Consider the following 144179-nt stretch of genomic DNA (forward strand, 5'->3'; position numbering starts at 1 on the left):
AGAATCTACGTGTAGGAATTGAATGATCCAAGAGTTGATTCCTATTTAAAATCAAGCATGTATATGGTTAGATTTAATTAGAAGCATGAAAAATCCCTCAAAATCCTTCGGGAGGTTGTTGGTAGACAGTGTCACTTAATATATATATATATATATATATGTGTGTGTGTGTGTGTGTGTGTGTGTGTGTGTGTGTGTGTGTGTGTGTGATGCGTACGTAGCTGCTCACTCGTTGGGTGCTCAAACGAATGTCACTCATGCTCAGCTTTTTTTTGTGAGCAAAAAACACTTTTACTGGTACTAACTTTTACTAGCGCTATTTCAGCAACAGTAAGTCTTTTTTTGAGTCCTAATTTACCTGCATTTTTCATATTTTGCCCAGCATTCTTAATTTCCCAGCATTGGGGGGTGGATGGCTTTCCTATTGAGGTATTCTGTGCTATTTGGGAGACATGTAAACGTGACCTCAAGCTTCTACTTCAAGAGTTTTATTTCAATGCCACCCTCCCTAAGGCTCTTGGTAGATCTGTTGATCATACCTAAGGATGGCTTGAGAAACTCTCTTGAAAAATTCAAACCTATTTCTTTACGTGGTACTCTATACAAGATTATATCTAAGGCATTGGTCATGCGCCTCCAACGGGTGGTGCAAAAGCTAGTTTTCAATCTTCAATACGCTTTCATTAAGGGTCACAAGCTTCATGAGGGGTTCATTATTGCACATGAAGCTGTCCACACAATCCACTCTTCCTGCAAGAAGGTGTTTTTGCTTAAACTAGACCTTACTAAAGCGTTTGATTTACGTGAGATTTTCTGTTCGCCTGCATGGAGAAAATGCAATTTGGAGAGAAATAGTGCAGCTGGATCAATGAGCTACTTCAGATCTCATCCACGACAATCAGCTTCAATGGCATGCGAAGTATATTTTTTAACCTTTTTAGAGGACTTCGACAAAGTGACCCACTTTCACCCTTGCTTTTTATTATTGTCATGAAAGCCCTCTCTTCCATGATTCAATCGACAATCACGGGAGGCTTGTTTCATGGTTTAGACCTATAAGACTTTTCAAATTTCTCACATATCCTCTTTACCGTGATATCCTCATATTTGACCATGCTAATATGGATAACATTGTCAATTTTTGAGTGTTACTGCAAATTTTCTCGAAACTCTCCAACCTATCCATAAATAACGAAAAGACTAGTTATGTGGGTTTTAATGATGATGGTCAAATTGCCTCTTTCGTATCAATCCTATTTGGATGCCAAATTGGTAGTTTGCCTCTTAAATACCTTGGCCTCCCGCTTCATAATGGGGTTACAACAGATCGTTATTAGAAGGAGGCTGAGGAAAAAGTTTTAGCTAGAATGAACAATTGGGTCTACTACAACCTTGCTATCGCGGGAAGGATCACCTTAGTGAGGCATGACCTCATGAAATTTCTTTTATACTTTATACAAATTTTTTAAATCCCCAATAAGACAAAAAAGAAGATTAATACTGCATTTTAAACTTTCATTTGGTCCGGAAAAAAATCAAAAGAAAAAATGCACTTAGTCTTTTAGGAGATCATCACTTTAAGTAAAGAAGATGGTGGCTTGGGCATTCGGGAAGTGGGGGAGATGAAACAAATCCTTGCTAATGAAATGGTTATGGCTGGTCATCACTCAAGACAAGCCGTGGACAATGGTTCTGAAACAAAAATATAGTTTTTGTGGCTGGCCTTGGGGATGGCTTGGAGGTACCAAATGGGTGGGGGTTCGAGTATATGGAAGGGTTGAGTGAAAGTGTTAACCTTCTTCATTGAAGCATTTCACATCAAAATTGGAGCCGCCTCAAACACGAAGTTTTGGAAAGATGATTGGTTAATGGAGCTTTTCTGAAAGACGTGTATCCGACCTTATATAAGATTGCAAGAGGCAAGGAAAATTTCATTGCCTCTACTTGGAACCAAGCCTTTGGGTGAAAAATCCAGCTTCGTAGCTACCCATCACAACATGTATTCAATCAATGGTTGAGCCTTATGAAAGACCTTTCTCCAATCACCCCCATGGGTACACCTGATGACCCTTATTGGGATCATTCCTTGGATGAAAACTTTACCATCAACTCTTGCTATTGTATGCTGGGCCAACAACTGTGCAACGGCTACCAAACAAGGCTATTTGGGACCCGGCATATCCCATTCCTAGATCCATAACAACTTGGTTAATTCTACATGATAAATTGTTGATGGATGAAGTGCTTAAAAGGCGTGAGTTTAACCTGCCTAGTAGATGTGTTTTGTGCCAATGCATGGTGGAATCATCGCTGCACTTATTTTGGGAGTGTGCCTATGTGAAGGAAAGTTTAGGATTCATTTGGCACATACTAGCTCCCCGTTGGAATAGGGCAGTCTTAATCACCTTGCACATACAGCATTGGGGGCCAAAATGCATCTTCACATGGTGATGCTCAATCCTCATATTCTGGCTCAATCTATGGCTCCAACGGAATGGTCGAATCCATGAGGGCAAATCTCTGCACTCAGCTGTAGTCGCCAAAGCTGCAGGGCGTGAACTCCTTACCAGGTTACACTTTAAATGGCCTGGCTCGCCTACCCCACAACTGTAGCATCTGGGGTTTTCTTTCTCTTATTCATGACACGAGTGACCTCTCGTCCCTCAAACCATGTAATTTGTGATGTAATTCTTCCAAATCTTCAATGAAATGAATTATTTTTCTGTCAAAAAAAAAAAAACTTGCATCCATGAAATTCCAACGATGGGTATTAAGTTAGAGACGGCAGGGGATGAGTGGAACCGATTTGCGTACATGCAACCAACCTATTTATGTGCTCCCCAACTCTCTCTCTCTCATTAATTGACTTTGTGAATAATTTTGGTCTATGGGGTCCACACTTTTGGCAGTTCTCTCTCATTAATTGAGTTTGTGAATAATTTTGCGCCATGGGGTCCACACTTTTGGCAGTGTCTCTGATATGCCCCTTTCCTGAACAGGTCATGATGGCCATGATCGCAGTTGGATCATTACAAAAAGATGAATTTGAATAAAAAAAACAACGACCAATCACATCAAATGATTAATTTGATACAAATCTGGTGGTGATAAATCGTCATTGTGTACAAAGAAAAAACCAGTTACTATCTACGCACACTCTCTCTCTCTCTCCTGTTGGTCATGGCTGCAACCCTGGATGCAACCTCTTCATCAAAACTCTTAGAGTAACTCTCTCTCTCTCTCTCTCTCTCTCTCTCTCTCTCTCTCTCTCTCTCTCTTCATGGTGTCAATTTCTCTATATGATCATGTGCAGGTTCAGTGGGGGCATAGAGATGGCCAATCTGATTCTGTCCTCAGGCATCCTTCAGAAAGGATGGGACGCCATTGTGGAGCTCCAAAACGCTAAAGTGTTTTCCTACTCTATCAAGAAGCTGCTCAAGTCTAAGACTATCATCATAGCCTTCAATTTAACCGGAAAACAAGAAGATGATTTCGACTCAGCTCAAGAACCACTTAACGAGAAGGATAGTCTATTAGGCTTTCTCGCCACCAAAGACAACAAAAACATCTTCCTCCACCGCTCCGCCCTCTCTATTTTCCGCCTTCTTCTCAACGAGGATCTCCAGAAAAGGGTACGTATAAATTTTGCTTTCACTGCCCTTCATTTATTTATTTTTCAGCCTTATCACCAAATCTTTCCTCTTCTAAGCACGGTTGACCATAATATGATAAAAGTTTAAAACTACAAAATAACGGCAGCCAAATTTCCTTGAGTAATTGAAAGCTCTTGTTTTTCTTGCAGTTTTATTGGTAAAAATTATCAGCAAAAAGAGATAAAGTTACTAAATATATAAGATCAGATCAGGTGATATTTAAAATCACCATTGCTGGCAATTTTTAATATCCACCACACATCCTGGCGGTTCAAAGCTAGATGCTAAATTCCTCATTCAGAAGATTTTTGGGGGATTTCACGTCCAGTGCAAACACTTCAAAATCACCATCATTGGTGATTTTAAATATTACCTGATCCAAAACTGGAAAATATAAAAATAATAAAAAAGGTAAGACTTTTTCACGATAAAGTTGATATAAAAATAAATACCGTGATATTTTAGCCATTTAAAAAGGCGACAGAAATATTTACACAATATCGATAACTTGTCATACTGTGGTTGACCGAAATATTACCCAAACGCATCTGTGATCAAAGATTTGGTCGCTGGCTTACGAAAACCAACCTGAAAACATCCATTTGCTTGCGATAGACTGGCGATAAAGTAGAAAAAGTGGTAGGCAGCTACCACTTTCGTTGAACGTCCAGGAGTTGCTTTTGAGATTTCTTTTACATCAATCTCAAGGAAACTAGTATGTTGGAGGAGTGGATATAAATTCATAATTTTTAAGGATCTAACTGTTGGCAAATTTTTTGAATAAAGCACTTATGTAATTTTACTCTAGACTTCTTGTTATATTGAGCAATACAAGTAGACTCCTTCTATTTAAAGGGGCATCCAATCAATAAAGAAGAAAGCTCATTGTGGTGTGGTCATGGAAGTAGGCAATGTTTGCCGAACCACATGAATCTTTGTTTTTGTGTGTGATCGTTTTTTTCCTTTTATTTTATCAGTGTTTGTTTCTTCGATCCATCGACATAGGTCATTTCCTAACAAGTGTAGTAGGGTTGGGCTAATGGGAGTCATGGTTCTATTCTTGTGAGCGCTCTGCACTGACTGATGCCTAGAATAGGCCTTGGAGGTGAGGGTCCTAGCCTTGGAGTTTTTTGATAAAAACATATTTTTTTTTAGTTTTTAATATTTATGAAAATTTTAAACTCTCAATTTTTAAACCTTATAAAAACTTATTTGCATATTGAAAATGAATGATCCCAAAGTCCTTTCATATAAAACCAAGCATGTAGAACACATATATCGTTAGATTTAAGAAAAACATGAAAAACCTTTCAAAAGCCTGGTATGCTAACAGCAGCTACCACCTACTATATATATACACTACAAGAAACCTATGGATTAGCGACGACCTAAATTCATCGTTAATCCAACGCTAATCCGTCGCTAAATAGCTTAGCGACGGCTTAGCGTCAGATTAGAGACGGATAGCTTTCATCACGAATTTTTCGATGCTAATTAGCGACGAAATATATATGCTGCCCATTACGTCACTAAGTAGCGATGGAATGTATATGTCGCTAGTTCCATCGCTAAGTTGCGACGAAATAACGAATGTCAACATCCGTCGCAAGGTCGTCGTTACTATACGGCGATTTTGGTGTTGCGACAGATTTATAGTCGTCGCTAATCTGTTGCTACATTCAACGCTAATAGTAATTAGCGACGGATATATCCATTGCTAATCTGTCGCAAACAAGAAAAAAAATATAAAAAAAATATTTAAAAATTAAATATCGAGAAAAAAAATTTCATGATACAATTTATATTTCCTGTGAATAAAAAATAAAGTACACTTCAAAATACATATAAAAGAAAACTAAAACAATTAATCGATCCACTATAAAATTCACAAGTTCTAATTATTTATAATTCAACATTTATATTTTTGAAACAAAAAGAAGGTAGAACAAATTCCACACATGAATCTAATCAACACCAAGATTTTGTGCGTCCTCTTATTCATTGTCTTGATTTGTACCTTCAGCTCCACTACACAGATTATCGTCAGCAACGTACACGAGAAAAGAAAGGTCAATATTGATAAACAGAATATACTGAAATAAATTATACTCTATATGTGATTTTATCATGCTCATATGTGTTCTAAGGCAGTAAAAAAACTGTATATGTGATTCTATTATACTCATATGTGTTCTAAGGCAGTAAAAAAACTGTATATGTGATTCTATCATGCTCATATCTGTTCTTAAGAAAGTAAAAAAAACTTATATGTGATTCAATCATGCTCATATGTGCCCTAAGGCAGTCAGAAAAATGTATATGTGATTCTACCATGCTCATATGTGTTCTAAGGCAGTAAAAATTTTTTATATATGATTCAATCATGCTTATATGTGTTCTAAAAGCAGTAAAAAAACTTTATATGTGATTCTACCATGCTCATATGTACTCTAAGGCAGTAAAAAAACTGTATATGTGATTCTACCATGCTCATATGTGTTCTAAGGCAGTAAAAAAACTTTATATGTGATTTTATCATGCTCATATGTGTTCTAAGGTAGGCAAAAAATTGTATATGTGATTATATCATGCTCATATGTGTTATAAGGCAGTCAAAAAAATTGTATATGTGATTCTATCATGCTCATATGTGCTCTAAGGCAGTCGAAAAACTTTATATGTGATTCTATCATACTCATATGTGTTTTAAGGCAGACAAAAAATTATATATGTGATTATATCATGCTCATATGTGTTCTAAGGCGGTCAAAAAAACTCTATATATGATTCTACCTTGCTCATATATGCTCTAAGACAGTCAAAAAACTGTATATGTGATTCTATCATGCTCATATGTACTCTAAGGCAAGCAAAAAATTGTATATGTGATTATATCATGCTCATATGTGTTCGAAGACAGTCAAAATTTTTTTATATGTAATTCTATCATGCTCATATGTGCTTTAAGGCAGTCAAAAAACTTTATATGTGATTCTATCATGCTCATATATGTTCTAAGGCAGGCAAAAAACTGTATATGTGATTATATCATGCTCATATGTGTTCTAAGGCAGTCAAAAAAACTGTATATGTGATTCTATCATGGTCATATGTGCTCTAAGGCAGTCAAAAAATTATATATGTAATTCTATCATGCTCATATGTGTTCTAAGGCAGGCAAAAAACTGTATATGTGATTATATCATGCTCATATGTGCTCTAAGGCAGTAAAAAAAACTGTATATGTGATTCTATCATGCTCATATGTGCTCTAAGGCAGTCAAAAAACTATGTATGTGATTCTACTATGTTCATATGTGTTCTAAGGCAGTAAAAAAATTATATATGTGATTCTATCGTGCTCATATGTGTTCAAAGGCAGTAAAAAAACTATATACATGATTCTATCATGCTCATATGTGTTTTAAGGCAGTAAAAATATTATATTGAAATATTATATTGAAATATTATATAAAAGGTCAGTATTGACAAACAAAATATACTGAAATAAATTGTATGCAATGCACCTAAGTTAAGACAATCAAAGTTATATGAAATCTAACTACATGCAATACATCACATGAAACTTTCATATCTGAGAGGCACCTGCAAACAAAGCTCCCTTGTTCTGCAAAAAACTGTTGAACTCATCCCGAAGAACGTTGGCAATTGTTTCATGAAAGTAGTCATGCATTGTGTCCTTAACGATTTGGCGTACATCATCCCAAGAATCAGTCAGATGCTTGGAGATGATGTTGACGGGAGAAGTCTCTGAGCCGTGACTGGAGGAAGCAACGACTGGTGAGGTGTTCATATTACTCCCAAACCCGAACACACGACTCTTTTTGGGTTCACCTGCTGCAGTCACCCATGCTGCAAGATCAAATGATGGATGCTGAGTAGAATCATCGTCATATCGCTCTACCATCTGTTGCTCCTATGACTCCTGCAAAATAATGTTTACAATATGAATTAATAATTAAGAATTATAATGTTTATGATAACTTGTATATTACAATGATTATTAATACAATAAATACATACCATTGTCATTCTCGCCTTCTCCGATACGAACTCTCCCGTGGTCTTACGTTTATGTGTTTGAACAAACACATCCTTATATGGCACAATGCATCCTTTTTCTACTTTCTGCGAAGTGAAATGATAAAAGATTTAGTTAACAGGTTTGCAATAATACTTATAAAATTGATTTGTTTATATATTGATGAGTTCCCATTTTCTTCAGGTGACTCCTAAAAGTCCTAGATCCACCTGTGTGTAGATGGGCTTCGGGCATTTTTGCTCGATTTTGTGCAGTCTTTGTTGAGCGGTTTCAAAATGCATTCCTAGCCCACTTGTCACACATTGCATCCCAAACATCTGACCTTATAGTAAGAGGTCCATGGTCCTTCCACTGCAGTGGATCATCTATCCCGCCTGATGTTTTTCTTGCTACAGTCTTCATATTATGCAGCATGTCTGCAAATCGATTGGCAGCCACCTTCTGCCACACCTTTCTTGCATCATGTTCCTCTATCGAAGTCGCGAAGCGATTCGAAGCCTACAAATATTTTCAGAAAGTTAGTAGACATGACTATAACAAATAATTAAATATAAAACACATTAACTATGACAAACAACTGTATACCGTGAATGAGGTCCATAATCTGTCTATCTCCCCTTTTGGATACTCTGAGCGATCGGTCCTAGTAGATGTTGAAGTAGTGAATTCTTAATATTGCGTACTACTTCTTGTGGCTCGAACCTCCTGCTGCACATAAATTGGTATATAATAAATATCAATATATAATATTTATAAGATATGCAATAAGTAAAAATGAAATACTTACGGTCGATTATCGATATACACTATTCGAATGAGTCTTCTTGTGCTAGACTGAGAAGACTGATCTGCATCCTGTGTTGGCTACTGACTTGTATGATCAACTGGTGTAGGTGGGTCATGTACATGCGAAACATCATCTGTAAAAAAATATGTTAGAAATTCTCAAAATGCGCATTTCAACTAATCAAGCATCTAATTAGTTAAATGATATACCTATCAAAGGAGCCCGTGAAGATGAAGGCTAAGACTGGCTACTACTGGATGAACGACCACTGTAAGCTCCACAAACCATATTCTAACAAATATAAAATGTCATGCAATACATTCAAATTGTTTCAAATCATTCACATCAAGTATTTCAATACATTCAAATAATTCAAATCAAGTATTGCAATACATTCAAATCATTGAAATACCTGCAAATCATTGCAATATATTCAAATCATTCACATCAAGTATTGCAATACATTCAAAAAATTCACATCATGTATTGCAATATATTTAAATAATTCAAATCATTCACATCAAGTTTTGCAATACATTTAAATCATTCACATCAAGTATTGCAATACATTCAAACAGTCCACTGTACTGACACTTGCCGTTATAAATTCAATAAAACTTTCAACACCATTCATATATTCATGCGATAACTCATTGTCAACTATCCTACGGTACATTCATTCACAGTTTACAGTCATTTTATCGTATGATGTTACGAATAGTATCCTAACCAGTTAAAAGAGAATCATCAGAATGTTATGATGAAGAAAATATCAAATTTATTATGCAATATATGATGTCATACAATCACAAGAATTATGATGCATGCATTAATAGCTTATTATTTTCATGTGCAAATTATTCATAATACGATACATTCGTTTGAAGCATGCTTTCATTATACAATTTCACATATAAGTCATAATCAAATTGAAAGTAACTACATGCAAGCATGGATACAATCACGTCAAACATTGCAATACATCGAAAACATTCATATCAAAAAAATGTCAAACATGTACCTGCAGCAAACACACTCCAATATCCCGCTAACTACTACCATGCCTAGCAGAAATTTGTACTCCAAAAATAAAAACACTTATATTCTCATACATTAAAATCATGCTCAACATTATCTCCAAACTCTAACAAAGCAGTCCTAGATATCAACAACTAAGTGAGTGTGTGAACAGTAAAGTGGTGCATCCAATAAATTAAATAACGTGATGTGCTTTCATCACTTACTCACCACGGGTATTTACCCGATTTGTATTGTTTTTGTCACTTACTTACCACGGGTGGCGAGGCACAAGCGAGATTCGTTGAAAAATCTGCAAGAGACACTGTGTTAAAATGAAGTCACTCTCTGCCGAAAGGAAAAAATTTAGAATAAATATCAAAGTCGGACGGGATTCCGGCGAGGCGGAATGCCTCCCAAGCGTCGACCACATCCCTGTTCCGCCCAACAGGTTTTCGAGTTTGGCCAGCCAGTTAGTAGGCTAGCGATGTACGACAACAGCACGAGGTCTCCGGAGGCAGTGATCATCCCCCGGAGCGGTAGGCACGGAGTGATGCTGTGGTTCAGGAACCCAGCGATCGTCGGGCACCCTCCGGCCCGTCGCCCCCCCTGCCGAAAAAAAAATAGATGTAGGGAGGGCGACCCTCTGCCAAAAAAAATGAGGCAGGGGTCACCCCGCTGCCCAAAAAAAAAAGAGGCAGGGGGTGACCCCCTACCCGAATAAAAAAAAATGAGGCAAGGGGGGTGACCCCCTGTCAGAAAAGAAAAAGAGGCAGGGGGGCGACCCCCTGCTCGAATAAAAAAATAAGGCAGGGGGTCGCTCCCCTGCTTGAAAAAAAAAGAGGGGGGCGACCCCCCCTGCCGAAAATAAAAAATGAGGCAGGGGGTCGCTCCCCTGCTTGAAAAAAAAAGAGGCAGGGGGGAGACCCCTGCTCGAATAAAAAAATGAGGCAAGGGGGGCGACCCCCTGTCGAAAAAAAAAGAGGCAAGGGGTTGCCCCCCCTGCCGAAAAAAAAGAGGCAAGGGGGCGACCCCCTGCCCGAATAAAAAAATGAGGTAGGGGGGGGGGGACCCCTTGCCGGGAAAAAAATGACCCACTTACCTAGGAGACGTCGGGCGACGGAACGGGGGGCGATGGGCCGGGGGAGGGACGGGCAGCAAACCGGGGAGCGACGGGTGACAGGCGGTGGGCCAGAGAGTGCGTTGGGTGGGAGAGGAAGGCAGTCGGGGGATTGCGTCGGGCGAGAGAGACGAAACAGAAAAGAGAAAGAAGGGTTCTGATTAGGGATTTACGGAAAACTTAGCGACGGATTTGGTGACGGCCTACTTTCGTCGCCACTCTGTTGCAAATATACATGACCAGTTAGTGACGGAATATTTTTGTCGCTACGTAGCGACGGAAAAACCTTCGTCGCCAAATCCATCGCTAAACGTCGCGGGTATTGTGACATAAACCTGACGTCGCTAAGCCATCGCTAATTAGCAACGGTTTTGGCGACAAAAGTTTTTTCGTCGCTATTTTCGTAAATATTACAGATTTTAGCGATGATTTTGTTTCTCTCGCTAATCCGCCGCAAAGTTGCGATGAAAAAAATTCATCGCAAAATTCTGTCGCTAATAATCATTTTTCTTGTAGTGATATATATATATATATATATAAAGAGAGAGAGATGCTCTTTTTTTTAATGATTGAAATTACACATGAGTCATGCGACCAAACTATGAGAGAAATGATCAAGTCATACTTAGATGTTGTTCATCTTAAAAATGAATGACACCCATCAAACAGAGAATAATGTTCATTGTGAGTCATTCTTTTTTACTTGATCAAACTATACAACTGTCACTGTTGGAATCTATTTATTACTAGAAGACCACCAAAATTTTGATTTGGTCAAATGAGCGGCCCTTAAATCTCAAAGGCAAACCGGAAAAGGAAAAGCTTTTTTTTTATGATAAAAGAACCCTCATCAAGAACCGGGTGACTTATTGGGTCCGCCTCCTTGCAAGGTAAAACTCCATGTTGAGGACCACCCAGCCTTATGTGCCCAGCTGTCTTAAAGAAATAGCTGCTGCCATGTGCCAATGGGTTTCGATCGAAAAAAAATTATGTTATCGTTCATTTTTTTTATAGGGTTATTGTCATGGATGTAAATGTTCTCATCCCGATGTTGACACTTGAGGTTCCCATGAATGGTCTAGCTGGACCTACTTGGCACAACCTTACTTTTTTAGTGTGACTAAGCTAGGTTGATTTTTTTTTTATAGGCAAGCTGGGGGTTAGGCAAACCCCATCAATTATAGAACCATACCATTGAGATTTGAATTGAAAACATCCCAACACAAGATGACATGCACTAACTGCTCCTACCAGACAATTGGAGCCCCCATTGGTTAGGTTACTTGTGAAGGGGACAACCCGATCTGAGTGAAGAAAACTCTACTTCCATTCTCATTAGAGAGTGCAATATAAATAAAATACAAAGTTCCCTCTAATTTAGAGGAGAACAGATCACGGCTTGTACAATAAGAACCACTTTCTAAAAATTGGGAACACTCTATAAGGATAGAATCCTAATATACAAAAGGAAAAGATCGAGTCTTATCTGATCTATAATGTGGTCTTATCTTATCTACAATATGGCAGGCCTCAACGTCATCTCAACACTCCCCCTTAAATTGGAGAGTGAAGGTCCAAAACTCCTAGTTTGTTTACCAAGATCGAGAATTGTTCTTTTCCTAAGGCTTTTGTAAACAGATCAGCAATTTAACCCTTTGACTGAACGAATTTTGATTGGATGACTCCTTCAACTAGTTTTTCTCGAACAAGATGGCAATCGATGTCAATGTGCTTTGTCCTTTCATAGAACACTGAGTTGGCAATGTTGTGGATTTCCTCCTAATTAGCACACATAAGATTAGCAAAGAACGATAAATTAGCTCACAGGTCTTTAAAGAGATATGTTAGCCAGACTATTTCACATGTGGCATTTGCCATTGCATGGTACTCTGCTTCTGTCGGAGTACTGTGACACGATATTTTGCTTTTTTGTTCTCCACGATACTAGACTTTCTCTCAGGAAGATACAATAACCTATCACAGATTTTCGAGACTCAGAACAACCAACCCAATCTGAGTCACAATAACCTCTAATGCGAAGTTCTGACATTGCTGACAAAAATTCTTTGACCAGGACGTTTCTTCAAGTATCGAATCACTCTTAACACTGCCTATAAATGGGGTTTTCTTGGAGTCTGCATGAATCTACTTAGCATGTGGATGACATACATGACGACGGGATGAGTGATGGTTAGATATAACAGACGTCCAACCAATCTTCTATATATTGATGGATCATGTAACTCTTTACCGTCGGTAGAAGTCAATGTCAACCTTTGTTCGATAGAAAACTCAACTGGCTTAGCTCCTAACAGCCATGTTTCATTCAGATCTCAAGAGCATACTTTCTTGGAGTAAGATATATTGCAACCTTAGACCTTGAAACCTCAATACCGAGAAAATATTTCAACAGTCCTAGGTCTTTCATGTGAAAATTCTGACTCAAATATTTCTTCAATTCTGTAATGGTTGTGTCATCATTTCGAGCTATCACAAGATCATCAACATAAACAAACATTGCTATAAAAACATTATCTTTGGAAAAAGTGAACAAGAAGTAATCAACCTTGGATTGAGAAAAAACGTATTGAACAAGAGTGATAGAGAATTTTGAGAACCAGTTTCTAAAAGCTTGTGTGAGTCTGTATAATGACTTATTCCGTTTGCAGACTAGATTCTCCCCCTATTTGGCAATCCCTAGATGCAAGTCCATGCATACGATTTCGTCAAGATCTCTATGGAGGAACGCATTATGAACATCCATTTGATGAAAAGTTCAAGTTTTTATTTCAGCGACAATAAAACAGCTTCTGACAGATACTAACTTGGCCACTGGGGCAAAAGTCTCATGATAATCGAACCCTTCTTGTTGAAAGTAGTCTTTTGCCACTAGTCTGACCTTATATCGCTCAATGAAGCAATCAAACTTATATTTTATCTTGTATATCCATTTACACCTTATATAGCGGTTTTATGCCTTCAAGTAGAGAAGTAACATACTAGGTGTTGTTATCTTTCAGAGCTTGTATTTTCGCACTCATGACATCATGTCAGGATGCCTCTTAAACAATTTGTTGGAAAGATATGGGCTCAATTATAGAAATTATGGCTAATAAAAACTTCTAATGGGAATGTGAGACTTTTTTAAATGATATACAATTAATTAAGGAAAAACGTGTAACTTTTGTTCCTTGACTCGAAGTGAAGATTGAATTGGATTTGGATTGAGTAGTTGTAAATAAAAGTCTTAGCAAAGCAAAGTCTTTTCTCTTTAACAGAACACCGAAGGGTACTCTCATGAATGGATGGTTCTGGGACAGGAATCTGATTTTCAATCTTGGGAGTAGAATTGTCAGGAATAGGAATAGGTGTTTGGAAATTTTCAAGTTCTTGCACAATCGATGATTCATACATAGATACATACATTAGCAACACAACTTCATTGACACCCTCATTGATCGTATTAAAAGGAAAAACAAACTCATGAAAAATAACATTGCGATTGGAAAACAGAGAGTTTGATTCCAAATCAAATACCTTATAATCTTTTTATCCAAACAAATAACCAATGAAAACACATCTTTTAGCTTTTGTATCAAATTTAGATTTGATTTGTCTGTGTTAGTTGCATAACACAGACATTCTAAAACTTTGAGATGATATATGTTGGCTTTCGATTGAACAAAATCTCATAAGGAGTTTTTTCTCCAAGATGAGTAGTGGGTGTTTGGTTTATGAGATAAGCTTCCGTTAAAACACATTCTCTCAAGAACTTAAATGGTAAGGTGGATTGAAACATTAGAGCTCTTGCTACCTCGAGCAAGTGCCTATGTTTTTGTTCAACAATATCATTTTGCTGGAGAGTAGACACACAACTATATTGGTGGTGAATTCCCTTCTCTTTAAAAAAAATTTGAATGTCATGAGAAATTTTTTTGATCTATTATCACTGAACAAATTTAATTAAACATTGAAACTGATTTTAAACAATATAAAAAAAGTTTTGTAGTAGATATTTTGCTTCGCCTTTGTGATGCATCAGATAAATTTCTTACATATCGAGAAAAATTATCTACCACAATAAGGAAATAATGAGCTCGACTTAAAGAACTTTGAGAGTAGGGACTCCAAATATCAACATGGAAAAGGTCAAATATTTTATTGGTAGTAATCTCACTAGATCAAAACACTAATCTGATTTGCTTGGCACGATGGCAAGCATCATAAACACATAAATGTTCAACAGAAATTCTGGAGTCATATTTCAAAAAAGTTTCATACAAACATATGAGGGATGACCTAGACGTTGATGTCAGATACCAGGTTATGGAACTGGTGAGGTTAACAATGTTGCAATGAAACTTGATACTCTTAGAATGTACAATCCATCTCGCTCCTTACCTATTCCAATCTTCGTCTTTGATGCAAGGTCTTGAATAATACACGAGTAAGAAAAAAAAGTAGTAGAACAATTTAAGGATAACTTACTAACTGAAATGAGATTAAATTCAAATGAAGGTATACACAAGGCATTTTGAAGAGAAACGGTGTCTAAAATTTTTACCAAGCCTTGGTGAGATGCTCTAATAGATGAATCATTGGGTAGTTTAACATGAATATCAAAGTTATCAAATTTATCAAAAAAACTTGAAGATAAAGCAATATGATCACTAGCTCCTGAATCAATGATCCATGAAGAATGAGAAGAAGGATGAAAGGATAGACCTACAAAAATTTTTGTTGAGGGATTGCCTTTGATGAATGCTATAAGTTGATTGTACTCAATCCAGGTGAGCGCAACAGTCTCATCTGTACCACCCATTACCTCTTTTCCTTGAGATGACACAACATTGATAGATGTTGTGAAACCAGTTGCTCATGATTTGTGTAGGTGATGTCTTGGCAAATACCCATAAAGCTTGAAGCATTTCTCTTTAACATAATCTGTCATCCCACAATGTGAGTACATGGGTCGACCATGCCGAGCACTTCAATTTTTGTCACTTAGGTTCAGTTGAACAACATTCACCTTATCATCTGAAATCTCACCATATGAGGTACTGGAACAAGATGTTTTATTTGAGGCTGTTGTAGGAACAACATGAGCTTCCCTACTACGTTTATCTTTGTTCACAAGAGCATAAAGTTTAGCAACAGAAGGCAGCAAATTCTTGAGAAGAATTTGTCCTCTAGCGGTGTCATAAGAATCATTAAGGCGTATAAGAAATTAAAATACTTTTTCACACTCTTGCTGCTCCTTTAGTTGCTTAACCACACCACACCACACGTGCAGGTGAGTAGAGGATTGTTGGATGATAGTTCATCCCAAAACCCTTTAAGCTTAGAAAAATATGAAGCAACTGACATCAAATCTTGATGATGATGAATAATAGCACATTGAATTTAATAAATATGAGGGGCAATGCTTTGAGAAAATAGTTCATAAAGGTCTAACCACACCTCATGAGTTGTGGAAGCATAAATAACACTATTGGCCAAGTCCTAAGAAATTGAATTTAGCAACCATGATAATATCATGTTATTGCATCTCACCCATTTAGGATAATATGAAGATCCAGTTTTGGGTTCTGAAATAGAGCCATCGATAAACTTGATTTGGTTTTTAGCACTCAAAGTCATTATAACTATGACTCAACTCCAAGTAGCATAATTGTCTCCATCGAGGGGTTAAGACACAAGAACAATCTCAGGATTGTTGGAATGGTGCGAGTAAAATGAACTAGCAGACTCATCGGATGGGTTTGTAGAGAAAAACTGTGTCAGCCGTGAAAATCCAGGAAAACAAGAAGGCAAAACTACAGAAAGAATGTAAGTCTGGTCACAAAGATGATGCCGAACTGAGATTCTCGACAACCGAACATGGTGAGAAGACCTCTGCAGCAGTCGAACATGAAGTAATCTACCTAATGATGTTGTTCGGGAGATATCTCCAAGCATGATGCAGCCACGATCAACAGGTTGCAGATGAGAAGCAATGACAAATGGCACCACCAAAGGATAAAAGAAACACTAACAACTGTGCCTATCAACATTCAACAATGTTACCACCTACAAAGGGCATATCGAAGCAAATGGGAGAACAACTTATGTTAATAGGCATGTAGCAACACCAAGGCCTCACTACGTGTTCAACACCTATGAAGAACGAGAGTCAGTAGAGCGAAGTATCAGTTTATGTATCTTGCTCTGATACCATGTGAAGGGGACAACCAGATCTGAGAGAAGAAAACTCCAATGAGCTACTATTGTTGTTGGTAGGGAGAAATAAAAGATCAATCTGATAGGCACTATGAGGATAAAATCCTAATGTACAAAAGAAAAAGATCGAATCTTATCGTATCTACAATATGGCAGGCCTCAATGTCATCTCAACATTACTTGACTTGGCCAATAAGGCTAACACCATTCCTACCATAAGCCATGTTCCTGCAAGGGTGTAGACTGTCACTGGGCACACCATTTTCGGTGTGTTCTCGGTGGTGACACAAGTGAAGACTGACACAAACATGGTGGACTTTTTTAATGTTTTAAATAATATCAATATTGTCTAATTTTATCTTAAAAAATATAGTTTTACAACTAAAAATCAAAAAAGTTTTTATTGACTAGAAAATTAAAAAATTCCACTTCCTGGTGTTCTATTTCTCGAAAAACTTTCAAACTGTCAAGTTGCATTTGCATCACGTCTTCTTGTCGACGTATCTTTGTGACGTGTAGAATTCAACAACAGTCACAAATCTATTATCGAGATTTTTTCAGCAAAGAGAAATCTCATAATGAATTTAAAAAAGTATTTTCCTCATATTTGAATGTTAAGAATATTTAAGAGAGTATATAAAAACATAAGGAAACCATTAGAACTATTAAAAAAACACTAGAAAATGGCTTGTCCTTACCTCTGTGACAAATATCGTGATATTTATAAAAATATTGCTTGCCGATATATCACGAGAAATTACCTGAAAGTTTAAAACGACAATTTCTCGCAAGATTTTCAAACCGTGACAAATATCATGATATTTATATTTTTAAAAGATATTTATCGTGAAAACCCCCGAGATTTTTATTTTTAAATGTGTTTTATTTATATTTTCTTATAAAATTTATTTTTTATATATTTTATATTTATTTTTTACTCTCAAGATTTTACCAAAAAATGTGAGATTTATGAAAATCTTCAATATCTCCCAAGTTTTTTGCCTGCTGAGATTTTGCTGTTTTTAACTTTTGTCACTATGGTCCTTACAAACGGGTTACACATATGCATGTGCACACACACACTTTTTTCTCTAATTTGGAAAATTATCTATGATTTTACTAACTTTAATATACAATTAAACTATTATTAAGTTCAAGAAAGAGATTAGAAAAATTCATACCAATCATATTGAAATTTATCAACATGTGTACTTTAGAGCTTAGATTACATCTCTCTCTCTCTCTCTCTCTCTCTCTCTCTCTCTCTCTCTCTCCTGTACATGACGGGGGTATCAAAACAATGTTTTGACCATTTTTAAAAATAAATTTAAACCTAACCTAATATATGTATCATTTTGAAAAAGGTCTAAAACAAAATGTACTTTTGTGCACCATTGCCGCCTCATTCTTCCTTTATAAGTATTATGTTAATAACGTGATAATATCATTACAAAAATGTGATATTTTGAAACTCCATCTTCAGCACTACATTTTGGGAACACCTTATTTTCGTATCACATGGAAATGATGTTTCTATTTCTCAACCAGAGCCTTAATTACTTGCACTTGGTGTATCATGAACATAGATCCGGCCCATAATAGGTTGGGACCTGTCGTATATATGTCAATACTAGCTGTCCATCCAAATTAGTCCACAATTACACCCGGAATATGAACCAATTAATCCTAGCTAGCTGTCCAACTTATTCACACCTGAATGTGGACTAATCCTAGCCATCCAGATGCATCGATCTGATGGCTAAATAAAATAGTGTCAGTGAAAAAGCTCTTTTACTGCCGCATCAAGAGACGCGCCAGTAAAAGAGGTTTTTCTATCAGTGTTGTTATGAACTTAGCCGCGGGTATATGATAACATCAAAGTGCATTTTGGCGATAGTTACATATCTATTCAATAGACTTCACTTATTTCTACTACTGACGCTCAATTTTCTTTTCTGGAACAGCTGATGGACTTGACAAACGACAAGGAACCCCCCAAGCTCATCCTGGTGGGCCAGTCACTATCAGGCTCAGTTGCTGCCTTGGTCACTCTGTGGCTCCTAAAGTACCGGCCATCAGCCTCACTCCCCCTATGCATCACTTATGGATCCCCTTTCATTGGGGACCAGCACCTCCAGAACGCCATCAGCAAGATTGAGCAGTGGAAGGCTCAGTTTTGGCATGTGGTCGACCACCACGACATCGTCTCGCGCCTCTTAATTCAAGCTGCAGACAAACTGTTCGAGCCTTTTGGCACCTATTTTCTCTGTTTCAGATCGAGCTGCACATGCATCGATCATCCGGATTTGGTTCTCGATATAATGAGGGTCCTCAGCACTCCAGATTCGAAAAAATTGAACTATGGTGATACACTGCAAGAACTCAAAAAGCAGATCAAGTTTAGGAGAATCACTAAAGCAACTGGCAACTCGAACCTCAAAGTGGGTTTAACTCTACAACTAGAAGCAGTTAGAATTGGGACCGAACACATGGTAATTGAACTTTCTTCTTGCAAATGAGAGAGAGAGAGAGAGGGGTGGGGACTTCAGGCCCGCGGACCTGACCCCACCTGATACCTGTTAGCCCATATTACCCTGACTCAGCCTGACAAACCATGCATTGTGCTGGGCCAGGGTCTTGTCGGGGCTTATTTTCAAAAACCGGTTGGGCTGCTGTCTGCTTCGGCCAGGGCCCATTGTAAATTTATTTCAGCAGACCCAAGCGTAGACTAATTTACTGATTAGAGTGGGTCAGGCCTTGAACTTACTGGGTTTCTGGTCGCCAACTAGCCAAAAACCAGACCATGTTGGATTGGGCACTGACTTGATGACCAAATGGGTTCCACTCATCTCCAAAGTCATCCACATCTTCATACCCTACTTGGGATTTCATTGATGCAAGTTGTTTTAATCAGATCAATGTCTATAGATGTGATCCATATCAATCATTTAGTGAAGTTCAACATTTAAAACACTGAAATCTGACCTGTGTGCTATTTTTTGGCAATTCAAAAAACAATTGTTAACAAAATACCAAATTTTGTGATTTAAAATTTACCATGTTGAATCAATCTATAGGGTTAAATTTTGTCAAAAACAACTTGCATCACAAGATTTAAGAGGGGTATACGAAGATGAGGGATGACATAGGTGATGATTGGAACTGATCTGCTTGATGACCATGCTACGAATAAAGCTATGGATGTGTTGGATATCCAAGGTAGAAGTGTCAATTGGACCAGAACCTACTTTTAGTGATTCTACTACATAGATGGATCGATCTGGGTCAAGATCTAAATGATTTTAAGCCTGATTGATTAGTTTCCAAAAAGGTTTCACCTGGTCAAACCAGGTATGGATCTTATGGGCCGTTCCAACTTTTCTAGCCTAACAGCAGCCAACCACAAGAGAGCGGCTAGTTTCAAGGCGTTTTTGCCAAATCTGACTTTGAGTATGTGTTTATCATGGTCAATTTGCTAGGAAACAATACTTTGATCATGTTTTTTTCGATTCCAGACAAGATTTGTTAAGCATTAAATATTTATCAAAATCATAAACCTTCCATTTTTAAACCATATAAGAATCTACGTGTTGGAATTGAATGATCCAAGAGTTGATTCCTATATAAAATCAAGCATGTATATGGTCAGATTTAATTAGAAGCATGAAAAATCCCTCAAAATCCTTCCGGAGGTTGTTGGTAGACAGTGTCACTTAATATATATATATATATATATGTGTGTGTGTGTGTGAGAGAGAGAGAGAGAGATGCGTAGCTGCTCACTCGTTGGGTGCTCAAACGAACGTCACTCATGCTCAGCTTTTTTTTTTGCGCAAAAAAGACTTTTACTGGTACTAACTTTTACTAGCGCTATTTTAGCAACAGTAAGTCTTTTTGCCCAAAAAGTGTCATTAAGAGCCCATCATGCCACGCGATGGATGCTCAGCGTGCGTGAGTGACTTTCTTTTGAGCACCTGACGAGTCAGAAGCTACCAATTTTTGTGTGCGTGTATATATATATATATATATATATATATATATATATATATATATATATATAAAAGAAGTGGTAGCTGTCTGATCACTTTTGAGCCTGAGCGTAACGAACCTGCACTGAGTGTCCATCGCAAGCATTCAGCGTGACCTTTAGTGGCACTTTTTTATCAGCTAAAGGCCATTTTTCTGCCCAGACCTTTAGTGGCTCTCGCTAAAGGCCTTTTACACACAGCAAAAAAAGCATGTGTGAAGGGCGTTTAGAGGTGCTTTTGAATTGCTGCTAAAGACAGTTTTTCCGCCAGACCTACTAAAGGTCATTTTCGATGCTGGATGATGCGCTGAGCGTCCATCATGCATGTGCGATGAACGCTCAGTGCGGATTCGTTATGGTCAGCCTCAAAAGTGGTCAGGCATCTACCACTCACTCTCTCTCTCTGTGAAAAGCTGCATCGTTTACTTATTTCACCTAACTGGTGTCACCGAGATCAAGTCCAGATCCGGCTCTGGTCAGTTCCATGGACACCAATAGGATCTAAATGTTGATCTAGGTCCATTTTACTAAAGCAGATGCATAAGTAGAACATTATGCAACTCATGTCCAACTTGCATTCCCAGTTAAACTATGGCAATTAAACACTCACAGATGCACTAATGCCAACAGAAACATGATGAGTTGCGGGACGACATGGAAACAAGGGAGCAAGATGTGTACAATGAAAGAAAGAGTGTCCCTAATCACTCCAAGCAGCTTAATGAAAGTAAGAAGCTGATGGCCAAATTCGAAATGTACAAGAAGAAGTGTGAGGGCAAGGAGATGACCTACTATGACTGTTTCAAGCAAGGAGAGGATAGTGGTGACATTAGTTTCAAGATAAAGCTCACCGAGTACTGGCGGAAGCTGGTGGAGGAAGCCGAGAGCGTCCCGCAGAGTGAAGGGGTTCGGCTGCGAGACAGCTGGCTCCACAGCGGAACGACCTACAGGCGCATGATCGAGCCGCTCGACATCGCCGAATACTATAATAATAATAATAACAGGAACTACGTGAATAAACACAGAGCTGAACACTATAAGTTGCTTGAGAAATGGTACAAGGAGACAGACAACCATAATTTGAAGAACGAGGCGCCCAGCCTGACTAAAGACTCGTGCTTCTGGGCTGGTGTGGAGGAGGCTAAACTGAACCTGAAAGAGTTGATGGGTGGGAGAGCAGAAGGTAGGAGGAGCCTGGATGATGTGAGAAAGGAGTTGATTGAATTTGAATCCTATGTCATGAATCTGGTCTATAACTATGAGTTGTCCCCTGAGGTTTTCCGAAACAACAGCAGCTTCATGGTTTGGTGGGCAGACTATGAAAAGCAGAAGGATCTTCACGGTTCAGCATTCGTTTTATACATGAAACGACGGGACTATCAGAATTACAAGTGAGAGATGATCTAAAATCGCATCCATACATGCACGCACGCATATATGCACACATACATGCACGCTGCCACGCACATGTGCATGGTGTTATATGGACTTTATGCCTGTATTTCCGACCTTGATATACTTTGAGTTATATTTATTTGATATTTTTTATTGTTGCATCGTCAAGAGAGATGCCCCCCTAAAATCTTGCAGAATAAATAGGCAGGCCTCCCGCTGGTAAAACCCTTGATTTTCCCCTGTGCACTGGCACTCAGCTTTCAGTGCAGCAAGAAGCTTTTTGCCTCGAGTTTCGACCAATGGCCGCCCTTGTGGGAAATTCTAAAGTTAGTGGGTATGGCAACTGAGATCGAATCTGTGAGCTCGAAGTTATGCGAAAACTAGTTGTCTTTCAAGTGATAGTTGCCCCACTGCAATGGGTACTCGTTTAGCTATGCTCTAAGGATACGACAGAGCTTTTTACCCTCTCACGAATGCTTGGACCATGCCATGCACTAGGTGAGCCCAATAACCTTGACATAGACCACTTTGAACAACGTCTTGATTAGGGTTCAATCGGGTGTGGATCTTGGATATGGATACAATTGTGAATCTAGATCCTATAACAACTAAGATATGGATTCTAACTAGATCTAGGTTAACCGGATTGGGACCAAATGAATTTGGGACCTGTTTCACGTTTTTCCATATTCTATGCACAAAAATTGGATCTAAATCTGGTTCTAGATCCCATTGTACTAAAATATATATGGTATCAGATCAAGCATGACTCAAACCATATCCAACGCGTAGACAATAAGGATGCAAGCAGATTGGGTTTGGTTGGTCCTGTGATCCGAATGCAACACCTTATTTCCAGATACAGATTCTTCAAATAAGGTCCAAAGAAGAATTCCAATTGGATTTTGATTTACCCGTTTGGATTATTTTGAGAGTAGGAACAGATTCAAATCACCATTTTAAGTCAGATCTGTGTTTAGATTCAGAAATCTGATCTGATCTGTTCAGATATTTACATGTAGAAACCTTAATTTCAGTCTTCTTTTACCGGATCCACTATTATGACACATATGAGATTCATTTTTAATATTCAAAATTTGGATTCAGATTCAAATCAGTCAGGATCTGATTCATTTGCACCCCTACTTGACAACCACTGAACATCTTACTCACAGTTGCTCTAATGTCAACAGAAACATGTTGAGGTGCTTAATAAAATGGAAGCAAGGGTGCAGGAGGTGTACCTCAGAAGGAAGAGTGTTCTTAATCCTTCCAAGAGGCTCAATGAAGGGAAGAAGCAGATGGCCCAATTGGAGTGGTACAAGAAAGGGTGTGAGGGAAAGAATATGGACTACTGTTACTCTTTCAAAATCAGAGGTGAAGAAAGGGATATAGATGTTATTAAGATCAAGAATATCCTGACCAGGTACTGAAAGGAGAAGGTGGAGGAAGCAGAGAATAACCCTCAGACACCAGACGTTCCGCTGTGGGACCGCTGGCTCTTTGGCAGAACGATATACCCGTGCATGGTTCAACCACTTGACATCACAGAATACTACAGGAAGGCCAGGAACAGGGACTACATGACCAATGGGAGAGCTCACCGCTATCAAGTGCTAGAGAAATGGCACAGGGAGACGGACAAGCTGAGGAATAAGGATAAGGCACTGAGCCTCGTGCTTCTGGGCTCATGTGGAGGAGGCTAAACTGAAACTGCAATACTTGAAGGATGGGGGAGCAGAAGGTGGCAGGAGCCTGGGTGAGCTAAGGAGTTGATTGAGTTTGAAGACTGTCATGAAGTTGGTCTACAACCACGAGTTATCCCCTACAGTTTTCCTAGAGCACAGTTGATTCATGGCTTGGTGGAGAGAGTATAAGAATCTGGAGAATGATTATAATTCACCATTCATTACTTACCTGAAAATGGAGGACTATCTCAAGTACAAATGAGAAATGAGTTAAAATTTCGTACATACATGCGTAGATATATGCATGCATGCTTGATGTGCACGGTATGTTATTTATATATGCTTCTATTTCTCACTTTAATATGTTTTACATATGTTGTAAGAACACTTTTTTGTTTTTTTTGTAATAAAAGTTTCCATCAATGGGATTATAATTCCTTTACTTTTATTAGCATGGATTAAGTGGATTTCAGTGAGTTGTATAGCCTCTGTGTGTGTGTGTGTTCTTACAAGAGAGAGAGAGAGAGAGAGAGAGAGAGAGAGTAATAATGTCAAGAAAAAGAAGATGAAGGAAATCAAGTTATTAAGCCCAAACATTTGTGCATACCTTTTCTGCTCGTATTTTTTTTTTGCCAGAAGGGATATGTTTGTTGGCACGAGATGGACCCGACAACTGAAGTTTCACCATGAACTGCTGCACATTATCTTTAGAGATGGGGGAGAACATTGCAAAATGGCAGCAAACGTTAACCACCCATCAAGATGTTAATCACCAGGGGATATCTTCTGGCTGCATTGGAATCTAGAATTCTATTTAACTACCACACTCAATCCTTAATTTGTGACATATGGGGGAACAGTTTTTGGTAAACTACAAAGTTAAGAAAGCCAGTACATGAATATGATGCTAGCTTAAAAGGTGTAAAAACAATCTTGTGCAGACACTTGAAAGTTTCATATAGTTTATATATATATATATATATATATATATATATATATATATATATATATATATATATAGTGCTTTGAATGCCCCTGACGTTGCACAGATGGCTAGACCAGGTTGCTGGATTTTACTTCTAGATATTACTCCTAATCAGATTGCCGCTGCTCTTTAAAAGCATGTGCATCAAAACCTGATGTCTTAGATCAAATCTACTAGCCATATCTTGTGAAATTTGATAGACTTCCGGACCAAACAAAAACCGTTTTTAGTATATTGCCGGATTCTATGGAATTAATAAACTAGGTCAGGCACAATGGATTCTTCACGAGAGAGAGTGTATCCAATGATCATAAAATGGTAGATGATTATTCAAAGCATTTCATAAATAGCACGACACTTTGATACACACTAAAGATGAACTATTATTTTGTGAATGAATGGGTTTTAAAATACAGATCAGAAAACAGGTAACAAAACTTTCTGGTACAACTTTATCAAGTGGGCACTTCCTCTTTTCTGTGAATCATAAAGAATACTCGTTTAACACATTAAAGGTTGAAGAACACCATCCCACAAGCAACCACGGCCTGCACACATCATTGAAAATGCGCTTGTTGCCTTTTCTTCATTGTGTTGTGGCTAGCTCGATACCAAATTCATTCTTTACCCCCCCCGCACCCTCTACAATTTCTCAGAAATACCAAGCAGTGGGCAGAATTTCAAGTTTCTAGCAACCATAAACCACAGTATCCTGCTAAGCTACACGTTCTTTTTCTGCAGGTAATGGAATCAATGCCACAATCTTTGCTGGTCTCACACCTATGGTCCTGGCAAGAATCATGGACATGGCAAACACTCTCTACTGGGAGTTCACCGTTTCCTGGTGAGATCAGAATGGCTGGACAGAGCTTCTGTGACATTGCACTTGGGCACGCTGCTTGGTTCTTACACTACGTTAGAAGACAATAGAGAAAATATCAAAATACTTGTAGCACAAGTTAAAAAAATTTGTCACAAATATACACCATGAATTGGTTTCTCTTTGACAAAACTATGTTACAAATATTAAAAGGTGGACCATGAAGTAATTTTCCTTTCATAAAACAACAATCAAACACCATGCTATTCAAGAACAAGAAATAGCAAAAGAGATGATGAAAAGAAAGTAAATACAAAGCTATAGATCTTATAAGAGGTCATGAGTGACCAACAAACAAGCATCAGATAACTCATTAACAAGTTGGACTTAACCTGTCCCGCAAAGACTGAAGCCATCCTACAAGGAAAACATGTGCAAAAGACCACGTGACAGAGAATCCAAACCTTCTGAAAGAGTCTTGCTCACGCAGACACATCATGTCTGAGAGGTAAGCAGGAGAAAATGGAACATGCTAGTCACAAAGCTTCTCTAGGTAAATTTGGCAGAATTCCTGTTTATTGTGTCAGAGACGAGTATGAATCTAAATATGACAGATCCTACCAAGACGTCTTCCTACTGCAGTTATGAAAAGAAAAGATGGAACCACCATCTTAAATATATTAATATGCCAAAGATCAACAGACATGTTTGAAACGTATCTGGAAGTCCAAAATGGAAGGTTTCTGTAACGTATCCGATCCAATTTTTCCTAGCATGTCTACTGCCAATTTTTCAAGGAAAATTTGTTTGCCTGCATGTTGCTGTCACCATATAGACATTAACTGAGACGGTAGCAGCTAGTGATGATAATATTTGTGAAAGGACATCCCACAACCTGCCTAAGAAAAAGAACAGGGAAAAAAAATATTAGCACTCTATTGTGTTTTTCTGTCTTTTGAAGCGGCAATTATGGGATTTCAACCTGTCTCTTGGTTAAGATGTTATCACCCTATTATTCATTTAGAGAATGTTTTCTAGTAATAAATGAGATTTGGGTTTCCCTTGCAACTTTTTTTCACAAGATATGACAAAAGTGTGAAAGATATGACAAAAGATACATAGACAGTCACTGTTAGTATCAACCATCCACCTTTATCCAGGCCTAGAGATCGCATTAGCAGGCAAATCCCACTATCGGAAGAGATTCAGCCACACCAAGGATAGTTTGGTATTGCATATCACAAACTTCAACAATAAGGTACTGCCATAAATTTCAAGAAGTAGTTCAAGGACATTGTCATCAAGGTCTCCAGATAATTATAGCTAGTTCTTATCTACTCATAGACATAGAGACACCTACACATAATAATCGGGGTGCACATGGGAGAATTTAGGTGGGTAACTAAAAATATATCAAAATAGCAGTCTAGATTAGGGATTTATCTGGGAAGGTCAGTTCTATCTAATTGCCTCATTTCCAGCCTATGAGAAAAAGCTAATCATTGCTAAAGGAAGAGTAATTTTAACATCACATTTGCATGGTCATAGGCCATAGGTGGAGTGTAGTAAACAAGCCACATGAGCAGAGTTTGCATTGTTCAAGGTTGGCTAGTTTAGGCTCAATATGTATTTGAGCTCAAGACTGAGTTTGGCTTGTTATAAACTTGAGTTCAGCAACAGCCTCTCATAAAGCCAAGCTCAAACCAACTCATTTGTAATGAAGTATGCAGAATTATAAGAACAATGTGCAAAAGAACATATAACTCAAAGAGTGGACAAAACAAGGCAAGATACAATCACAAAGGTGCATAAACATAAGTCCACTATAGGACAATACAAAGAGCCAACAAAGGGTTACACAAAAACAAGTAAAAGAATAGGCTTCAAGCATTCAAGAATAAGGGAAAGCACATCCCCTATTTATTATATACACAACAAAGGAGGGAGGCCATTGGGAGCTCCCCACATAGAGTTGTTAAGGAGCTCCCAATGGTCATATTTATGACCATTGGGGCCCCATATGACCGTTGGGAGCTCCCCAACAACTCTATGGTAGGAGTGCCCCAATGGTTAGACAAATTACAAGAAATAAAAAAGGAAAAAATAAATAATATTAAAAATACATTAATAATTGTTTCTAATAAACAGTTATTCTTATAAGTAAAAAGACCAAAATGCCTCTATATGGCCTTAACTATTATAATGCATAAGAATATATAAAACATATGAATATCTATATATATATATATATGAATATATATATATATATATATGAATATATATATATATATGAATATATATATATATATATATACATGCATCTATGTCACAGGGATTCGGCTAGCAGGGTGCCGCACCCGCACCCATGTGACATAGACATACATACATTTTAACACCCCCCCTTCAAACTTACGATGAAATAACCAAAAGTTTGCTAAGGATAAAAATAAATCGAGCAGGAAGAGCTTTGGTGAAGAAATTCGCAAGCTAGTATTCCAATGTGACATATGGCAACATAATAGTTTCTCTTAGATACCCATCATGCAAATAATGACAATCTGTGTCACATAGGTGCGAGTGCGGGTGTGGATGCGGCACTTTAAAAAAACTTAGGAGCGGGGGTGCGGGGAGTATATATATATATATATATGACTTGATTAGGGTTAACTGAATCTACTTTTAGATAGAAATGAACCTCAGTGTGGTTGGCTTCACCTAACACAAAGGAAGTTGTGTCCAAGTGTCGCACCCGCCTGGGTACTGGTGTGACGTGGGTGAGGTGCCTTGTTAGAAGAATCCATGTGACGGAATGGAATTCTAACTAAGGGATTAAGCTTGTAAAACGGAATGGAATTCTACAATAAGACCTTCTAAAGCTTACAACAAAACTTCCCAAAAGAACCACCAAGATTCTCAAACAACAATCCTTCATAAACCAAAACTTCGAAGGATTTTCACAAACACTCTTCTTACAAGAACCGTGGAAGTCTCACAAATAGTATTCACCAACAAGAACTATAACACTCAAAAATGAGTATGCAAAACAAAGAGGAAAGATAAAAACTTAATTCAAATGGGAGAAATCCACAGTCAAGAATTACTAAAAGCATTCATACATTAATTACACAAAGAGTAAGACACACAAACAAGACTTATTTAATGAGAGAACCTCACAAAAAGTGATTATATTACAAATGAGAGTCAAGTGCATTAAGCAAAGACCAATAGGACTCATTAGTAATAAAACACATATTTTTAAAGTTAGAACCAACTCATAAGTCAGTCACAAAACAATTATGAAAAGAGAATGTAACAAGCATTAATCTAGTCAAATAATGGACATGTATAAAGCTTACAATGAGACACATAATTGAAGATAATCATATTTGAGATTTTTAAGAAAAACATCACTACATAAGAGAGAAATCTCAGGCCAAATAACAAGTCACGATTACTCCTTTTAATAAATAAGGCAAGAGTAGTTTTTAAAACAAATATTGCTCAAATATCTATGAAATGACTCATTAAGTAAACTTTGCTGATCATATTATAGAATTTTCATGGCCGGTCCAATTATATGTCAAGGGTTTTTCCCGAAAACACACAAAAAAGCCATATTCAAGACTTTTAGTGGATAGACACAAACATGTAAGGAATCTCTAATAAACATCCAATCACTACCCATAATATATACAATAGCAATTATGGTTTTTGTAGAAAAGTACGCGAATTATCACAATCTTTTATATACTAAAAATTCCAATCTCAACCCAACTTTCTTTAAGAACTTCCCACACATATGTAATTCATGCTTTCAAACAACGTTAAGCATGTAACTTCAAAGTACCAAAGTTATTTTATAAAAATTAAAATTCAAAGAGTCAAAGATTTTATCACAACCACATATGTCTATTAATACAAAGCTTTAAATCACATGCAAGACTTGAAATATAATCACAAAAGCTCCTAAAGCCATACTCACGAGTTCAAGTAAGATTGACATCAAATTATGTTTGGAAGATAAACATGATAAACGACCCATTCAAGCAAGTTTTGAGGAATCATGTATCTAGAAAAACAAGTTCACCAATTTAAAAATTATCATTTAAAAATTTCAAAACATGTGAATAAGTGAAATGTGATATGCAAAAAAGTAAGGGTTCAATGAAAACCCAAATAACACAAGTAATTAATGTGCAAGAGCGAAAAAGGCAAAAGCTCAATGAATAATACAAGCACTAAATGTGCAAAATACATTTTGATTTAAAAAACATAATGATAAAGGAAACACATGCATATAAATGATAAAGAAAGTAGCTTCATAATGCATGATACTTTTAAGAAAAAGAATACATACCGAATAACTTCAAGAAAGAGAAAAGAAACAACGAATACTTCACCATTTTTCTTGAAGTTTCTTGAGTGACATGCTACCCAATGCACTAAAAAATAACTTGATCACCGCCTTGCTCTGATACCATGTTAGAAAATGACCTTTGAATGCAATAGATTCAAAAATGAACCCATAAGCATGCACATAAAGTGCGAATACACATACCCACTAAAGGGTAACCAAATACACATAAAGTGCAAACACATAAACCCACAAAGGGGTGAAGCTAAAAGGCTAAAAAGAAATTATCTTTATTGAAGGTGAGAGGTAAAACTCCACTAAGAAATGAGAGGGTTGCACCCCTTTATATACAAGAGAAAAAGGGAGAGAGAGGGAGCCATTGGGGCTCCCACTAGGTAGACGTTGGGGAGCCCCAATGGTCATATTAATGATTGTTGGGGACCCTAATGTCTACACAAGTGGGGCCCCCGATGATCCCAAGGTGAAAAAGAAAAATACAAAATAAAAAATAAGAAATGAAGAAAAATCCTAAAAATAAAATTACATGGTGAAACGACCAAAATACCCCTATCGGGTATTTTGGATACAACAAAAAATATACATATATATACGCATGTATATATATAATACATGTCTATATTTTAACACCCAGCCCGCTCAATGTTTGTTGCACCATATCCTTGTCACTGACTGCACACCCCACAATGGCTAACTGATCTGTAATAGTCTTCATTTTATTCAAGTATTTCATGATAGTCATAGAATCCTTTTTCAACATTTGAAACTCCTTTAAAAACAGTACTCTGGCCTGAGAAACTTGAGAATATGTCTGAACCAGTCGATATCAAGGTTTTAAAACCCAGTGACTCGGGACTCGACTCGTTCTTTATTGACTCGTGACTCGGCGGGTCAACTCGGTGACTCGGACCGGGTTTTGTTAACTTTTGATTTTAAAAGAAAACAATATATAATTTGTCTCAAACCATGTTTTTCAGTAAACAAGAGATGTTTTTTGGCTCCATGCAGAATCTTGGGTTGAACTAAAATAAGGAGATTGTAGCATGTGGATAAATTGTTCATTAATGAGCAATAAGTTGGAAATGTGGAATGAAAGAGCACAATTTATTCCAGTTACATAGATGCCTTTATGCATTAAAAATGCACATGCCTATAAAGAAAAGAGAAATTTTTGTTGGATGTGATAAGGCAAGGTGAGGACAATTGGTTCTGATTAAAGGGGTATAGCCTATATGAGATACAAAGAAAATATGAAGTCTAAAAGGACAAGAAAGAAGCACCAAGTAGATGTTGGAACTCTATGGATGTTAAGGCCAAAGTTATGTATGACTTTGTTCCAGTTTCTTGTCTATTATGCCTTCATAAAGACGGGGCAAAGAGGAAAGGTGTGAGGAGAAAACCAAATTCTTGTTATATAGTCATGTTAGTAAAGTTTAAAGCAAAATATTAAATGCATTTATGCAAAGAAACTGCAAAAAATATAATTGTATAGAACATAATAAAAGCAGCAATCTACTTGATCATAAAATATTAATTAGCTGTTGTTGAATCTGAAGATTGTCTTGCCTGATGCTTCTAGAAATAGATTCATATCCAATAACATTTACCTTAGCTCATAGTCACATATTGTCTTCTTTACATATTGAAGACATTAAGAAAGTAACAACAATATTCTCAATAATATTACAAATTTTTTTTATTCTGAAATACTCAAAAAATCAAATTTTAAACATTCCAGAACTCGCCCGAGTCAAGCCGAGTCAGACCGAGTCACAGCCGAGTCTTCGCAGACTGAGTTTAGCTTGCTGGGTTGACTCGCTGGAGGGCCGAGCCGAGTCACCGAGTTGACTCGGCGAGTTTTAAAACCTTGGTCGATATAGACCACCAACGTCTGATCTCGGTTCATCCAGGATACATATTTTGGATTTCTGATATATGTAATAGAAGAATCGCCCTTACCATTCTTGTCTTCTTGTGATATGAACTATGGAGGAACTGGGACAGAGTCATTTAGATGTCCGGAAATATCCTGACTTCTTATGAACGGAATAATTTGTCTCTTCCAGGTTAGGAAATTGGAGTTGTTCAGTTTCTCAGACATGAGTTGACTGAGAAATCTTGAAGAAAGACCAGATTGAGGAGAAAATGAATCCATATTCTAGAGATAAAGAATATCGAAATCGAAAAGAAATGAGAAACAAAGGAGAAAGATGATTTTAGAACAAGGTGGCAAGTAAAAATCTGACTCAAAAGAAATTCAGAACAGAAATTATATTCCAAACAAATTCTGCTTCACTCTTTTTTTCTTTTTTTTTTTAATCCAGACGATTTGCAGACCAGAAGCAGTAAAATAGATTTTGTTGTAAAATCTGTTTCGAATAAGACTCAATCAGTATTGAGCACGTCACTTTGAAAATGACATGTTTTCTGAATTAAGAGGAAAGACAAAAGAGATTCAAGAGATTAATCAACAAAGAGAATTACAATTAATTAAAAGGAAGAGGCGATCATGCCCAGATCAAAGTTTGGCTTTGCATCTATTTTAGAAATCAGAAAAAGAAAACTTTGACGTGATCCTTTCAATTTTGAAATCACGCCTAGATCAAAACTGATCTTATGTGGTTATCCAGAATCTTGTTTGTGAAAGATCACATTCATATTAGAAAGACAGTGAAGAGGAAAATAAATAATCGAAGGAAAGAAAAGAAAGCACGTCTAACAAATCCAAGATTGAATTTGAAAACCAAGAAATGAAAGAAAGAGTTGATAAAATCGGTAAGGAGAAAGAATACAGGAAGGGGATTTGAGATTGAATAGAAAGCTACCTTAGAGGAGGACAGGAAATTAGATTTTGATGAACTCAAGGAGATCACGATCTTCAACGTTGGATCTGCTGCTCTGATACTATGTTAGAGATTAAAGGTTCTGAGGTTCAGCCACAAGAATAGAAAGAGAATGGAGGAGACAATGTATGCTGTTGAAAACCCCACAATAGGGATTTGCGTATTAGGCTTTTCTTCAAGTATTACTAATACAAATATTAGGGTACTAAAATACCCTTCACACAATAGACTAAAATACAAGTGAGCCATTAATGAACATGTGACATAATGAACTTGAGCTGGGTCTGGATCTCATCTCAAATCCAAACCCAAATATGAATGACGACTTCTTTTTAAGAGCGGCTTCGGCGAAGAAAGTTTTTGGAATATCTTTAAAAATAAGTAGTGTTCTACTGGTTTCTATAATATCCTATATTTTCTTTTGGCTAATCCATTTTGTTTGGGAGTACTAGGATGTGACTTTTGGTGACAAATCTCATTTTTTTCTAAATAATTTTGAAACTCATTTGATAAGTATTCACCACCTGAATCGGATCTAAGAATAGAAATGTTGCTTTGAAATTGATTTTTGACAATCATATAAAATTTTTTAAAGAAAGAGAACACATTGGATTTGAAGTTAAGGAAGTAGATTCACACATAACTAGTGAAATCATCTATAAAAGTAATATAACATGAATATCCCCCTTTTAATATGATGGAAGAAGGTTCCCAAACATCCGAATGCACTAATTCAAAAGGGACTCTTAGAGACAAAAGTTCTATTAAGAAAATGGATGGATTTCATCTTTCCAAAGATACAATATTTGTAAATTAAATATTTTTTATTACAATTTTTTTTCCCAAAAAGAAGAAGATGCATCTTTAAGTAGCTTGGATGTCAAGTTTTTTATGTCAAGTTTCAATATCCTTATCTTGGACATAATTATAAAAAGAATTTGAAAGAAGATTTAAATAATTCATAAAGTAGAGATCTCCCCTCCTATGGCCTTACCCAATCTGCTTTTTGGGCAGAGATCATGCACGAAGTAACCCTTAGATGAGAAGGTTTCACACTCGTGATCATGAATTTGAAAAATGGAAAAGAGATTTAAATTTAGTTGTAGAATAACCCTAATTTTTGGTAAACAAAAATTTTAAAAAGAATCTAAGGTTTCAATACTTTTAATTTGCAAAGATATTTCATCGGCAGTAGAAACATAAGTAGTTTTTGAGTTAGTAAATAAATCAGAGAGATTATTCACATGAAGTGTCGTATGAAAAGAGGCTCCCAAATGAAGGATCCAAGAAGACATACCTGAAGGAAAAAATAAAGCTATTGCAGCACCCGATGTAGACGGAGATTTGAGTAATTGTTGAAGTCCCTCTGATAATTGAGCAAGTGAAAAAGAGTCGCTTTCTTTACTTGGTTCATCCTTCTTTGGTATGAATTTTTTAAAGGAAGCGACATTGTTCTTTGAAGAGTCATTCAACTTAGAGCAATTAGGTCTTATGTGTCGCGGTTCATGGCAATGATGACAAATGGCCTTTTTATAGTTACTATTATAGCTATTTTGCCTCCCAATGTGTAGAGGCTTGTAGGTTTTCACATGATTGTCAAGTTTAGAAATGGCCAACACTTTATCTCCTCCCTTAATCATACCAAGACGAGTTTCTTCTTGATATATTTCGGCAACGGTGTCTTCCAAAAGAAGAGGTTAGATCGGTGGAGGAGATAAGATCTTGTTCAAATTCGGGCATAAGCCTATGTAAAAATTAGAAAAAGTATTATTTTTTCATTTGTTCCCTTTTAAGCTCAACATCCTAACTAGCAACTCATTTGAGTTCAAGAAGGGATAACTCATCCCATAGAGGACCAAGAGTACTAATGCAGTCACGGATATTCATGCCCCCTTGTTTGATGGTACATATTTTTTCTTGAAGAAAAAATTGCCTTACAAGGTCTTTTGGGGTATACATACCCTTCATAAAGAACCATGCTCATTGGCTTTGCGAAACTTAGCAATGTTGGCACATATTTTGAGCTCAACATTGTTCATGAACCATGCAAGAATTTTTACATGTTTACTTTCCCAATCTTCTACCCTGGATTAAGGATTTTAATATATTTGATTTGGGCATCTCCTTTCAATGATTTTTCTTGATTTGCTTCCAACTTAGTGAGTTTGAGTTGAGGCTCCGGAATAGAGCCCATCATGTATTCCAAAGAAAGGAAAAAATGAAAGACCACAAAAAGAGCTCCTCCACCTTGAGTTCTGCAAGCACCACTAACCCACAAACACTTTCCCAAAGGACCAAGAGAACTATGGCTATGATACCATGTAATGAAGTATGTGGAATTACAAGAACAATGTGCAAAATCACATAGAAGTCCAAGAGTGAACAAAACAAGGCAAGATACAAGCACAAAGAGGAATAAACATAAGTCCTGTGACGCCACGAAATTTTAACCCAAATTTATAAGAAAATTTTTATTTTTTTTATAACAATAGAAATAACTAATACTATGAGGTTAAGCATTCTGGAACATCACAGTGGAGAGCAAGCCAAAATGTTTATTGCATTTTACTATTAATAAATAATAACATCAGAGTCTTAATGACATAAAAATGAACTCAAACTATCCCGGGAACAGTAAATCAAATCTCGATCGAAGCCTCATCCTGCAGCCGCTCATAATATTTTATTCTTCACCTGAAAAATGGTAAATTAATTAGAATTAGACTACAACTGTCTAACTAGGAAATACTGTAATTTTTCTTGCAGGTATATCATGTGTCAAGTATGTGATGTGGGTGTCATGTGTGACTTCCAACATATACAAGAACAAGTAAAGAATCTATATTATGACAGCAACAGTTTATGAACACTAACTAATAGGTAACAGTATTAGCAGAATTTAAACATCTCATAACCACATATTTCATTGCATGCTAAAAGTAAATGTCCACATATCAAAAGTAATTGTTTATGTGTATAATTTTAAATTTGTCACTACCTACCTAGACGTGATACCTAAGATGATCTAATTTAAATGTTTATCTTTAATTATCCCGCGGATACACGCGGGCCAAGGCAACCATTTCAGAAGAGAACATTCGAGGGTTTATTATTCATTGGTGTTTTATTAACCCGAATATTCTAACTGAAACTATAAATCTTAAGGGAGCGGCCAGTGACCGAGAGAACCTCCCAAAGGCCCAAAACCAAAACAGGATGCATTCCTAACTTCTGCAGAAGAACAAAGAGCTACTACCTAGGACACGTTGGTAGTCCGGGTCCCCCAACTCCGAGAACTTGGTGTAACGCCCCAAAAATCCAGGACTTGTAACTTTTAGAATAGTTTAGAAAGCTTTGAAATCATACGACTATCAGAGTTTAAATAGTACTTCAGCGAAAAATGATATTTTTAAAACCACAAGTCAATGGACCTTGAGCGCATTACAGCATAAACTTTCCTTTGTCGAATTCCGCACAACTATTGAAATCAAATGGTTTCGAAATGCATTTTCAATAATTGAGAATTTGTTCATGGGATTTTACAACTCGTTATATTTGTTGAAACCAAAAAGAAGTTTACTAAAACAGTTTTAGTAACTCAAGGTTTAATTAAAAGAGAATTTTTGAAATACGCTTCATACGAAATTTACCAACATGTCCTCAAGAGCGAAACGTCAGGGAAAAAGCTCTATCTTGATCTCATCACGCCATCATGTCATCGCAGACTGTATCACCTATACATCATTTGCCCATAAAATGGATCAGTTTCACTAAAAACTGGTAGGTGCACATACAGGACGATATAGAACATAGTTAAGCAGAATAATTTAATATATCAAGTAGACAGGCAATTATATAGCAATTCAATTTCAACATATTCATGGAGCAACTATCATGAGCACAATGCTAAAATTATTACAAGCATTTTACCGGCACAAGTGGGCTAACTATTACAAGCAAAGAACTGCATAAGAAATTTAACTAGCAAAATACAATGCTACATCAATCACACACACAATTCCATAAGTATTGAACCTGTTGCACACTATAACTTTCATACGTGCATAACTCAACAAATTGTGTGATCGGATTTAAATTATGTTTCGATATTAACTGACCAAGTGGATACGCACAAGGCACGACTCTAGAAACAGCCTAGACTGATCCGGGGGTTTATTATGTTAATATATTTTATGATAACCCGAATAGCTGACTAAGTCCGCACCTAAGGGGACGGTCGGTGACCAAGAGAGAAATCCCCAAAGCAGCATAAACAATGAATGCATCCTGAATATGGAGAGCTACCACCTAGGATAATTATGGTAGTCTCCTTCCCCTAACTCCGATGACTGGAGAAGCTGAGTCTTTTGCTTGTAACTGTCATTAATGGCTTGTCCATCGAAGTTTTTGTACCTTCTCGTCTTCTCTCCTGACAGGAGTCAGCGGTTCGAATGAGTACATCAGGGGTAGTTAACTGAAGACCCATTCTACATACTCCGGTCTTTCGACCCAACTCGAGTATCTTGCCGGTGAAGGCGGAATCATCACCTATTTAGCTTATCACAACATTTTGTTATTTGCACTCATCGAAGTTGCCACAACCTACTCATCCAAACGTCGCAATGTAAGAAGACGTACTTGTCAAAAAGTACGGTCATACTTGTCAAAAGTACGACTACGATGAAAGGGATATGGTTTCACCAAAGAAACCTCAACAGATATTATCTGCATAAGAAGTAACACAACACAATTTGGGAAGATAAGTCTTGAATTCTTTTCAACAATATTTTGCATATTTCATGATACAAGGTCGTCTCGGATCTCTCGTCTGATCAACAAAGTACTTAACATGTCGTGCATGTCTAAAAGTACGCTACACTGAAAAAGGAAGGTGCGTAGGCTTCTCAAAAGAAACACCCAACACACAACTTCATAATGATCCAAAGAATATAGGAGTGCTTATTTGGCATGATTCATCCTTATAAGCCACAATGCCATATTGAGTCATTCACACAAGGCACATCACTATCAATCTTGCATCCAAAATTTATCTTAATATCGACATGATTCGCACGACACGCGACACTAGGTTTAATAAATGAAGAATAGGTCCTTCAACAGAACCTCACTCGATCATAGGCTCCTGCCCCCAATCAGGGTTATTCAAATTGAGCCGCACCTTAAATCGAGGTTATAAAACATTTCGCCCAAGTGTGTGGACTTAGGAGGTCTCAAATGTAACTTCGCAATCCCGCAAGGCTTAAAACTTAACTTTGCAAAAGTTGTGCAATTTGAAGAGCACTGGGTTCGCAGAAGGAAACTCGCTTTTAAAGAATTGCAATGCACAAACACAACTTCTAGTGTTTTGAAAACAAGTAAAATCAGGATAGGTACAAAACTACATTTATGTAAGTACATATTTACCATAAGTGTGAACATATGCAGGTTATAACAAGACAAAAAACAACTCTCGACTTGTGATGCCGCACATCGAGGGAAAAGCACATAAGTAATACACGAGGTACCAAAACCATACCTTGGCCACTTAGATAGGCAAACACATAAGGTCATAAGTAATACATGAGACACGAAGTCATACCTCACTCAAAGGAAACGTGCAGGCAAAAATGTATGCAAGCAAACAAGGGCATATGTATTTCAAGAAGTACGAAACCCCACCTCAAACTCATAAACAACTACGCAAAATAATAATCGAAGAATAAAATTGTACCTCGACCCATGAGCATGCAAACAAGAAAATATGCAATGCAGAAGCAATATAACTCTAAGCATGTCTAGCATGGGCAACTTAATTATTTCAACTTAATTAGGTTCATCTATTGCCCTTTTGTGCGACTTTACCCTACCTTGGAGGTTACACCTGACTCCGAGTGTAAGCAATCAATGTCTCGATTGTGAGGTGTGAGCGAGATCCGTTGCATGAGCTGCGAAAGGCAAAAAGTGAGCATCATGCTTAACATTTTAAAAAGAAGAAAGGGGGTTGAGACCCCCAAATAGGGCAGAGCTACGTCCCTGTCTGCCAAAAAATAGAGGAATAGAAGAAGGGGCAAAGGTGGGACTCGCTTCTTGCTTGTAGGAACTGCAGAGGCACATACATAGCCCCTGTCGGCTGGTCTGAAAAGGAAGGGAAAGGGAATGAGCAGGGATAGTCCCTGGCCGGCAGGTCGAGCCCCTCCTTGCTCACAAAAGGAGGATCAAGGCTCGGTCTGTCAGGCCAAGCTCAGCCCCAAGCTCGCAATAGGAAGGCCGAGGGGTGGGCTCAGTCGGTCAGGCTGAGCCTGGCCCCCAACTCGCCACAGGGAGAAGAGGAGAAAGGGGGGGGGGGGGGGGTGGTGGAAGAGACGGCAGGGAGGACGTCGACCTCCTTGCGGGCTTTCCGATTAAAACCAGGGGAACCAAGGGAGGGCTCGGTATAGCCGGCCCTGTGCCAGCTCCGATGAGTTGTGCAGGGCCGAGGGTGAGAACCCAAGGAGAAGGAGCAGGGGTCGGGAGGTGCAAGGAGATCGATGACGCTGTCGCCGGATAGATCCAAGAGAGAGGGGAGCAAAGCGAGGGAACGAGAGAGGGAGAGAGATCGGTTTACCTGAGGGTCGTCGAGAAGGCAGCGGTAACAGTGATGAACGAGAGAGGATGGTAGTCACTGGTGGCCTGCCAGAGAAGGAACCAGCACGTGATGGGGGGGTTGCCGGAAATCGCAACAAGAGAGAGACGAGGGTTGCGAGGTTGGGATGCCGGCGAAAGGGCTCAGGCTGGCTGTGGCGAGCTCTGACAGGAACCCGCCACCTGGGAGAGGATCGACGATGATGGTGGCAGCGGCGGCGGTGATCAGATCAGAGGGGAGGAGGCGTCGACGGTTCGCAGGGGCGTCGGTGCGAGGAGAAGGAGGCTCGAGAGGGAGGCATGCCCCTTCTGCCCTCCTGCGATGCTTTTAAAGAGCTCGTGGGGGTGGGGGGGGCGAAATTTGGGAAACCCTCAAGGGTTTCCCTTATCAGCCGAGGGGGTGGAGCGGCGCGGGTGAGGTGTGGCGCACAGGGGAGGGTTTTGTTTTAAAACCCTCACCCTGCGTCGGGTTTTAAAACCCCAACGAGGGCGGGCCTGGGTCGGGTCCCGACCCGACCAGGGTCCGATAATTTTTATTTATTTTTTAACGTGGGTTTTACACTTGGGACCAACGAGTCATTGTCGCTCGAGACAAGAAACACATGTTCCCAGAGTTTCGTACCACCTACCTTCTCCAAGATAAACCTGAATCTGAGTAGGTTGATCTTTTCATTTCATTAAATCTCCCAAAGTACAGGGGCGTTTCCCTAAAATTTAGTGCAAGCTCATCAACCCAAGTACCCGCATCATGTACCCAACCCATATTGCCCAATTAGGCAAGATTTCTCAAACACTCACTCAGAGTGCTCTGGTGCCTTTAAACCAATCAAGCACACAAGCCCCGGTATCTTTAAACCAGTCGGGCAACAGAATTATATTCTCATTTTCAGGTGAATTCAAATTATAATTTTTGATGGTCCATGCATGACCCTTAACACACTGGCTTGACACTCATATGTCCACAACAAGTCATCCCATAGTTTCGGTTACCCGATCATCATTCTTCATATATATATATATATATATATATATATATATATATATATATATATATATATATATATATATATATATATATATATATATATATATATATATATATTAATAACAAATTGCCACAAACTACCATTAGGTTTTAGATGATATACAACTTAATAAGTATGGATCATCAAATCATCTTTTGCTTAACAGGTAAGAACATCGCAGGCATGATCATTATTTCTGAACCAATTGCATATTGAATTTATGTGGAAAAATGTAGATCATGCAAGCGTACTAACATGTGACATTCAATATTCAAAACTCAACTTTATACATATAATAACAGATAGAGTTATCAATCTTAAATTTGTTAACATTGAATTAACTTATGTATGTCTTGTACATGCTTGGACATTGACCTGTGCCAAAACCCAAAGTTCCTCAACAGAACTTCTGAAGCGATGGTAGTGTGACCACGGAACCATACTCCAATCATGGCATATCTTGAGCATTCATATATCAAGATTCACAACATTTTAAGAGACTGTACTTAAGCTGCAAGAGAAATAATGCTACTCATCTCTATGCATAATAGACCCATACTGTTGGCATTCACATGCGGACAGATCCAATGCCTATCAAATCTGTAGAGTACGACTATGTTGTTGGCATTCATAAGTGTAAAAACTGCATAACAAAACAGCAGGATACATGTATGATGTGGGTGTTCCTGGGTGACCTACCAATACACACCTATGTCTATAGACAGTAAACCCATCAGAATTTTACCCACCAATTCCACCTTACTTCCTAAACAACTTTCAAGGACGCTGCTATATCCAGATTTCATTACTGGGATACCTATCCATGAATAAATAAAAGTTTCAAGCATACTGGTATATGCAGACCCATTACTGAATATGTAACTATTGTTAAATTAAATTGCAAGTATACTACTGAACAGGCTTTATGGCTAGAATGCATATCTATGAGTAACCACTATTTCCATTTTAGAACTTACCGCAATAGAGACCAATTTGAACATGTATAGCCTGAGTAATTCAATTTGAGAACTACTTAAGGCATGGTATAGTCTGAGTATTTCAATTTCATAATTTGAGGTAACTTAAACCTGGAACAAAGTTTAACATGTAAGTATTAACAAGTACTACTGGAGCATCAACTTTCAGAACCTGCGATTCTTTAACAAGCACAAAGTTTATCGAACCCTGTACCACACTTTACCTTCAGCCGACATGAGAAATAGATTTGGAACTAATATTACTTTATGCAGGGAAAATTAATTAGATTAAGCCATAGTTTGTGAAAGAAGAATTCTCAGTACCGGCAGTTTATTTTCAGTATCAGGAGTTTAGCATACACTTTACAAACTATATAGGCAAGAACCTAATATGCATCTCTATTAGAATTTCAACAAGATTACAACACCACATTTTTTTTCATGGCAGTCGAAACCCGAAATCCTCTGTAATCCGAAACCAAAACCCCTATGAATTTTTTTTGACAGTCGAAATCCCCAAATCAATCGATTTGGGGTTTCCCACAACCCTCATGACCCCTCCTTAATTAAAAACCTGAAACCTCACTGTCGGAAAAAACTGAAATCCCCAGATCGGAGATTTGGGATTTTTGGCACCTTAACCCCACACCCATCCCTTTCTTAATCAGAAATCCGAGACTCATAAATTGTAAACTCCCTTTATTATAAACCGGAAACCTCTTATTACTATTCAAAAATCCCTATATCGTTCGGATTTTTCGAAGCAGCCGAAATCCCCAAATCTGCCGATTTGGGGTTCCCAACAGCCATCAAACTCCACCCGGTAACATGAATCTGAAAACCCCCAAATCTGTGATTTGGGGTTTTCAGAAGTAACATCCCAAAAAGGGATCTGAGAAACGAAACTTGATTTTTTTTTATTTTTTTTTTATTTTTTTTTATTTTTTTATTTTTTTTTTTGGGGGGGGGGGTCCGGCAGTCCACACACACGTCGCTCGACACATGAGAACCCTAAAGAACAAAAACAAGAAATCCTACACGTCATGCTCAACTCACGCAGAGAAAAAGGACAGTAAACCCTACCTTTTTCTGGCGAAAAGGTTGCTGCTACCACGAGGGGAAGTTGGCCGACCTTGATTGCTCCGCCGCCGCGAAATCGTTCAAGAGGGAGGGCAAGAAGGGGAGATAGAGAGACAGCGAGAGTGGGAGGAAGAGAGAAGACGGTGGGTGTAGAGGGAAGGGAATAACGAGTGAGAGAAAGAGATCGGTTAAATAGAGAGGATGGGGAGACGGTTACAACACCGTGAGAAAAGCGGATCATGGTCGACGGTTGCATACGCAGCCGCCTCCCCCCCCCCCCCCCTTCGCACCAGCCTCTTTTAAAAGAAATCGCAAACCCCCTCTTAGGGTTTGCGGTTTCTTCGATATATAAAATTTTCTTTTTAATGCACGGCATTTTTTTTATATATACGGATTTGGGTCTTTCACCCTATGACCGGTGACCCATCATGGTTTGGGTCCAGCCCTAAGCTGTCCGGATCCAAGAATCCGAATCTAACAAAGGGTTACACAAACAAGTAAAAGAATAGGCTCTTTATTGATAATACGCTTTGGAAAGCATTGAATAATAGGGGGAAGTACATCCCCTATTTATATACACAACAGAGGGAGGACATTGGGAGCTCCCCACATAGTTGTTGGGGAGCTCCCAATGACTCTATGGTGGGAGGGCCCCAATGGTTAGACAAAATACAAAAAATAGAAAAGGAAAAAACAAAGAACATTAAAAATACATTAATAACTGTTTCTAATCAACAGTTATTATTACAAGTGAAAAGACCAAAATGCCCCTATATGGCATTGACTATTACAATACACGAGAATATATAAAATATATAAACATATACATGTATACATGAATATATATATATATATATATATATATAAATACATATATTTTAACATCATTTCACTAGAAGATAACTTTAAAGATTGACAAAAGAAATATTTTATGCTGATAAGGTAACAAACACCCATGAAATAAGGAAGACCCCAAGTCCATGGATTTTAGTAACTTCATATTAACAGGTAAATACCTAAACAATCACATGAAAATAAGAAAACATTATGCTTGTTAAAATATATGTAATCAATATATATATATATATATATATATATATATATATCACACTACCCGATAAGGGGTAGTTCTGTAAATTCGCCCAATAGGGGCATTGTAGTCTTTTTCTCTTTTCTTCTTTTTTCCTTTTTCTTTTTCCTTTTTTTCTTATTTCTTTTTTGTTTCTTTTTTTTTTGTACTTTTTGTGCATTAAATGCACAGCCATTGGGGGCCCCAACAAAGAGTTGTTGGGCCCCCAACGGTCACAATTGTGACCGTTGGGAGCCCAACGACTCCTTGTTGGGACTCCCAATGGTCCCTCTCTCTCTCTCTCTTTTCTCTAACTCTCCCTCACTCATCTCTTGCCTATAAATAAGTGGGGTCTCCCCCTTTGTAATGTGTGGCTTCTTCAAGCCTCTTTGTGCCTTTATAATATTTTATGCTTTCTAGCCATTATTGGCTTTTGTGTATGTCCTCTTTTGGACTTGTTCTTTGATTTCTATGTGTGAATGTCCATTGTAGGACATACATTTCTTTTTCACATATTTCAATACATGGTATCAGAGCCTTGGTTGTGCTCTTGATTCATATAGCTAGTTGACTAGTTATACCTCTCTCTTGGTTTGTCCTCCATTCTTGATTATACGATGGAAGGAGAACAAAAGATTGATCTCTCCTTGAAGCTTAATGGTACTAACTACATGATGTGGGCTGCCGCCATGGAGAACAACCTCAAAGGTAAAAAGTTTTGAGGATATGTTATGGGCACCATTAGGAAACCTCAACTTCAACTTACGAAAATGGATGGTGATCAAGAAAAAGCTCTAGAAGGAAATGCTCGCATGAAGGCTATTGAAGATCACCAATCTAAGGTCGAAGATTGGGAAAGTAAGCATGCAAAAATTTTTGCATGGTTCATGAACAACGTGGAGCTAAAAATTTGCGCCAACATTGCTAAATTCCGCCTAGCAAATGAAGCATGGTTCTTTATGAAAGGTATGTATACTCAAAAAGACCTTGCTCGTCAATTCTTTATCCAAGAAAAAATCCGTACCATTAAGCAAGGTGAAATGAGTGTAAGAGATTACTATAGCACTCTTGGACCTTTATGGGATGAGCTATCCCTTCTAGAACCAAAATGGGTATCTAGTGAAGATGTGGAAATGAGAAGAGAACAAATGGAAAAAGAACACTTTTTCCAATTTTTACATGGGCTTAGGCCCGAATATGAACAAGTTAGGTCCTCCCTTCTTCATAGATCTAAACCTCTTCCATTGGAAGATGCCATAGCCGAAATATGCCAAGAAGAAACGCGTCTTGGCATGATTAAAGGAGGAGATGAAGTTCTAGCCGTGTCTAAACCCGACAATCATATGAAAGCTTATAAGCCTCCACACTTTGGGAGGCAAAATAACTATAATGGTAATTATAGAAAAGTCATTTGCCATCATTGTCAAGAACCGGGTCATATAAGACCTGATTGTCCGAAGATAAATGAACCTCCAAAAGGTAAAGTTGCTATTATTGAAGAAATCTCACAAAAGGAGAAGCCAATGAAAGGGAAAGAGTCATTTTCCCTTGCTCAACTATCCGAAGCACTTCAAATTCTACTCAAATCGTCGTCAACTTCGGGAGCCGCCATTGCCTCTTCTTCTCCTCCAGGTATGCCTTCTTGGATTCTTGATTCTGGAGCATCCTTTCATATGACCCCTATTGAAAATGGACTATCCAATGTATGTAGCAACTCCAAAAATTCTTTTGTTTCCACCGCCGATGGTACCTCTTTACAAGTTAAAAGTTTTGGAACTTTAGACTTTTCAAAAGATTTTTTTGTGCCAAACGTAAGGGTAGTACCTCAACTTAATTTGAATCTTTTATCTGTTTCTCAAATATGTGATCATGGATGTGAAATCTCCTTCTCAACCAAGGATTGCTCTATACAGGATCTCCAGTCCGGGAAGCGGATTGGGCAAGGCCATAGGAGGGGAGATCTCTACTACATGAACAATTTGAAACTTCCCACTAACTCATTTTGTAATCATGTCCAAGATAAAAATATTGAAACTTGGCATCAAAGACTTGGACATCCAAGCTTCTCAAAAATGTACTCATTTACTTTTGGAAAGAAATTTTGTAATGAGAAACATTTTGTTTGCAAGAGTTGTATTTTTGGAAAAATGAAATCCACCTCTTTTCCAAATAGAACATTTTTGTCCAAAAGACCCTTTGAATTAGTCCATTCGGATGTTTGGGGTCCTTCTCCGGTCATATCAAAAGGAGGGTACTCATATTATGTTACTTTCATTGATGACTACACTCGATATGTGTGGATCTATTTTCTCAATCTAAAATCCGAAGTTTTTAATTTCTTTAAAAAATTTCATATGATTGTCAAAAATCAATTTTCAAGTAATATCTCCATTCTTCGATCCGATTCCGGTGGAGAATATCTATCAAATGAATTTTAAGAATACTTGGAAACTAATGGCATTTGTCATCAAAGGTCATGTCCTAGGACTCCTCAACAAAACGGTCTAGCCGAAAGAAAGCATAGACACATTTTGGAAACCACTAGGACTCTTCTCATTTCCAAAGAAATTCCAAAGTGTTATTGGGCCGAAACCGCCTTAACTTCCACTTATTTGATAAATAGAATGATATCCTCATCCCTACAAAATATATCTCCATATGAAAAACTTTTTGAAAGAACACCCGATTTTAATAGATTAAGAATTTTTTGGTGTAAATGTTTTGTCCTTACACATAAAAGAGATAAGTTATCTCCAAAAGCTATTGAATGTGTGTTCTTAGGATACGGAGAAAATCAAAAAGGTTTTAGGTGCTTCGACCCCAAAAGCAACAAACTATATATATCCAAAGATGTTACCTTTTTAGAAAATGAGAACGGCTTTGAGAAAAATAAAGATATTGATGAAAGCGAATATGCTTTCTTATTTGATCTTCTCTCTCAAGAAGATGTGACTCCTCATGAAGAGGAAGTTCCTAATGATTTAGAGGATACTCCTCTTAGTAATGTTGAAAATGAAAGTAATAATTTTGAGAATAGGTCAATTCAAACATATGCTAGGCGTGGTCAAGAAGCTCCCATAAGTGCTTTAGAAAAATATTCTCAAAATTCCAACATAGAAGAAACCTCTTTAAGGAGATCTAGCCGAATCTCCAATCCTCCTAATAGGTTTGTTTCCTATGAGTCTCTAACACCTAAATATAGGGCATGCCTAATTGCATTACACTCTTATCATGAACCATCACACTATAATGAAGCCAAAAACATTCCTCAATGGGTTGAAGCCATGAAACTAGAACTTAGTGCCCTTGAAAAGGCTAAAACTTGGGAAATAACTTCATTACTCACTGGAAAGAAGTCTATTGGATGTAGATGGGTCTTCAAAATTAAAACTAAAAGTGATGGGTCATTAGAACGTTATAAAGCTAGGTTGGTAGCCAAAGGATATGCTCAAGAGTACGAAATAGACTATGAAGAAACCTTCGCTCCCGTAGCTAGAATGACTAGTGTTAGAACTCTTATTGCGGCTGCATTCGTTAAAAAATGGCCTATCTATCAATTAGATGTTAAGAACGCATTTCTTAATGGCGAATTAAGTGAAGAGGTTTATATGGATCCTCCACCAGGAGTATCTATTGGTGAAAATAAAATTCTTAAACTTAAAAAGGCACTATATGGGTTAAAACAAGCTTCAAAGGCTTGGCATAACAGATTTAGCAATGTAACGACTAGCTTAAATTTTCGTTCATGTTATACTGACACTACGTTGTTTGTGAAAAGTGCAGGGTCCTCAGTAGTTATTCTACTACTATATGTTGATGATATGATCATCACTGGAAGTGATGAGCAAGGAATCCATGATATTAAGAAAATTTTGACATGTCTGACCTTGGTTTCTTAAGATATTTTCTAGGTATTGAAGTTGCATATTCTCCTCGAGGGTATATTCTCTCTCAAATGAAACTTGTCACTGACATTTGTTCCAAATCTGGAATTTCAGATGATAAGAAGACAGAAACCCCTGAGGTTATCAATGCGAAGCTAAGGCTGGAAGATGGGACACTTCTCTAAAATCCTACTCCCTACCGTCAACTCGTTGGGTCTCTGACATACTTATCCATCACTCGGCCAGACATAGCTCATGCAGTTCACTCCGTCAGTCAGTTTCAACATGCACCTACAACTGTGCACATGAGTGCAGTCTTAAGGATTGTCAGATATATTAAAGACACCATAACTAAGGGAGTTTTTCTTTCCTCTTCATCATCTCTTGATTTAATTGCTTATACTGATACTGATTGGGGAGGAAATCCCAATGATAGAGTCTCAACCACTGGTTTTTGTGTTTTCTTAGGTGACTATGATTTCTTGGGGATGCAAGAAGCAGCACAAAGTGTCATTATCCTCAACAGAAGCGGAGTATCGTGCAATGGCCACTACAACCATGGAGCTTGTGTGGCTTAGAAGTCTCCTCAGTGATATGGGCACCGTCATCTCAATTCCTTCGAACATGTGTTGTGATAACAAGAGTGCTATCTATATTGCAAGCAATCACACCTTTCATGAGCATACTAAACACATAGAGATGGATTGCCACTATGTTCGAGATGAATACCTAAAAGGAACCATAGCACTGCCCTACGTCACATCCGAGTACCAGTTGGTGGACTTCTTCACCAAAGCCCTTGCTGCTCCTCGTTTCATGTTTCTTCTCAACAAGCTTTCGGTTGTAACCCCGTAAAGCTTGAGGGAGGGTGTTAAAATATATGTAATCAATATATTTATATATATATATATAAATATATTTATCACACTACCCGATAAGGGGTAGTTCTGTAAATTCGCCCAATAGGGGCATTGTAGTCTTTTTCTCTTTTCTTCTTTTTTCCTTTTTCTTTTTCCTTTTTTTCTTATTTCTTTTTTGTTTCTTTTTTTTTTGTACTTTTTGTGCATTAAATGCACAGCCATTGGGGGCCCCAACAAAGAGTTGTTGGGCCCCCAACGGTCACAATTGTGACCGTTGGGAGCCCAACGACTCCTTGTTGGGACTCCCAATGGTCCCTCTCTCTCTCTCTCTTTTCTCTAACTCTCCCTCACTCATCTCTTGCCTATAAATAAGTGGGGTCTCCCCCTTTGTAATGTGTGGCTTCTTCAAGCCTCTTTGTGCCTTTATAATATTTTATGCTTTCTAGCCATTATTGGCTTTTGTGTATGTCCTCTTTTGGACTTGTTCTTTGATTTCTATGTGTGAATGTCCATTGTAGGACATACATTTCTTTTTCACATATTTCAATACATGGTATCAGAGCCTTGGTTGTGCTCTTGATTCATATAGCTAGTTGACTAGTTATACCTCTCTCTTGGTTTGTCCTCCATTCTTGATTATACGATGGAAGGAGAACAAAAGATTGATCTCTCCTTGAAGCTTAATGGTACTAACTACATGATGTGGGCTGCCGCCATGGAGAACAACCTCAAAGGTAAAAAGTTTTGAGGATATGTTATGGGCACCATTAGGAAACCTCAACTTCAACTTACGAAAATGGATGGTGATCAAGAAAAAGCTCTAGAAGGAAATGCTCGCATGAAGGCTATTGAAGATCACCAATCTAAGGTCGAAGATTGGGAAAGTAAGCATGCAAAAATTTTTGCATGGTTCATGAACAACGTGGAGCTAAAAATTTGCGCCAACATTGCTAAATTCCGCCTAGCAAATGAAGCATGGTTCTTTATGAAAGGTATGTATACTCAAAAAGACCTTGCTCGTCAATTCTTTATCCAAGAAAAAATCCGTACCATTAAGCAAGGTGAAATGAGTGTAAGAGATTACTATAGCACTCTTGGACCTTTATGGGATGAGCTATCCCTTCTAGAACCAAAATGGGTATCTAGTGAAGATGTGGAAATGAGAAGAGAACAAATGGAAAAAGAACACTTTTTCCAATTTTTACATGGGCTTAGGCCCGAATATGAACAAGTTAGGTCCTCCCTTCTTCATAGATCTAAACCTCTTCCATTGGAAGATGCCATAGCCGAAATATGCCAAGAAGAAACGCGTCTTGGCATGATTAAAGGAGGAGATGAAGTTCTAGCCGTGTCTAAACCCGACAATCATATGAAAGCTTATAAGCCTCCACACTTTGGGAGGCAAAATAACTATAATGGTAATTATAGAAAAGTCATTTGCCATCATTGTCAAGAACCGGGTCATATAAGACCTGATTGTCCGAAGATAAATGAACCTCCAAAAGGTAAAGTTGCTATTATTGAAGAAATCTCACAAAAGGAGAAGCCAATGAAAGGGAAAGAGTCATTTTCCCTTGCTCAACTATCCGAAGCACTTCAAATTCTACTCAAATCGTCGTCAACTTCGGGAGCCGCCATTGCCTCTTCTTCTCCTCCAGGTATGCCTTCTTGGATTCTTGATTCTGGAGCATCCTTTCATATGACCCCTATTGAAAATGGACTATCCAATGTATGTAGCAACTCCAAAAATTCTTTTGTTTCCACCGCCGATGGTACCTCTTTACAAGTTAAAAGTTTTGGAACTTTAGACTTTTCAAAAGATTTTTTTGTGCCAAACGTAAGGGTAGTACCTCAACTTAATTTGAATCTTTTATCTGTTTCTCAAATATGTGATCATGGATGTGAAATCTCCTTCTCAACCAAGGATTGCTCTATACAGGATCTCCAGTCCGGGAAGCGGATTGGGCAAGGCCATAGGAGGGGAGATCTCTACTACATGAACAATTTGAAACTTCCCACTAACTCATTTTGTAATCATGTCCAAGATAAAAATATTGAAACTTGGCATCAAAGACTTGGACATCCAAGCTTCTCAAAAATGTACTCATTTACTTTTGGAAAGAAATTTTGTAATGAGAAACATTTTGTTTGCAAGAGTTGTATTTTTGGAAAAATGAAATCCACCTCTTTTCCAAATAGAACATTTTTGTCCAAAAGACCCTTTGAATTAGTCCATTCGGATGTTTGGGGTCCTTCTCCGGTCATATCAAAAGGAGGGTACTCATATTATGTTACTTTCATTGATGACTACACTCGATATGTGTGGATCTATTTTCTCAATCTAAAATCCGAAGTTTTTAATTTCTTTAAAAAATTTCATATGATTGTCAAAAATCAATTTTCAAGTAATATCTCCATTCTTCGATCCGATTCCGGTGGAGAATATCTATCAAATGAATTTTAAGAATACTTGGAAACTAATGGCATTTGTCATCAAAGGTCATGTCCTAGGACTCCTCAACAAAACGGTCTAGCCGAAAGAAAGCATAGACACATTTTGGAAACCACTAGGACTCTTCTCATTTCCAAAGAAATTCCAAAGTGTTATTGGGCCGAAACCGCCTTAACTTCCACTTATTTGATAAATAGAATGATATCCTCATCCCTACAAAATATATCTCCATATGAAAAACTTTTTGAAAGAACACCCGATTTTAATAGATTAAGAATTTTTTGGTGTAAATGTTTTGTCCTTACACATAAAAGAGATAAGTTATCTCCAAAAGCTATTGAATGTGTGTTCTTAGGATACGGAGAAAATCAAAAAGGTTTTAGGTGCTTCGACCCCAAAAGCAACAAACTATATATATCCAAAGATGTTACCTTTTTAGAAAATGAGAACGGCTTTGAGAAAAATAAAGATATTGATGAAAGCGAATATGCTTTCTTATTTGATCTTCTCTCTCAAGAAGATGTGACTCCTCATGAAGAGGAAGTTCCTAATGATTTAGAGGATACTCCTCTTAGTAATGTTGAAAATGAAAGTAATAATTTTGAGAATAGGTCAATTCAAACATATGCTAGGCGTGGTCAAGAAGCTCCCATAAGTGCTTTAGAAAAATATTCTCAAAATTCCAACATAGAAGAAACCTCTTTAAGGAGATCTAGCCGAATCTCCAATCCTCCTAATAGGTTTGTTTCCTATGAGTCTCTAACACCTAAATATAGGGCATGCCTAATTGCATTACACTCTTATCATGAACCATCACACTATAATGAAGCCAAAAACATTCCTCAATGGGTTGAAGCCATGAAACTAGAACTTAGTGCCCTTGAAAAGGCTAAAACTTGGAAAATAACTTCATTACTCACTGGAAAGAAGTCTATTGGATGTAGATGGGTCTTCAAAATTAAAACTAAAAGTGATGGGTCATTAGAACGTTATAAAGCTAGGTTGGTAGCCAAAGGATATGCTCAAGAGTACGAAATAGACTATGAAGAAACCTTCGCTCCCGTAGCTAGAATGACTAGTGTTAGAACTCTTATTGCGGCTGCATTCGTTAAAAAATGGCCTATCTATCAATTAGATGTTAAGAACGCATTTCTTAATGGCGAATTAAGTGAAGAGGTTTATATGGATCCTCCACCAGGAGTATCTATTGGTGAAAATAAAATTCTTAAACTTAAAAAGGCACTATATGGGTTAAAACAAGCTTCAAAGGCTTGGCATAACAGATTTAGCAATGTAACGACTAGCTTAAATTTTCGTTCATGTTATACTGACACTACGTTGTTTGTGAAAAGTGCAGGGTCCTCAGTAGTTATTCTACTACTATATGTTGATGATATGATCATCACTGGAAGTGATGAGCAAGGAATCCATGATATTAAGAAAATTTTGACATGTCTGACCTTGGTTTCTTAAGATATTTTCTAGGTATTGAAGTTGCATATTCTCCTCGAGGGTATATTCTCTCTCAAATGAAACTTGTCACTGACATTTGTTCCAAATCTGGAATTTCAGATGATAAGAAGACAGAAACCCCTGAGGTTATCAATGCGAAGCTAAGGCTGGAAGATGGGACACTTCTCTAAAATCCTACTCCCTACCGTCAACTCGTTGGGTCTCTGACATACTTATCCATCACTCGGCCAGACATAGCTCATGCAGTTCACTCCGTCAGTCAGTTTCAACATGCACCTACAACTGTGCACATGAGTGCAGTCTTAAGGATTGTCAGATATATTAAAGACACCATAACTAAGGGAGTTTTTCTTTCCTCTTCATCATCTCTTGATTTAATTGCTTATACTGATACTGATTGGGGAGGAAATCCCAATGATAGAGTCTCAACCACTGGTTTTTGTGTTTTCTTAGGTGACTATGATTTCTTGGGGATGCAAGAAGCAGCACAAAGTGTCATTATCCTCAACAGAAGCGGAGTATCGTGCAATGGCCACTACAACCATGGAGCTTGTGTGGCTTAGAAGTCTCCTCAGTGATATGGGCACCGTCATCTCAATTCCTTCGAACATGTGTTGTGATAACAAGAGTGCTATCTATATTGCAAGCAATCACACCTTTCATGAGCATACTAAACACATAGAGATGGATTGCCACTATGTTCGAGATGAATACCTAAAAGGAACCATAGCACTGCCCTACGTCACATCCGAGTACCAGTTGGTGGACTTCTTCACCAAAGCCCTTGCTGCTCCTCGTTTCATGTTTCTTCTCAACAAGCTTTCGGTTGTATCCCCGTAAAGCTTGAGGGAGGGTGTTAAAATATATGTAATCAATATATTTATATATATATATATAAATATATTTATCACACTACCCGATAAGGGGTAGTTCTGTAAATTCGCCCAATAGGGGCATTGTAGTCTTTTTCTCTTTTCTTCTTTTCTTCTTTTCTTCTTTTTTCCTTTTTCCTTTTTTCTTATTTTTTTTTTGTTTCTTTTTTTTTTTTACTTTTTGTGCATTAAATGCACAGCCATTGGGGGGCCCAACAAAGAGTCGTTGGGCCCCCAACGGTCACAATTGTGATCGTTGGGAGCCCAACGACTCCTTGTTGGGACTCCCAATGGTCCCTCTCTCTCTCTTTTCTCTAACTCTCCCTCACTCATCTCTTGCCTATAAATAAGTGGGGTCTCCCCCTTTGTAATGTGTGGCTTCTTCAAGCCTCTTTGTGCCTTTATAAGATTTTATGCTTTCTAGCCATTATTGGCTTTTGTGTATGTCCTCTTTTGGACTTGTTCTTTGATTTCTATGTGTGAATGTCCATTGTAGGACATACATTTCTTTTCCGCATATTTCATTACAATGCTAAGCTGAGAACCATATGTTCAAACTGATCAAGAAGCTGATAGTTCACCTCTCAAACAGAAATTATCAAAGAAATCTGGACATTAGTTTTATGATTTTCTGGTAAGAGATCAAATATTTGCTAAGAAAAAATTACTTCAATTAGTGGAGGGAACTAATGCATCACATAGGCTTGATTATCAGATGACAAATGGCAAACATATAAGGATGTCGGCAAGTAAATCTCAGGAAGCCACTCGTGCCAAGCACCTCGTACAGGAAGAGGGTGACCCTCTGTCGTAAATATGTAATTTCGATCAGCCAAGAACGAATCATCAAAAATAAGATACAGATATTTGCACCTGGAAAGGGAATGTGTCAGTTAATTTGTGTCAATGGAGATGACATTGCAGTGAGCAGGTGTGGTATTCATGTGGATGGAAGTGGATAGGAGGCGACAGTCAGTATTATGGATAGATTCATAATAGCATGACATTGGAAAAAAGATAAAAAATTAAAACTGAAAAAACATAGGTACGGCTTGACAATGTTATGACTTACATTTCAGCAAGAAAAAAACTATGTTGATGATCTTCCAGTTGCATGGAAGTCACATCCTTGATGCTTGCATATCCTCCATTAACTTTCGTATAACTATTAAGTGATTTTATGATTGTTTCACCAACTTCCACATACCATGGATCTGCTCATATAACAAAGAAGAAGCAATCCAAACAACAAATGAATAAGCAACTTAAGACATAATGGAAGAATGTGGAGCTTGAAGGGGGCATTTTTGAATTAGGTAAAATGCAAAGTGTTGCTTAAATGATAAGCATAAATTTTGATGACACCAACAATGAATTATGGAGTTCTAAAGTTGGAGCTTCCAAACAAAATTGGACAAACAGTGCTGAGTCTGGAATCCAATATACAGACCTTTGGTCGCTTGGAAAAGGTAAAATGTGGACTCTGCTATCTCAGGGCGCAAAGGATAATATTTCTCTGTAGGATGCAACATGTCCCGGTCCAGCAGGTATCTATAAAGAACCATAAGTTCTTGTTAGAAAAAAAATTACTTAACTGGATACTAGAGGTGCCAAGTTACAAATAAGAACTTAGTAAGTGGAAAGATAAATCATAACCCAAAATTTCTATCAAAAAAATGGATCTTGAAACTGTCTTAGGTTTTATTTTCTAGATTTAATGTACATTACATTCTTTTTAGTTTGTAACATAGACCAAATCCTGCAGGTACGTACCAACAATGTACCTTACATTTTGTTGTTTCCTCATGTATTTGTTATGAGTTCTATCCATTTTCCATGCAATCAAGTAATAATGCATGTAGATACGACTACACTATCATGGCATTTATATCTGTAAACATGAGACCACACCTGCAGATTAGACATGTAACGACCCTAATCCATATCCTTTAAAAATGCGGAATAAATTTTTTTTTTTTTCAATGCGGAAACCTTCCCAAAGATCCGGGGTCCTCACAGTTCCAATTTTCATTAGATAGCCCAACCACCACAAACGAACTTGCAACCATCATCCAACACAACTCAAAAGTGAAGTAACAACTGCAGAAATTAAAAAGAACTAAAAGAAGCAAAAATAGAGCCAGTATGTCCCCTGCTGAAGCTGACAAGCCCAAGTATGACTCTCATCCATTCTCAGTAGCCAGTCCAGCCTCAATGTTCACCATGTCTTGTGAAAAACCAACAAAGTAGGGTGTCAAAACTGAAATTCTGAGCACAGCTACTTCTAAAGAAACCAGGTGAGACAAAGAACATGGATAAGATTTCATGCAATGATTTGAGTGAGTGCAGATATAAAATTTGCAGCATTCAAATATCCATACCTACCAACAATTACATATGCTCACCAGTCAAGAACAGTAAAGCAGTACCATATATCAAGAACTAAATAACCAAACCTTGCAACATGATTTAAAGAAGTAAATCATATGCTACCACCAAATCATGTCATGATATAGAGAATGATTCATACATGCATGATCTAATACATAACAGGAAAATGCATGATTATGTGCAATGCATGATTTCTTCTGTTATCTTTCATTTAAGTTTCATCTTTCCATATGCATGCCATATTAAATGCACGCAACTTTAAGTTTCTCTTTTTAATTACCGTTGTCCGCGGATACACCAAACGGGTACAATCCCCGAGGTCAAGTAGGTTCCTAGGATAGCTTAGCACACAATTTGTATTTTATTACTGGGTTCCAACTTAGCCCTCGACCGAATCACCTTCGGAACATTAGACCTCCACATCTAATGTCGGGGACACAAGGGACACCCCACGCCCACAAGTGTCACTTCCTTGGTACCATAAACAACAGTTGTGTCAAACACACCACTCCCGGGTAAAGTGGTGAACCCTCCCTAAAACCGTGGTCAGGAGAAAGAACCTCAATATCGGGTTCAGGGGACAAAATTACAGCACACGGAGTTTTTGTATCCTCATAGTCTCCCCAAGACCGGATCTCTAAGATTCTCATACTCCAGATGAGATATCCCAGAATGTATATTACACTGTTCTTATTCATTATATTTTTATTAAAGTTAATTCTTTAAGTTTGCAACACCATATGCAAAAGTAAAGTGAAAACACGCATCCTCCCTTGCGGGGACCCTTACGGAACTCCAGCCCGTATAATCAACTAGAACAGTGTAGTAATGTGTCAAACCATCTTATGTGGTTTAAGTGATGCAGTTAAAAACATATGTGAAAGAAAACCAAACCCACGGCTCTCCAGCCGATGATGGTCCATTTAGGCCATCGATGCATCACACAATAAAACCCAAGTAGTATTTATTCATACACTAAGCCAAAGTGTCAAATGCATGTATATTCATGCAAATATAAACCCAAACATGTACATGTAATTACTCAACCATATGCACTTTTACTGTGTTTGGTAGCTACATCATATACGTGTATTAACCAATGCACATTTCCTTTGAGTGTGAGTGTGCTCATAAATTATACGTACTCATCAAGCATACATGCTTACAAAAATCTCAATAACTAGGTAGTTAAATGACAACACATTCTCACAGTAATGATAGCATCACCAGGACAATGAACCACTGCTTAGCAAGATTAACCACATATACATATTGCTGGGCAGAACTTATAACTTTCATACATGAACACATATGTCAACCTAACATGAATGAACAGTATTAGCATTATGAACAACATCAAACATGATGAACATAGGTAACTTAATGTGTGTTGGACTGTTATTATGCATGTTACAGCTTCAGGGAGGTCAACACATGCATTCAGTTCCCTACAGAGTTTATTTTTTTGTCTGGCACTGAGACCATTTTTTTTTCTATTCAGATCTGAATTTAGATCATGTGTTGAACCTGTTAAATCAGGATTGATTTCCGGGACCAACAGCACGATTTCATAACAGTCAACACGTCCAAATACAAGTATCTATTATCAGGTTCAGATGAATATTTAGCACCCATTTATCTGGCTGATCAATATAACAAGAGAGCATGCAAATACAGACTTGATTAGAAATCAAGTTTGATACGGGTAGTTAACACATAAGTGTCCAGACTTAGAGTCGATCAATAACACACATTGTACATGCCCAAGCATGCACCCGTGCACAACATATACACACATCACATATGCACACAGACACTCGACACCCATCCACTTTGTGTATGATGATAAGCCCCGGATCTCACATAATACCACATTTGCTTTGATTCAAGAGCACATTTTATTGACTCTAATTTGATTTAATCATATCATATCACATAAAATACTAAAACATAGAGAATCAATCATTAAAAGAGTTAGTATCATTAAATTAACAAAAAATTAGAAACCCCACAACTGGGGCCGTCTGATACCTCATAGCGTATATAAATTTTCAAGAAATCGAAATACAATCCCCCCCTCAAATCGAAAATAAACTGACAATCCCCAATTTGGGCTGAATTGGGGTTTTCGTCAATCATCCCCAAATCCCTCCTTCGTGACAACCGAAAACTGAGAACCCCTTTTTCATAAATCGAAACCCTGAAATTTCCTTTTCCATCCAAATGGGAGAAAAATTAGGCTAGTACGAAGAGGAGAAAATCGGACCATGGGAAACGATCCATGGTTCTTCCCCATGGTGCTTGCAAAAATCTGCCATCCAGAGGGTTCCCATGGACCCTCATCTCAAAAGATTACATGGGATCGAACCCATGTTCGATCCCTCACCTAGATTCGATAGGAGCCCCGTACCTTTTTTCGATGGTTTTCCGGCAATCGAAGGCTGGAGACGCGTAGGCAGGGCCGCGGCTGACGCTCCTTGCTGCTGCCGTGACAGGGAGTACTCGTTGTGGCCTGTGGTGGTTGTTGGTTGCCGCAGTTCGCCGGCGACTTCCTTTCCTCCGACGCGCGCACACAGACAGAGAGAGAGAGAGAGAGAGACGGGGGAAGAAAGAGAGCCCGAGAGAAGAGGCTGAGTGAAGAGGGCAAGACCCCCCCTCTCCACTCCCCCTTTATCGGCTAACCCCCTCCCCTCTTGCTGAGAGGCGCGGGGTCGGTTACGCCCTGCGTAACCCCCCCCCCCCCCCTGCCCCCTTTCTTGATTCTGCTGTAACAGACTTATCGAGCAACCCTTATCGGGTTGCCCCTTTTCTTTAAAAAGCTTTTTACAGAGAGTGCGGCTCGGGTCCGGACCCGAAACCCGTAACCCGACCCCAACGATATGGATCCACAAGTTGGATCCAAATGGATCCAACTGTGGATCCTCGGATTAATTTTAAAAAAGTAAAATTTCATTCATTTATTATTATTATTGTTATTATTAGTTTTATTTTAGATGTGGATATAAAGACCACTTTATGGATCTTAGATTCGAAAGGTGGATCTGAGGCCCAAATTTAGAAAAATACCCGTTATTTTCCAATAAACTTAAACAATTAGTTGTCAAAAATTGAGGTTATTACAAGACAATGATAGGTTCAATATGAATAGCCTTGTTTTGCTTATTTCACTAAAAGTCTGGCACTCATATAAACATATTGTCTACAATTTCTTAGAAGACCATCATACGGCATGTTGTTGGCTGTAAACAAGCTCCTTGGAAGCTATTTACAAATACTGCAGGACTTTCTGTAAGATGTAGACTGCATCATATATGTCACCATTATCAATAGTTACAAGACTGGTATCTAACATTTGCAAGTCTATGTCACATGGGTGCGGGTACGGGTGCGACATGGGTGCGGAGCAATTTCAAAAATTCTGGACACGAGAACACGGCTATATATATGTATATATATTTTTAAATATATATATATATAACAATAATAAGACTCGGTCAAAGTTGTGCCCATTAGGGGACACGGCTATATATATATATATATATATATATATATATATATATATATATATATATATATATATATATATATATAACAATAATAAGACTCGGTCAAAGTTGCGCCCATTAGAGGACACAGCTATATATATATACAAAAAGATCAATTTTTTTAGTTTTTATACGTCTTTTGCCCTAAAAAATGGACAAAAATAGACTCAATCAAAGTTGACTGAGTCCAAAATATGAACGGACTTAGCCCCGGTGCGTTGACCGAGTCCGACACTTGGTTGACCATGTCCACCCCATGTCCAAAGCCGCACCCGTGTCGAGGCATGTCGACGTGGGTGCGTCAACCTTATAGCCGAGTCCGTGTGACTTAGTTTGCAAGTTTGGGATGGAATTCTGAGTTTCACGCTTTAGCATAAAGAACACCTTCATTGAACCAGTAAAAAATCATAGAAGCTAATTGAAATAAAATGCCAAAACAAAGATGGAAAAATCAAAATGAAACACATAATAAAGGAACAAAAAACTACAAGAATGATTAACTGAACCAAGCTCAGTCTATCTCATAACATTCCACAAATATGGAAAACTGAACCAGAAAAAAAAATCCTTGTAAACTGAAAGCTACAGAATAAGGTAGCATAATACTGTTAAATTGTAATATCAAATCAATGTAATTATATATATAGGAAGATACATGCACATATATATTTCATATATATATATATATGTATATGTACCTACCTACATATATATAAAGTATATATATTTATTTTTTGTAATAGTCATAGGGGTAGTAACCAATGTCCGCACTTGTGGAGGGGTGACAACCAATTTTCCGATAACGGTTGGGTTACATCAAGGATCTGCTTTAAGCCCTTTCCTATTTGCGATAGTGATGGATGAGCTTACGAGATCAATTCAAGAAAATGTACCGTGGTGTATGTTGTTTGCTGATGATATTGTTTTGATTGATGAGTCTAGAGCTGGGGTTAATGCTAAGTTAGAATTATGGAGACAGACATTGGAAGCTAGAGGTTTTAAGTTGAGTAAGAGTAAGACTGAATATATGGAATGTCGGTTTAGTAAGCAACGAAGTAGGGATGGGAGTGTAGTGAAGCTTGATGAGCAAGAAATACCGGTGAATGATTATTTCAAATATTTGGGATCCATCATTCAAAAGTATGGAGAAATTGATGGAGATGTAAATCATAGGATAAAGGTTGGGTGGATGAAATGGAATAGTGCAACTGGAGTGCTGTGCGATCGTAGAATGCCATTGCGGTTGAAGGGAAAGTTTTATAGGACGACTATTAGACCCGCTTTACTATATGGTACAGAATGTTGGGCTGCCAAGAGACATCATATTCAAAAAATGAGTGAAGCTGAGATGCGGATGCTTAGATGGATGTGTGGAAATACAATAAGAGATAAGATTCGGAACGAGGAGATACGTAAGAAGGTAGGTGTTGCACCCATTGAAAATAAGATGCGAGAGAATCGTTTACTGTGGTTTGGACATATTCGGCGAAGGCCTAATGATGCTCCAGTTAGAAGGTTGGAGAAATGGGAAAATAGATTAGTTAAAAGAGGTCGGGGTAGGCCTAGGAAGACTTGGATGGAGATGATCGGAAAGGATATGAATGCTTTGAACCTCACCGAGGACATGGCATTGGATAGAAATGATTGGAGGAAAAGGATTCATGTGGAAGACCCAAAATGATTTTCTTTTTTGGTTCATATCGCTGACCCCAATTGTTTTGGGATGAAGGCGTAGTTGTTGTTGTTGTTGTTTGTTGTAATAGTCATAGGGGTAGTTTAGTCATTTTGCACATATTCTTTTTTCGAATATGTTATAATTATCTTTCTTTTAATTTATTTTTCTTTTTATTCTTTATTTTTTTTTATTTTGTAAAAGGTAGTGTACACCTTGGAGGGGCCCACCATCTAGTTGTTGGGTCCCTTCCAACGGTCACATTTGTGACTGTTGGAGGGGCTCCAACGACTAGAAGTGGAGCCCCTCCAAGGCTTCCACCTCCTCTATAAAAAGAGGTATTCCCCCTATTGTATGAACATGGCTTTGGGTCAAAGCCCAAGTGATTTATAAAGTTTGTTATTCATTTTTATGCCTTTGTGCATTTGTGATATTTTGTGAGTTGTGCTTTTGTGCATAAGTGCTCTAAGTGTTCTTATTGTGCATGTGTGCACGTGTTTGTTATCAAGAATATTTAGGTCTTAATCATAGTATCTTATTGAAGATACTTTCACATGGTATCAGAGCGAGATTGAAGAAAGAAATATCGTGTGGATTCTCCCTTTTTTTGGTGCCTCAAAAAGCGTACTCTCAAATTTTTGGAGATTGGAGTGGATCCTCTTGTTCATCCAATATTTTAGACGACTCTTCTATCAAGAAAGATCTAAAAATTCTTTGTGGTACGTAATCTTTTTCATCGGCTCTCCTCTCTAATGGGCGAAAAAGACTCATTTCTCTCTCGGCATCAAACTCAATGGGTCCAACTATCACGTTTAGGCCGGAAACATGGAGGCTCATATTAAAGGAAAAGGGCTTTGGGGCTATGTCCAAGGCTTGATTCCCGAACCGGAGTCAAAGATAACCTTAATGGAGAAAGGAGAAATAAAAATCCTTGAAGGCGAAGAAAGAGCCAAGGCTCTTGAAGACTACACCAAAAAGCATGAAAAATGGGAGATGAGGAATTTTAAAATCCTTTCATGGATTTTTTCATTTGTAGAAACAAGAATTAACGCCAATATTATCAAGTTTAAGAAGGTTTCTCAAGCGTGGAAGTACCTTGAGAAGATGTACACCTCTAGGGACTTGTCCCATAAATATCACCTCCAAAAGAGGGTGTTAACTCCTCGCCAAGGGGAGATAATTATAAGGGAGTATTTTGCCGAACTATCATCGATTTGGGACGAGCTTGTTATGCTCGAACCCAAATGGAGTGGAGAAGCCATAGAGTTTCGTCATAAACAATTGGAAGAAGATAGATTTTTTAATTTTTTGAATGGGCTTAGGCCCGAATTCGAACAAATTCAGTCTTCTCTTTTATCTGCCTTCACTTCTCCCTCTCTTGAAGATGTAATTACTAAACTAAGTGGGAAAGAGACTCGTATGATAAGCAAGAACAACCCAAGTGTTCTAGCTACACCTTCCAATAATGAAGAAAACGAAGGTGTTAATGTCATCTCAAGACTGGGGAGTAACTTAAAGACCTACAAGCCTCCTCACTTCAAGAATCAAAACTCAAGTGGTCAAGGAGTGAAGAGAGATTATAGCAAGCTTTTATGCCACTTTGTAAGGAACCAAGGCACATTAAGCCTATTTGCCCAAAGTAGAAAAAGTTACTAGCCATGGCTACTACATCCCAACCTCAAAAGGAAGAGTGTTCATCATCTTCAAATGGAGCTCTCTCATTGCAACAAATCGTGGATGCACTTCAACCTCTTCTAAAAGAGGTTATTTCCGGAGCTGCCATGACCACCTCTTCTCCTCTCAGTAAGACCTCTTGGCTTTTAGATTCGGGTACTTCTTTTCATATGACCCCAAGTTTTAGTTCTTTTTTCAAATATTCAAAAAATCCCTCTCTTTCCTTTGTTTCAACGTAGATAGAACATTTCTTGAAGTAAAAGGAATAAGAAATTTTGAAAAACAAGGGTTTTTTATTCCAAAAATTAGATTTATACCCAAATTAAACTTAAATTTACTTTCCGTCTCTCAACTCTCGGATCATGGGTGTGATATAAAGTTTTCATCTAACAAATGTTAGATACAGGATCGCCGGTCCGGGAGATTGATTGAGAAATGCACTAGGAAGGGTGATCTATACAATGTTGATTCCCTTTAAATTCCAAAGAACCTGTTTTGTAATGTCGTCCAACAAAAGGATATTAATGTGTGGCACAAGAGACTTGGACACCCAAATATTATAAAAATTTCTCATTTACCTTTTGTTAAAAGTCTATGTAAGAGTGATTTCACTTGTAACGACTGTATACTTGGGAAAATGAAAAAATTGCCTTTTTGTCAAAGATTTATGTTTACATTAAGACCTTTTGAAATTGTCCATTTGGGATGTATACGGACGGGCACCCGTTTTATCAAAATGAGGCTTCGCATATTATGTCATTTTTGTTGACGACTACAAGAGATATTGTTGGATTTATTTTCTTAAACACAAATATGAAGTTTTCTCAATTTTTAAAACCTATCATATGATGATTAAAAATCAATTTAATGAGAATATGAAAATTTTTAGAACTGACTCTGGTAGAGAATATCTTTCAAGTGAATTCAAAAATTATCTTGAAAGTCATGGTATTCTTTACCAAAGATCTTGTCTGAAAACCCCTCAACAAAATGGATTAGCCAAAAGGAAGCATAGACATATAATAGAGACAACTCAAACATTACTTGTTTTTCAAAACATCCCAAAAGGTTTTGGGGTTGAAGCGGCTTTAGCATCTGTCTATCTAATAAATCGGCTACCTTCTAAAAACTTGAACAATATCTCGCCTTTTGAAAAATTATATACCAAAGAACCTGACTATAGTTACTTGAGAATTTTTTGTCGTAAATGCTTTGTTCTTACTGACAAAAACGACAAGCTTTCACCAAAAGTCATTGCATGCGCCTTTCTTGGATATTCTGAAACCCAAAAAGGGTTTCGTTGTTATGATATTAAGAATGATAAGCTATATGTTTTTAGAAATGTGAGTTTTCTGGAAAATGTTAATGGTTTTGAAAGGAGTGAACCCTTCGAAGATAACATGGATTACTCCTTTTATTTGAAATGTTAGGACATGATAATAGTGATGACGATTTCATTCATAATGATAAAGAAGATGGTTCTTCCCATCCTCCTATCTCCCAACATAGTAATGAAAGAGCATTGAGAGATCCTATAACATATACCCATAGAAATATAAACAGTTTTAGGAGTGCAATTGAAAAATATAGTGAACCTAGTGGTTCCAACTCAATAAATGATAAAAACCTACGAAGGACTGAGAGAAGTAGAAAGATGCCTTTTAGGTTTATTTCATATGATTTCTTTACTCCTAAACATAGAGTCTGCCTCAACGCCATTCATTCCTATATAGAACCCATAAACTTCGAAGCCAAAAAGAATGATGAATGGCTTAAGGCAATGGAATGTGAGCTTTCAGCTCTCAACAGGGCCAAGACTTAAGAATTTCAAGATCTCCCTAAGGGTAAGAAAGCAATAGGATGTAGATGGGTATTTAAGGTAAAAACTAAGAGCGATGGATCTCTTGATAGATATAAGGCTCGATTAGTAGCAAAGAGATATAGTCAAGAATACAGGATTGACTATGAAGAAACTTTTTCTCCTGTGACCCGAATGGTCATTATCTGATGTCTCATCACCGTCGCCTCAATCAACAAATAGAACATCTATCAAATGGATGTTAAAAACGCCTTCCTAAATGATGATCTTAATGAAGAGGTATATATGAATGTTCCACCAAGAATAGAGACTACCAAAGGGGAAATGCTTCACCTTCGAAAAGCACTTTATGGTTTAAAACAAGTTTCTAAGGCTTGGTACGATAGGTTTAACTCCGTAATGTTAGAAAATGGATTTTCATCCTGTTTCACTGACACTGCCTTATTTGTTAGAAAAACCAATGCGGGGATTGTCATTATGTTTTTATATGTGGATGATATGCTTATAATCGGAAGTGATTTCAAGGGGGTTAAAAGAATAAAAACAATTTTGAAGAATATATTTGAAATGTCTGATTTGGGATTCTTAACATATTTTTTGGGTATTGAAGTAGCATACTCTCATAGAGGGTATTTTTTATCTCAAACTAAGCTTGCCTCTGAGATTATTGACAGGTCAGGTATTACGGATGATAAGGTTTGTGAAACTCCTGCTATAGTAAGAGCCAAAATGAAGATTGATGATGGTATCGCTCTCTGTGATCCCACCTCCTACAGACAGCTTGTGGGATCATTAATGTATCTGAGTATTACTAGACAAGATATCGCTCATGCAGTTCATACTGTAAGTCAGTTTCAACATGCACCAACATCAGTCCACATGAGTGTCATCTTGCGAGTCATAAGATACATAAAGGCCACACTAAATAAGGGAGTATTTTTGTCCTCTTCTTCTGAATTGACTCTGACTAAGGAGGTGACTCAAATAACTGTCACTCCACCACTAGTTTTTGCATGTTTTTAGGAGACTCGCCAATCTCGTGGCGATGCAAAAAGCAGCAAAAAGTGTCTCCATCCTCAATTTAAGCTGAATATGAATTCATCAGTTGTTAGAAGACATGGGGATCACAATAGAAGGGCCCACAAAGCTATGCGGTGAGAATAAGAGTGCAATATATGTAAGAACTTCAAAAAAAAAAGTTAATTGATATGGGCCGAATCCGGACCCGACCCGAGGCCACCGCCCCTCGTTGTCATTAAAAGACAGCGAGGCAGGCAGAAGGAGGGTTACGAAACCCCCCTCACCGCCTCTCGCCCTCTCGTCTCTCTCCATTACCCTCTCGCTCTCTGCAATTTCTCTCTCACTCTCTCATCCCCGACTCTCTCCCTCACTGACCCTCTCGTCTCCCTCTGTCTCTCCGTTTCTCTCTCTCGCTTGTCCACTGTCACCGACACAGGCAACCCCTGACAACCTGCGACCATCGACGACAAGCTCCTCTCCGGCGAGCTTCCTCTAAAACCCCCCTGGTACGCCGCCGCCTCCTCTTCTCCCCTCTTTTCCTTTTCTTCTCCTCTTCCGTCTCTCTACCTATCTTTTCCCCTCGTTTCTCGGTTGCGCAGGGAGGGGAGGGCTGAGCCACCTCCCTGCTGCCCTAGGTTGCAGGGGAGGGATAAAGCCCCCTCCCTGCGAGCCCTTTTAGCGAGGGAGGGGCGAGCCCCTCCCTGTGTCATGCAAGGTACGGGAGGGGCCGATTCCCCTCCCGGTGCCTTTTTGGCTGCAGGGGAGGGGCTGAGCCCCCAACCTACTTTCGTTACTGCAGGGGAGGGGCTAAGCCCCCTCCCTGCTGTAATGAAAAGAGGCGGAAGCACCAAAAAGTCACTCCTTAAGAGTGACTACAAGAGCCAAGAACACAAACACCAAATGTGCACACATAAAACTCACAAATATAGGAAATGACTTAAAGTCATAAGTTGGATTTATTGAAGAAAGGAAGAGAAGGGTGTAAAAACCCATACATTTACAAGGGGGAACCTCCTCTTTATATAGAGGAGGGAAGCACTAAAAAGGACCCATAAAGGGGGCTCCCTTCTAGTCGTTGGGAGCCCCAACGGTCATAAATATGACTGTTGGGGCCCCAACGACTAGATGGGTGGGGCCCCTTTATGATCCCAAAAAGCAAAAAGACAAAATAAAAAAGGAAAAAGAAAAAAGGGAAAAAGAGAAAAAGGTGAAAAAGAAAAAGGTACATTTGGGAATTACCAAAATACCCCTATCGGGTTTTTGGTTTATACAAAACAGAAAAAAAAAATATAATTATGTATATATACATATATACGTATATATACTTATATATATATATACTAATGTATATATATATAAGTATATGTATATATATATTTATATATACATAATTTAACATGCCCCCTCAAACTTTACGGGGAGAAGACCGAAAGTTTGCCAAGAAGAAACATGAATCGTGGAGTTGGGAGCGCCTTGGTGAAGAAGTCAGCTAGTTGATATTCTGAAGTAACATATGGCAATGTGATGGTCCCTTTGAGATATTCGTCTCGAACATAATGGCAATCCATTTCGATATGCTTGGTCCGCTCATGAAAGGTGTGATTGCTGGCAATGTATATCGCACTCTTGTTATCACAACAGAGCTTGGTGGGAGTGGAAATGTGAACGCCCATGTCACCAAGAAGACTTCTGAGCCACACAATCTCCATAGTTGTCATCGCCATAGCCCGATATTCAGCTTCAGTAGATGATAAGGAGACCTTCTGCTGCTTCTTGCATCTCCACGAGATGAGAGATTCACCTAAAAAAATGCAAAGACCCGTAATTGAGATTCGATCATTGGGATTTCTTCCCCAGTCAGCATCAGTAAAAGCAGTCAATTCAAGAGATGAGGAAGAGGATAAGAAGAGTCCCTTGGAGATGGTATTTTTGATATATCGCACAATTCTCATTACGGCCGCCATATGAACCGTAGTAGGAGCATGCTGAAATTGGCTCGCTGCATGAACCGCATGAGCTATGTCTGGACGTGTGATGGATAGATAGGTGAGGGATCCAATTAATTGGCGGTAGGGGGTTGGATCTTCAAGGAGAACACCATCTTCAAGTCTTAGTTTCGCATTGATAACTTCAGGAGTCTCCACTTTCTTTTCATCAGATATTCCTGATTTGGTACAAATTTCCGCAGCTAACTTCATTTGAGATAAGATGTACCCACGCGCTGAATAAGCCACTTCAATTCCTAAAAAATATCTCAAATAACCAAGGTCAGACATATCAAAAGTATCTTTTAATATAGACTTAACATCATTTACTCCCTTTTTGTCATTCCCAGTGATGATCATATCATCAACATACAGCAGAAGCATAATAATGGAGTCACCTGTCCTTTTGACAAAAAGAGCAGTGTCAGTATAACAAGAAGAAAAACCTAAATTGATTAATACATTACTAAACCTGTCATACCAAGCTTTAGGAGCTTGCTTAAGTCTATATAAAGCCTTTTTTAATTTTAAAACTTTTCCATTTAAATTCATACCTGGAGGTGGTTCCATATAAACTTCTTCATTTAAATTACCATTCAAGAAAGCATTTTTAACATCAAGTTGAAAGATGGGCCATTTTTTAACAGAAGCTATAGCAATAAGGGCTCGAACACTAGTCATTCGAGCAACTGGGGCAAAAGTTTCATCATAGTCCACCCCATACTCTTGGGCATAACCTTTGGCTACAAATCTAGCCTTATATCTTTCTAATGAACCATCACTCTTAGTTTTTACTTTAAACACCCATCTACATCCAATGGGTTTCTTGCCATTGGGAGGATCAATGATTTCCCAAGTTTGTGCCTTTTCAAGGGCATTAAGTTCAAGCTCCATGGCTTCATTCCAATGATCATATTGTTTAGCATCATTGTAATGTGATGGTTCATGAAAGGAGTGAAGAGCAAGAAGACACGCTCGATAATTAGGGGAAAAAGAGTCATAAGAAACAAATCTATTTGGAATCTTAGGAATGCGATTTGATCTTCTTTGAGAGGTTTCTTCTATCGACTCATTTTGAGAAAATCTTTCAAGGGCACATGGAGGATTTCTTTCATTCCTTCTAGAGTAGACTTGTATTAGTCTTGAAGCATTTTCTTCTAAGTTTTGATCATTATTTGGATGTTCAACAAGATCTTCAAGAGGTTCATTAAGATCAATATGATCATCTATGATGTTTTCTTGAGGTAACAAGTCAAATAAAAAAGAATAGTCAATATTTTCATTTGGTTGATGCGAAAAACCATTTTCTTCTTCGAGGAATGTGACATCTTTTGAGATATAAAGTTTATTATTAAGGATGTCAAAACATCGATATCCTTTTTGTTTTTCGCCATATCTCAAAAAAATACATTCAATAGCCCTAGGAGAAAGTTTATCATATTTGCGAGTTAAAACAAAGCATTTACATCCAAAAATTCTTAATCTTTTATAATCGGGAGACATATTGTAAAGTTTTTCAAATGGAGAAAGATTTTTCAAAGAGGATGAAGGGATTCTATTGATGAGATATGTTGAAGTTAGAACCGCTTCGGCCCAAAAGGATTTGGGGATATTTTTTGAAATCAATAATGTTCTTGTAGTTTCTATTATGTGCCTATGCTTTCTTTCCGCAAGACCATTTTGTTGCGGAGTGTTGGGACAAGAACGTTGATGACAAATTCCATTTTCTTTTAAGTAATTTTGAAAATCATTAGACATATATTCACCTCCCGAATCGGACCTAAGAATAGATAGATTTCCCAAAAATTGATTTTTAACCATTGCATGAAATTCTTTAAAGAACGAGAAGACTTCATATTTGCGACTTAAGAAGTATATCCACGTAAATCTAGTGAAGTCATCAATAAAGACCACATAATACGAAAAACCTCCTTTAGATAAAATTGGGGAAGGTCCCCACACATCGGAATGAACAAGTTCAAATGGCCGAGTGGCAAAATAACTTCTTTGAGGAAACGGAGTAGCTTTAGATTTCCCAAAAATGCAATCTTTACAAGTCATGTGATTGTCTTTACAAGTATTGTTCAAAAAAGGGAAAAGAGACATTTTTACAAAATTTGGATGACCAAGTCTCTCATGCCAAATTCCAATACTTTTGTCTTTGACAAGATTGCAAGATGACTTAGATGGAAGCGTCAAAAAGTCCATAAAATAGAGATCACCCCTTCTATGGCCTTGCCCAATCAGCTTCCCTGACTGGAAATCCTGCACGATGCAATCTTTAGGTGAGAAAGAGACTTGGCATCCATGGTCGGTGATTTGGGAAACGGAAAATAGATTTAAATTAATTTTCGGAACAACTCTTACTTTAGGAACAAAGAAGCTTTGAGAATTTTTGAAGTCAAGTGTTCCAATACTTTCAATTTTTAAAGACGTTCCATCGGCCGTTGAGACATAGGACATAGGTTCGGAAAAAACATTGGAAAGGGAGGTTTTATGAGATGTCATATGGAAAGAAGCACCAGAGTCTAGTATCCACATACCTGGAGGTGATGAAGAGTAGGCGATGGCGGCTCCGGATGTTGAAGGAGAAGACTTGAGAAGGTGTTGGAGAACTTCGGAGATATGATTAAGAGTTTCTTTGATATCTCCTTCTTTGGTACTTTCTTCCTTCTTTGGAGAATTTTCTCCAACCGCGGTAACCTTTCCTTTAAGCTTAGGACAAACCGGTCTAATGTGTCCAGGTTCATTACAATAGTGGCATATGATTCCCTTTCTAGGCCCATTGATATTTTTGTTAAAGTGGGGAGGTCTATATGCTTTAACATTTGATCCAGGCCTATTAACGGCCAAAACCTCATCATTCCTAATGCTTAAGCCAAGTCGAGTTTCTTCTTGACATACCTCGGCAAGAGCATCTTCAATAGGTAGGGCTTTGCTTCTATGAAGAAGAGATGCCCTCACTTGTTCAAATTCCGGGCGAAGTCTATGAAGGAATTGAAAAAAGTGCTCCTTTTCAATTTGTTCCCTTCTTAGTTCAATGTCTTGTGGAGCAACCCATTTGGGCTCAAGAAGGGCAAGCTCATCCCAAAGAGGGGTTAGAGAGCTAAAATAGTCCCGAACACTCATATCCATTTGTTTGGTGGAACGAATTTTTTCTTGACAAAAGAATTGCCGAGCAAGATCCTTTTGGGTATACATACCCTTAAGAAAAAACCAAACCTCATTGGCTCTTCTAAACTTGGCAATATTGGCACAATTTTTAAGATTTACATTGTTCATAAACCATGCCAAGATTTTGGCATGGTTACTTTCCCAATCCTCGATTTTGGATTGATGTTCATTAATGGCTTTGATGCGCTCATCGCCATCTAAAGCCTTTTCAACTTCATTTTCAATTTTGGTAAGAACAAAAGAGGGTTCGGGAGTAGTCCCCATAACAAAACCCCAAAGTTTCTTACCTCTTAGATGATTTTCCATAGCGGAGGCCCACATGAGATAGTTGGACCCATTTAGCTTGAAAGAGAGCTCCACTTTAGAGTCACGTTCCATCGGCACCAAATATACTTCCTTTCTTCAAAACTTTGAGAGGCATGCTTTCCAAGATGACAAAAGAGAAGCCCAATCACCAACTGAGCTCTGATACCATGTAATGAAAAGAGGTGGAAGCACCAAAAAGTCACTCCTTAAGAGTGACTACAAGAGCCAAGAACACAAACACCAAATGTGCACACACAAAACTCACAAATATAGGAAATGACTTAAAGTCATAAGTTGGATTTATTGAAGAAAGGAAGAGAAGGGTGTAAAAACCCATACATTTACAAGGGGGAACCTCCTCTTTATATAGAGGAGGGAAGCACTAAAGAGGACCCAAAAAGGGGGCTCCCTTCTAGTCGTTGGGAGCCCCAACGGTCATAAATATGACTCTTGAGGCCCCAACGACTAGATGGGTGGGGCCCCTTTATGATCCCAAAAAGCAAAAAGACAAAATAAAAAAGGAAAAAGAAAAAAGGGATAAAGAGAAAAAGGTGAAAAAGAAAAAGGTACATTTGGGAATTACCAAAATACCCCTATCGGGTTTTTGGTTTATACAAAACAGAAAAAAAAAATATAATTATGTATATATACATATATACGTATATATACTTATATATATATATATACTAATGTATATATATATATAAGTATATGTATATATATATTTATATATACATAATTTAACACCTGCTTCTGTCACGGCATGGGAGGGGCCCAGCCCCTCCTCCCTGCCCCTCTTTGTTGTTCCAACAGGGGCCATCGACCCCTGTCCTGTTTATTTCAGCAGGGGCTGCAGACCCCTGCCTCTTTTTTATTGTTCTAGCAGGGGCCATCGGCCCCTGCCCTTTTTGCTTGTCAGCAGAGGCTGATGGCCCCTTGCCCTTTGTGCACGAGCCTATACCCTTGGCAGACAGGCCTGGGTAATCTTCGAAAACTACATCGTGATGGGGATAGATCATTGTAATTGTTGGTCTTCAACGAAGAATTCCTAGTAAGCATAAGTCATCAGCTCGCTTTGGCTACACCCCTCTTTTGGCAGCAAAGGTCATTTGGCCCTGCCCCATCCTTTTTTTTGAGTCAATTGGGACGGTTGGCCCCAGCCCTATGTATCAGAGAAGTCAAGTCTTCTCCTTGCTTTTGCTTTTGTTTGGGTTGCATGTTAATATCGCATATTTGCAGCTACGACGGATCACACTCGCGCTCCGCGACCCGAGCTGTCAATCATGTACATTCGCAGACGCCAGAAAGCTCGTAACTCTCCAAGGTAGGGGAAGATTGCACGGGAAGACTTGGATAATTGAATTAAGTTCAATTAAACTAAAAACGATCATTAAATGAATATATATATTTATACGAGTATGCACTTCATTCAAGGATACGGATTCGCGATCCTTGCCCTTTACCTTCTTACAGTTTTTACTTGTCGTCCTGTATCGCGTCGAGATCTTGCATTGTACTCCTGCTTACAGTTTTTACTTGCTGTCACGCATCGCGTCGAGGTTTAGCGTTGCACTTCTACTTACCGCCTTTACCTTGTCGTCGCGCTCTGCGCCTAGGCTCTTGCTTTTGCATATGTGTTGGTATTGCCTTGCTATTACTGATGACGTGCAGGTTCTTGCTCTTTGTGTATGCCTTAAAGGCATCCTCGTGGAGGATGCAAGAGGCATTTACCACTCTCTCTTGCGGCGAGAATTGAGTGGGGAGCTAGTGTTACATACTCGTCTAAAGAGAGGGATACCTTGCAAGGATCCTGACTCTTCGAGTATGCAGTCCTACAGACGAGTTGGGGTTCGAGCGAACTACTTAACAGGGGTTCTGTTGAGAAACTTGTATTCCTTCTATCGAGGCCGATATCGAGTCATGCGAGGCATGTAGATACCCCGATAGCGGATGAGATTCTAGAAACTCGCATGCATAATATTGGCACAAGGTATTGCTGTTTCAAAAGATAAACATTATGTCTTTGTAAAACACTCCTGTTGAGGCTTCTATTGAGGAGTTATACCCGCTTCATCCTAGAGTACTTGTAGTCGTGCACGATACGTCTAGTACTGCAATGATCGGATGAGACGGTCGTGCGACCTCGAACAGTGCTAATGCATAATGCTGTAATCATATAAATGGCCCCACATTCGCCTTCACAGGCAAGATGCTCGAGTGGTTTAAAGACCACATCATAAGATGAGTCGTTAGTTAAGCAACCGCTAACGCACTCATTCGCTTTTGGTTGTTCTGTCAAGGGAGAGGACAGAGCGGTACAAAACTCCAATGGACAGGTTGTTAATAACCACACCACGGGCAATGATCCGATCTCCTCAGACATTGGAGTTAAGGGAAAAGGGGCTATAATAGTTAGCTCAACACTTCTACAGAAGTTGGATGCATCCGTGGCACTGCCTTCTTTGGAGAATCCTCTCTCGGCTAAAGCCGCCCCTTTGGAGCTGACTCAACTAGCTATTCGGGTTATTCAAAATACATAGAATAACAGACGCCCGAACTAGTCTCAGTTGTTTCTACGTTTTGCCTGCGCATACCCGCAAGCGAGTAATATCGAAACATAAAGTCTATTCACACTGGTTGTTGGGTCGTGTGACTCACTTGCACTACTGACACGCTTGCACCACTGACTCGCTTGTACTACTTATGTGTTTGCACTATTTTACCTGCGTGCATTGCTTAACTGTTTGACTGCATATCTGGTTTAAACTGCGTAACCTACTGAATTAAATATACATAATTCAGTTTCCTGTAGTCTCTCTTGTGCACCTACTAGTTTTTTGCGAAACTAACCCATTCTATGGGTACAGGTGATGATTAGGTACACCAAGGGCGATGGCGCGATAGCAAGATGACTCCAAGACTTTCTTCTTCCTACTCTTAGCTCGCATCCTAGATGTTTGGGATTTTGTAACGGATTTTCCTTGGGATATCTGAATTTTTTACTATTTGGAGAACTTCTTAAATAAAAGTGGCTTTTTCAAGTGTTTGTAAGTAGCATGGGTTGTACGCTTTGATTCTTTTAGCTAACGCGTCCAAAGTTGTCAGCTTGCCTTTCTGAAATTAACAAAAGAATAGTCTTTCGCTGATTTATCTCTGAGATAAAGAGATTTCTTTTTAATCTCTTGCCTGTTTTTCTGAAAGGTTTACAAGTTTGAAATTTTGGGGCGTTACAACTTGGTATCAGAGCTAAGGGAAGCAAGGATTCTTGACCATTGAGCATCTGCATCGCGCTGTAAGTATACATTTCCTCTTGCTTAGTAGGTGTATTTTGCATTGTTAAGCTAAGTGCCTTGACACGCTCTGCTTATGTACCAGCATTGTTGGGTTTTCATAAACTACTGATGTTAAACATGAATAGTATTTATGTTTTTGGCTTGTTTTGAGCTTCCTGAAATTTCTAATTATTGGTATTCCTTGTTTACTCCAAGGATGGCAAGGAACTTGAATGAAGGGTCTGTTGACGAATGGTCAGATCAGCAGGGATTCATGATGGATTCCATAAGTTCCTTAGCAGCGGCTATACGAGACCAGATTCGCTCCCAAAGGGGACCAGCGCCCGTTCCTTAGCCGAGGCCGCATACCGCACTGACGTATGAGAAATTTTTGAAGCTTGACCCCCCGACCTTCGACGGCAAGCCCAACCCAGACATGGCAGATAACTGGGTGAAGGAGGTGGAACGAGTGTTCGAGGTCTTGTCAGTGCCCGATGACAAGAAGACATTATTCGAAACCTTTAGGCTGAAGGAGAATGCCCACAGTTGGTGGGACATGGCCCGTGGTTTGCAGTTTTCGGGAATTTCGCCACTTCCTTGGGAAGCTTTCAGAAAGGCTTTCTTGGAAAACTACTTCCCGCCTCATGCGAGGGAGAAGAAGAAGGTGGAGTTCTTGGAGCTCAGCCAGGGAATTCGAGTTTGACGAATTACATCGCCAAATTCCAGAGTTTGGAACCCTACTGCCCCAACCTGTTCGCGGATGATCGCGAGCGAGCAGGAAAGTTTGTTCGGAGGCTGAAGGAGGGACTTATGTATCGGGTCCTAACGAGCATGCCCTCGACCTTCTCTGCAGCAGTTGCTGCTGCTACCCTCCTGAGTGAAGCCTGGGAGCGCACTAAGAGTACTCAGGGCAGGAGGCCACCCGCTACGGGTGGTGAGCCGAAGACACCTTCCGGCGACCCAGGCAAACGACCATTCTTTCCTGTAAAGAGCGGAGGAAGGAAACGATATCCTCCTTTGAAGCGTCAGCGGCCTCAGGGCAACCCTTCAGCCAGGCAGCAAGCTGGCATCGTATGCCCCAGATGCCAGCGATCTCACATTGGGCAGGCGTGCCCGCTCGACACAGGCGGATGCCTGTATTGTAGCAAGATGGGCCACTACGCCCGTAATTGCCGCAAAAAGGCAATTGACGACTCGAAGCAGAACAGCGGAGCACCTCTGCTCCCTCGGTCACCCCAGCAGCAACAGCAGTATTTGATGCCACAACCGCAGGCGAGCGGTCAGAGGAGGGCGTAAGGACACGTCTACACCGCCAAGGCCGAGCAGTTGACCAAGGGCGACCTAGTGCAAGGTACCCTTTTTGTCGCTAACCAAGCGGCCTTTGTGCTTTTTTATTGTGGTGCCACACACCCTTTTATTTCGGTAAGTTTTGCCGAGTTTTTGCACATACCTGTAAAACCATTACATAATACCCTTGAAGTGTATAACCCGATTGGGAAAAATACTATTTGTGCGGCCTACGTACCAGAGTTGGACGTAGTCTTGGCAGATCGACATTTACCGGCTTGTGCTATCCTGCTAGTGATGATAGAATTTGATGTCATCGTGGGCATGGATTGGCTGCACAAGTATCATGCCAAGATTTTCTGCCGAGATAGCAGGATTGTCTTATCTCCACCAAGAATGCCCAAGATGAAATTCAAGATCGTGAAACCCGTTCGGGTGAGCAAATTGATTTCGTCGCTGAAGGCGCAGAGCTACCTGAGGAAGGGATGCACTGCCTTTTTGGTTAGTGTCATCCAGTCCGAGCCGACGCGAGTCCCGATGAGAGACTTGGAGGTTGTTCGAGATTTTTCAGACGTCTTCCCGGAGGAATTGCCAGGCCTTCCTCCACCTCGAGAGGTGTAGTTCGGCATCGAGTTGTTGTCGGGTACTCTGCCAATTTCTAAGGCTCCATATCGGATGGCGTCAGCCGAGCTCGAAGAGCTCAAGAAGCAGTTGCAAGAGTTGATGGATCAGGGATTCATCTGCCCAGTGTCTCGCCCTGGGAAGCTCTTATCTTGTTCGTGAAAAAGAAGGACGGATCATTGTGGTTGTTCATCGATTATCGGATGCTTAACCAGGCGACAATAAAGAATAAGTACCTGTTGTCACGCATTGAGGATCTGTTCGACCAGTTGCAGAGGGCCAAGATCTTCTCAAAGATTGACCTTAGATCTGGGTACCATCAACTCAGAATTAAGGAAGATGATATCTCCAAGACGACTTTTCAGACCAGGTACGGGCATTACGAATTTACGATCATGCCCTTCGGACTCACCAATGCTCCTGCAGCGTTTATGGATCTCATGAATAGAGTGTTCAAACCTTTCTTGGACACCTTCGTGATCGTGTTCATCCACGACATCCTGGTGCATTCCGATAGCTGGAAGCAACATCGTGAGCACTTGAGAGTTATTCTCGAAACCTTGCGAAAGGAGCGTTTGTTCGCTAAGTACTCTAAGTGCGAGTTTTGGCTCTAGGAGATCATGTTTTTGGGACATGTCATCTCCAAGGAAGGTGTGTCCGTGGATCCAGCGAAAGTAGAGGTCGTACTCAGTTGGCAGCAACCGAGGAATGTTCGTGACATTCGAAGTTTTCTTAGATTAGCTGGGTATTACCGAAGATTTATCAAGGATTTTTCTAAGATCTCTCTACCTTTGACGCGGCTCCTGAAGAAAGAAGCTAAGTTCGTGTAGGACGACATGTGCGAGAGCAGTTTTCAGATGTTGAAGGAACGTCTTACGACTGCTCCTATTTTGGCCTTACCTTCGGGTCAAGGCGGCTTCGTGATTTACATCCACGTTTCCGAGACAGGCTTGGGTTGCGTCTTAATGCAGAACGATAGAGTGATCGCCTATGCATCGCGCCAACTTAAAATACATGATAAGAATTATCCAACTCATGATTTGGAGTTAGCAGCGGTGGTCTTCGCATTAAAGATATGGCGGCACTATTTGTATGGGGAGCGGTTTGAGGCTTTTACAAATCATAAGAGCCTAAAATATTTGTTCTCGTAGAAGGAGCTGCATATGAGGCAACGGCGTTGGCTGGAATTTCTCAAGGATTATGACTTTACCTTGTCCTACCACCCAGGAAAAGCAAACGTTATGGCCGACGCTCTGAGCCGCAAGTCTCCCAGCGTTTCCGTTAATTTGCTATTCGCAGGGTGGAAGCTGATCGAGGATCTAATATCGTGGGAACCGTTTGCGGTCACTCAAGATTTGATCAGTCTTTCTAGCATGGTAGCTCAACCTGAGCTATTGTCAAAGACCTTTGTCAGTCAGAAGATCGATGCGCAGTACGAAAAGCTGAAGGCTCTAGCGCAGCAGGCCGATACCCCCTTCCGTCTGAGTGAGGAAGGAGGTGTATGGCATAAGGATCGTCTCTGGGTGCCAGAAGATCCTATTTTGAAAGATGAGATTCTCGCTGAAGCCCACAAGTCCAAGTACACGATCCACCAGGGCAGCACGAAGATGTTCAAAGATTTGCAGCGCAGATATTGGTGGAGTGGAATAAAGCGGGACGTAGCCGGGTACGTTTCAAAGTGCTTGACTTGCTAACAGGTTAAGATCGAGCACCAGCGACCAGGCGGAGTGATGCAGCAGATGGAGATTCCTCAATGGAAGTGGGAAGACATCACGATGGAATTCATCGTCGGTTTGTCGAGGACGCAGAGGAAGCACGATGCGATTTGGGTGATCGTGGATCGACTCACTAAATCGGCGCATTTCCTCCCTATTCGGCTCAGTCAGTCACTGGACAGCTTGGCAGACCTCTATGTCAGGGAGATTGTGAGATTACACGGTGTTATGTATCGATCATCTCCAATCGTGACCCAAGGTTCGCCTCCAGGTTTTGGGGGCAGTTGCAGTTGTCCTTGGGCACAAACCTAAAATTCAGCACCACCTTCCACCCTCAGACCGACGGACAATCTGAACGCACGATTCAGACTTTGGAAGACATGCTGCGAGCGTGCATGTTAGACTGGAAGGGAGAGTGGGACTCTCATACCGAGTTGGCAGAATTTGCATACAATAATAGTTATCATGCGAGTATCGGTATGGCCCCGTACGAAGCCTTATACGGGAAGCCTTGTTGATCACCTGTTTACTGGGATGAGGTTGGTGAACGAATGCTAGATTCACTTATAGTGCTACAGCACTATACTCAACAAGTGCACATGATCAGGGAACGTCTGCGTACCGCGTAAAGTCGGCAGAAGTGTTACGCCAATTGTCGACGTAGAGAGCGCGTGTTCTCAACTGGAGATATGGTTTTTGTCAAGGTATCTCCTACCAATAGCGTTTTTTGTTTCGGGAAGAATGAAAAGTTGAGTCCCCGGTTCGTCGGAGCTTTTGAGATCCTGGATCGGATCGGTGAGGCGGCTTACCGTGTTGCGCTGCCTCCTCAGTACGCTCAGATCCACGACGTCTTCCACGTATCTATGCTGAGAAGATACGTTCACGACCTATCACACATCATTCATTATAATGATGTGGATATCCAAAAAGACTTGACGTTCGAGGAAAGACCAGTGGCAACCGTTGATCGTCGAGACCAAGTGCTCAGATCAAAGACGATTTCTCTTGTAAAAGGCGTTGGCAACACCATGGAATAAACGAATGTACATGGGAGTCTGAGTTTGATATCAGGGAAAAATACCCTGACTTGTATTTTGACCAATATATGCACTAGAAATTTCGAGAACGAAATTATTTTTTAAGAAGGATAGGATGTAAGAACTTCAAAAAAAAAATTAATTGATATGGGCCGGATCCGGCCCCGACCCGAGGCCACCGCCCCTCGCTGTCATTAAAAGACAGTGAGACAGGCAGGAGGAGGGTTACGAAACCCCCCTCACCGCCTCTCACCCTCTCGTCTCTCTCCCTTACCCTCTTGCTCTCTGCAATTTCTCTCTCACTCTCTCGTCCCCGACTCTCTCCCTCACCGACCCACTCGTCTCCCTCTGTCTCTCCGTTTCTCTCTCTCGCTCGACTGTCACCGACACAGTCGACCCCCGACAACCCGCGACCACCGGCGACAAGCTCCTCTCTGGCGAGCTTCCTCCGAAACCCCCCTGGTACGTCGTCGCCTCCTCTTCTCCCCTCTTTTCCTTTTCTTCTCCTCTTTCGTCTCTCTCCCTCTCTTTCCCCCTTGTTTCTCGGTTGCGCAGGGAGGGGAGGGTTGAGCCACCTCCCTGCTGCCCTAGGTTGCAGGGGAGGGGTAAAGCCTCCTCCCTGCGAGCCCTTTTAGCAAGGGAGGGGCGGAGCCCCTCCCTGTGTCGTGCAGGGTACGGGAGGGGCTGATTCCCCTCCCGGTGCCCTTCTGGCTACAGGGGAGGGGCTGATCCCCCTCCCCGCTTCTGTTACTGCAGTGGAGGGGCTAAGCCCCCTCCCTGCTTCTGTCACGGCAGGGGAGGGGCCGACCCCCTCCTCCCTACCCCTCTTTGTTGTTCCAGCAGGGGCCATAGGCCCCTGCCCTGTTTATTTCAGCAGGGGCTGCAGACCCCTGCCACTTTTTTATTGTTCTACGGCCCCTGCCCTTTTTGCTTGTCAGCAGGGGCTGATGGCCCCCTACCCTTTGTGCACGAGCCTATACCCTTGGCAGACAGGCCCGGGTAATCTTCAGAAACTACATCGTGATGGGGATAGATCATTGTAATTGTTGGTCTTCAACGAAGAATTCCTAGTAAGCATAAGTCATCAGCTCGCTTTGGCTACATCCCGCTTTTGGCAGCAAGGGTCATTTGGCCCTGCCCCATCCTTTTTTTTGAGTCAATTGGGACGGTTGGCCCCAGTCCTATGTATCAGAGAAGTCGAGTCTTTTCCTTGCTTTTGCTTTTGTTTGTGTTGCATGTTAATATCGCATATTTGCAGCTACGACGGATCTCACTCGCGCTCCGCGACTCGAGCAGTCAATCGTGTACATTCGCAGACGCCAGCAAGCTCGTAACTCTCCAAGGTAGGGGAAGATTGTACGGGAAGACTTGGATAATTGAATTAAGTTCAATAAACTAAAAATGATCATTAAATGAATATATATATATACAAATATATATATATTTATACAAGTATGCACTTCACTCAAGGACGTGGATTCGTGATCCTTGTCCTTTACCTTCTTACAGTTTTTACTTGTCGTCGCGCATCGCGTCGAGATCTTGCGTTGCACTCCTGCTTACAGTTTTTACTTGCCGTCACGCATCGCGTCGAGGTTTAGCGTTGTACTTCTGTTTACCGCCTTTACCTTGTCATCGCGCTCTACGCCTAGGCTCTTGCTTTTGCATATGTGTTGGTATTGCCTTGCTATTACTGATGTTGTGCAGGTTCTTGCTCTTTGTGTATGCCTTAAAGGCATCCTCGTGGAGGATGCAAGGGGCATTTACCACTCTCTCTCTTGCGGCGAGAATTGAGTGGAGAGCTAGTGTTACATACTCGTCTAAGGAGAGGGATACCTTACAAGGATCCTGACTCTTCGAGTATGCAGTCCTACAAACGCGTTGGGGTTCGAGCGAACTACTTAACAGGGGTTCTGTTGAGAAACCTGTATTCCGTCTATAGAGGCCGGTATCGAGTCATGCGAGGCATGTAGATACCCCGATAGCGGATGAGATTCTAGAAACTCGCATGCATAATATTGGCACAAGGTACTGCTGTTTCAAAAGATAAACATTACGGCTTTGTAAAACACTCCTGTTGAGGCTTCTATTGAGAAGTTATACCCCCTTCATCCTAGAGTACTTATAGTCGTGCACGATACGTCTAGTACTGCAATGATCGGATGAGACGGTCGTGCGACCTCGAACAGTGCTAATGCACAATGCTGTAATCACATAAATGGCCTCACATTCGCCTTCACAGACAAGATGCTCGAGTGGTTTAAAGACCAGAGCATAGGATGGGTCGTTAGTTAAGCAACCCCTAACGCACCAATTCACTTCTGGTTGTTCTGTCAAGGAAGAGGACAGAGCGGTACAAAACTCAAATGGACAGGTTGTTAACAACCACCCCACGGGCAATGATCCGGCCTCCTCAGACATTGGAGTTAAGGGGAAAGGGGCTACAATAGTTAGCTCAACACTTCTACAGAAGTTGGATGCATCCGTGGCACTACCTTCTTTGGAGAATCCTCTCTCGGCTAAAGCCGCCCCTTTGGAGCGAACTCAACTAGCTATTCGGGTTATTCAAAATATATAGAATAACAAACGCCCGAACTAGTCTCAGTTGTTTCTACGTTTGACCTGCGCGTACCTGCAGGACAGTAATATCGAAACATAAAGTTTGTTCACACTGGTTGTTGGGTCGTGTGACTCGCTTGCACTACTGACTCGCTTGCACCACTGACTCGCTTGCACTACTGACTCGCTTGCACCACTAACGCGCTTGCACTACTGACTTGCTTGCACTAATTATTCGCTTGTACTACTTATACGTTTGCACTATTTTACCTACATGCATTGCTTACCTGTTTGATTGCATATCTGCTTTAAACTACGTAACCTACTGAATTAAATGTACATAATTCAGTTTTCTGTAGTCTCTCTTGTGCACCTACTAGTTTTTCGTGAAACTAACCCATTCTATAGGTACAGGTGATGATTAGGTACACCAAGGGCGATGGCGCGATAGCAAGATGACTCCAAGACTTTCTTCTTCCTGCTCTTAGCTCGCGTCCTAGATGTTTGGGGTTTTGTAACGGATTTTCCTTGAGATATCTGAATTTCGTACTATTTAGAGAACTTCTTAAATGAAAGTGGCTTTTCCAAGTGTTTGTAAGTAGCATGGGATGTGCACTTTGGTTCTTTTAGCTAACGCGCCCAAAGTTGTCAGTTTGCCTTTCTAAAATTAACAAAAGAATAGTCTTCCGCTGATTTCATAAAGCATCTCTGAGATAAAGAGATTTCTTTTTAGTCTCTTGTCTGTTTTTCTGAAAGGTTTACAAGTTTGAAATTTTGGGGCGTTACAATATATATTGTCAAAAATCATATGTTTCATGAGCGGACTAAATACATTGAGATGGACTGTCACTATGTTCGGAAAGCCTATCTGAAAGGAATCATAGAACTTCCGTATGTCACTTCAGAATATCAGTTGGCAGATTTCTTCACCAAAGCACTGTGTTCTCCGCGGTTCAACTTCCTTCTTGGCAAACTTTTGGCCATCATGCCCTAAGTTTGAGGAGGGGTGTTAAATTGTAATATCAAATCAATGTAATTATATATATTATATATATAGGAAGATAAATGCACATATATATTTCATATATATGTATATGTACCTACCTACATATATATAAAGTATATATATTTATTTTTTATAATAGTCATAGGGGTAGTTTAGTCATTTTGCACATATTCTTTTTTCGAATATGTTGTAATTATCTTTCTTTTTATTCTTTATTTTCTTTTTATTTTGTAAAAGGTAGTGTACACCTTGGAGGGGGGCACCATCTAGTCGTTGGGCCCCTTCCAACGGTCACATTTATGACCGTTGGAGGGGCTCCAACGACTAGAAGTGGAGCCCCTCCAAGGCTTCCACCTCCTCTGTAAAAAGAGGTATTCCCTCTATTGTATGAACATGGCTTTGTGTCAAAGCCCAAGTGATTTATAAAGTTTGTTATTCATTTTTATGCCTTTGTGCATTTGTGATATTTTGTGAGTTGTGCTTTTATGCATAAGTGCTCTAAGTGTTCTTATTGTGCATGTGTGCACGTGTTTGTTATCAAGAATATTGAAGTCTTGATCATAGTATCTTATTGAAGATACTTTCACAAATACTAGCGTAAATACAATAGAGGAAAACAATATAAAACAATAAATAAGTAAATAAAAAAATAAGAATAAATTTAACATCTAAGAAACATGAATTTTTTTTTCTGAAGTACAACTGAGAAGCTAAAGTTTTGAGGTACCTTTCTGGAAGCACCCCAAACCTCTTCCACAGATGAAAAAACTCACGATGTGTTGAATTGGCAGCTGCAACATCGCCAATCAGAATCTGATCATGATAAAGCATAAGAGGGTCAAAAACATTTAAGGATTCAACTCTCAGCAGATTACCAATAAAAAGGTTTAGGTTCAGATTTACTGGCCTGAATACCAGGCCAAAAAGCTTGAAGGCTTGTAAGTTGCGAATAAGTTGTTTTTCCTGTCTTCATATCAGCTTCATGGTACCTGAAACAAGTACCAACCATGAATATGCGGAACTGCATAACAGATATTAAAACCAAAGCTGAAAAAGTTCCATAACAAAATGCATTCGGCAGTATCATGATTTATAGCTTGTGTCCACTACCAATATGAGCAGAAAGCCAGGAACATCACCAATGCAAAAGCTTGAAACTTCTCAATGCCTTTCTAAAATGAAGATTTGTAACCTAATTCCAAAACCAAAATGCTATGGTTTCCATTCTACACTAGATGCAGTAGTAGATATAGCAGACATCACAAATTAGAAAATCCTCTTAATCACGATTTTACAATGGATAGACACATGACAGGAAGTTCAGAAGCATGATGTTGATTTGCTATGTTTGAGTACAGAGACAATGGACTGTTCAGAGGAATGACATCAATAATATTAAGAAATGCGAAAAACTGATAGAATATTAAATATGGCCAAACTTGAGGAGAATGGAACTGGCTGAAGAAAGTTGATTTTTTTTTTTTGACAATCCAAGGGACTCCCCCCCCCCCTTGCCCCTGGATCACCGACCACACATTGGCTGACCTCCGGTTGGTAAAACCCTTGAAGACCCCGTGCCCACCAGGGAGTACACCCATCTTCGACCATGTGGCAAGGGATGCCACCTATGGGTTTTGAACTCGTGACATCGCGTCAACTTCGTGACGTTCACAAGTCACCCCTACCAGATGAGCGGAGCTCTTGTGGGCTGAACAAAGTTGAATATGTAACACACAAGAATCATACGAGGATATGCAGTAACAGGAGTCACCATGTGTTCCCACAAAAAATTCTTAAACATAGCAGTAGAACAAAAATAGATACAATATGTTTATGCCAAGCCAGGGCTTGGTCTTGACAAGTTATTTTTTGGAAGGTTGACTTCCTAGCATTTTGTTGTCCTCAATTTACTTTCTCCTCTAACAAATTCTAATGAACTTGTCCTTGAAAAAAAAAGAAATAAGACCTCAGATACTAAAGATAAGGATGATAAAAGATAAATAAAAAGAGTGGCCTAATGTTGATAAAAAATGAAAATAGAGAAATGATTTTAGCTTCCTCAGACAAAACAAACAGCACAGAGACGTCAACAACATTCTTTGTAGACCATGTAACAGAAAGTTGGCCCTGGGCATATGGTGGGTGTTGAGTGTGTTTATGTGTGTGTGTGAGCGTGCATGTGTGTGTGTGTCAGAATCTGTTTATGTAATATAATAATTATTGTACATGTACAGGTTTGGATTGCTAATGCAGCACGTTTTTTACTATTATGCAGCTTTATATTTCCTGGAAGCCATTTTCCAATATACACCATTTCCGGCCATGGATAAGTAATCCTTCAAGTTATCGAATCAAATCCCTTCAGTGAGTAACCACATGGATATTGTGAAAAACATATGTTCTCTGAAAGAAAACATTACAGCCTTTTGCATAGAACAAACTAAATAGAATTCAACCATAGAAGAAAGCCATTATCAGATCCGTATTGCTCAATGAGTAAAGAAAATAACAAAATGCTAAACCAGAATGATCACTCTGAAAGATGAAGTTAACAGATAGAGCTTCACCATGGTCCATGACGGAAGTACTTCTGAGCAGCAACATAAGCAGAATGGAACATGTCCCAGAATTCGTCTCGCCCAAAAAGAATGTGAGCTTTAAGAAGATACTCATAAAATGAATCAACGCCTACAATGTATCATTAACGACTCAAAATAAGAGTGTGTTAACACATTTATAAGTGAAAAATTTAGCCCAATACATGACAAGAAAGATCAAAGTGCAAAATACACCATTGTAGAAACAAATTTACAATGCAATAAATCTGAATAGAAATTTGACAAGATGGAATTTTTAGAATTGATAAAGCCACCAAAGAAAATAAACCAAGACCATATGCTTATTTAGATATGGGAACAATTAAGTCTACCAAAAATGAAATGAAAAGCATCAGCAATGCATACCAGCTCCAATTCCAGTTGAATATTCGATCCATTCCCCAGTTAGTACATCTAGCGTAGTCCCTACCAGATTCAAAGAACTCCTTATGCTCCATAACTTGCGAAGAGCACGTAAAGCAGCCGCTTCATATCTAGGGTCCCCCGTTAATCTTGACAAAGCACCCATTTCAAGGATGAGAGATCCTAAATTTCCATATGTAACAAATGGAAAACAGTAAGACAAAAATATTTTCACGTTGTGATTAAATTATAATTTTCTGTCTCACCACAGCCTGATGTGCTAGTCTCTGTTGTCTCATTCTCCATTACTCCGTGCTGCCAATGGCAGAACCTCAGATCAGCTAATTGCAAAAGCATTGGCTTAGAGAAACATGGATAACAACATAAATCAGATCAATAAATTAACACTGTATACCTCATCATGTAAGTGATAACATGCAACATCGTCAATCAAACATGTAATCACAACTGTTCAAAAAGACAGTACATGTCTGAAAAAGAATTACCTAATAAAAGAGAAATATTATGAATTTTTCATTGTAAGTTCCCTTCTGTATTTGGAATTCATCTCAAGTTATAGAGCAAAATTGACTGAAGTTGGACTATGATGAACACTTGAGGTGATTACCATACCAACACATGATACAAGGAAATTGTTTTGAAGCAGTTTCATCCAAGGCAGGAAAGATGTCTCTTAAGGAAGATCTATATGAGGGAAATATGCCAGATTCTTTCAGAAATCTGTATTAGGTACACTCCCCTAGAGGGAGACCATTCACCATTGACCAACTGCAAAGAAGAAGATTTCCATGGCCTAATAAATGGATGTTAACTCAACTTCGAAGCAAAGATATTTCCACAAAAAATCAACAGACCGGATGGCATGTCCAAATGCTTCCCTTGAAAATAACTACATAGCCACTACAAAAGAACCAACGATCATAGTGATAGTGGCTGATCCATTTAGGTAAAGAGTCCGTCTAGAATAAGAATGATAGTAGATAACCGCTTTGATTCTAGGTTAGCCAGATTAAGCAATCTCAAGTCTAAATAATGCTAAAGGCATCACCTAAGTTACATTGCTAGAAGAATGATATAGCATCACCCCAATCTTTTGCTTTCCATTCTTTGCATGACTCTTAATTATCTTCTCTTTACCTCATAATCCCTTTTCAATGCATAGTTATCTCAGCATTTCTTAATAATATGAAAATATGGCCTCTGAAAGAACAAACAGGTTTTTTGCAAATATAATGACGTGTTAAAGGGGAAAATGCATATAGTTCCTTGCAACCTAGTCATCTATCTTGTCTAATCTCTGTCTTGACTTGATGGAAAACAGAGCATTTAGTACTTCAACTTGCTTGAAGAGTCACCATTCACAGCTAGAGTTTCACTTGCTTTAACAATCATACTCTGGCATAAACAGGCAAAAATTGATCCATGCTCCTTAGGATACTCAATACCCAGAAGATGAATGATGCTAAAGCATAACAAAAAGAAAAACCTATTTGTATGTGCAGCAGGCATAGCACTCGGGGTCTAATCCTCCAGTATATTCCCAAGCCAAACAGATAAGACCTGCACTTCTTAGTCATGAATTATTGTAGTTATACTATAGTACAAAGAAAAGAACATAGCTAGAAAGTTCCTTTGGCTCCAACATAAGGTTCAACCATCCATTGGTTTGTTTTAAGTTTTAACAACATTGAACGGAAGATAACTAAATAAATCTGTCAACTGTGAGGTTCCCACTTCAGGTTAACATCATTACAAAAGGCTTGGCAAGAAAGAAAGCCTATCAAGTGGTCTAGTGTAATGCAGTCACCTGGTTGTTCAACCATTAACATTTCCAGGTGCTACAAAAGAAAAAACAGATAACTAGATCAGAAGTTGAAAAAAGGCAAACTTAAGAAAATTATAAAAATAGTATACATATGATTGAGAAGATATACATTTTAAACATTTTAGACAGTTGAACTATTGTTCAAATTGATAATATGGCAAGCATTGGCAGTTCCATGATCCATCACATAAAGTTTCACATAGTATTTTTCACACAATCTTCATGAATGGCATGTTTGTTTGAAAAATGTACACATATACTGTAGCATTATCATCATAGAGATAATATTTCTCTTTCCTCTACCAAGTTGTGAAACTTTAAAGCTCCCTTATAAAAGATACTCTCACAAATGAAGTCCTTCAACTTAGGAATGCCTTCATCATATACCTTCAGATTAATCCATGCATATGGGAGGCCAGTCGGAGTATTGAATGCTGACAGAAAGCGTTCCCCTAAGTCAACAGCCAGACGTAATAATTGGTTATCATACTTTCCTTGGACCAGCTTATCCATATAATCAGTTGCAAGGATGTGGGCAGAGACAAGTCCACCAAGAACTCGTATGTTGCACTGAAAAAATCTCATGGGTAAATTAAAATTAGTAACCAGTAAAAGCACAGTACCTCAAAATATTTCCTATTTGGAAGTTAAAATTAATAAACAACACAATACCACAAAATAGTTCCTACTTGCGCTGAATCAACATATATATCACCGATTAAAATTGTAAAAGGCTAGAGATAATTATCACCATCACTTAATCTGTCTACAGTTCTACATGGATTAAATCACAACATTGTGAGGAGAAAATCCAGATACACACCTCAAATAGACTTATACGAGCATCAACATCAAAGTTAATGTTCTCACCAAGCCATAGCACAGCCCTTTCAAATTCCGTGTAATTTCCCAGTACAACAAGACTGCAGAAACATCCAGGAAAGCAACAGAATTAAAAAAATATGCATTCAGTTTATAAAAACCAACCCCAACATGCGCTTACAACTGCAGTCAAGAAAGCACAAATTTAGTTCCTTCCGAGTACTAAAATTATCAACCAAGATACTGATTCACCTATTCTAGAATCAACAGAAACAAATAAGTGTGTTCTACTCTACCAAACACAGATAAACTTCCATCAACTTTTTGAACATGAAAGCATCTAAAACACAGGAAGATTCAGGAGTATATTCAACACAATGGTTTAACAGCAATACATTCTTTGCCTTCATCTGGTTCCGCAAGTAAAACAATACATTGACTGTTAGGCCCTATTCATTCAGTATGGGGTTGGGCTGCATTACAAGGGCCATTTGCATTAGTTCATGGTCGTTTTACTATACATATGGCAACTTAAATATAGGTAGAGAAATTTTCTGGCTGAATTTGACTATTAAAGTAAATGACACAGGAGCTGTATGCATTGGGGAGAGCTAGCTTAATCAACATCAACGCTGCATGCATTTTCGAAAGTGTTCAAGTTTGTGACTTATATGGAGGGCACCTTCAAGCATGACTCAGAACCATTCCTTGGACTGGCTCTTAAGGATGAGCCAAAAAGTATTGAAAACAAACAAATGCACATATTCACAGAGAGAAGAGTAGATTGGAAATTGACAATTACTGAGTACAGCATGTCACGAACAGAAAGTATATGTCTTGATGTGCCACTTATGGGCAAAAGAATATGACCTCTTATGGGTCAATACACGAAAATACAAGAATGAGCCACTAAGGGCTGAGAACACTCATAAAAAAGAATATTATTGGGGAATAATCCCCTACAGAGAGTTACAAATGAGAGAAGGGGTAGACCCAGAGTTACCGGAAGCGCCTAGGGTAAAGGGGAAGCGCGCTTCGGAAGCGCGAAACGTCGCGCTTCCGAAGCGTGAAGGGAAGCGTCCCCTTTTTTGGGAAGCGCGTTTTCCTTTTATGAGAAACGCGCTTCCCATTTATGGGAAGCGCGCTTCCCCCACGCTTCCCCATTTTTTTCATTTTTTCGCTTCCCCCTCGCTTCTGGTTCTCGCTTCCGGTTCGCTTCCTAGGTCGCTTCCGAGACGATTCATAATTTTCTTCTAAGTGGTCCCACGCTTCCCCGCTTCCTACATTTTTGAAAGTACCTCGCTTCTCGCTCCCGCTTCCCGCTCCCGCTTCCTCAAGTGGCAACTCTGGGTAGACCCCTTTTACATACACAAGAGGCTCCTAGAGAGCCGTTGGGACCTACCCAACGGCAACGACTCTATTAACATTCCCAAAAAACTCATGAGGCAGGGAATAATTACAATAAAAATAGAAAAATACTTATTTCTGTTTGTACATGTGAAAAGACCAAAATACCCTTAAACTACGAATATACAGGAATGTACAAAACTGTAAATATAAACATATATATGAAAAGAAATCTCCATTCACGACTGGGTTTGGATCCTATCCAAACCCAATTCAAGTTTACTTAATTACATATTTAAGCACATGTTCATTCATGACATATTGTAAATTTCTCTTGTTGTGTAATGGGTATTTTCGTACCCTAGTAATTGTAACACCTTATACTTAATGGATAGTCAATACCGCAGCCTCCAGTTGAGGATTTTGTAGCTCTCACGTATTCTCCCCTCACCTTGTGTATGAGAGAAGGAACCCACGATTTTTATCAATATATACATATATGTTTACATTTAACACTCACCCTCAAACTTACGGTGGGATCACCAAAAGTTTGTCCACCAGGAAATAGAACCTTGGGGAAGGCAAGGCTTTTGTGAAGAAGTCTAAAAGTTGATATTTTAAAGTTATATACGGCAATGAAATAGACTTCTTCAAAAATTCTTCACGCACATAGTACCAGTCCATCTCAATATGTTTAGTCCACTCATGAAAGGTGTGATTTTCAGCAATGTAAATGACACTCTTGTTATCACAATATAGTCTGGATGGCTGTCACGAATACTCCCATATCTTTAAGAAGACACCTCAACCATACAATTTCAGTTGCAGTAGTTTTCATAGCTCGATATTCAACTTTTGTGGAGGGGAGAAATACTTTCTGTTACTTTTTACATTTCTATGAAGTCAGAGAATCTCCTACAAAAACACAAAAACCAGTAGTTGAGCGTCTGTCATTTGGGTCGCCCACCAGTTAGAATAAAAATAAGCAATTAAATTAAGAGAAGATGAAGATAAAAATAATCTTTTAGAAGCAAAATTTTTTAAATATCTAATAATACGCATCACAGCACTCATGTGCACAGTGATAGGAGAATGTTAAAATTGACTGGCCGTATGAACTGCATGCGCTATGTTTGGTCTGGTAATAGTCAAATATGTTAATGCTCCAATCAACTGTCGATATGGAATAGGATCATGTAGAGATTCTCCATCATCAATCTTCATCTTTGGATTTATCACCTCTGGAGTATCTACTTTTTTGTCATCAATTATTTCAAACCTATCAATAATTTCAGCTGCAAATTTGAAGATACCCTCGAGGGGAACATGCAACCTCAATCCCTAAGAAAATTCTGAGAAAATCAAGGTCAATCATTTGACTCAAAAGAGTGCACACACAAAAGAGTGAAAAATATTTCTCATTAAAGTGGAATAAAGCCCACACAAAAGTATATTGTACAAAAGGGTTTTACCCCATATTTAAAATGCTCACAATAGGGAGCCAAGAGGGAGTCGTTGGACTCCCAATGACTCTTAATAGAGCCGTTGGGGGTCCAACGACTCTAATGAAATAAGTGCTTTTTGACTTAGTCAAAAAGCACTAGAGTCTAAAAAGACTCTAATGATACAAGTGCTTTTTGACTTGGTCAAAAAACACTAAAGTCCAAAAAGTAAAAAAGGCAACCTAATCCTAATTATAAACTAACTAGACTATGCAGCTAAATATATTACAAATGTTTATTACATTTTAACACTCCCTCAAACTTACGGTTAATAACCGAAAGTTTGTCCAAGAGAAAGTGAAATCGAGGAGAAGTGAGAGGTTTTGGTAAAGAAATCTGTCAGTTGATATTCTGAGGTATCATATGATAGATCAATGGTGTCATGAAGGAACTCCTCTCGTACGTAGTAACAATCCATTTCGATATGTTTGGTGCGTTTGTGGAATGTCCACTTGTTGGCAATATAAATAGAACTTTTGTTATCACAGCATAGTCTTGATGCTCCTGTACTTTCAACACCCATGTCATGAAGCAGACGCCTTAGCCAGACCACTTTCATAGTGGTTGTAGTCATCGCCAGTTGACGAGAGACTTTTTGTTGTTTCTTACATCTCCATGAAATTAATGATTCACCTAAAAGCACACAAAATGCAGTAGTTGAGTGTCGATCATTGGGATCACCTCCTCAATCCGCATCGGTATAAGCAGTTAAATCAAAGGAGGAAGCAAATAAAAAAGTTCTCGAAAAATTAAAGTTTTGATATATCAAATAATGCGTAACACAGCTCCCACATGAACAGTGGTAGGAGCATGCTGAAATTGACTCACTGTGTGGACGACATGTGTAATGTCTGGTCTGGTAATAGAGAGATAAGACAGTGCCCCAACAAGTTGTCTGTAAGGTGTTGGATTTTCAAGTGGTTCTCCATCACCAATCTTTATTTTGATGTTTACAACTTCAGAAGTGTCAGCCTTCTTTTCGTCCGTAATACCAAACTTGCCAATAATATCCAAGGCAAATTTAGACTAAGTCAGCAAATAGCCTCTGGAAGAATGAGCAACTTCTATGCCAAAGAAAAATTTTAAAAAACCCAAATCACTCATTTTAAAATGTGTTTTGAGAAATTTTTTAATGTTAGCAACTTCCTGCTTATCACTTCCAGTGATGATCATGTCGTCTACATAGAGAAGAAGAATGATGATACCAGAATTAGAATTTTTAACAAACAACACAGTATCAGTAAGACAAAATTGAAAACCAAAATCAATCATAACTTGGCTAAATTTATCATACCAAGCCTTTGTGGCTTGCTTAAGTCCATATAATGCTTTGTTTAATCGAAGAGTCTTTCCTTTGAGAATATTAGTACCAGGTGGTGGTTCCATATATACTTCTTCAACTAGGTTCTCATTGAGGAATGTGTTTTTAACATCCATTTGATATATATGTTATTTCTTTGAAGATGCTAGGACTATCAGGATCCTAACTGTGGTCATTATAGCAACTGGAGCAAATGTTTTTTCATAATCTATTTCATATTCTTGGGAATAGCCTTTGGCAACTAAACGAGCCTTAAACCTTTCAAGAGTATCATCACTCTTGGTTTTTACTTTGTACACCCACCTACATCCGATAAGCTTTTTTCCGGATGGAAGATTTTGGATAGTCCAAGTATTTGCTTTTTCTGAGGCTCTTAAATCTACTGACATTGCTTTGACCCATTTAGATTGCTCTTTTAATGTATCATAGTTAGAGGGTTCTATATAGGAATGTATTAATGCAATAGAGGCTTGATACTTTGGTGAAAAAGACTTGTACGACACAATTTTTCTGGGAACTTTAGAGACTCTCGATGACTGCATAGTGAGTATTTGTTCCTGTTCTTTAGTGTATTTTTCGAGAGCACAAGGTGTATCTAAATTACCTCGCGTAGAGTACTGAATGCAAGAAGAAGGATTAAGAGCTTCTGAATTTGTCATATCGAGTTGTTCTTCTGGATTTGTTGCGATATCATCTTCAACAATTTTTGGAACTAGATCCAATAGAAAAGAATATTCATCTATTTCCTTAGAGTTCACGTTTTCAAAAAAAAACTTTCTTTTTCCAAGAAGGATACATTCCTTGAGACGTATAATTTTCTAGTTTTGAGATCAAAGCATCTATAGCCTTTTTGGTGACTTGCATATCCTAAAAAAGCACATGAAATAGCACGAGGAGAGAATTTATCATTTTTGTTCGAAAAAATAAAGCATTTGCACCCAAAAACTCTTAACCTGGAGTAATCTGGGATTTGTTTAAAAAGTTTTTCAACCGAAGATATATTGTTTAAGGAAGATGATGGCATCATGTTGATAACATAAATTGCGGTTAACGTGGCTTCGGCCCAAAAAAACTTTGGTACTTGATGTGTGATAAGTATGATTTTTGTTGTTTCTATGACGTGCCTATTCTTTCTTTCTGCTAACTCATTTTTTTGAGGAGTATACGGGCATGATTTTTTATGTATAATACCATGCAAGTTTAAGTAATCCTTAAATTCTTTGGACAAAAATTCTCCCCCTCAATTAGTGTAAAAATTTGAAATATCATCCTTGAATTGATTTTTAACTAACTGATGAAATATTTGAAAGTGTGAAAAGACTTCAAATTTGTGTTTAAGAAAATACATCCAAGTGTCTCTTGTGAAATCATCTACGAAAATTACATAATAAATGAAGCCACTTTTTGAGCTAATAGGTGTGGGGCCCCACACATCTGAGTATATTAATTCTAGTAATCGAGAAGAGACAAAGGTTTTCTCTTGAAATGGTAGTCTTTTCATTTTGCCCAAAATACACTTTTCACGTTTAAAGGTCTCAAAATTACAAAAAATTTCCATCTTTGGAAATAACTGGAGCTTGGATACACTAGGGTGTCCAAGTCTCTTGTGTCATAAGCCTAAGTCAACTTTTTGAATACTACAACATAATGTATTCTTAGGTATATCCAAAAAATCCATGTAGTACAAGCCTCCTTCTCTATGGCCTTCCCCAATCAGCTTCCCTCACTGATGATCCTGCACTCGACATTCACGAGAAGAGAAGGAAACATTACATCCATGGTCAGTTAATTGTGAAACAAATAAAAGGTTTAAATTGAGTTTAAGAATATATCTAACTTGTGGAATACAAAACCTTTTAGAGTTTTCAAAATTTCCTCTTCCTTTAATTTCAAGAGATGTTCCATCAACAATAAACACATTTGACCTATTTCAGTTATGACATTTAGATAAAATATTAATATTTGGGATCATATGAAAAGAAGCACCTGAGTCAAGAAGCCAAAGAGATTTACCTGAATTTGAGGTACTAATGGAAGAAACCACGACTCCAGTAGAGGAAGACGCCCCCTTGAGCAGTGGTTGAAGTGTCTCCACTAGTTGTTCGAGAGACATGCTTCCAATAGAAGATTCGTTGGATTCTTATGAAGGTCTGATAAAGGCAACCTTCTTTTCATATGGTTTCTTCAGTTTTGAACAGTAAGTTTTTACATGTCCTGGCTCACGACAGTAGTAACAAATTACTTTTTTCTTCTCAAAATCATTTTCGTCATTCGTTCTTCTATAGTTTGAAGGTTTGTAAGTGCGAACATGATTTTCCCGATCTAGATACGGCTAGAACCGAGTCATCATCACTTTTGGCAATTCTACTTTTGAGCCAATTTTCCTCCATGCTCAATTCTTCTATCGTATCTTCAATTGAAGAAACCTTTCCTCGATGAAGAGGAATGGACTTGGTAGCTTCAAAATCCGATCTTAGTTCATTGACAAATTGAAAAAAGTGCTCCCTATTCATTTGATTTTGGCAGAGTTTGATGTCTTGTGGACAATGCCACTTTTGTTCGAGAAGAGCTAACTCTTTCCATAACTCGGACAAGCCATTATAGTATTCTTTAATGCTTTTATCCCCTTGAACCATATTCCGAACTTGATGTTGTAGCTTGCACACATGTGCAATGTCTTTAAGAGAATACGTTCTCTTTAGATAGTCCCAAGCATCATTTGCATGTTTAAACTTGCAAGACTTGAACATTTTTTTATATTCACATTACTTATGAGCCAAGACATAATCTTGGCGTGTCTCATTCTCCATTCTTTCCACTTTTTCTCGTAAATAGTAATGGTTATAGTCTTTTCTACCTCCGTAAGAGGTATTTTTTTCTCACATTCGATCTTTGTGAGGATTAATTTAGGTTCCGAGCCGGTTTCATCTACTAATCCCCACAACCCCTTTTCCCATATGAGGTGCTTCATAATTGAAGCCCATGTGACGTAGTTTGAATCATTAAGCTTGATGGGTTTAATGGTGACATTATTATTGTCATCCATTTTACAAGGTTTTAATAAGGAAAAGAAAGAAAAATAATAAGAGTAGAGAAAGGAGATGTACCCTACCACGAATGATAGATACGAACACACCTTCAAGCATTGCTTGATCACACTTTTATATATACTTGGTGAAGAACATCTCTTATCCTTCAAAACCTGAGTGCCACGCTTCCCAATGCACCAAGATAAATGACTTGATCACAACTGTTACTCTGATACCATGTAAGAAGAGGAAGCTCACAAACGGAACTTCAAAAAGAAGCTCACAAATGATCTTTCACAATGAACACAATGGTTCATACAACACACTTACAAAAACCAAAATACTCAAAAGAGTGCACACACAAAAGAGTGAAAAATGTCTCATTAAAGTGGGATAAAGCCCACACAAAAGTATATTGTACAAAGGGGTTTTACCCCATATTTATAATGCTCACAATAGGGAGCCAAGAGGGAGTCGTTGGACTCCCAATGGCTCTTAATAGAGTTGTTGGGGGTCCAACAACTCTAATGAAATAAGTGCTTTTTGACTTGGTCAAAAAGCACTAAAGTACAAAAGGACTCTAATGATACAAGTGCTTTTTGACTGGGTCAAAAAGCACTAAAGTCCAAAAAGTAAAAAAGACAACCTAATCATAATTACAAACTAACTAGACTATGCAGCTAAATATATTACAAATGTTTATTACATTTTAACATTTATAAGATATACGGAGGTGAGAGTTGCTTTAGCCCAAAAATATTTGGCAACACTTTTAGATATGAGAAGAGTTCTAGTGGTCTCTATTATGTGTTGATGCTTTCTTTTGGCCAAACCATTTTGCTGTGGTATATTAGCACATGACCTTTGAAGAAGTATTTCATTTTCTCTTAGATATTTTTGAAAGTCATTAGACATGTATTCACCCCTTGAGTTAGAACAAAAAATAAATATATTGGACTTTAAAAGATTTGTCACTAACTTATGAAAATTTTAAAAATTCTTAAATACTTCATGTTTATGTTTGAGAAAATATATTCAAGTATAGCGAGAGTAATCATCCACAAAAGTAACATAATAAGTGTATCCTCCTTTAGAGGCAACAAGAGCAAGACCTCAAACATCAAAATGAATTAATTCAAGCGATTTAGTAGTAGAGAAAGACCTCACTTGATATGGAATTGATTTCATTTTTGCAAGAATACAATCGGTACAAGAGATTTGTTCATTATAAAAGATCCTCAGATGAGAAATATTGGATAATTTATACATACTAGGATGTTCTAGTATTTGATGACATAAAACTTTATCCAATTTTTTAACATTAAGGCAAAAAAGTCTTGATAGGAATTTTCAACTGATTCATATAGTACAAGTCTCCTTCTTTATGCCCTTCTCAAATCTACCTCCCGAACTAGAGATCATGTATTAAGCATTGGTTAGAAGTGAAGGAGACTCTACATCCATGATTAGTGATTTGAGACACAGAAAGTAAATTTAAATTTAGTTTTAGAACAAATCTTATTTAAGGAATACTAAAACTAGGACATTTTTCAAAATTTTCAATTTCATTAATATCAAGAGAGGTTTTGTCGACAGTGCAAACATTTCTTTTACTATTAGATCTTCTACAATTGGAAAGTATAGACTTATCATATATCATATGAAATTATGCACCTGAATCTAAAAGCCAAGAAGTTATACCGGGAGGACAAGAGGAGGAGACAACAGCACCTGTCACGGATTGTCCTTTTAAGTAGAGGTTGCAATGCCTAAACAAGTTGAGGAAGAGACATGTTTGAAATTGATTTACTTGAAGAATCTTGGTCAACTTGTAAAGTATTAACCGAAGCAACCTTCTTTTTATTTTTGTTCTTGAATTTTGAACAAAATGGTTTAATATATCCCGATTCCCACAATTATGGCAAAAAATGTCTCATTTTTTTCTTCCATTTCCTTAATACAATGATTCTTTCCATAGTTATTGTTCTTATAAAAGTATAGGGGTTTGTATATATGAGTATTGGCACCCGGTTTTAAAACGGCCAATACGTTGTCCTTAGTTTCTTTTGCTTCATTTTGAGACCTTAATTTAGTCACTTTCATGCAAACCTGAGCTAAGACCTCTTGAATAAGAGGAAGCTAATCTTGTCTTATATGGATAATGTTGCTTCTTATTTGTTAAAACTTGGGTCGCAACCCTCTCATAAATTGAAAGAATTGCTCATTGTTGATTTGTTTCTTTCTAGTTTGATCATCATTGGGAGTTTCCCAAACGAGATCTAACTTAGCCATTTGAATCTCAAAACTTCTTTAAAGAGCCAAAGTACTATCTAATACCTTGTCACCTTGTTTACAATTGTGTATTTTATCTTGAAGCTACCATCGAAATGCAATGTTGCATTGAGTAAGTTTGTTTAATGAAGAGTCATATTTCACTGATTTTTTCAAACTCCAAAATAGTTTCACATGTATCTTCGTTTATACTTCCTATCAGTGTTGTGAAAAGCGTTAAGGCGTAGCGAGGCGCTCCACCAAAATCTGAGGCGAGGCGTAAGCCTCGAGGCGCAAAGCGTAAGCCTCAAAAAAAAATTTATTAAAACTTAAAAAAAAACTATAAAAATTATCTAACATTATAAATAAATAAGAAATGCTTTATTGATGAAGCAACAACCAACAAAAAATAAAAAATCTCAAATAAATACGAAAAAAATATGATATTAACATGTAAAAGTAACATTAATGCAACAACTTGATCTATGTAAGTATCTAAGAAATAAAATATGAGCAATCATTCAATAAAAAATTAACATTAACAACAAAATGCAACTAGCAACATCATGTCATAATTAGAGAATGCATGTTAACATTAACAACCAAATGTTAATATATTTATCCAAAACTCTTCAAAATGAAAGTGTTAACATTCATAATTACAACTCAAACTCTTCAAAATGACAGTAAAAAGTAGCATCAAGAAAAGAAGTAAGAAGAAAGAAAGAACCCATGGAAAAACTAAAAGGGGGAGATAGAAAGTATTTATCTCCCATCTAAATTCAATATAAAAATCAGCTTAAAAGATCAGAGGGAGTAACAGTCCAACATGAATCAACATATTTAAATAATAAAACAGAGTAACAGAATGCAAACTTGAGACAGAGTAACAGTATGTTGATCATATAACCTAGAATTTTTTTGTGAGAGACGAGAGAGAGTACAGGCATGAGCTCCAATAACTAGGATTTAGGAAGCATAAGCTCAAGTTTCCTACAAATAAGCAAACTGATGTCTATTTATTTGTTCTCTTACCATCATTGGAAGGAAACCTAGATGTCAGGTTAGAATCTTACTTCAAGAAGTCAGTCATTTTAAAGAGCATATTTCTTCCTGCAGCAACTTCTGTTGCTTCTTTTTATGTTTGCATAGTTTTTGATATTTCAATGATTAATGTGCTTTGATAAATTCAATGGCTTAAATAACCATGATTAAAAGTGTGTATTAGGATATTTAATTAATTTCCAAATTTTGTGTTTATTTATTATCCCTATTCTAAATCCATGTCAATTTGGTTTGTATACTCAGTGATCTTTTCCCACTTGTGATGTCAAGCATAAATTTCAATATTTGTGTACTGCAGGACTATACAAAAGTACACAGATTTTAGGCACTGCAATGTTAATTTTGTGTGTGTGTGTGTCTGTGATATTTGTTGTATTCTCTTAGTTTTAGAACTCTATTAATGAGTTTATCTTCAAGATGGTTTTCATCTCTGATGCTCTCTCATGATTGTTTGTTTGTTTTGTTTTAGGGGAAACACAGACAATTGAGTGGGCTATGCGCCTACGAGTTGCTCTTTATATGGGCGAGGCTTTGGAATATTGTAGTAGTGAAGGTCATCCATTGTATCATGATCTCAATGCACACAGAGTTCTCTTTGATCAGGAAATAACGTATGCTTGTCTCAAGTGCAACAAGAATCCTGTATTAGAAAAGTTTGTTGGTCCCATTTAGTCTGAGTTGTTTAATTGAGAGAACGTGCCCTTCTCTCAACTGGAAGAGTCTGGAAATAGCTGGAAATTTTGGACTTTGTTTATAGCTTGCAGAGTCCCTGTACAGCATCATTGATTTGTTCGCAATTTTTTTCTCTAGGAGAAGTGAATTTTAAAATCTCCCTACGAATTTCTTGAGACCAACATTAGTGGAGCATGCACAGGTGCACAGACAGCTTCACGACTTGCTCACAATATTTTCCAGGAGAAATGAGTTTTATCCCTAAATACTCTCCTGTCAAGAATTTCCTGAGAACATTAGTGGGGCATGCACACATGCACGCACACATGGTTGTGGCTGTGTTTCAGCTTATATTCTTATTTTTACTTGCAGGATGGTGATCCAAGACTTTCTTGCTTTGGTCTTATGAAAAACAGCAGAGATGGAAAGAGTTATAGCACGAACCTTGCTTATACACCGCCAGAATATTTACGAACTCGTAGCTGATTTCTTGGCATGGGGCGGTCTAATTGTTGGTTGCTTGCCAACATTTTTCTCAGAATTTATAATTGTTTTCGTAAGGCTGGCTAGTGGCTACCATCATTATGTTGGCATATCGTAGATTTTTTTTGTGAGAGTGAGAGACAACGTACCTATTTTCTGGGCTCAACCACGAGAGAGAGCCTGCGTGTGAACAACGAGAGAGAGAAGCTGCGTGATACACACAGTCATATACATGAGAGACGAGAGAGAGTACATGCATGTGAGAGACGAGACGAGAGAGAGAACATACCTATTTTCTGGGCTCAACCACGAGAGAGAGGGAGCCTTCGTGTGAATGACGAGAGAGAGAAGCTGCGTGAGAGAGAGAGAGAGAAACAGAATGCAAAAATAAAACCCTAATTAAGGTCGGGCCCTCTTTGTTTATACCCCAACTTTTAGTCAAATTAGGGCTTTGACCCTAATTTGACCAAAAGCAGTAAAGGAGTAAAGGCGTGTACGCTTCATTTTGAGGCTCGCCTCGCCTCGAGGCATGCGCCTCGAGGCATATGAGGCGCACGCCTTAGAGTTTTTGCGCTTTATTCATGCGCCTCAAGGCATAAAGCCTCTCGCCTTGAGGCGAGGCGCGCTTTTTGCGCCTTGAGGCGCGTTTTTAATAACACTGCTTCCTATAAATAAGGAAAGTAACTTGGCATGGGCAATTTCCTATACTTTAAAGCTTTCTTATAACCAGTAAGTGTTTTTTTCTTTTTTTCTCCTTTAAGAACCTCCTTTTTAATGGTTTCATCCTATTCTTTAATGAATTTTGTGAGAGTTAGTTGTGGTTATAGTACAAAACCATCAACATGATCCCACAGTCATTGACCAATAAGGATTCTTTTGATGGTGGTAGCCCATAAATTGTAGTTTTTTTCATCAAAATTTATTGGAACTACCATCACCACTTCTTTTTCAGTCATAGAACCAAAGAATACAAAACAAGAGAGGAGGAAGAGAAATAAATACTTGAGCAAACTTTCAACTCTTTTTGAAGCACCAATGTCTCTATGCATTCATAAGAAGACCAATCTTCAAGAAGGTTGGTAGGCACACTTTCCGATGTAAGGCCCGATCTTCATGCTACCTCAAAATACGCTTGAGAAATAGTTGAATAATACAAATAAGTCATGCCTTGATGTGCCACTTATGGGCAACAGAACACTTAAAGAATATGACTTCTTATGGGTCAATATACGAAAACATAAGAATGAGCCACTAAGGGCTGAGAGAACACTCATAAACTTAATGAATATTATTGGGGAATAATCTCTTAGAGTTACAAATGAGAAACTGGGCAAACCCCTTTTATATACTCAAGAGGCTCCTAGAGAGCTTTTGGGACCTACCTAACGGCTAGAATTCTAGCTGCTGAATAGAGTCTCAACGACTATTAACATTTCCAAAAAGCCCATGAGGCGGGGAATAATTACAATAAAAAGAATAAAAACAGAAAAATAAATATAGAAAAGACCAAAATATCCCTGAGCTTTGAATATACAGAAATGTACAAAACTGTAAATGTAAACATATATATACATATATGTTATATATATGTTTACATTTAATATAGCAGTCATCCATGAATATGGTTAAAAGCATACACCAACATTCTGCTTGTTGACTTAAATGCTTATGTTTATATCTGGAATTGACTCAGTGGGCTCATTGGTCTTATGATAGGCTGGGTTTCATCTAACTTTCGTCCATGCGTATGGTCGTACCAATATGTTCTCTCAAGAATTCTTAAGGAAGAAGAAGAAGAAGAAGATGATGATGATGATGATGATAATGATGATGATGAACGATCAGTTTCTCAGTTACTTTGCATGTTAATAGTTTTTTTAAAGCTTTTAAGAAAAATTTTGAAGCTTACACTTTACGATCAGTTTCTCAGTTACTTTTACATGTTAATATTATATTTATTTTAGATTTTCTATTTCTTATTGCTTGTTGCTTCATCAATAAAGCATTTTTTATTTATTTATATTTTTAGATATATTTTTATAGTTTTTTTAAGTTTTCAAAAAAAAAATTGAGGCTTATGCTTTAAGCCTCACCTCAGTTTTTGGTGGAGCGTCTCGCTACGCCTCAACGCTTTTCACAACATTGGTTTAAGGTATTATCTCGTCGAGGGTATTTCTCAGAGAGATTTTCAAAAGTTGAAAATCTCAAAAAAATCTCGAGAGTTTAAAAATTTGAAAAAATATAAATAATAACCAAAAAGATATGAAAATAATAATTTTCCATTATTTTTGTTCCAAAAAATATAAATAAACAAGTTTTAAAGGTTTTGAAAATATAAAATAAAAAATAGGAAATACAAATTTAAAAATTAAAATATAAAAAAAAAAGAGTATTTTCCAAAAGTATCATGATATTATGGCAATATTTTTTCTCCTAGAAATATTTTGAAAATATCGCGAGATATTTCCTTTAATATTGGCTACCTTAAAATATTGGTATCTCGTGATATTTTCAAAATATTACCAATATTGGTGACAGTGCTTCAAATATTAGTCAACTGGAAGGATCTTTCTTTCAAACCACCTTGTGCAGTAGAATGAAAGAAACTAAGAGAACAAAATGAGAAAAAAACATGACTTGGATCCAATAAGACACTTATTTGAGAAAACAGGAAAAACACATTAAGAATATAACCACCAAGATAACGAAGTACGGATACCTTGATAATGACTCTATAAGAGTCAAAGCTGATCCACTATAATTTGCAGGCAAATGCTCAAGCTAAAATCAACAAAAATAAAATGGATTTCGTGAGAAAAATGATCCTTCTAACAACCGTTTTCAAATAAAGACAAAGGACAAGACCTTTAAGGGAAGATATTAAAACCTTTAAATTTCCAAGCTCACTAAGAGAGTCGGTAAAACTTTTTGTGAGGGGCTTCAATTCATCATGCTATACAACAATAAATAACACATCATATAAAATACAACATAAAAATTATAGAATAAGAATAAAATCATTTAAAGATGCACTTACTATAATCTAGGAGGAAATGTTAACTAACCGGAAATGCGTGAATCAAGTAATTGTCATATGCATGATAAAACCTGCAAATCAGAAACAGATTAGGTGTCAGACCAAAAAATTCAATTTCATAAACAATGAGAACCAAGTTTAACAAGTAACCCATGATAGCTGCAAGTTAGTGAAATTCATAACATAACAAGTTTCTTTGGGTTCACTAAAACGACTGTTTAATTCTCTATTATGATTGTCAAAATGTGAATCTTTAGCACACCAGTTTCTCCATGTCCAGGAGTTGTGAAACCAATGTCAAACGTAGTAAACAGATAAGTAGATACCTTTATATGCGTATATACAAGCATCGGATATGTGTGCATAAATCTTACATAATGGTAAAATTCAATTTCAGAAACAATGAGAACCAAGTTTAACAAGTAACCCATGATAGCTGCCAGTTAGTGAAATTCATAACATAACAAGTTTCTTTGGGTTCACTAAAATGACTGTTCAATTCTCTATTATGATTGTCAAAATGTGAATCTTTAGCAGACCAGTTTCTCCATGTCCAGGAGTTGTGAAACCAATGTTCAACGTAGTAAACAGACAAGTAGATATCTGTATATGTGTATATACAAGCATCAGATATATGTGCATATATCTTACATATAGTATAGTATATAGGGTACATTACTGGAGACACGTATAAGATCTTCCCTAAAGAATAGGATTTCTAGCAACTAACAATCCATCACTGCAGAAAGCAGTCCACAATTGTGATAAGTTTGGTAACCATGCCCAAGATCAAGCATAACCAGCCGTTAACTATACTAGCATTATGACAAATCATCCACATAGATGGGACAGCAGAGATTGATAATGATAAAAAAAGAAACTAAATCGCTACCTGGAAGTGATGAACCACCTGCTGTCTTCAGACCAGCATTGCGCCAACGTGCAGCCTGGATGCTTGGAAACTCAATACAGGAAGGGAAAAAGTGTGCACAGTGCCACTTCAGCAAACCATATGTTGTCCAAAACTTCATAGTGAGCCTGTTTTCCCCTTGAATTCCCTCCTACATTCTGAATTCCTCAAACATTATAGTTAGACCTCTCCAGACAGTGGATGCTCTGCTCCATGCTGAGTTGGGGACCACCTCCATACAGTGCCTTAAAGTCCATATTTTGATTTGAGAAGTGTCGACCATTATTTCTGCTCTGTTGCCAAGCATCACCACCAAACAATGCTTTGTTTAGTAGAGAGATTCTTTTAATGTTCATGTTTCACATGGAAAGTGTAACAATCTGCCATGAAACCAGGTTCCTACTACAAACCAGTCCGCCTATCTTCCATAGAAATGTGTCCTAAGCACTGTTCAATCTTCATTGGCAGTGTATAATAGACATGAGGTATAGTGGGATGCAGGCAATAACAATTTGAATGAGGGTTACCCTCCTCGCAAGCAACAGATACTCCACTGATTTTCTGTTGCACCTTGTTCTCCACCTTGCTCCCTCCAACCCATATGAATTGGGCAACACTTAAAGTAGCTAAATCAATTTATCTCCGTAATGGTGAAAAACAGCTTCATTACATGACCCTATAGCTACAAGGTTCTTGATTGTGGACCATTACCAGTAGTCCATAAAACACATACCCTAATTTACCAAGCTGAGAAAACTCCAACATACAGGGACAAGGAGACTGTGATGACCATGTGTTGGTCCAGAAGAACTTGATCATATTTTCTTATTTAGATATAGAAAGAAAAAATATGAAGGTTAAAAGGGCATGGCACGAAAAACAGCAATATTACCTGATGAATTTAAATGCTTTCCTGTCCAGAGAAATTTTCTGATTGAATATTCTGATCACTAGGTTATAGATGGATACCATATCATATATTTATGAATGGGTATAGGCAACTGCTCTACATAGAATTGACACCATTAACACACTAAACTCATGGGGTATCGTTCCCTCCAACAATAAATCATTTATAGCACTAGGAAGTTTAGATGTTTGTGTCAAAAGGCTACCAAATGCTACTCTGAGCTTGAAGATGGAAGGCTACGGAAAAAGATCACAAATTGAAATATGAGCTAGCTGGATGACACCACATTAAGAACTAAATCCACAAAGGAAAAAAACAGTCAACCTTCTAAGTGCAGTTGGTGAACAAGTTCCTCCAACAAATCACAATTCAGTATGCTCTGTTCCTTTCTCTTATATAGGTGTAAGTAGCTTTCAGCATGGAAGACATGCTGGCGAGGCATAAAGTAGCAAGAGAATGTATAGAAAATCAATGGTCCATAGGTTTAACCTCCAATTTCACCTATGCATGTCATATCATGCAGCTCTCTTGTACAATGTCTTCACAAAATCTGTTCAATCCTCAGTTTCTCCAATGACATAGAGCAAGAGAAATGGAAATCAATAAAAGAAGTAATCTAAAAAATCATATTCAACATTGCAGAAATACATCCTATGACAGAAGTCTAGTTGGAGCTTAAGGAGGTCAACTCTACTCCTGATTTTTGTTTATATTGCAAGCTCCTAACTTTTCTTCAGGCTTTTCTCGTAAGGGGGTATGTACTAAAGGTTTCCCTCTTTTGTTTCAATTCAATAAAACATTTGTAGAAAAACTTTCTCCACAGCCAAAACACTAAGAATCATATGGAACACACAACAGGGTACATAATCCCAAGGAGATTAACTTCTACAAACATCAAAAATTCATGAAAAACATGGGAGAAACTCAATAAATTGCATCTATACATGACCAGGGAAGCATGGGCATGGCATAATTATGAAACTCAAGAACTACCAACAAAGAAATTAAACAAATCTATTCATTGAAAAATGCTCCATGGAATCAAATTCCACTAGAATGAAGGAGCAAAACAGCAGGAAGGATAAAAAATCAAATACCAACAAAGGAAACTAAAGACTACCCACTTAAGAAAACGCAAGAAAGAACTCAAAGAAAGAATCCACGAAACGAAAGACTCACATCTTTCTGACCTCCTCCCTCAATCGCATCTTCTTAGCGGCACCATGGCGGCTTACTCGGGGCGCGGCTGGCCCGACGAGGGAGGCCAGAATCAAGAGAAAAACGACTACCCATCTGCCGAATCTGCAAGAAAACGTTGTTGGCGGCATTTTCTGATCGATGCTAGCAAACAATTCTCACGGCGTCCTTCTCTGAAATGCAGCTGAGGCAGATAAGGACGGAACCCGAAGGAAGAAGAAGGCCATGCTGTCTTTCTTATTATGCTTGGATCTACAATTTGGATCAACTTCGACTCGGTCGTTTCCGATTCGTATCGGCTTTTTAGATACAGAATCGTGCGAGTCTGTTACTTGGCTCGGTGTCTCACTAGGTGATGAGGATTGGGAATTGGGACATGGAGATGGGTTATGGATATCCATATCCAGTGTGTTAAAATAAATAAAAAAGTGGTATGGATAGGGATGCCAATGAATCGGATTTTATCCCATATTAAACGTAATTCGATACCATTTTGTTGCATTTGGTAAGCCAAAACCATATCCTATTATAGTAGAATGCAGATATGGTTTTTATATTTTGATATTGAATCCATCAAATATCTGAATTCGATGGATACTCAAATCCGTTTACATGTAAAAAAGCGGATCTGGTGTGAGCTTTTCATCATCCAAATTCCAATCCAATTATCCAACATCCGATTAGTAGGACATGGTATTGACTATGTCTGATCCGAATCTCAACCGTTTACATCCCTTGGTATGGACCTAGGCCTTTTCTGTTTATTGACTCAAATGAATCGGATTTAGTTTTGATCAAAGACTCAAAAGTATAGAGATGCCAACAGATCAGATTTGGGTCAGAGATCAGACCGAATCCGAATCCATTTAGTTGGAGTTCATAAAGATAGTAGCATATGATTAGTAATCAGATTCCAAATCTGTAAAGAGTTCCACATCTGAATCCAGTTCAGTTCCGAATCTATTTTACATGTAAACCTCTCATATCTCATTAGCCGTTTTAGCTAATCTGATCTCGATCTGTACGAAGTCCTTACACCCAACTCCAAATGCAATTAGGGAAATCAGATTGGGTTGGATTCCCATCTCATTTACGAAGGTGTATTACCGAGTCTAATCTAACTGGATCTAGCATAATTGGAATCTGGGTACGAATTGATCGCGGTCTCAGGTTTTGAGATGTTGCCATGTCCAGATCCGTTTCATCTGTAGTAGCCCTTAATGTCTAAGTTTAGAGTAAAATGACGTAAATGGATCCAAAAGTTTTGAGATGTTGCCATATCCAGATCCGTTTCATCTGTTGTAGCCCTTAATGTCTAAGTTTAGAGTAAAATAACATAAATGGATCCAAAAAGTTTTGAGAATTCAGATATTAACAGGTTTTTACAAGTTGCGAATTTATAACTTCCGTGTGAAACCCAATCTAACTGTATCAAACATAATTGGATCTAGATATTAACAGGTTTTGTGACCTATTGACACACCCAGATCCAATTTTTTCTTGGGTTTGGATCTTGTAAAAACTCTGGCATTGGCTGATTTTCACTGGATTCCGTACCAAACCTGATAGTTTGTTGCATTTCTGAAAGTGCTTGTAAAATCAGAATAATCAGGTTTCAAATTACCCAAATACCGGATCCGCATGTCAGCTTCCCTATGCACATTATGTAACTCCCATCCCCTTATAGGGTCTCAAAATCCTACCCACTACCCAGGTAGTGCTATCAACAGTATTGCTTGAGCTGGATCCAAGTGGTTTTGGACCATGATCCATACCCCAACCAGACCTAGCAAAATCTCTATTTCTTAATTCTTAGATATTTTTACATGTGGAACTTTCGAATCTCAATTGGATATTGGGGGAACTTTTGTATGGTTTATAAACTTTGAAACTAGACCCGAGTCCAAGATTTTGTGGGTCCAACTTCATTATCGAAATGAACCTAAATTAGAAGGTCCACAACTTAGAATTGTCTGGTTGACATCGGGGTGGTTTTGATAAGACCCGATCCATTGATAGTCACAGGGTTGTCTGAACCATAACGATTTCTCCTTATTAAAAAAAAATCAACTAGGGTTAGCAAACTCTGGACTTGGATTGGTGAAACTTGTTTCAATGTTAGAAATGTCAACCAATCTGATTTTATACCAAATTTGATTCTTGCGTTTGGTAAGTCAAAACCATATCTGGTTATAATCGGATGCGGTTATGGTTTTAACTTTTTGTTACTGAATCCAACAAATATCTGAATTTGATAGATATCCAAATCCGTTTACTTGTAAAAAAAGCTGATGGTACGAGTTTTTCACCATCTGAATCTGAATCCGAATTTGAATATGTTTAACCAACATCTGATTAGTCATGTGGTATTCGCCACATCTGATCCTAATCCGAACCATTTATATTCCTATCTCAATGGCCACATTAATAAGTGCATATATAAGAGAAAAAACAAAAAATTAATTAACCTTGTATTATAAATGAAAAATAAAATTAATGTTTTAATTTATAACATCAAACAAAAAAAGAAACATTTGAAAAATCTTAAACTGGCGTTAGTCAACTTGGGACAGGCCAATGTATGACTTAGTCAAAACTCAAAACCCAGCTAAGGCATGCAAATTATGCTATGTCACAAGGACATGGGTAAAAGGACACGAGACACACCATTTTTGTGCAATTTTCTATTCAAAATAGTATGCTGAGGGAGAGGGACACGAGTCGAAGGCAAGTTAAAGAATCCCTGTGATATGGGAATTATTTTTTAGCAAGACTCAGCTGAGTCATGGCATGAATTGGGCAAAGTCAAATAAGTGATGTGGAAACCCAGCTTAAGTCTTAACAAAAAATCGGTTACCTTTGATTCTTGACTCATTAGGTGCCTAAACTTAGTTGACTTTGCCTAATTAGCACTGACTAGGTGATTTTTTTGTTTTTTGAAAGGCAAACTGGGGTTAGGTGGACCCCCTACCGGAACAACAGCCGCCCCATGTGGCAGAGGGATTCGATCCTGGGCCTTCAGCTTGAGACAGGAGCCCGCTTACCACATGGGATACCACAATTATATATTTTTTGATATATAATTGTGATGAAGTTAACCATCTGGATTATGGTTTTTTGATAAAACGATTATATATATTTTTTAGAGCTGAAAATTACAGCCGTTGATTTTCTATTTGCCGAAAAAAATCTATCGATACATCGTAATCTAGTGTTCCAAGAGCCAATCCTCACTAAATAAAACATGTAGTCGACACCTGCAGAGAGAGTCAGATAGAGTCGAAACAACTCGCGCCTATGGGTTTCCACTCATTGGCACCGTATAGACATTCTCCTTCCTACACCCCTAAAGAGCCAGTGCATAGAGAAGCCACATTCTAAGATTGGACCCCTTTACCATTAAAAACAATGAACAACAACTCTAATGAGACAAGTTATCGCAGTACTAGATCCAAACTCGAGTCAAACTTTGGAAACCCTATGGATTAACCATACTGGTTGTGAAGTATGTGTTCAATCTCACATCTTTCTTGAATTTGAGTTTTTATCAAATTCTGGTTCATTAGGGTACACCTTTTGTCGAACTTATACTCTTTGATCATGTTTGATGGTCTTTGACAAAGCCTCTTAACTAGGTTAAGCTTACAGTCATGCTTGATTTGACTTTGGCTCTTTAAACCAGTTGGTAAAAGTATTAATTCACAACCATTGAGGACATGAATTAGTTGTTACCTAACTAACTATTGAGACTAAATTGAGTTGGCCGTTAGCCACTATCTATTAGGATATGACCGTTATATATTTATTTGTAATCGTTGAATATTTGTTGATCGGACATGATCATTAAGATATTTATTCACCTAAGTTTATATATATACATAAAATATGTTGTGATTTGTATTCTCTAATTCTCTTATATCTCATTCCTTATCTTTCTTATCTAAACTTAATCAAAGGTGATCACGTCGTGTTAGGTAGCTTTTATAGTACAAGTTAGGGATATGCTTAATGCAAGAAGATGTTGTTTGGTTGTATTCTGAAAGCAAAGTTGCAATCAATTTTATTGTTCAAAGGACTCTGTTGCTTTAAAAAAAACATTTATATGTGTGGAATTGAGTATATATTTCAATTATTTTTTCCAACAAATTTAAAGCAACAGGAGCTTCTTACAGCAAATGTATATTTGATTTAACTTGTAGGAAAGTATAATTAGTTTCTTAGATTAATCATTGAGTCCACATTCTCTTCTTTTTGCTCACTCCCTTGTTGAGGAACTCAAAAAAAATTAAAATTAAATTAAAAATTCATGTCCCATCCTTCCTCACCTACTTTGAGTGTTGATGTTGAGCAGACAACCCTACAACAAAGATGGTGTGGCTGGTGCTGTATAGAGCGAAGAAGAAGAACCCCAAAGATCTTTGCCTCTCATCCCAATAGCCCCATGGCGACGATCGTTAAACCTAACTTTGTTTCTTCCTCCAACTCAAACTCTCTCTCTCTCTCTCCTCTTTGTTGTCTTCCCTCATTTCGATCACCTTCCTTCGTCCCTCGGTTCTCTTCCTCCAAGCCCTTTGATCTTCCTTTGCTCAAAATCCAGCAGAATTCCAACAAAGAAATGAGGGTTTTTATGAACTCTGCTCGGACGATAGAGCCCATGAAGCCGGTATCAAGCTCCATGCTCAAGACGAGCGATCATGGATGTCGATCTGGGGAATCGGAGATGCCCTATCTACATCGGCTCTAACCTTCTTCACGAGCTCGAGTCTCTTCAGAGGCATATTAAAAGAAAAAAAATTGGGTGGGTGTTATTGTTGTGACCAATACAGAGTTCACCTCTAGACCTCCTCCACCCCTAACTCTGAATTTATTCACTAGATCTCTCTCATCGAATAAGACACAAAGCAGCTCGGGGAGGAAGACTTCATTGTTGCAGTCAATCAATCCCTTCGCCACTCTACCCCACTGCCACGCCAATGCTTCGCTTCTATAAGGTTGACTTAGCCTTCCTTTGCCTCAGTTGTGACAGAAAGGTCCATGGAGAAAACCAGTTGGAGTCCCTCCATGAGAAAGTCTGGATGAGTGAGGTTTGCAAATAGGCCTTGCCAACATCACCGACAACACCAACACGGCCGATGGAGTGGCCATAGCCCAAGGCGACGAAGATCTGCCCTTGCTCTTGGTGGCAGAGGATGTTCTAGATGGTAGAGGCAGGCAGCGAGGAAGAAGGCCTTGAGAACGACATGGGGGATGTCATCGACATCGAAGACGAGGTAGTTGTGCTTGGTGATGGAGAGGGTGACCTCCTCGATAGGGGATGGGGGTCTTCTGGAAGGCATTAGTGATGATCATTTGTCGGGCGATCTGACCGATGATGGCGACAAGGGGTATGTTGTCGAGGTTGGTAGCATCAGAGCCGGAGGTGGCAATGCAGACGCCAATGCCATTAGAGTTGGGGAAGCTCTCTCTCTCTCTCTCTCTCTCTCTCTCTCTCTCTCTCTCTCTCTCTCTCTCTCTCTCTCTCTCTGCTACCCACGACACAGGCCCATAGCCCCTTTCTCTCACCGTCCTCGCAACCCCACAATGCAGGCCTCTCTCTCTCTCTCTCTCTCTCTCTCTCTCTCTCTCTTCTCTCTCGTGGTGGTGGTGGTGGTGGAGGAGACGGGCGAAGCGTCAGTGGGTGGCTCGGGTGCTTCCTCCTTCGTCTTCCTCTTGGTACCCACCTAGCCATTGAAGCTCCTCTGTCCACTTGAAGCCTTCGAGCATTCACATACAACGATGAAGAGTTTTTGAACAAATTCTGAGCACCAGAGATCATCTGAACCCATCGCTTCCATTCTCTGCTGATATCGCCCCTCTTCTCTCCTGTCCTGCGGTCCATCCCCCACCAGTCACTGCACTTCGCTATCATTTTCCGACATCGATGACTAGCTCGAAGCCTAAAGGAGGATTTTCTTCTTCTCGTTAGGGCACCACCCTTCGCCCCCATTAGACGGTCATTCACCCTCCTCCCCACTGGTTCGGCCGACGACCGGTCCCTCTTGTCATCTGGCATCTCTCTCTAACCCCAAATCCTCAAAACCCCAAATCCCTTCTTCTTTTCATTCCCAGTCAGTGCAGTCTCCGTCGGACGCTCTGTGTTGCCCTCTGTTGTGTGCGCCCATCGATTGGCCTATGGTCGGAGCTCGCACGACCCAGAAGGGCCTTTCCGGTGACAGTAAGAGTAGTTCGAAAGCTGGATGAGTTGGAGGACATAGCAATAGACCGCAACATCAAGAGGCAATCCCATCCCAATCGGGCATGTATGCGGTTTATGACAAAGGGGCCCTCCAGTTCATCGGGATATCCAGGAACATCTTCGCCAGCATCTCAACCCACCTGAAAACCGTTACTCACCTCTGCGGTTCACCTCGGTGGAAGTCGTAGGCAACCCGACTGCAAGTCTGCAACTGCCAGGCTTCAGCTACTAGCTTCCGACGGCAGTCTCGGTTGTAGTCTGAAGAAGGCTTTGAAGTCTGCATTTCCAATGGCAGGCTCGAACGTTGGATGCCCTAGCTTATGTCGAGTTTCGTCGAAATCACCGCCGAAGTCCCCAACCCTCGCAGTTGTGCCTCTATCTCGTATATTCCCTTTTTTAGAGTTTCGTAGGCCCCTCCATCGGTGCCTTTCGTTGTTTGGTTATGCGCCCTTCATCAAGCCATTTTTGGGGGCTTGCTTCTGATCTCTCATTGAGGGTCAGCCTGCGAGTCCTATATTTCATCAAGGAAGCCTTGAATGACTGGGGTGCAGCCTTTGTGCTTCACCGATGGGGATTGGATTTTGTCTTGCCTTTCAGACTCAATTATTGGTTCTTCTCTAAGCTTTCGGAGTCCCTTCGATCATGCCTAGATGTGGGCTCTCTTCGTATTTCAGACATTAGGTTTTTCCTGCAAGCTATTAGGTAGGAGCCTCTCTAAGCGTGCTCTGTTAAGGCTATGCTTGTTTCGCCTTTCTTCATTCGTGAACTTCCAGTATGGGTTGTTGATCGAGGATGGCAGCGTGTCCCATCTACTTGGCAAAGCTCCTTCCACGTTGTTCGCTCTAGATCTCAGTTGAGTCATGCCAGTCCGAGGGATTGGTGGTGTGCTACTTGTTTTTATATGAACTTCCACAAACATAGTGATTGTCATAAGTGTGGCTCATCTTTTCTCTCTCGTCGTCATACAGTCTGGAAGCGAAGGCGATCTAACCCCTCACATTCCCATTCGTCGGTGCAAAATCTAGTCACTAAAGATTTTTCTGGGTTGGAGCGTCATCCTGTAAGTCGGAATCATGAACGGCCTCCCCGAAAATTATCCTTCTCACCGTGGGTGCAGATTGGCAATCTTCATAACTTGGCGAATTCATTCCATGATGTCAAGATTGGGTCTATTTGGGTCCCAGTCCGTCCGCAACACTTTGGGCTTTCTTTTCTCCAGCGTATCATGGCATCTCCCAACCGTCGCAAGTTTTGTTAGGGGTGGGCCCCAAAAAATTTGGCTCTGCCATCAATGTTTACTCTCCTGGAGATTTGTCGCTCACTATTTATAATGCATGGAGCTCGACGACTGATTCTTTTTACGCTAATTTTCGTGGCGGACTGACAGCGCGGTTGGGTAGGCATGCTCGTAGGAAGTAGAGGAAAATTTTGCCATCCTCGCCATCACAAGTTCTGTCAAGGGTCGGCCCACAAAAAATTTACCATGATAGCAATGTATTCCCTACTGGAGTTCAGTCGCTAATTATTTCTCAAGCTCGGGGCCTAGTGTCTGCTTCTGTTTGTACCACTTCCCATTACAGCTTGGAGGCACGGTTGGGCACGCTTGCGCATGGTGGACAAAGGCAAAACTGCAATCGTCACTTATTAATTTTCCCTCCCGACGCTCTGACTATTTGGTTATCAATCTTATTGTGTTTAATGCTAGAACCAACATGGCAATCAGATACATGGTGCTTGGCTCCTCAGTTCTGCGTCCTCTTCTTGTATCGCATTATGTCTCTGAGGTTTTTTCATCTGCCAAATCTTTTGGTCTTCCACCAAACGGGGTCTCATCTGGTAGTCCAGCGCGGGGTCAGGGTAGCTACTTGTTTATGCCTTTGCTTCAGCAGCGTCCTAATCCACAGCCCCTAGGTGTCACAGTTGTCGATGCAACTAAGTTGCTAGATATCTCTCTCTCCTCTTCGCAGCTGCAAGTTATAGTTGTTGATATGAATTCTACGATTTCAACTATCTCTGCTATTATTGAGGACTCTCTCTGCCACTCTGATGAAGCAGACTGCGAGCAGTTGGGCATTTTCGATGGTCACTTGAGGTTGTCTGTCAGTGCTGGGGGTGTTCAACAAATCATGCATGGTCAGCAAAGAAGGAGGAGGCCTTTGTCAATTATTTCAGCTACCGATTCTATGTCCCCAAGAAGGTCATCTCGGTGCCACCAACCCCGGGTTTTTCCAGATTTTGTTCCATAAAGACTGTTTGTTGGAATGTTAGGGCCTTAAATTGTCCCACAAAATGCTTGTTTCTGGCTAATTGGGTTAGGGAGGAAAAGCCCGACCTACTTGCTTTATGTGAAACTAAAATGGAGGTCATCTCGCTCATGGTCGCCTCTAGCATCTGGCAGGGAGCTGACTATTTCTTTAAGTCTGCGGTCAATCATGTAGGAGGTATCCTTATCTTGGGAAAGCAGTCTTTAAATTTATCTCAACTGGATGTGGGTTTTTTCTCTCTATCTGTTGCTTTCAATTTGCAGGCAGTTGGCAGAAGGGTAGTGGTTTCTGTTGTTTATGGCCCTAATTTCGCCGCCATGAGGCCCGTATTTTGGGATGATTTGGATAGGGTTGTCATTTCCACTGGAGATTGTCACCTTCTTATAGGGAATTTCAATTGTTTACTATCGATTCATGACTCTAATAACCTCGTTATTCATAATCCCTTTATGTGAGGTTTCCAAGACTTTGTTCATCAATATTTACTCTACCCTATTCCTTTAACCGAGGAGCGCTTCTCTTGGTCAAATAGGTGGTATCGTCTGTGTTATAGGGTCCTTGATAAGGTCTTTGTCACCCCTAATTTATTGGACCTCATTTTCGACGTTAAGTGTGTGTTGTTTGCTCCATCTATCTTGGATCATGGGTAGATTATCACTCATTGGGGGGATGACTTTCAACCCACCAAGAGCTTTGCGTTTGAAGAATGGTGGCTTCAGGAGCCAAATTTTCTCTCAGTTATTGCTAATTCTTTGAACAAACCTGTTGATGAGCATTGGGCGACGCTCTGGGTTCAAAATAAGCTTTCTCGTCTAGTTAAGGATATCAAAGTTTGGCTTCATAGTCGTAATGTGGAGAAATTTCAGCAAATGGCCGCATGGGATCTGGAGATTTCTATGTTGTATCAGTTTATGTCTTCTCCTGGTTCTCTTTCTGATTTGCAACTTCTCAGTTTCCAGGCCAGGTTCTTAGAATTAACTATGCTCTTGAAAAGTTGGAGGGTCAAAGAGGAAATTCGTTAGAAGCAGAGGTCTAGGGTAAAATGGCTTGCGGCTGGTGATGGCAACACTAAATTTTTTCACTCATATGCTTCTCATCATCATAGGAGGAAGGCCGTTCCTTCTATCTCCATTAGGGGTGTTTCTTATCTCAATCTGCACGTTAATTCGGCAGTCTCGCTATGTTTTAAGATTTATATTTTGCTTCGTTAACTGCAGAGGGTGTCTTTGGTAATGTTCTAGTTGAGTCAATTCAGCCTGAGCAAGCCAGATCTATGCAAAAGAGGTTCTCTGACAATGAGATTTTTAGGGTCATTAAGAATTTGTTGGGTTGGAAAGCATCTGGTATTGACGGGTTTCATGTCGACTTTTTTAGAATCTTTTGGAATTGTGTTAAATCAAACGTGGTGAACATGTTTGATGAGTTCTATCGTAACTCCAGACTGCCTTATCATTTTTATGTTGTTATTATTTCGCTTATTCTGAAAGAGGATGAGGCCACTGATATTTCACGATTTCGCCCAATCTCAGTTATGAGTGCTCTCTATCGGATGTTTGTCAAGGTTTTGGCGAATAGGCTGAAATCGGTGGCTAACCAGATTTTTTCAGACTCTCAGTTCACCTTTATCCGTAATAAGAGGGTCCAACACTCGTTTATCATGGCGTCCGAGGTTGTTCATTCATTGCAGCATAGCGGTCAACCTTATTTTGTCCTTAAATTAGACTTTCATAAATCTTTTGACTTTGTGCATTGGCCATTCTTATTTCAAATGTTAGCAAATTTTGGTATTGGTCATCGTTTTTCTGGTTCGGTGCAGGAGCTGGTCTCAAATGCCCAAGCCATGTTAAATATCAATGGTGTTAGAGGAGACTGGTTCAAGCTGGGGCGGGGTTTGCGGCAAGGGTGCCCCCTCTCGCCTTTGTTGTTCAATGTTGTTGTTGAGGGTCTTGTGGTATCGTGTTTCATTGATCTTTTATAGGTTTCAGACTTCCCGGGTTATATTCTTACTTATGATGATGATATGATCATTTTTGGTTGTGCAAATGTTTAACATATGCTTAGGTTCAAGCTTATCATTCAGTTCGTTCATTTCCTATCTGGGTTTTCTCTAAATGAGACCAAATGCTCTATTACTATGTTCAATGTTCATGCCAATATGCTTGCAGCTGGAAAGAGAATTTTTAATTGCACTATTTCTGACATGCCTATTATATACCTGGGCTTGCCGTTACAAGTGAAGCACCTCTCTTCTGCTGCTTGGGCTCCGACGCTTCAAAAAGTGAAGCGCAAATTGCTTTTGTGGCAGTCGTCTTATCTCTCCATCGCCGACCGTTTAACCTTAGTCAGACATGTTCTTTCAACTATTCTAGAATTTTTCATGCCTATGTTTGTGATGCTTGTGGGAGTAGAGAAGCAGCTGACGCGCTTGCTGGCAGGTTTTCTATGGTCTGGGTGTCAACTCAAGGGTAAGTGTCACTTGATTGGTTGGCATTCAGTGGTCTTACCTCGACATATGGCTGGTTTTGGCATTCTTGCACCCAGACTGTGGAGCATTGTTCTTGTCGCCAAGCAATGTTGGTCAGCCCACCAACCGGATAACCCTTGTGCTCGTTTGCTTGCTAATATGGGGCTCCTGCTCTTATCCCGGTTCGTCTGGGAACCCGGGGTTTGGCGCTCTCGCACTTGCGTAAATCGTGGTTGAGAGCTTTAGCCTGCTTTAGAGACCATTTTGAGGACTCCGAAAATTTTGATCAGTGGTTGCAGTGGGCGCTGGAGCCAAGCGGAGAGTTCCTCACCAAAAAAGTCTATAGATTGTTGCTCCCCCCGAGGGCTGATTGGTTGCCCGAAGATGTGCTTTGGGCGAAGGGTCCTTCTCCCCATTCTTGAGTCCTGGCATGGTTAATTTTGCACGATAGGATCCAGACCCACAATAATTTAAAGAAGTGGGGCATTCAGCTCCCAAGTTGGTGCGTGCTTTGTCAAGCTGCAGAAGAATATACGTTTTGCTTGTTCTGGTCTTGCCCAATATTTGTGGAACTCTTTAGCAGGACCTGGAGGCATCCAGAAGTATTTGTTAAGGAGAAGTCTTTTGCGCAGGATTTGATCTTGGGCCCAGTTTGTATTAGGCGCAGCACGAGGTGGAGGTTCATCTTGCGAACATGGTTGCTTACTTCTTGGTGGTTTGTTTGGATGGCACGAAACGATGCTCATTTTTGTCAAATTCCGATTAACATTCAAAACCCGGTGCATAAAATCTTGGTAGATGTTTATGTGATCTTGTGTATGCATCTTAGTGATCTTTTGCTCCCTCCTGCTGACACTACCTCTCTTTTGCCGCAATCTAGGCAAGCGGCTCCGGCGTGAGCCCGTGTGTTCTTTTTCTCTTATGCTTTCTTTATTTGTTTTGACTTTGCTCTTGTTCAGTTCATGGGTTCAACATTTTGTTGATCTTCATGAGTGGTAATGTTGAATTTCTTTCGTCTCTCTCTCTCTCTCTCTCTCTCTCTCTCTCTCTCTCTCTCCTCATGTGATTTGTAATAGCACACTCTTCATTTCTCACTCACACTCTTTCATCAAACCAATTCTTCACATCTAGTCATAATGTTTGGATAACTGAGTCATATAAGAAGGTGAGAACTAGTTGGATCGTACTCAAATTGATGAGCTTGGATACAATCGAACCAATGAGAGTAGGATGATGGTGCTTGAGGTCAATAGAAACAAACAAATTAGTTGAACATGAGTCAAAGGAGATTGGGCTGGTTTGGATCTAGATAAAAGTTGCTTGGATCCAATCAAATTAGTTCAATTCAGAAGAACCAAGAACATGTTTGGGGACTTGCACTTGGAAAATCTAGGTTAGTCCTTAACCTTCTTAATGGTTAGTGTGGTTCTATACTTTATAACATATTTAAGGGGCAAGTTTATGAGTTTTATACTTTATAACATATTTTGATTTGGATTTTGAAATCTTAAGGACCGGTTATGAAAGCAGTTGTAACTCAAAACTTATGATTTTATTTAGATCAAGATAATATCCAAATTGAAATTTCATCAAGGAATGATATATACATTGAGATATCCTATTCTTAAAGATGGATAGATGTGTGCGATGAGATTTAACTATTTGGCCATATTTGTTATAACTTGGATGATTGGCCAAATAATGATTTTATAGGTCTTATGATATTTAAATGTAAGAGCCAAATTAAGAGATTTATTCAAATTAAATGCATATTTTGTTTATTATGTTTAATTCATGTTAATGATTGAGAGAACATGCTTCTTGTGAGTTGTTATTAATTTTAAGAATTCTAAGTAACATGTTTGCAAATTTTATAAATTAGAGTGTCTTGACATGAAATGTATTATAAATATTTGGCCATAATTGTCTAAATGGCATTGGATAGTTTTTTTAAAAAATGTAACCATTCAATTTGTTTAGTGATTATTGTGCATTGACATATAAAACCTTATAACATATCTATTGGGTACTTAGTGTGTGATAATTTGCTATATAGATGAAGTTATATATATTGCACGAATGTTGCTTGTAAAATATTAAAAAACAAAAAATAATGAAAAACCTTTTGATCATAGATGACTATTAAAGTGAGCGCATCTTGATATTGATACTGGTCTGATCATATATCTCATATATATTGTATTAAAATTAATTAAAACTATTATGAAAATATATGATATTTAGTGTTAAAATAATATACATGATTATACTTTTGATGTTTGACTTGTCTTTAACCAAGCCACCTAGTTAAACTAAGTTTATAGTGATGCTTGATTTGACTTTGATTTTCTAAACAAGTTGGTAGAGATATTGATTAGTGATTGTCTGACCATTGGGACTTAATTGAGTTGATTGTTAGTCACTAGCCATTAGGATATGAACATTATATATTTATTTGTGATCCATGAACATTTATTCGTTATCGTTAGACATTTATTCAACTAATTAGCTTATATATACTTAGAATCCATTGTGATTTGTATCCTCTAATTATCTTTTATTTCATCCATCACCTTTCCTATCAAAAGCTACTCAAAAGTAATGCAGTCTCCACAGTGTAACACTACAACAAACCAGTGGATTAGCGACAACCTAAATCTGTCGCTAATCTACGGCTAATCCGTCACTAACCAGATTAGCGATGGCTTAGCGTCAGAGTAGCGGCGAATATCTTCCATCGCAATTTTTTCGACGCTAATAAGCGACGGCATATATCCGTCGCCCATTCCGTCGCTACGTAGCGACATACTGTATCTGTCACCAGTTCAGTCGCTAGGTTGCGACGGAATAATGAATGGCAACTTCCGTCGTTACTAAACATCAACTTCGGTTTGGCGACGGATTTACTGTCATCGCTAATCCGTCGCTAACTTTAACAGTAATAATAAATAGCGATGAATATATCCGTCGCTAATCCATTGCAAACAAGGAAAAAAATTTTTAAAAAATATTTGAAAATTAAATATCGAGAAAAAATTTCTTGTGCTACAATTTATATTTCTTGTATAATTTATATGTCCTGTGAATAAAAAACAAAGTACACATAAAAATACATATAAAAGGAAACTAAAACAAATAATCGTTCCACTTTAAAATTTGCAAGTTTTAATTATTTACAATTCAACATTTACATTTTCGAAACAAAAAGAAAGTAGAACAAATTCAACACATTAATCTAATCATCGTTAAGATTTTGTGCATCTTCTTGTTCATTGCCTTGATCTGTCCCTTCAGCTCCACTACGCTGATTATCGCCAGCAACCTACACAAGAAAAGAAAGGTCAGTATTGATAAACAAAATATATTGAAATAAATTATACACTATATGTGATTCTATCATGAATGATATGTGTTCTAAGGCAGTAAAAGAACTCTATATGTGATTATATCATGCTCATATATGTTTTAAGGCAGTTAGAAAAACTCTATATGCGATTCTACCATGTTCATATGTGTTCTAAGGCAGGCAAAAAGCTATATATGTGATTCTATCATAATCATATGTGTTCTAAGGTAGTCAAAAAACTGAATATGTGATTATAGCATGCTCATATGTGTTCTAAGGCAGTCAAAAAAACTTTATATGTGATTCTATCATGCTCATATGTGCTCTAAGGCAGGCAAAAAACTTTATATGTGATTCTATCATGCTCATATATGTTCTAAGGCAGTAAAAAACCTTTATATGTGATTATATCATGCTCATATGTATTCTAAGGCAGTCAGAAAAACTCTATATGTGATTCTACCATGCTCATATGTGCTCTAAGGCAGAAAAAAGTTGTATATGTGATTCTGTCATATTCATATGTGTTCTAAGGCAGTCAAAACACTGAATATGTGATTATATCATGCTCATATGTGTTCTAAGACAATAAAAAAACTATATATGTGATTTTATCATGCTCATATGTGTTTTAAGGCAGGCAAAAACTTTATATATGATTCTATCATACTCATATGTGTTCTAAGGCAGGGAAAAAATTATATATGTGATTATATCATGCTCATATGTGTTCTAAAGCAGTCAAAAAAACTCTATATGTGATTCTACCATGCTCATATGTGCTCTAAGGCAGTAAAAAGTTGTATATGTGATTCTACCATGCTCGTGGTGTATATGAGTTCAAAGGCAGTAAAAATATTATACTGAAATAAATTATATTCAATGCACCTAAGTTAAGGCAATCAAAGTTATATGAAATCTAATGACATGCAATATATCGCATGAAACTTTAATACCTGAGAGGCACCTGCAATCGAAGTTCCCCTGTTCAGCAAAAAACTGTTGAATTCAGCTCGGAGAACGTCAGCGATGGTTTCATGGAAGTAGTCACGCATTGTGTCCTTAACGATCTAGCGTACATCATCATCGAAAAAAATAGGATGCTTGGAGCTTATATCGATGGAAGAAGTCTGTGAGCCGTGACTGGAGGAAGCAACGACATGTGAGGTGTTCATATTACTCCCAAACCCGAACACACAACCCTTTTTGGGTTCACCTGCTGTAGTCACCCATGCTACAGGATCAAATGATGGATGCTCAGTAGAGTCATCGCCATATCGCTCTACCATCTGTTGTTCATATGCCTCCTACAAAATAATGTTTACAGTATGCATTAATAATTAAGAATTACAATGTTTATGATAACTTATATATTACAATGATTATTAATAGAATAAATACATACCGTTGTCGTTCTCGCCTTCTCTGATACGAAGTCTCCCGTGGTTTTTCGTTTATGTGTTTCAACATATACATTCTTATATGGTACAATGCCTCATTTTTCTCCTTCCTGCGAAGTTAAATGATAAAAGATTTAGTTAACAGGTTTGCAACAATACTTATAAAATTGATAATATATATATTGATGAGTTACCATTTTCTTCAGGTGGCTCCCAAAAGTCTTAGATCCACCTATGTGTAGATGGGCTTTGGGCATTTTCGCTCGATTTTGTGCAGCCTTCGTAGAGCGATTTCAAAATGCATCCCCCACCCACTTGTCGCACATTCCCTCCCAATAATCTCTCCTGATAATAATAGGGCCATGACCCTTCCACTGTAGTGGATCATCTATTCTGCTAGATGTTTTTTTTTTATGCAGTCTTCATATTGTGCAACATGTCTGCAAATCGATTGGCAGTCACCCTCTGTCACACCTTCCTTGCATCATGTTCTTCTACCGTAGTCGCGAAGCGATTCGAAGCCTATATATATTTTCTGAAAGTTAGTAGACATGACTATAAAAAAAATTTAAATATGAAACACATTAACTATGACAAACAATTGTATACTGTGAATGAGGACCACAATTTGTCTATCACTTCTTTTGGGTACTCTTTCCATTGAGCGACCGGTCCTGGTAGATGTTGAAAAAGTGAATTCCTAATCTCGCATACTACTTCTTGTGGCTCAAACCTTGTGTTGCACATGAATTGGTACACAGTAAATATCAATATAAAATATTTATAAGATATGCAATAAGTGAAAACAAAATACTTACGGTCGATTATCGATATACACTATTCGAATGAGTCTTCTTGTGCCAGACTGAGAAGACTCTGCATCTTGTGTTGCCTCCTGACTTTTATGATCAACTGGTGTAGGTGGGTCATGTACAGGCGAAACATCACCTGTAAAAAAATACGTTAGAAATTCTCAAAATGCGCATTTCAACTAATCAATCTTCCAATTAGTTAAATGATATACCTATCATAGGAGCCCGTGAAGATGAAGGCTGGGCCTGGCTACTACTGGATGAACGACCATTGTAAGATCCACAAACCATATTCTAACAAATAAAAAATGTCATACAATACATTCAAATAATTCGCATCAAGTATTACAATACATTCAAATAATTCAAATCATTGGAATACTTGCAAATCATTCACATCATTGCAATACATTCAAATCATTCACATCAAGTATTGCAATACATTCAAATCATTCACATCAAGTGCATTCAAATAATTCAAATCATTCACATCAAGTATTGCAATACATTCAAATCATTCACATCAAGTATTACAATACATTCAAATCATTCACATCAAGTATTGCAATATATTCAAATCATTCACATCAAGTATTACAATACATTCAAATAATTCAAATCATTCACATCAAGTATTGCAATACAATTCATTCATTCGCATTAAGTATTACAATACATTCAAATAATTCAAATCATTCACATCAAGTATTGCAATACAACTCATTCATTCGCATCAAGTATTACAATACATTCAGATAATTCAAATCATTCACATCGAGTATTGCAATACATTCAAATAATTCAAATCATTCGAATCGAGTATTGCAATACATTCAAATAGAGGTTTGTATTACAAGATTTTGCTCACTAGCTTGAGAAATTTTCCTCATCACTTGTTTGACTTTCATATTCTTCTTCTTCTTCTTCATTGTTTGCCCATTCACTTGGTATATCATTTGGATCACATTCTTCTATGAATGTTTCATCGACCAATGGAGATATGACATGCATATCATGCGCAACATCGTGACCATAAGAGAAGTTATAGATATCGTCTGATTGATAGTAATCACTGTCTTCAGCTAACTTGTCTTCCTGTAACTGATCATACTCAAGGTATAGTTTGGACTTCACCTTGCAAACTGCCCACCATTCATTTATATCTGACTTTTTTGTACTCGGATATGAATTATAATAAACTTGTTGAGCTTGCGAGGCTAATATGAATGTTTCATATGTTTCAAACCTTGATTTATGATTCACCTTCATAATGCCTGAGGCTTTGTCGAGTTGCAATTGGATCAAACCAATGACACTTGAATAAAGTTACCTTATTATTTATGCCTAAGTAAGTCAACTCCATTATTTTCTCTATAACACCATAGTAATCATGTTCATTTTCATCATAGTTGCTACCCTTGACATACACGCCACTATTCATCATTGATTTGTTTATACCGTAATCTTTTATATGGAATCAATAACCATTTACGATGTACCCGTTGTAACATTGCACAACTTTGGTCGGACCATTTTCTAAATCACATATTCCTTGATCTTTAACAACACCATGGCGGACCTACACACAAACATAAACAATGATTGTGATCACGACTAATTAAGTAACTTAGTGTTGTTTACAAGTATATAATTTATTTTAGCGCCCTTACCAACTGTTTCAACCACTCCACAAACTTAGTTTCACGTTCTTTTTGTACTTCTGCATCAGTGAGATGTGAAACTTCTCTTCGCAACTCCAGATTAAATTGTCTGCAAACCACAAATACTTATATTACCAAACCATGTATGTACATATAGAACATAAAAGGATTTATAATTATGTTGCCTCTACATATACTTACTCGATGTATGGGTCGATCGCTGAGCAATTAAAAAGAATATAAATATCTTGTCAGCTACAGTTACTTGTTCTTTATCATTGTTACGAGGCGGGCATGTGTAACGTGTTAAAATGTGAGGTTCAAAGTACATAGATGAGAAATTTGAAATCTCTTCTAAAGTGTATGCCTCACAAATAGAGCCTTCTACTCTTGCTTTATTACGAACCTTTTTTTTGAGGTCAAACATGCATCTGTCAAAAATATACATTTCAAATTTGAAATATTTATCATTGAAGAGACAAATATAAGAAAACATATACCTTTCAAATGGGTACATCTATCGATATTGCACAAGGCCACCAACCCTTAGTTCATATGGCAAATGTATGATCAAATGTTCCATAACATCGAAAAATGCTGGAGGAAAAATCTTTTATAGCAGACAAACAGTAGTGATGACATAGTCCTCGAGATTCTTTACATCAGATACTACAACTTCCAATATGCACAATGTTCTAAAAAATCCACTCAACTCAGACAATACCCCCCATATAGATTTGTCTAACATATCATGGAATGCTAGGGGTATCAATCGTTGCATAAAGATATGACAATCATGGCTCTTCAACCCATATAACTGTCCATCGTCAATCTTCACAGCCCAAGCAATGTTAGAGACATATCTATCTGGAAATCTCAATTGTCTCAACCATTGACATACATGCTTTATTTGATTAGGTTCAAGCACGTACTTTGCCTTTGGTTTCAGTATTTTGCCATTATACTCTTTGAGTTCCAATTCTGGTCTTTTACATATTACTTTTAAATCAATATGGCCCTTCGGATTATCCTTTGTTTTCCCTTTAACATTCATTACTGTATTGAATACATTATCAAACACATTTTTCTCCACATGCATTACATCCAAATTATGTCGTATCAATAGGGATGACTAATATGGTAGTTCCCAAAAAATGGATTTCTTTGTCCAATTGTGATTCTTCCTAAATCTAAGGAAGGGTGTCGGACTGCGGGCATCTCTTAATACACCTGGAAAGTATCACAATCTTCTTAAAATCTCTATGCCAGACAATTCTGTGGATAGACCTTTCATTTCAGTTGTGCCTGCTCTAAACGCATTCCTTTGTCGTCGGAACGGATGGTCGCTGGGTAGAAATCGATGATGTCACTCAAACCATCAAGGCTTCCTTCTATGCATCAATCTAAAAGCTTTGGTATCCTCCATGCAGTACGGACATGCCAACCTCCCACGTGTGCTCCAACTAGATAACATACCATATGCAGGAAGTCACTGATTGTCCATAGAACATCGACCTTCATATTAAAATTTTATTTTTTGTGGGCATCATACGTGGTAACACCGTCATCCCACAGTACTTTTAGTTCATTAATCAATGGCTTGAAATATACATCAAGATTTTGGTCAGGTGAGGTCGGACCAGGGATCAACAGAGACAAGAAAAGATTTGGACGCTTCATACACAAGCTTGGTGGAAGGTTGTATGGAGTTACAAATACTGACCAGCATGAGTATGGAGTTGATCTACCCCCAAATGGATTAAATCCATCTGTACATAGACCGAGTCTAACATTTCTCACTTTCATTGCGAAGTTCTGATGAGTATGATTAAAGTGCTTCCAAGCTTTAACGTCAACAGGATGCGTGATCTTGTCTTCATCGTGTCGAACTTTATTTGCATGTCATCTCATGTGTTTAGCTATCCTTGAAGACATATACAATCGTTGCAATCTAGGAGTGATAGGAAAGTAGCGAAGCAACTTGTATGAAACTTCCTTTGATATCGTGCTACCATTGCCTCTTGTCTTTGGCTTGAACCGAGGATGCCCACATGACGGGCATGATATGTTATTTTCCTGATCCTTGAAATACAACATGCAGTGATTTGGACAAGCATCAATCTTTTTATACCCCATACCTAGAGCGTTGACCATAACTTTCGCACGATAGAAATTTTGTGGCAATTTCTCATCTTTGGGCAACATACTTTTCACAATCATGCACAAACGGTCAAAACATGATTGACTCAAATTATACTCGGACTTCAAATTCATTAGTTAAAGAACTGCAGACAAGATAGTGTGACTCTCGCAACCGTTCCAAAGTAGCTCATCAACATCTTTAAGTAAATCATAAAATCTACTAGCTGCATCGTTTGGTGATTCTTTATCTACTGCAGTTCTTACATCACTAGGACTCATAGCAGAACCCAGTTCTGTTCCTGCGGCATCAAATATCAAATCCATATATGGATTATCGTGCACCACATTCACCCGTGCATCAAAATTGTTTTTAAATTCTTCTTCATGAAACGTCCAATTCTGATAATCACTCACAAAACCCTTCCTGTGTAGGTGATGTCTAACGCCATGAGGTTCTACAAATCGATTATTCTTATAAATCTTGCAGGGACACCTAATCCGACCTGTGGGATCCACTGTACTGACACTTGCCATTGCAAATTCAATAAAACTTTCAACACCAACCATATATTCATGTGATAACTCATTGTCAACTATCCTACGGTACATCCATTCATGATTTGTAGTCATTTTGTCATATGATGTTATGAATAGTATCCTAACCAGTTAAAAGAGAACCATCAAAATGCTATGATGAAGAAAATATCAAATTTATCATGCAATATATGATATCATACAATCACAAGAATTATGATGCATGCATTGATAACTTAATATTTTCATGTAGAAACTATTCATGACATAATACATTCATTTGAAGCATACTTTCATTATACAATTTTATATGGAAGTCATAATCAAATTAAAAGTAACTACATGCAAGCATGGATACAATCACATCAAACATTACAATACATCGAAATTATTCATATCGAACAAATGTCAAACATGTACTTGCAGCAAACACACTTCAATATCCCACTAACTACTACCATGCCTAGCATGGAATCCGTACTCCAAAAATAAGAACACTTTTATTCTCATACATTAAAATCATGTTCAGCATGATCTCCAAACTCCAACAAAGCAGTCCTAAATATCAACAACTAAGCGAGTGTGTGAATAGTAAAGTGTTACATCCAATAAATTAAATAACATGTGATGCGCTTGCATCACTTACTCACCATGGGTATTTACCCGATTTGCATTGTTTTTGTCACTTACTTACCACGTGTGGCGGGGCATAAGCGGGTTCCGTTGAGAAATCTGCAAGAGACACTGTGTTAAAATGAAGTCACCACCTGCTGAAAAAAAAACCGAGGCAATGTCGCCCTCCTGCAGGAAAAGCAGGGGGTTGCGGGGCAACCCCCTGTCCGAATAAAAAAATGGCAGAAGGGCATCCCCCTACCGAATAAAAAAATGAGGCATGAGAGTGACCCCTACCGAAAAAAACAAACGAGGTAGGGGTTGCCCCCTGTCGAAAAAAAAAGAGGCACGGGGGCGACCCTCTGCTTGAATAAAAAAACGAGGCAGGGGGGCGACCCCCTGCCGAAAAAAAAAATGAGGCATAGGGGCGACCCTCTGCTCGAATAAAAAAATGAGGCAAGGGGGCGACCCCCTGCCGAAAAAAAAATGAGGCAGAGGGTCGCCCCCCTGCCAAAAAAGAAAAAGTGGCAGGAGGGCGACCCCCTGTCAGAAAAGAAGGGGGCGACCCCCTGCCCGAATAAAACAACGAGGCAAGGGGGTCGACCCCTGCCTAAATAAAACAACGAGGCAGGGGGTCCACACCCCCTGCCGGGAAAAACAAACGAGGCAGGAGGGTCGATCCCCTGCCGGAAAAAACAAAATGCGACAGAGAGCGACCCCCTGTCGGAAAAAATAGAACGCGGCAGGGGGTCATCCCCCTGCCGAAAAAAACCAAATGCGGCAGGGGTCACCCCCCTGCCGAAAAAAACCAAATGCAATAGGGGTGACCCCTTGCCGGAAAAAATAAAACGAACATGGCAGGGGGTGACCCCCTGCTGAAAAAAATAGAACGCAGCAGGGGGCGACCCCCCTGCCGAAAAAAAATAGAAGGGGCAGGCGGGGTGCGACGACGACCCCCCTGCCGGAAAAAAATAGAAGCGGCAGGCGGGGGGCGACCCCCCTGCTGGGGAAAAAAATTTTTTACTTGTGGCAAGCAGGGTGCGACGGGCGGCAGAACGGGGGGTGACAGGTGACAGAACGGGGAGCGACGGTCGGCGGGCCAGGGAGTGCATCGGTCGGCGGGGCGACGGGCCGGGCGGAACGAAGGGTGACAGGCCGGAGAGTGCGTCGGGCGGCAGAGGAAGGCGTCGGGCCGGGCGGAACGAGGGGCGACGGGCCGGAGAGTGCGCCGGGCGGCGGAGGAAGGCGTCGGGTAGCGGAGCGACAGGCCGTGTGGCGGAGGAAGGCGTCGAGCGGCAAAGGGCGGCGTCGGGATGGTGGGAGAGAGAAAACAGGAAAAGAGGAAAAAGGGCTTTAGTTAGGGATTTACGCGAAAATTAGCGACGAAATTCTTCCGTCGCCAAGCCATCGTAAATTTACAGGAGCCTTTAGCGACAAAATATTTCTGTCGCTGATGTCGTCGCTAGGTAGCGACAGAAATCTTTCATCACCAAATTCGTCGCTAATCGTCGCGTGTCTTGCGACAAAAACATGTTGTCGCTAATCCGTAGCTACGTAGCGATGAATTTAGCAACAGAAGGTTTTCGGTCGCTACATCCATCAATATTACAAATCTTAGCGACAGATTAAATTCTCTTGCTAATCCGACGTAAAGTTGCGATGGAAAAAATCTGTCGCTAATATTCGCCGCTACGTCGCATTTTTCTTGTAGTGTAAGTTGGGGTTGTATTTAATGAGAGAATGTGTGACTTAGTTGTATCCTAAAAGCAAAGTTGGTATATCCTATTGTACCAATGATTCTATCCTAGAAAGGCAATTGTTGTTTTAAAGCGAATGCTCAAGTAAATTTTTTATGTGATTAAGTATATATTTCAGTGATTTTTCACACTTTTTTTTATATTTATTGAAAAAAAAAACATGGTTCCGGTGGTGGGATCCAAGAGAAATTGACCTTATGTTGTATGGCTTACCTTCAAGCAATTAAAGCCACTCAGTCACCCTCTCTGCCACCAGAGACTGAGCTGCTTTTAACGGGTCAGACCTGGTTCAGACCCGGTGGGTCTAAATCCATATCTGACTCTGAGGTGTTGGTACTAAGTCTGGACTTACTATAAGAAAAACCAGACCTAAGTCCTATAAGGATTACATGAACCAGACCCAGTCCTTACCCAATAATATATATATATATATATATATATATATATATATATATATATATATATATATATTATATTGAAATTTTTTGTGGAACCTAATAGAAACTTGGGATGGACCCAACTCTGGTATGAAATTTTAAAAACCATACCCAACTCCATATATTAATCGGATTCTTTGGGTCTGACTAGGATTTTAATCGGACATCCATCTTTATCACTAAACCCTAACCTTATATGGTTTGGTACGGGTGAGGCCCGAGTCAAACCCAACCCATTGATAGTCCAAGCCATATGGCAAGGGATGTGCACCCCAAGTATCAAAGTCTTGACATCCTTAAATCGACCCATATATCTAGCCAAGTATTTTGAGCCCTCGTGGGCCCTTAGGGTGAACTTAAATGCTTCAGATCTCAAACCCGAGCATTGAATCAGGTACAAGGCCCATGCCAACATTCAGATGAACGGACATTGAATCCCAAATCCCCCAAAAATGGGATATGAGATTCATATTTCAATAAAGGTTCACATAGGATGGTGATTTTGGGAGAAGAGAAGGGTTGAGATAGAGATTCATATGGTATATCAAATCGTCAGATCTCTCCTCAGCATGTCTGGATATTGGGAGCCTTCGGTTGGTATAACCCTTGCTCTCTAGCCTCTTGCAAATCTGAGGAATACACTCAGCTTCACTGTTGCTGCACTTAGGGGTGTCAGTGGGTGGGATCAGGTTAGGACTCATGTAGGTTCAAACCCACATCTACCTTTGAGGTGCCTGCACTGGGTCCTGACACAGGTCCAATCGAGTCTATCATAAAAAAAAAATCATATTCACGTCCTATAATGATTACATGAACCAGACCTGATCGATCGATACCCAATAAAATAATAATATACTTTATCATTTTTGTTGAAAAATCACGGATCTTAAACGGAACTCCGGGCGGACTCAGGTCTGGTATGAAATTTCACAAGCCATACCCAGCTCCATATACTAATCGAATCCTTTGACTCCCACCCAAATTTGAATCGGCTCTTCTCCTTTATCACCAAACCTTTACCTTATATGGTTTGGCCCATGTTGGGTCTGGGTCAAACCTGATCCATGGATCCCCTTGCCGCAACCCTCATGGGGTTCTAAACCAATGGTTACCTTATATATCAAGTGGTAAACCATGGTCACCCTTAACCAGAAAGGTTGAGCCCTTAGTTATATGGCCACCTTGGTTACAACTTATAAGGTAATTCTGTTTTTGGTAGTTTTCCAACTTACAGGTTTATCCCATACAAGATATTAGGAAGAATGAAAAGAGGAAAAAGGAGAACCCCTTCACTTTAAAGTCCATAAATTCATGCACATGTTTCTCTAGCACTGCTTTAATTTTCCTTCTCTTCATGTGGCCATCTTCATCATCCATTTTTGTAGTCAATGACATCTGCATTTTACTATTTCAGTTGCTTCTCTTCTTTGTTGTAGACTAAAGATACAAACGGATTGGACATGCTTAAATATTCAATCTAGATCTATGACATGCTCTCTCTCTCTTCCTCTCTCTTTGTATTCAAATCTTTCAAGTAAGATCTAAATGTCCATTTGTATCGGATTCAGATTTGCTAAAAATTAGACTGTTTTCATGGTTTCGATCAGACTTGTATCAGATCTAATTTGGATTCAGATCAAAATTTGATCCAAATGCATTTCTTTTCAACATGTCTACCATATTTTTTTAATCATTGTTTGTCCTGTCAGCTTGGTGAAGTTAGCAAGTTGCCCCCCAATGATTTTTTAAGGAAAAAGTGGGTGTTAATTCTACCAACCAAAATGTATTTTTCACTCATACAATTTAACTCCTAAAGAATCTACAACCAAACACCTACTTAGATTACATAGATTTGGCTTTCAGTTTGAGAAAACAAACAAGCCACATGGACTACTACATAATGATGTTAACTGAAATGGATTGTAGAAGAGTCATCGGTTATGGATGATCCGAACGACGCTTCAATAGGGATGGGCAGTTGGCATTCTCCTCAATCAATCAACGTCCTCGATGAGCCCAAGCCACAATGTTTCAGATGTATAATAGGCATGCATAAACAGAAAAAAAAACTCATAATTATCCTGTAACCTCCAAAACTGAGAAACCTCTCACATGTTTCTTGATGTGCCCATGTCAATATGAGTCAGATCTAAGTTAGATATGATCCGATCCAAAAATCAAGCCAACTTCTTACCTGCTAAGGAAAAGATACAAATGGTAAAAGGTCCCTTGCAAGAAAGGCAACCAAAAAAAGTAATTCAACCCAAGTCACCACGAAAAGATTGAGTCATGGCTACCACCATGATATTTTAAAATAACCATAAAGGCAGAGATGACACTAACTTTTGGCATCGTTTCCTATTTTGGCCGTAACCGAAAAAATATGACAAACATGGTAAATTGATTTTTTTTCTTGATCAATTTGCCCTTTTTTTGCCTGAAAAATTTGGTGCTTTGGTCACAACCATTTTTGCAAGCTCTCCACTAAAAAAAAATAGGCATCAGCTAAGTTGTCATATGAAAAAATCAGGTGACATGATTTCGACCACACGCTGCTTAATTTTTCAGGCGACAAAAGCAAACCCAACAAGAAAAGAGTAAATTGACCATGTTTGTCATATTTTCTATTCACGGTTAGTTATGGTATTGTGTTAAGTTTTATTGTAACCTACGTGTTTCTATCATCATTGAGAGAAAAATATTTTTCATGATTCTTGTACATTTTCTGTTTGTTTTTTACTTATAATTCAAAATTTTATAATAATTTGTTTTCTAATATTATTTGGCCAATAAATGCAAAAATTACAAAACTTTTCAATGTTGTGGTGTTGTTGTTTTAACTTTTTGACTTTTGTCGGCCATGTTTGCAACATATTAATTCTAATCAAGATCATAAACTCTAAAATTTTTACTTCTAAATTCTAATAAGAAAAAATAGCTATTTGTACTATTGTTCATGTTTGAGAACTAGAAAAAAACATGGATGTCATGATCTTGGCCACACTGATAAGTTGTGGAGTCTGATTCAAAGTTTTAGCCCTTGTATTAAAGGAGGGATCTGGGGGCTCCCCTCGGCGCGGGTCCAACAAGAAAGTTTTTTTTGGGCTTATGTTTGAGACCCAATGGCTTATGGATCAGACCCGATTTGTTTAGGTTTAGGATTATCGCCCTTGCCTTGTATAAATTCTTTTTTTTTCTTTCTCTCTTGTATTTGTCGAGAAAGAGCAATACCGTTTTTTCCTCTGGGCGCCCATGGTTTCTTACTCCCTCTCGAATTCGAGGGGAGGTTTTTTTACGTAAATATGTGTGTTCTTGTTGTATTTTGTTTCCTTTGTTTGTTTTTTGCTTGCGATTTTCATAACACATCCTACTTATTCGTGAGGACATATCATAGACACAATACTTAAAACCATTTACTTGATAGTATAGCTTCACAAGTTCTGTACAAATTTCAGGATTTTTTTAGAAATTCTCTTGTAAATAAATTATCTTTTCATTGGATAGGATGCTTTGCATCTTTTGGTGCCAAATCTTTTGTTTAACTTATCTTAATTTTTTGGTAGGCTAATCTATTTGCATTTTACTCTTAATATAGTAAATTTAAGAGTGTGTGTGTGTGTGCATGTGCATGTGTGCGGGCATCTATTGAATAGTGAACTACCATACTCCACTTGTCTGGTAGGAGTAGAGAGTGCACGTCACATTATGTTGGGATGTTGCAGGTTCAAAACCCAATGGTATAATTGTATAACTGGTAGGGTTCTGCCTAACCCCAGCTTGCCTTTCAAAAATAAAAAAAAAGTTTACGCACGTGTGATACTGACCTCGCTAGAGATCCGTAGCCTTTGTCTCATAGGGCAGCTAGCCAACTGCATAGTGTGCACAACTGAAGCAAGATGGATTGAAACAGTCAATAGCGAGGTTGTAAACAACCTAAAAGACTTGTATTGATGAGCTAGATCAAGTCCTAGAAGGAGCCGCTTGGCCAAACAAGTGTAGTCAGTATGCGAATTGGTCAAGAGCTAATGAAAGTTTATAGCAGCAAAGTGAAGATGAGAGCTTAAGCCTTGATCAGTTATAACCAAGTATGTTCAGCATCACAAGGCATGCAAGCTAAGGAAGGCAGATGCGCAATGGGAAGCAGCGTGAAGAACATAGACACATGAGCATGAGGCGCAAGGCTAGCAAAGCCTTTTGATGTATAAGACTGAAGCCATAAGTGAAAACTAAGTGGAGTTGGTTCATATCACGTGGTTAGCTAAGAACAACGGCTAAGGGCATGGAGGCAGCCGCAAGGGTAAGTTGGCCAACACTTAGGCCAAGAGTGCGAGGTAGTTGGTCGTGCGAGCCGATCAGCTAGGGCAGCCTAGCAGGGCAGCAAGGCAGCTGGACAGAGGATGGGTGCTTATGTGAGTGTGCCAAAGTCAATAGAGCAGGGATGAGCCAGTTAGCTCAAGAGACGGTTAAGCAACTAGGTCGGTCAAGTCCAAGCATGGCAGAAACCGGTGCAGGTAAAGCTAGAGTGAGTTGCAACTCAGCAAGGTCAAGTAGTCCCAGCTGAAGTTTAAAGAATGACAACAGCAGGACTGGAAGTGTGGGCCGCCCAATGTGCTGGCATCCACTTCAGTGAGGGCTATAAATAAGCTTGCTTATTTGTAATAAAGAGGTCTCTAAAGTAACCTTGAGTCTCGTAAGTGAGTTCTTTTAGAAGACAATTGAAGATTCACGCCATTTCTTTCCGCCTCTGCAACTCACCTTCTCAACCTGCAGAATGTTCAACGAGTATATTTCAGCTAGGTCTAATAAGATTAAGCTGTAGCTGTGATCTAACAAGATCCGGCCATTTAATCAAGGGATCAGTCATCCTCTCATGGAAATCAACTGCATAGAGTGTGCTGAATTATTTGAAGAATCGATCTTTCCTCAATTAGAGGATCAACATCTTTGAAGTTTAGCTTGACCTGCACATGAGCTGCGGGAGACTGTTGAGAGCCAATCCCAATCAATTGAAAGCTTCCGCAACCCTGAATTTTGAAGAATTGTTGATATTAAAAAAGACTTCCATCGGCATTAGATCATGAAGTACGATCCAACGAGGACCTTATCACGTGTGTGCACACGCGTGCATGCGCTTACATCTATTGCAATAGTGAACTATCATACTTCACTAAGGAGACCTTTGAAAGCCTAGAATTTAAGATCCAAGGGTCAGAGGTGGGGTAGGGCATCATGCCAAGATCTAAGGTTTCTCAAACATGAGATTCCAAATCCAGAATTTGAGGAGGCATGGTTAGGTGATCGGTGCAAAAATTTTCTCTGTAAAACACAAACAGAAAATCAGTACGCAGTGATTTTCTGCGTAAAGCACAAAGCACAGAAAATCGCTTCGCTATATGCATGGCGATTTTTTGTGTTTTGCGTGGTCCAAATACTTTGTAAAGTAATCAGGCCCGATCAGTGGATCTGCTCCTGAATTTGAGATCCCTCATGTAAAAAGGAGTGAAGGAGAAGCCCTGAATTTATGAAGAGACAAGGGAAGGTCTGTTCTCGTATCCTCAAACCTCAAATCTGAGAGATCCAAAGGACTCAAACGCATGCTAAGCTAGAAGCTACACTTAAGATTTACATAGAAATGATTTCCAAATCCAACTCAAACGCAAGCTAAGCTACACTTTGGATTTACTTAAGGGCCTGTTTGGAGTCTGTAGCTGGGATGGGCGTTTATGGAGTTTATGCATTTCAACAAGTGGCAGCTGCCAAATCCATGATTTGGTGTAAATAGAAAGGAGAAAGTGCCTCACTTTCCATCCCAAATGCATAAACTCCCTTCCCAGCGCCGACATTCCAAACATGACACCAAGGTAGTTGAACCAAGAGTTTACCTCTGGAATCTGGATCACCAAATGCATAAACGCTCATCCCAAGGCCGAGATTCCAAAGAGGCCCTAAGTGATTTTCAAATCGAAAACTAGCTGATGGATCATTTATGACATGCCTTATTGAGTGGTTGCCTTAAAGTTTGATTCCAATGTAATTTTTTCGTCTGTTCGTAGATTTCTCATATCTTCTTTTTTGAGTGGCTGCATCATCCATCAAGAAGAATTACAAGGTAGGGTTAATGGACAAGGAGTTGATCTCCAAAGGGAGGAACAGATTTAAATTACATGTGAATGCAGAGATTGGGCTCCTCACTTCTGACATGTCATGAGGATCTGGTTGCATAAGTGTTGTGGGGGAATGTCCTTTGACAGGAGTTTCCTTCCTTCCATGCGATGGACCGAGCTGTGATGATACAATAGTGCCAAATAAAGTTCCTTATTGGGGAAGCTTGGCTAGGGATGGCAGTGGAGCGGGGGACAATGGGGCACCGCCCTGCCTCGCCCTGGGGATGAAGGGTATGAAACGGGGATAAAGGTTAAATTAAATCTATCCCCATGTTGGGATGGATTTATGCTTTTCCCCGCCCCGCCCCATCCCCAATCCTTTTAAGGGATGACTATAAATTAAGGGGAAACGGGGCCCCACCCCGCCTTGCCCCCGTTTGAACTGGGGATGGAGGACATGAAACGGGGATGGAGGTGGGGGTGGAGGTTCGGATTTTGAAACGGGGCAGGGGTGGAGACCTTGTCCCCCGCCCCTGCCCCGGTCCACTGCCATCCCTAAGCTTGGCCCAGCAGGAGATCCCACTCCAAGATTCTTGACAAATTCAAATCCCATGGCGACGTAAATAGGTACTGAAAAAAGGGCAGTCCCAAAATATGTGAAAGCCCGATCCCTCATTTTGGTGGCAAAGGTAGCATATGCCCGACAACTAAAGTCCCCTCTTTTGTAGGTTGGACCATAGTGACAAATATAGCAAGATTTATGAAAATCTTGCGAGAAATTGTTTGAAAGTTTAAAATGGTAATTTCTTGCAAGATTTTCAAAATATTGTGAGATTATGAAAAAACATAAATACTGCGATTTAACACAATATTTACGTTTTAAACCCTAATATATCATGAAAAAACACGTGTTTTTATTTTTGAATAATTTTTATTAATATTTTCTTATAAAAAACAAATTTTATATTTATTTATTTATTTTTTATTGCCAAGATTTTGCCAAAAAACTTAAGATTTATGATTTTTTTTTCAAATTCTCGCAAGTTCTTGAAAAACCAGATTTTTGCCATTTTTAACGTTTGTCACCATGGGTTGAACTGAGTTGGAGCCCTATCGAGCAAATGAATTCAAGCAAAGAATCTGGATCTTGGTGATGGTCCAGGTAAATGTTGTATCGGTATCGTCCATGTATCGTTTGACCAACCATTCAGGTGAATCGGCTAATACTGATACTCAAGTGAATGCGTCAAAAAATAATTAAAAAATATTATGCGTCAATTAGAACGTGACATATCATAGATTTTGCATATCTTCAAGAAGCATAAGAACTGTTTTTTCATCATCTTGAAAATTGATTTCTTTTTTTTTTTTTTTTTGGGTAGTCAAGCTGGCACTGAAATATATACAGAATTCACCCACCCATGTTAACCCCCTACAGCAATTCTAGCTAAATTCCTGTCCAAAAAATCATTTCTGCAATATCTATAGTTAATTTTGAATCGATCAAAATTGTACCAGGTATCAACCATTACCTTTCCTGTTATGTTAGCCCCCTTTATAATTTCTCTCCTTGTCTTTCAAGCTTCTTCTCTTGATACACCAACACTTTCTTGTTTTGCAATGTATATCCCGTGTGCCAAGCATGCCTATAGATACTGTAAATGTTCAATTTCAGGGGTTATGCCATTGACACATGAATCACTATCTATATGCCATCGTGTGAGATTGGTTTTCAAGAATGCACATCACCTGTTCTCGCACGCTATAAATTATATCCCTCGCCGAGAACCTCGCCACTTGATGGGCCAACCCCTGGCTAGGGGTGTCAATGGAAACCCTATAGGGCCCTGGTATACTGACAAATAAGAAGACCCGTGTCCGGATCCAAAGGTCTGATTAGTACATAGACCGGGGTATAGTTTGTGAAATTTTATACCATTTTATACCAGACCCGGGCCCAAGTTGAGTTCTGATTAACACCCACAAATTTTCAATGTAAAAATGAAAAAAAATATGGTTTTATGGGGTATGGCTGGGTCTGGTTCATGTAGTTCTTATCAGGTCCGGGGTATGGTTTCTCTTATGGTGAGTCCGATTAGAACTGGATCTGAACCCAATACCATACCCAAAAATAGGGGTTCCACCGGTGTCTGAACCAAACCGGACCCGTTGACACCCGTACGCTTGGGATCCTGTCTTCAGCACACTGTCTAAGTTTATAAACAAAATCACAGTTCCCAAAATGAACATGTGGTTTCCAATCCCAAATATTCTATTGAGTCAATCTAGACCTTTGAAAACACTACAAATATATTTTTTTATATTTAATCTGTTTAAGTACCCGCCGATGATAAATATTATTGTTTTCACTGCCCCATTCAGAGCATCTGCAGCATCTCAGCCAAATACTTTACAGGAAGTTTTGTTTCATTTGGTTGGAACACAGAGTACACTATAACACATGCACTGTCAATTAGGGATGGCAGTGGGGCGGGGCGGGGCGGGGAAAAGTGGTGGGGGCGGGGATTAGGCGGGGATTCGGCGGGGACGGGGCGGGGTGGAAAAAAGTACACGTCCACCCCCGCCCCGCCTCCGCGGCAGGGATGGATTTTATCCTCCACCCCCGCCTCCATCCCCGTTTCATACCCTTCATCCCCAGTCCAAACGAGGCGAGGTGGGGCGGGCCCCGCTTTCCCCCGGTCCACTGCCATCCCTACTGTCAATTGAACCCCTATGTCCACACTGCCCTCCATGTCCTCGTTGTCTACATCGTCACCTTGCATTTTGTAACATAGATCAAGAAAGCATATTTGTGAGCTTTTATCTTTTTTTCTTTACTACAGCAGGTCGCGAGTTGTTATTACGGCTGATAAATGAACCTAACAGCTCGCAACTCAGCTCGGTTTGGCTTGTCATGAACTCTTCGTAATCAGCTCATACAGCTAGCGAGCTGAACCAAAATCAGCTCATTTAGCTTAAACCAGTAGAATCCTAGGTGAGTTTGTATACATAATAAATATATATTTTTATGTGTGGTATAGATGGATGCAACATATATATATATATATATATATATATATATATATATATATATATAGAGAGAGAGAGAGAGAGAGAGAGAGAGAGAGAGAGAGAGAGAGAGAGAGAGAGAGATGAATAAAAATTATACATGTAAATTTTGAACTATTAAGTTTAATATATATATATATATATATTTCAAGTGTAATATTTTAAAAAATTTATATATTTCATGTATAATTAACATGTTTTTTTTTACACTAGACAGCTAGTGTTTGGTTTGCTCACCTCGCTCAGGGATGAACCGAGCTTGAGCTTGGTTCGGATGAACACGAATACAAGCTAAGTCATGGGCTCAGTCCACTGCTAAACGAGCCAAGCCCGAATATGCGTTGTTCGGTTTGTTTACCAGCCCTAGTTGTTATGTTTTATTATAGATCCGAGTAGCATCTGCAGTGAAACTCCATGAGTACCTCCTGCCCGCTGGACATAGTTAGGCCTTGCGGCAAAGGATGCACACCTCGGATATGAAACTCTTGATCTCCTTCAACTTGAAAGCCTTAAACCAACCTACTTAACCAGGTGCACAGAGCCCTTGTGAGCATGTACGCTCGCGCTAATTACTAAGCCATTCTTAAATTATTGGCATTGAGCTTTTCAATAATTTTTTGGACAAAATTTGAGGTAACCTTTGGACAGTTTACATCTAGTTGATCTTTTAGATCGGAAGGCTGTGCAATTTTTGGAAATTATTAGTATTCATGAATTTTCATCATTTTTTCCTTTCCTTTTAGTTAGGCCAAGGTAAAATCCTCTCACCTACTGCATGTTGACATGCTTTCAGTTGGTAAAACCCCTTGAAGTTTCCCCCTGTTCACTGGCGAATACACAGGTTTAACCTTGCAACAAGGGACAACATGTCCCCCTGTGGATCTTGAACCGTGGTCGTCCTGTGTTAGGTGACAAATGGTGGCCCCTATCCTGGAAGGAAGAGCCACTGTGGGCATTATTTTGTTTTTGTTGAAGTGTACATAGCAGCATGATGCAATGATCCATTAGTATGCCTTAAGCCAAGCACTATAAGACTTACCCTTCATTAAATACATTTGTGGTGCATATGAATGCCACACCAAATTCATGTTTTTGCCAAACATGAGATCTAAGATCCTTGGTTTTGAGATTCAAAAGTAAGTGATCTGAGATCCCAAATCACCAGGGGTCTAAGATCAGAGGTCATCAAACACATTCAGCTTCTATGAATTTGATTTGAGGGGAACTGAATCAAACATTAGTGGGGTCAATGACATCATAGTTTACTCCCCAATCCCTCCAAAGGCGTTAAACACTCGATCTAAGAAAAGTTTGATAGGAAATGGGGCTGGGCCAGGCCAGCCAACCAACTATGAGCCTAGCATAACTACATCAACATGGAAAAGGAGAGCACTTGAGGGGTTCTCCCTAGGCTCAGTTGGCAACATGATGGTCCTCTTATCTTGCCAATGAACTAAATATGGCATCTTACAAATTCGAATCAGGGGGCCCCAAAAAGTTGGCATCTTGAGACCATCTTAGCTTGTGAAATGAATGAATATAATATTCTTATAAATTTGAAACAGGGATTCAGGTGCCCCAGAAAATAAAAAGTTTTTTTTTTGAGGAGACGGAAAATGAAAAGGGTTTTAAGACAAAGACGAGATGAGGCCAAGCGTGGTTGTAGGATGTTGGACACGCCCATGTGCCCTCTTGAGTGTGGAGATTGAGAAAATTTTGCAGGAGTGATTCACGGGCCAAATCCTACTCCCCCTTTTTTCATCTCTCTCTAAATGCACCTCTCTCTTCTCTCTCTGCCCACTCTGATTCTCTCTCTACCATTTTCACCTCTGTCTAAAAACAGTATCCCTCTCTCTTGAAATGCAACCCTCCTGCCTTCCCTCTCTATCATTCTTCACTTCTGTCTCTCTTTAAAAAGTAAAAACAGTACATTCTCTCTCAAAATACCCACCTTCTCTCCTCCCTCCCTCTCCACTCTCTTTCCCTTTCAAAACTATTTTCACAGCTGGCTGCTCTCTAAAAAACAGCACTTTCTCTCTCTACCCTTCTGGGTGTACCCCACTTTCTCTCTCTATAATCTCTCCCCACCCCCACAAAACTCCCACTTTCTGTCTCCACCCTTCTCACATCTTCCCTGGCCCTTTCTCCCCAACCCCAACATTCTCTCTCAATCCAGAGAGAGGAGGGCCAGCTCCACCCCAACACTAAAAAACCCAAAAGAAGGGAAAAAATACTCTTTGAGGGAGAGAAGAAAGAGAGGACAATGGCGATGGCTCCGCCCCTCCTCCTCCTTCTCTTCCTCTCTCTGTCTTGTATCTCTGCAAACGGCAGGCTCACAACCAACTACTACCAGAGGAGCTGCCCCCGGGTGGAAGAGATAGTCCGCAACGTGGTGATTCAGAAGCAGATCACCAACCCCACCACCGCGGCCGGCACCCTCCGCCTCTTCTTCCATGATTGCTTCATTGAGGGCTGTGACGCCTCCGTCCTCATCACCTCCACTACCTTCAACAAGGCCGAGCGCGATGCAGACATCAACCTCTCCCTCCCCGGCGACGGCTTCGACGCCATCGTCCGGGCGAAGAGCGAGCTTGAGCTCACCTGCCCGGGCGTTGTCTCCTGCTCCGATATCCTCACCATCGCCACCCGCGATTTCATCAGCATGGTAATCGGACGGAATCCATAGTTTCATATCAATGGCAGGATGAGATCATGAACAAAAAAGCCGTTCATTTGCTTCTCTAGCATCCCCTTCATTTTTGGAAAAGTTGGATGCATTTGAATTGATTGGTTCCGTGCCCACATTTTACTTTGTGGACATGGAGATTTCAAGTGCTTCTTTAGCATGTCATTCGTTTTTGGAAGAGTTAGATGCATTTAAATTGGTTTTGTTCAGTGCCCACATTTTACTTTGTGGATACGGAGATTTCAATTATTTCTTTAGCATGTCATTTATTTTTGGAAGAGTTGGATGCATTTAAATTGATTTTTTTATCATTGCCCACATTTTACTTTGTGGAAATGGAGATTCCAAGTACTTTAGCATGCCATTCATTTTTGGAAGAGTTGGATGCATTGAAATTGATTTTGTTCAGTGCCCACATTTTATTTTGTGGATATGGAGATTTCAAGTATTTCTTTAGCATGCCATTCATTTTTTGAAGAGTTAGATGCATTTAAACTGATTTGTTCAATGCCGCTATTTTACTTTGTGGAAATAGAGATTTTGTATGCTGTTAGGAATTTTCTCTCATTAATGTGACAAGACATGGGATATCATACATAGATGGTAGACGTCCACTTGTTTGCAAAAGAAGAAATTCCTTGTTTTATTTAGCATGCTATTCAATTTTGGAAGAGTTGGATGCATTCAAATTGATTCGTTCAGTGTCCACATTTTACTTGTGGAAATGGAGATTTTGCATGCTGATAAGAGTTCTGTCGTTACCATGGTAATATATGGAAGATGATATATTGATGGTAGGCATCCATTTCTTTTCCAAAGAGGAAGTTCTTTGTTTGAAAATGTTGCTACAAGCCCATTATTTTACGTTTTGTTATGTTGATGATTAGATAATGAAAATTTGCAAAATTTTCTTGTTGGCATGAGCTCAACCTTTTTGTGAAAACAAAAAACCTGATGTAATATGTAAATATTTCACTACATTTGGTTACAAAGAGGGTGCACTTTTTTGTTGAAAGAACGGGAGGATCCCACATTTTACCTTTTTCCTATATCAATGTTGATATTTATAAAAATGATTGTTTTTTCTTCTTCTTGTATTTTTCTTTATATGGCTACATTGCAAATTAATTTGCATATTGTGGTTTTTGATATATAGGTATTTTTTAGCTTGTAAATATAAGAAATTGATTTCTGTTGTGAGTTTTTGCAGTTTATGAATGTAAGGGATTTGAATTGCTGTATACAATATTTTCTTTTTTTTATTGCATTGAAAAGAGAGAGCACTCTTTGCCAAATAAAAATGCAAGGAGCCCTCATTTTTGCATCCTGTCACCTGTCTTTTGAATTTCTGACAATCAAAAGCTCTCCTTGACATTGTAAGTTCAGACCTTTCTTACCATTAGATATGAGTGCCCTCTGACTGGGAAAGATCTATATACATAAAATTTATTATGTATATATATTATCAAATTTTCAAATAGGAAAAAGGTTGTTGATCTATGATTAGAAAGTTGTGATATATTGCTTGCATTCTTCAGATGAGAAAGTTCTTTGCTTACTGAAAAGAATGTGATCAACCAACAGTTTATATTTTGCATTGGCACTCCTGTGACAGGTTGGAGGGCCTTACTACAAGGTAAGATTGGGCAGGAAGGATGGCCTTGTTTCACAAGCTAGTCAGGTTCCCGGCAATCTGCCTATGCCAACAATGCCGGTCACAGAGCTGGCCTCTCTCTTTGCATCAAAGGGATTTTCCATTGGAGAAATGGTAGCACTTGCTGGTGCCCACACCATTGGTTTCTCTCATTGTAAGGAATTTTCCAAGAGGCTGTACAACTTTAGCCATACCTCAACTGTTGATCCTTCCATGAACCCACGTTACGCCCAAGGCTTACAAAAGGCTTGTGCAAATTACATTAAGGATCCTACCATGTCCGCGTTCAACGATATAATGACCCCTGGAAAATTCGACAACATGTACTACCAAAACCTTCCCAAGGGCCTTGGTTTACTGGCTTCTGATCAGGCATTCTACTTGGACCCCCGAACCAGAGGGCTCGTTGAATTATTTGCTTCAAACCAAACTGCATTCTTTAATTCCTTCGTTGCAGCCATCCAGAAACTGAGCATTGTTGGAGTGAAGGTAGGCAGGCAGGGAGAAATTCGAAGAAGATGCGACCAATTCAATTAATGAATTTGCAGTAGCATTCGATGAACACAAGAGGTACTGATGCCAGTATGTCAAGGTATAACTTTTTCAAGTGAAGATATCTTAGTTGGTATGTCTTTTTTGTACGGATTGGTTTCTTCTCTTCATCTGATTAAATGATGATCTAATGGTGGTTGAGTGCCATGGAATGATATGAGCCCTGCTATTGTTACCTTTAATTCTTTACTTTAAGAGTTATTTTGGGTTATTTTGCTAGCTGTGCATTTGATTAATGCACTTTACGTTGATGAGTTGTATTTTGGGGCCAGTATCTAGTGTTATGAACACTATGATGTAGATCAGCTCAAATATGTAAACACGCTTCCTTTTTTCCCCTTGGAATAAACTATGGCAATTAACATTTACCTGGACCAAATTCAATTGCGTGGTTGATGATAATTTTGTTGAATGCTGTATCAAATAATCCAGTGTCATCTTAAATCTCTCTCTCTCTCTCTCTCTTAGTGTTATGAACTTATGTAGATCAGAATCACGCTTCATTTTTTCCCCCTTGGAATAACCTATGGCAATTCACATGTTCCTGGACCAAATTCAATTACATGTGTTTGATGGTAATTTTGTTGACTGCGCATCTTAAAAATACACCCCCCTCTTCTCTCTCTCTTATTGTTATGAACTTATGTAGATCAGCTCAAATATGTGAAAACGCACTTCCCTTTTTTCCTCTCG

General features: G+C 38.8%; 2 protein-coding genes and 2 pseudogenes across 2 annotated transcripts; 3 read left to right on the forward strand and 1 right to left on the reverse strand.

Moving 5' to 3' along the window:
- Positions 1-3103: 3103 nt before the first annotated feature.
- Positions 3104-22449, forward strand: LOC149818520 (senescence-associated carboxylesterase 101-like). The gene is made up of 4 exons (XM_089985629.1): positions 3104-3224; positions 3314-3632; positions 18824-19351; positions 21517-22449. The coding sequence occupies exons 1-4, from the start codon at positions 3181-3183 to the stop codon at positions 22279-22281; spliced, it is 1656 nt and encodes a 551-aa protein (XP_089841755.1). The 5' UTR covers positions 3104-3180; the 3' UTR covers positions 22282-22449.
- Positions 22450-23498: 1049 nt separating this feature from the next.
- Positions 23499-24357, forward strand: LOC149818521 (senescence-associated carboxylesterase 101-like; annotated as a pseudogene).
- Positions 24358-25320: 963 nt separating this feature from the next.
- Positions 25321-105888, reverse strand: LOC149818522 (alpha-mannosidase I MNS5-like). Its single transcript, XM_089986238.1, has 16 exons — positions 105740-105888; positions 102769-102811; positions 102591-102656; positions 102423-102484; positions 88015-88114; positions 87579-87761; positions 85612-85660; positions 85349-85528; positions 84953-85073; positions 83289-83374; positions 83113-83176; positions 54753-54853; positions 54375-54516; positions 54034-54175; positions 27589-27597; positions 25321-25865 (listed from the first exon to the last, which is right to left on the reverse strand). Exons 1-16 carry the CDS (start codon positions 105886-105888, stop codon positions 25635-25637), a joined length of 1728 nt encoding a protein of 575 aa, XP_089842364.1. The 3' UTR covers positions 25321-25634.
- A 34969-nt stretch (positions 105889-140857) lies between these two features.
- LOC149818523 (peroxidase 31 pseudogene) lies at positions 140858-143471 on the forward strand (annotated as a pseudogene).
- Positions 143472-144179: the final 708 nt, after the last annotated feature.

This window comes from Nuphar pumila, chromosome 13 (genome assembly GCF_984573655.1).
Source record: "Nuphar pumila chromosome 13, dmNupPumi1.hap1.1, whole genome shotgun sequence".
NCBI lineage: Eukaryota > Viridiplantae > Streptophyta > Magnoliopsida > Nymphaeales > Nymphaeaceae > Nuphar > Nuphar pumila.

Excerpts from the sequence above, each read along its gene's own strand:
- LOC149818520 (XM_089985629.1), top strand. The coding sequence starts at position 3,181 with ATGGCTGCAACCCTGGATGCAACCTCTTCATCAAAACTCTTAGA. Across the intron at positions 3,225-3,313 it reads TCTTCATCAAAACTCTTAGA|GTTCAGTGGGGGCATAGAGA; the intron begins GTAACTCTCTCT and ends GATCATGTGCAG. Across the intron at positions 19,352-21,516 it reads GAATTGGGACCGAACACATG|AAACATGATGAGTTGCGGGA; the intron begins GTAATTGAACTT and ends TAATGCCAACAG.
- LOC149818522 (XM_089986238.1), bottom strand. The coding sequence starts at position 105,888 with ATGCCGCCAACAACGTTTTCTTGCAGATTCGGCAGATGGGTAGTCGTT. Across the intron at positions 83,375-84,952 it reads TACTTCCGTCATGGACCATG|GTACCATGAAGCTGATATGA; the intron begins GTGAAGCTCTAT and ends TACTTGTTTCAG. Across the intron at positions 83,177-83,288 it reads TTGGCCTGGTATTCAGGCCA|CTGCCAATTCAACACATCGT; the intron begins GTAAATCTGAAC and ends GCGATGTTGCAG.